Source organism: Phoenix dactylifera, chromosome 1 (genome assembly GCF_009389715.1).
Source record: "Phoenix dactylifera cultivar Barhee BC4 chromosome 1, palm_55x_up_171113_PBpolish2nd_filt_p, whole genome shotgun sequence".
Lineage (NCBI taxonomy): Eukaryota > Viridiplantae > Streptophyta > Magnoliopsida > Arecales > Arecaceae > Phoenix > Phoenix dactylifera.
In genome coordinates, this window is record NC_052392.1 from 8,213,503 (window position 1) to 8,335,643 (window position 122,141).

The 122,141-nt window shown below is 37.5% G+C and overlaps 5 protein-coding genes and 1 pseudogene across 12 annotated transcripts in view; 2 read left to right on the plus strand and 4 right to left on the minus strand.

Moving 5' to 3' along the window:
- Positions 1 to 20,258, minus strand: part of LOC103699326 (amino acid transporter AVT1A) — a 22,333-nt gene extending 2,075 nt beyond the window's left edge. The window contains exons 1-10 of one of the 7 annotated variants that reach the window (XR_602858.4): positions 19,902 to 20,258; positions 18,368 to 18,648; positions 17,891 to 18,105; positions 9,295 to 9,318; positions 8,992 to 9,172; positions 8,681 to 8,900; positions 8,432 to 8,567; positions 8,316 to 8,335; positions 8,015 to 8,160; positions 507 to 572 (exon numbers count right to left, since the gene is read on the minus strand). Coding sequence is in view for 4 of the 7 variants with exons in the window: in XM_008781359.4 (XP_008779581.2) it covers positions 507 to 550; positions 8,015 to 8,160; positions 8,316 to 8,335; positions 8,432 to 8,567; positions 8,681 to 8,900; positions 8,992 to 9,172; positions 9,295 to 9,318; positions 17,891 to 18,105; positions 18,368 to 18,648; positions 19,902 to 20,074 (1,440 nt within the window). In the remaining 3 variants the exon portion in view is untranslated. Of the gene's footprint in view, positions 1 to 506; positions 579 to 8,014; positions 8,161 to 8,315; positions 8,336 to 8,431; positions 8,568 to 8,680; positions 8,901 to 8,991; positions 9,173 to 9,294; positions 9,319 to 17,890; positions 18,106 to 18,367; positions 18,649 to 19,901 lie in introns of all 7 variants that reach the window. The other 6 variants (XR_602857.4, XR_005511463.1, XM_026801876.2 and 3 more) reach the window with 6 other exon arrangements.
- A 24,555-nt stretch (positions 20,259 to 44,813) lies between these two features.
- Positions 44,814 to 51,665, plus strand: LOC103699343 (UDP-galactose/UDP-glucose transporter 7). Its single transcript, XM_008781376.4, has 7 exons — positions 44,814 to 45,362; positions 46,862 to 46,967; positions 47,071 to 47,316; positions 48,603 to 48,713; positions 48,830 to 48,988; positions 50,869 to 51,012; positions 51,149 to 51,665. Exons 1-7 carry the CDS (start codon positions 45,322 to 45,324, stop codon positions 51,311 to 51,313), a joined length of 972 nt encoding a protein of 323 aa, XP_008779598.2. The 5' UTR covers positions 44,814 to 45,321; the 3' UTR covers positions 51,314 to 51,665.
- A 14,844-nt stretch (positions 51,666 to 66,509) lies between these two features.
- On the plus strand, positions 66,510 to 70,068 carry LOC103699350 (probable xyloglucan glycosyltransferase 5). Its single transcript, XM_008781381.4, has 5 exons — positions 66,510 to 67,687; positions 67,916 to 68,224; positions 68,324 to 68,614; positions 68,702 to 68,815; positions 68,900 to 70,068. The coding sequence occupies exons 1-5, from the start codon at positions 66,956 to 66,958 to the stop codon at positions 69,533 to 69,535; spliced, it is 2,082 nt and encodes a 693-aa protein (XP_008779603.2). The 5' UTR covers positions 66,510 to 66,955; the 3' UTR covers positions 69,536 to 70,068.
- Positions 70,069 to 73,619: 3,551 nt separating this feature from the next.
- On the minus strand, positions 73,620 to 102,097 carry LOC103700069 (cell division cycle 20.2, cofactor of APC complex-like). Of its 2 annotated transcripts, XM_039125528.1 has the most exons (10): positions 101,814 to 102,097; positions 101,607 to 101,717; positions 101,341 to 101,520; positions 100,474 to 100,743; positions 100,020 to 100,122; positions 99,572 to 99,888; positions 99,243 to 99,392; positions 98,948 to 99,134; positions 83,136 to 83,140; positions 73,620 to 73,690 (listed from the first exon to the last, which is right to left on the minus strand). In XM_039125528.1, exons 1-8 carry the CDS (start codon positions 101,910 to 101,912, stop codon positions 98,985 to 98,987), a joined length of 1,380 nt encoding a protein of 459 aa, XP_038981456.1. In that variant the 5' UTR covers positions 101,913 to 102,097; the 3' UTR covers positions 73,620 to 73,690; positions 83,136 to 83,140; positions 98,948 to 98,984. The 2 variants fall into 2 exon arrangements, with proteins under 2 accessions (XP_038981456.1, XP_038981455.1); XM_039125527.1 differs by lacking the exons at positions 73,620 to 73,690; positions 83,136 to 83,140 and having other exon boundaries at positions 98,722 to 99,134.
- LOC103700061 lies at positions 91,678 to 97,738 on the minus strand (annotated as a pseudogene).
- Positions 102,098 to 106,020: 3,923 nt separating the features above from the next.
- Positions 106,021 to 116,815, minus strand: LOC103699361 (probable cyclic nucleotide-gated ion channel 14). The gene is made up of 7 exons (XM_039125535.1): positions 116,354 to 116,815; positions 115,174 to 115,675; positions 112,521 to 112,733; positions 112,059 to 112,369; positions 111,306 to 111,417; positions 109,043 to 109,279; positions 106,021 to 107,257 (listed from the first exon to the last, which is right to left on the minus strand). Exons 1-7 carry the CDS (start codon positions 116,410 to 116,412, stop codon positions 106,526 to 106,528), a joined length of 2,166 nt encoding a protein of 721 aa, XP_038981463.1. The 5' UTR covers positions 116,413 to 116,815; the 3' UTR covers positions 106,021 to 106,525.
- Between the last annotated feature and the right edge of the window lie 5,326 nt (positions 116,816 to 122,141).

A 122,141-nucleotide genomic window follows, 5' to 3' on the forward strand; every position in this document is an offset into this window, starting at 1 on the left:
CCAGTCAATTCATAATAATGACCAACATGAATTATACTACTACTCACAGTCTGCCTTTTAAAACCTTCTTCCGAATCAAAATAAGCATTATGATATCCTCTATAACAACTTCTGCGATTTTTTTTCTCCAAAATATAACCATTTGCAGGTTGGCCCTGACATATCCTTGTTTTCCCGTTCATTTATATGAGATGTTACAGTTTTTATTAAAAATAATCTTTAAGAAATCAAGTATCACAATTTATGTCAAAGTACAAGTTGCCACTAGTGCAGCTAAGACCCAAACCTTATTCCACCAAAAAAAAACAAAAAAAGAGCCAAGTCTTAAAAAAATGCAGTACAGTTCTAGCACATATTATCATTTGTATTTAAGCAGAATGACATATTTGCAGTTTCTCAACATGCATTGTCATGCATATGATGTAGTCTCCAAAAATTGCTTCCAAAAAAAACTGCATACTCATCCTGCATGACTATTTACATAAAGATAAAGTTAAAAGAAATACCACAAGTATACTAAGGAGGGATCCAATCAAAGCCATCACAAGTCCTGCACAAAACGGCATGATCGACTGCAACTGAGATAGTGAGAAACAAAATTTATGGAACGCAAAAAAGAAATCAACTAAAAAAAGGCAGCCTATCAACTACAGTTAATAATAAACCGAAACAAAACTATGCCCTGGTACAACCATTAATCATAATAGAATGATCAGCAAATTGATAATCTGATTAACATATACTACAATAACCTTTGCATAGCATGAAAATGTAAGCAACAGGACAGGCATATAGAATGATAAAAATAACCAATTGACGGAGATAAGAATGCATCATTTTGAACTGTTCCACATCCAAATCAAGCGCCATACACCTATGGGTTAGGCATGGTTCCAGAGATAGACCCACATAATTTTTCGGATTTAGATCTACCAAAGGTTTGGCCAACTGAACCTTACCCAGTCTGGTCATTTAAAAGTAAGGGTGTAGGTTTGATTTTCATGGACCCTGATGGGGGAAATATGGGACATCTTGACCTCGGTTTAAACGGACTTCTTTGACCTCGGTATTAACGGAGGTGAATAATTTTGGTGAAAACCGAGATGCCACCCTGCTCGTGCTAATAAAGACCAGCAGTTATAGCGATACTGCAGTCAACGTATGATCAGTATAATTGCTGCCACGTGCTACTCACACAGAACGATTACCACGTTGGTAATGTGCAGCCAACCGTTACTCTGCAGTTAAGGCACAACACGCCAAATCAGATAACAGATCAGTATTCTACCATATATAAAAGGATGGCCTGGGATCCTCAGGTAAGCTTATTTTGGATATTACTTTCTATAAAATTTCTCCCTTCTATACTGTTGCTCTACTATTCTGACTTAAGCATCGGAGGGTCCATTGCTAGAAACTTTCCGACAAGTAGACTTCTTGCAGGTTAGCCTCGAAGGCGACCAAATCTTCTTCACCTCGGTCTCATCCAACCTCATTCAGATTGGTTCTTACCGACCTCAAAGTGGGCCGAGCAAAGTCCTGGCCTCGGCTCAGAAGTTAGCGGCAACAAACCCTACTCAACCTGAGCCCAACCCAATTCATGTGTGACAGTTTACACTATAGATAATATATATTTTACATTACCTTTCTTATAGAACTTATCAATTATACTTTTGACTTTATCTCATCATTGAATAATTTACAAGCATGAAGAGAATTGAGCTTTCCAAAAAAAAATTGTTACCTGCTCATGACACAAATCTGGTCCTGATCCATACCCAATCCAACCCAGACCTTGTCCAACTCAGACCCAATCTCTAGCCGATCCGATCCCTACCTAATTCCACCTTAACCCAACCCAATCCTATTAATGGATGGAGAGTGGATGGATCCAAATGTAGACCCAAACCCCTCAACAACTTGTTTCTAGATGAGACAATATCCGAACCTGACTTGACCCAATAGCACTCCTAATCCCATCTGCCTCTTGTTGAAGCCTCTCAAAAGCCCACCATGGTTGCAACTTAATCCCCAAGCCTCCTTTCTCTTTGAACCACCCACCTCCTAAGAATTCCAGTTACTTATGAAGAAGAAACCCCCTGCTTTCAATGATCATGTTCCATCATTTCTTTTTTTCCCTCAGAACCACCAACTGCATTCAACACTATATCAGACTTGTAGCCCTCTCTTCTTACCCCTCCAACAACCTTTCCTATCCCCACCCCTTCCCAACACCGCACTTTGAAGTTTGAACCCAATTTCTTATTAGGCACAGGACTAGGCTTAGGTCCTCTCTACCTCATGAAACTGAATTTCAGGTTCAGAACTTATAAGATATACACAACTAGGTTCATGATGATTTAGTACACAATTCAAACGCAATTACCCCTGTTCACAGGAAGCAGCAGGTCAGCTACTATGATATGTGATTGGATCCACCTAGCTAGTCAATAGGTCAGCGCATAAGCTTTATCAAATATTCTTTTGAACATTTAGTCAAACATCTGGCTGGCAAAAATGTTTGATAGCATTCATTGAAAAAAAAGTGTTTGCCAAGGAAAAAGGTCACATGAGAGGTCAAGCTACAACTAGCTGATCACAACAGCCTAAAGGAAGCAGGCCATGTTGAAAACAAGGCAGTAAATTATATTAATAACCATCCACTGAAAGCAGAAAGAACGTCTTAAGGTTCTTCTTTCTCAAAAGTGTAACTACTGGATTGTTCACTTTTGACCTCAAACATTACTTATAGAAATTAGTTGAACTCAACGAAGCTTAATTGAAAAATTAGGTGATATTTCTGGGAGCTACAAAGGATATGACAGAGGTCAAGTTCATATATTACATACTTTGAAACCATGAAAATCATACTTAGAGGCCCTTTATAATTCACCCTGCTGAAATGCCTTAGGACCTTTTTGCGTAATCCAGCAGGATTTGGCCGGATTTTCCAGCTAGATTTGTGGATTCGCCAGCCTACGAGGTTGAGTTGCTATCAACCCAAAATCCCCCATCCCAAAGAAAAAAAAGAGAGAGAGAGACCTATGTGGGTCTTTTTTCTTCCTGCAATTTTCGACATTTTCCCTCATCATTGCCAATCCACCACCCTCTTCCTCTCTTCCCTTCTTCCTTCCCCCCTGCATCCGTTCTCTCTCAAATTCCTGCATGTTTTTCCTACAGGAATACCCAAACAGGTCCTTTATGGTATGTACATGCCAAGGATTGAATATCATGGCTATACGCAAGGGCAGCAATGGAATTGCCCTGAGCTGGGTCGTTTCAAGTTCTGATTGTTTCAAATTCAAGTTTGGTCAAAAACCCATCAACTTGGATCTAGCTCATTTCTAATCAGGTTGAAAAATGTAAGCCCAAAGTCAATCCCTTTATTTCATATGGACCCATATTAGACCCAAAAACCCAATGAAGAAAATTGCTAAACTTAAACTGTAATGCAAGATAAATAAAAATACTGAAATAATAAAAACATAAAAGTATCATAGAAATAACCATATCTAAAGAGATCTAAACAGTCATTTCCTAACAAATAATCAATGGAATATTCATATCCTTTAAAAACAAAACCACAAGTATCACAGTATACAAGGGAATAGTCATATAATAAGAGGCTAAACTACCGGAACAAATCACGATATTGTAGAAAAAAAAAATTTAAAAAAAAGACCATCAATATAAGGGGAGGGAGTCATGGAGGTGGAGCCTATTCCCTTTGATATAGACATGTGGAAGAACTGCTTGATGCTAGGATTTATGTGTGGAGATATGGGCATGTGTCTTCTCCTTTGTGTTTTGTCTCAATCCTATGGCTTAAAATTGGGTCCGAGATGCTAGTTTTAATGGCAGCCAAGAGAAAGAGGGGTAAATTTAAGGCTGGCTGAATGAACTAGAATAACAGGGTAGAGAGAACCCAATGACACTACAAATCCCTAATCTGACTCCCCTTTCCTTATTCCATGGTCCAGCCTTTTGAGTTTTCCATCTTGTCTGTCCCCTTTATCTGAAGCAAATCGAGCCTTTCTGTCATTAGAGGTGCTCTGACACCCTGGACTAAAAGGGCTTGCCAATTGGGTCCTAAAGCTAATTCACCCCATGGTAACCCAAAAAGCTCTGCAGGCTAATCTCATATTCTACCAGATTATAAAAGAACTCCGCCCTAGCCCATCTTGGATTAGTGCTGGAGGGTTGGCAGGCCTTGGCTGAATTTCCATCCTTTCACCTATTTGTACACCCTTTCACCTAAGCCATTCATGATTAAGCCATCTATTTGTATACCCTTTCACCTAAGCCATTCAGGATTCCTGATGTGTAATGTTTTTCACCCCTCTTATTTGCAACTTCTCCCAAAATACCCACATGAAAGCATATGCATAAAATATCAATATGCAAGCATACAAGACAAATACTAGCATGCATCTAAATGGGGCACCAAAATGGGACCTTGCCTCGTCTTCAAACGTCTCGGACTTAAATTCCCCATAATGAAACATGTCCATTTTCTTAGTAGTAGCCCTAAAAGTGGCAATCCGAGTGGAGTCGGGTCAAATGCGAGTTGGGTCAAATGCAGGGCGGGTCACAAAATTTGTCAAACCAAACCTAACTTGTTTATTAAACATGTCATAAATTCAGATCTGAACCCGATCTGCATAACCTGTTTATTAAACAAGTCGAATTAGGTTAAATAGGTTAATCGGGTTATGTGAGTTTTTAATAGATTAAATGGATTTAAACGAGTTAAATAGGTTAAGAAGGTCAGGTTAAACAAGAAAGAAACAAGTTAAATAGATTTTAAATGGATTAAATAGGTCTTAAACATGTTAAATGGGTCATGTCATGACCTGACCTAATTATTAAATAGGTCAAAATGAGTTAAACAGGTCAAATGTTTAAACCTAAACTTGACCTATTTAATAAATAGGTCAAGGCAAATTGACCCATTTATGACCCAAACCCATTTATGTCAAACCAGAACATGCTTAAAATGGGTCATTTGCAAGCAGGTCAAAAATTGCCACCCCTAAGTGGCCCTTCTAAGGGTGTTCTTGCATGAGTTGCTCTCTAGTAACATTGATTAAAATTATGCAACTAACAAGATATGTCTCCCTTTCGGAGAGCTAGAGGCGGGCTCTTCTCTTGTCCAAAGTTGCCTTATTTAGGATTTCATTCTTAATCCACACAAAGCTGATTTTTAGGATGATAGCCAGTAATATAGGATCATCAAAACTTCGATTTGACACCTTTCCATCTGCAAATCTAGCCCAGTATGCTTGGGACCAAAGACTGTTGTGTCGGAACCGAGGTCCGACCGCTTGCCCAACAGCACGGATTGGTGCAGCCCCGTGCCGTTCCATGTCGAGCCCATACCGACATAGTAGAGGGGGCAAAGGAGAGGGAGAATGCGAGAGGCAAAGAGAGAAAAGGGGAAGAGGAGGGTGGCAGAGGCCGAGAAGGCCAACAGAGGGTTGGCGAGCCGTGCGGAGGAGGCGAAGAAGGGGCACCGCCTCAGGAAGGAGGTTTGCCGACTTCACTTTTTTTTTTAATCAGCAAGAGATTTGCCGACTTCACTTAAAAATTGCAAAAATAAAAATGGCCCCCTCTAAAAGCCGTGTTTCAAACGAAATAAGAAAACTGAAAGCGAAGCCCCTCCTTCGCCTCCTCTGCACGCTCCCTAGCCCTTCGTTGGCCGGCCTCCACCTCCCTCTCTCTTCCTTCCTCTCCCTCTCCTTCCCGCCCATGCTCTCTTTTTCTTTTCCACTCTTTTTTCTCCTTCTCCTCCATCGCCGGTTTCTCGTTTTGGTTGCCGAAACCGTCAGATTTGCCAGCGATACGCCCCAAACCAGGCGGTTCCGTCGACCATGCCTGGGACACATGTTGCAGGTCATGGTTGAAGTATAATGGTGCAAGTGCTGACATGTATTTTTGATAGCTTGCAAAATAAAAATGCAAAAGGAAGATAAAAGAATTTGTTTGCTTCAATATACTTTCTTGTAAAACACATCCTAGAAGCCAGTGTCATAGGGACTCAATTTTGCAACAACTCCCAAAAGGAGCATTTTAAGTGTATCAGATTCATGTGAACTAAAAATAATTAAATATTATTGACCATTTCATAAAACCACGTCTCATGCATTCACATGCATTTTAGACTCCTACACCCAGATGGATTAAAATTATTTTATGTAGTACACAACAGGAAAAACTAATTATCCTACCTTTGTTAATTTTATGAATTCATATTTTGAACTTTCTAACTGAAAAGCACATGGAAAGAAAAATAATCTGAGAACTTGATGCGTGAAGCAAGTTAGTTGCATGTTGAGAAGCAAAGATAAAAGATAACTGCAATATAAGAGTATCTACGTGATAACAAAGAAGGCTTAGACAAGAGAATACTCCTGTACTTTCATGTTAAGATCCCACTCCTGGCTATGTCTATATATAAAAATACAGTAGAATAACAATATCAATACTCATAATTATTTCATAATGCTTTAAATATTTCAGATAGATAATAAAAAATAAGAGCCTATTAAGCATGCTATTATTATTAACGAGCCCATATAGGCAAGGTTCGCCGTCTCGATACCAGACCCTGTACTGGTGTCACACTAGTATAGTGTCGGTACAGTACATGGTTTTTTGGTGTACCAAATGTCGCTACGCCACCGGTAACGTCCGATTCAATACGGTACGGCATACCATGCTTGCAGGTCTTAGATGGTCACTAAGGTCCTTGGAATTCCCATAAATTGAAAACATTTCAAGGCATTACAAACTATAGATATCAAAAATACAAAAGGAAGTGCAAAAGAAAGAAGAATCCAGTAACAAGGACTGCCAGTCATGGGGCATCAGTTTGAAATGAGAACATTCTTATTGCCTCAAAAGAATGAAATAAAGTATTTCATCTAATTAATATCGCCTTTGGTTTCAACTTTATTCTGTATGATGTTAACTATAAGATCAACAGCTTACACATAAAGCCTTTTTATAATCAAATATCGTAAGAATAACAAGCACAAAAGCAAAATGAATCCTCAAACCTTTCTATTTCAAATGTCTTAATAATAAGCATAAAACCAAAAAGAATCCCCAGCTGTGATAATAATTTATTAAGGGAAGCATAAGAAACTAATGTATTGCATGTATCTTGCAGCACAGACATGTTGAATGTACCAAGATCTAAAGCATGGCATAGTACCTGCATGCAAAATTTGGTTTCTACTCATAGGCTGTGTGAGGTTCATGTCCTAGGGAATATTGCAGTCAAATACTTGCTCCTGATGTCTGGTACTATCATAGCCCAATCAAAATTCAAGTCCTAGGGAGAATATGATTATTCTTCTACTGTGCACAATGTACCTAACCAACATCTACATCAGCAGCCTTTGTCCTTCCTACCTAGAGATCCACGCAAAACTCTTACACAGCTTGGGGCATAAGATTTGTCATTGTATAAAACCTGATCTTCTCAAGATCGTTACTGTACATATTGAATATCATCTCATTTCACTCTGCAAATTCAGCATGTCTGCTTCTTCTTGTCTATAGATATAACTTTGTTACTATACCCCTTTCCATTTGTTTTCACTTCCCAGTCAGCAGATAAAATATATATTTTGTGGTCAAAAAAGAAAAACTCCTAGAATAGGATACATGTTGATTGAGGGAACAGATCTTTAGAAAAAGGCTTATAATAATGTATTGCTTGTCTATCTTTGCTACTTGTTAAGTGTGCTGTCATATGTACTCTTATTTATATTAGTTGCAAATGGACTCCCGTACATGTGTTAACCTGTACACAGAGTGATTCCATTTTGACTATATGTATATGGCCCAATGCTTCATCTCAATTTTTATATTTCACTTATAAATAACAAGAATATTGTCCAAACTCGAACAAATAACTGCCCAAGCAATATAGCCTTTATATTCTTAGAGACCATACAGGTATGAGTAGAAATCAGATCTTTGTTCAAACACTAACTGAAATACATACCAAAGAAGGGCAGAAGGAAGGCAATGCATACTGTTGAAATGACAAGAGCAGTTCTAAGTAACATGGAGCACCAAACTTCATTTGCAGGTCCCACAGGAAGCAGCTCCTCTAAACTCCTGGCTAGTGGATTTAGCAATAGCGCATATCTGTTCATAGCTAAGGATAAAATAGCTGTAGAGATATAACGTAACAGAGACAGGCAACCAAACACAAAGCATGCATGTTTGCAAAACATGCACAGACCAAAAAATAACAAAGAGTAGATGCTTTATGTTCAAATTCTTGAAGCCAGAAAGGATACTTGGTCAAAGGATTGACCACCTGATAATGAGGATAGAATTAGATTGTTAGGATAAAAATTTGTATAAAGAAAAATTAGAAACAAGATAAATTTACACTAATCGACCAGACATTTACCGTTGTCCATAAGGCAACTTTTGCAAAAAAGGAATGTTTTGGCAAATTCAAAGTTATTTGAGAGAGTATGCTTTCACCAAAGATGAGATATCCGATGGTGGCAAAAGAGCCGTAGATTGCTGCGCACAGAGTGAAACTGTTTCCCAGTAGAACAGAAAAGAAGAAATTTTCAGGAAATGAACAGCGCACATATACCTACATAGTCTCAACCACTTAATGCCCTGATTCTAAAATTTTATGATGCCATACCTTATTAACAATGCCTTGTTGAATTTTGTGCGATCAGACATTGACCAGTAAATATTGGGAAACACTGCATGTCCGGAGAAACAAAAACCATATACACCAATAGCAAAAGGAAGACCACTCCACTTCACCGCATTACCAGTCAGATGGAACCCAGTTCCTTCCGTGGTACCAATAAGGAGTACTGAGAGGAAAATCAGCATAGTGACAAACACACCACCAGCTGCAGAGAAAATTATTTGTAAAAAATTTATAAGATATTACAATACAGAATAACTTAACAGTACATGTCCATGAAACATGATAAGTTGGACCTGAAAGGTAAGAGATGACTCTAAGATCTCGCAGCCAAACAGTTGGTAAAACAAGCAAAGCAGCCAACATTCCAAAAAAGTGCAAAGAGTCAACGTGTATCCCAGCCAAATCAAAACCAGCACCAGGAAAGATCCTTGTGAGATTATCACCTTCTAATATAATAAATTCCACGCAATATGACTGCATTCATGGAATAAGAAAAATATGGTAAATTTGCAGATTGGTTCATAAATCTGACCATCAACAGATAGCAGAAATCAAATGATTTGCTCTCCTAGGATCAGAATTTGATCTCCACTTACATATAATTCTGTGTATAATGCAACCTGCATCATGAACATAAGAGCATTAAGACACTACAAACAAAAATACGGGAAACAATTATAGTAGTTCCCTCAGTTACAGATGCTATTGCTGTAATCTTATAGCAAAAACACTTGATATGCAAAGGGCAGAAATCACCAAACTATAACCACAAGAAACACAAAGACTGATTATTAAGTCAGAAGAAACTGAATTTGATAGTCTGCAATTTATTATTAATTGTGCAGTTCAAATTTGCAAGATCCCCAAAAGACTAACAGATTGTTTCTTCGCAATGATTATAGCTCTCACTTTTGGTTATTACTTGCCAAAATCTTGATGCATTAACTTCTTCCAAGATAAAAATAAGGGTCGGTGTATTACAGGCAACAAATAAATACTGAAATGCATAGTGCCTCTTTTATCTTCAAAGCTGCAGTCCATAGACTAATCCATCATATTTTTGCTGCTTTCACTTTTCTTTTAGATAAAAATAAATACCAATCAAAGAACTAAGTTAAACCAACATGGAATTCCCTCAGGTAAGGTGGGTTAAGTAGAGAATATGCCAACTTCCAAAGAACGACATCAATAGATCTGAACATTTTGATGAACATTCTAGAGACAGAATAGTTATTTCTAAAACTTTACTAGGGTCAGGATAAACATGGAACAATCTCCATTGTGAAGTTAGTAAGAATGAGAACTAGAAATGACTATAATACTATTTGCACCAAAACCTTTCAGCACTATAGTAAACATGTGACTACCATGCCTGGTGATAGTTTTCAAGCTTTTGTAATCTCTAGATGCAAATTTTTCAACATTTTTTATCCAAATTTTATACTGACTTAATATCGAGAAGGCATAACTTTGGAACATTGAAGACCTTCCATGAATAAATCAACATTTTCGTATACTCTTCAAAAAGTTTCCATTGGCTGAATTCAACCAGTTCATGAAGAACTTTTACAATGCTGGATGTTCACAATTCATTTTTCTCTTCTAACTTATTTTACAATCTATTATTTTTCCAAATTAATTTTTCCTTTTCTGCATCACCAATTTTTGTGGGCAAGCAAATCTTTAAACATGATTGCCACTATACTATTCCAAAATTAGCAATATTTTTATATATGCATATTTTATAAGTTGCAAGGTCAATACTATCAGTTTGTACCATAATGCATCATTGGGTATATACCATGCTACAGACTCATCAGCTATGTTGACTAACCACTAGAACCCAACAGCTTAATCTATTAGGAAAGGGTTCAGCAATGTATACCAAGCCTTAACATCCCACCTTCATGTGTGGCTCCAACCACGCACATTAAGACATGAATGAGTCACAAATAATTCAAGATAACAAATCGAGAATGATTTAAGTAACAAGCAGGAATGAGTCGAGAAGAAATGACTCAAGATAATAAATGGGTGGTATTAACAAAATTATCCTATAAATAGGGATTTGAATTCATGACCTTTGGCTCTAATATCATTTTAACCACTAGAACCCAAAAGTTTAAGCTATTAGTGAAGGGATCAAAAAATGTATATCGGGCTTTAACAAGATGATGTACAGCCTCCTCATCATAGGGAATGTATATATCAAATGTTATTGCATATTTGATCAAGGCACTAGTATACACATTTACCTATTATAGGGAATGCATATGTGAAAACACAGTAGCCATCAAAGAAATTGTTCTCATCATTGTCGTCATCAAAGCCTTTTCCCATCAAATATAGGATTTCATATAGCAGAACAATAAGTTGAGAAGGCTACATGGGCGAGTCAAAAAAAAATCTAATCCAAGACAAATTTAGATGAGAGAAGAATCTATCAAGCCCAAAAAGTAGGCAAGGTAGGGGAACTACTCTATTGGCCATATTTAAACTCATGCAATTAAGAAACCACATTCAAAATTCCAATAGAATTTGGAAGAGCTTAAATAAAGGAGGAAAAATAGATGATGGTAACCTTTGATATACAAACATATATCTATATCTAAGACCATGGATAGCGGAGATGGACCGAACTGCCCAGTTCGGCCCGAACCGAGCTGACCCGATGGGAAACCGGGTCAGTTCGAACATCGGAATTGGTTCTAGCCATGAACCAGTTCCAAACCGACTGAAAAACGTCCAAACCAGACCGTACTGGCTGGAAGTCTGGAACTGTTCAGAACCGGCTAGTTCCGTTTGAACTCGGTGCGAACTGGAACCGAGTCGACCCAGTTCTGAATCGGGCTCTCTCCCTTCTCCTTTGTACTGATGATAAAATAATGTTGGAAAGGCCTCGCCGCCCTTCTCCTTTGTATTGGGGATAAAATGATGTTGGAAAGGCCTCGGGCTTTCCCAACATCATTTCTAAGTGCTAGGAGAGGCGGAAAAAATTTCTTCCTTCCCCTCACGGCAAACTTCACACTAATTCAGCACTTCAAAAGGAAGATCCAAGCCTAAATAAGGTGTGCTTCCTCTTTTCTATCTTATTTTCTCAAATTTTTTTGGGGAAGGATTAAAAAAATAGCTCGAAATTTGCAAAATAAGGAGAGATCATGCCAAAATTTTCGATTTGGATTTGATTTTATTATATGTTGTAGGTCTATGCACAATCTCCACGATGAAATTTAATTTTTAAATTATATATATTTTTTAAAATTAGAAATATATTTTTGGATTAAAAAATAAAAAATATATAAAAAGTAAAAAATAAAATAATATAAAATCAGAAATGTATTTTGAGGCATGCAAGATACTCTATAGCAAAATTTGGTGTCCATTTATTTAAATTTTGATGCGGTCATGCGCATAGTGGCCTAGGCCTAAATTTGAAAAAAATTGAGAAATTAGTAGCCTTTGATATATGCCCACAAGCCTAGAAATATATATGTAGCATCCATTATTAGGTTCTACATGGATCTGAGCTGAAATTATTTTTTTAAAATACGTATTTAAAATTTATTTTTAAATTTTAAAAATAATTAAAATATATAAATAATATTAAAAATTAAGAAAAATTAGTAGTACATATTACATAATTCAGAAGTAATTTCTGAAGTAGAAAACATATTTTTTTGAATTTATGATATTTAAACATATTTAAAAATTTAAAAATTATTAAAAATATATAAATAAATAATATAATATAAAAAATTTAGAATTATGTATTAGATATATAAGATGCATTTTCTGGCTAAAAAATATCTTCAGCGTAATAAAATTCTGCTATTTTTAAATAATTGATAAACTGACGTCATTGATAAAACTGCGAGAATGAAACCATCAAGAAAAAAGAAGTCAGAGCGTAACATTGGTTGGGATCATTGCTGCTCGCGGGTCACTATTGGAAGTGCAACTGGTATAACACAAAATTCGTGGGAGGGATAACCAGATTGTTACTCCGACATATCTATGTATCAAAAATGTCCACAGAAGATTCGGCAGCTGATGAAGAAGCACTTGGTTGATTTCATAGCAGCGAAAGAGAGAGTTTCCAAAAAGAAAGCAAAGGTGGACCTCCATGCGACAAAGCAATATTCCTATAACTCCATGGAGTTAGAGAAGATGTCCACTCCAGATGACGAGGCACAGATTTAGGTGTCATGCAGGCGAGCCTGAATGATCAGTGGCAGCAGGATGAGGTAGCCAGGCATAGGGCTCGATTTGGGCCCCCATATTATGAGTCGAGCTCCAGTTCTGCGATCAGCAGGGTCCAGAATTTAGGAGGACCTCAGTCAGGAAGGTCGTCAGCAGAGGCGGTGGCGGTATTGCATCTATGCTAGGAGCTTTTGGTAGCAAAGAGAAGCCATCTAGAGAGATTCCACCAGGAGCAGCAATTCATGATTTAGATCTACGTGGCTTCTCCAGTAGAAATTCAAAGCAGCAGAGGGTTGACACATTGCTGAAGAAAGATATGTGGCAAGCTTTTGGATTCTGGTTCCACTTCAACCACATTTCAGTGAATGTGGCAGACAATACATATATAGGTCTACCATTTTTGCCATACAAGCTGCCAGTCCCGGTGTAAATCCTCCAAATCCAAATAATATCTACGATAAGCTTCTTGATAGTAATAAGGAGCTAAAAAAATGAATTGCCTCATTACAAGGGCAAGTGGCCCATATGGACTGACGATGATATGTGATGGTTGGATCGATCCTATCAGACGGAGCATTATCAACTTTCTGACATATTGTGATACGAAGACTTTCTTCCATAAGTCGTTTGATACTTCTGATCAAGTGCACAATGCCATGTACATCCTCAAACTGATAGAAGAGGTGATTAATTAGGTAAGAGAGAAGAATATCGTGCAGATTATCACTGATAATGGGCCACAATATAAGGCCACCGAAGAGATCTTAATGGAGCGGCGACCACATATTTTCTGGACCCTATGTGCTGCACATTGTATTGATATTATGTTGATGGACATTGCGATTCTTTGGGTGTAGCAAACAATGGAGACAACCTAAATCATCATTAAATATATTTATAACCATATATAGGTCCTTTCACTGATGAAGGGATATGCAGGAGAAGAGATCTTGAGACCAAGAGCCACGATTTGCTACCAACTATGTTGCACTTGATAGTCTTCTTGAAAAGAAAGTAGCCCTATGTTAGATATTTATTAGTTTCGAGTGGAAAAAAAGTAGTTATACGAGGGTTGGCACTAAAGGGAGCATTGTTGAGGACTTGGTGATGAGACAGACATTCTGGCAACGGACCACTATGATAGTGAAGGCTATCAGACCATTCTAGCGGCAGACAGTGAGAGATACCCTCAAATGGGTTTCTTGTATCACATGATGGAGAGGGCAAAAATTCATATCATGGATGTAAATCTAACATATGCCCACGAGTACATCGACATCATTGAGTGGCGGTGGAACTACCAAATGGATAGGAACTTGCATTTAGCAGGTAAGAAAGAATATTAAAAATTAGACTGCTCCTATACTTGTACAATTTTACTAAGACAATAATAAATTGTATCGGCAGCATATTATCCGAACCCTCGATTTCAGTAGACCGTAGCTGAAATTGATATGGATGACGAGCTTCTAGCCGCTCTTTGTAATATGATTTACAAGATGGAGCTTGATCTAGAAATCCCGGCTTATGTCTAGGAGAGGTTAGTTAACTTAAGTGACATGTGTAAGTTAATCGGTATCTTCAATTATTAATATATAATAATACGGTTCTTTTTCACACACCAAAATATTTAGAAAGGGCACCGACAGTTGTTGTAAGAAAAGTATGAATCCAGATATGTTATACATCAGGAGGATATTAACCTAACGGTTACTAATATGGTATTATCTTATATATAATTTTCTTCAATATTTTTTGCAACCGAATGGTGGATTCATTTTGGTTTGTCTGTGTAAAATCTTAAGCGACTAGCTATCTGGATCCTCTTCCAGACGGTCTCCTCGAGTGGTTGTGAGCGTAACTAGTCTACCTTCGCCCTCATCCACGACAAGCAGAAGAACCGTTTGACACAGAAGCACCTCAACGATCTTGAAAATGTTCACCACAATCTGAGGTTGAGGCTGAAGTGCATTCAGGAGGAAGTAGAACTAAAGTACACACATCCTATCCATAGTGCTTTCGTTGATGATGAGAATGATCCTATAATCGGATGACTTGTAGGCTAGCAGCAGGAACCGGAGCTTGATGGGCGAGGATCACCTCCACGACCAGCCAGTTTCGTAGCCAGCGAGGCTAAGATTAATGGAGAGCAATGGGCAGAGATCAACATTCTACGCATCTTTTCAATTGATCAGCCACAACCACGGGGGAGCTGGTCACCACATGACTCTTTGTCTGAGATATCCTCTCAAAAATATGATCGAGAGATGCTTAGACAAGGCCACTACGCTATCTAGTCGACTCGATCAGGAGGAAGACATATATCCTCCTAACATAGTCAGATAGAGAGAAGCATGAAGAGTAAGCAGGCAGCGAGTGGCAAGAAGGGTAAGAAGACAGCTGTCCGGCATACCAAAAAAGAAAAAGAAAAAGCACCTACAGCCCCAAAGGAGAGTGTCGAGGATGAGTCAGTTTACTCAGATTTAGAGACAAGGAGCAGCAGGAAGAGAGTGGAGGACATAAAACCATTTATGAAACAGCCGCAGGGTGGTCTTTGATTCACCGGTGAGTCTTAATTTACGCATGCTACATAGGATAGGGACCACGATGCACGATTTGGTGAAGCCCGCAAGGATCCAATTGCATATAGGAGACGAGCTTCTCGAGGTCATTCGGACACGATGCAGCTGTAAATGACCTTGCACGTAGAGTAAGATCTATAGACGTATCAGATTCCAAGTCGTATACTGAATCCTATTATCCATAGCCACAAGCAGCCTATAATCCATACGGATATAGATATGGTGCATCTGAGGCATCTTCCGATGGCTACTATCCTACGCAGCCCAAAACATCTTACAGGTCAAATTTTGTTGCTGACTTATTCGGATAGGCCCCTTCACAGTCGTTTTATCAACTAGAAGACATCTCTTACAGCCAAAGCTTTAGCGAAAAATTCTAGAGTGCTTATAATTCGAAACGCATTTCTTATGGGATGAACATATAAGACTACAACGTCGCTTGGTTAGAGGAGTGGGCTGATGTGCCTTCTGACTATGTTGATGATCCGAATATCTACGAGAGGCGCCACTCGATGAGATTTTAAATATTAGTATGTATGTTGTACTTTAAATACATATAATTAATTGCATTATTTTATATTTTTTATCTCACTACTTGATTTGAAGATATTTCATGTTGCTTTTTTAGTATGCAACATCTCACTAATTATTTTATAATTTATATTATTTTAAAACAATAAGATGCATCATTTAGGTTAAACCAAAATCATAAAAATATCAAAAAATATCCAAAAAAAAATCAAATTAGACTTAAAATCATTGAAAAGTTAAAAAAACATTGAAACCAATTAAATCAACTTGAAAAAACTCTACCAAGAAAATTGAGCGTATTGGTACAGAACCGGCACGCACTATCGTACCGACCCATCCGTCGACCGGTGCAGATCTCGGTACCGATTCGGCGGACCTTATCTAAGACAAATATAAATCAAAGAGCCAAAGGAAACAACAAATGCCTAAATGCAACAAGAAAGTCATTTTGTGGATACTTTTTAATGCCTGTAACTTTAAATCCCAAATGTATAAAAGGTTAATAGATCGAGCTTTCACAGTTCATATTTATCTAGAAGTCATACAAAATTTTTCCAAAAGATGAATTGGTTTTCAAGCAGAGCATTCATATGTAGTATATGTTTTCACAAAGCTTGTTCATTTTAAAATACTAGCAGTCTACCCTGAAAAGGGGATCTTCCAAATGTATCTTTGTGTTTCTCTCCAAATTTCCAAAGTATAATTTTATACCAGATGCCAGAGGTTCCTATCTGATGTCAACATACTTGCCTGCAAATCAGTCAGTTCAATTAATTTTCGACCTGTAAGTTAATTATACATTAACTAACCAAAGAGTTCCACTTTGTTACAATACAACTAGATCTTTAACACTTTATTGCATGTCTAATGAAATTTGCCCCTCCCCCCCTCTGGTTTATCTACCACATTTGATGATTGATAACTTTGGCTGGGCAAATCATTCAAACTATTATCAGTCTATTATTGGTTGCTAGGTCATATGGGAATTCAATCTCATTCTCCGGATCTGTAATAGAAACTAACTGTAGTCCAAAAAACCTTCAAGAAGAGAACATGCAACAGCTAGGTTATCGTGTGAACTATCTCTTTCCCAATCTCTAGATTCTGCTTTCACTTTTTCATTTGTAATATGAAAGTGCAAAGGAGAAACCCATTTTATGGCCACTCTAATTCCCCATGTATATGCAAGCCCATGGAAAATGACTTTTTCTAATATGAAATCCAGAGATAGCACCATTACCATTACATTATGAAAAGCTTTAATGGATACCCTCAACCCCCATCGATCAAGATTGTCTGGAGATCTGACAAATATTCTTACCTTTTAATCTCATCTTTTTTTGTTTTCTTTTCCTTTGCATTTTAGAGCGAACATGGAGAGGTACATACAAGAAGGAACATAGACATGCATCCAAGGAACCCACTTGTGAGGTGTCTGAGAAGAGCAAATTAGGGGGTGGAGAGGTATGAACATAATTCCGACCCCAGGGGGCTTGCATTATAATATTGCTTGCATTATAGTATTATGCATAACATATCTTGTCATCAGATGTCCATTATGCTTAAGCCATTGTATCAAATTTTAGGCAAATGGTTTTCCAAGCTATTGTCAAAAGATCTAATGCATAGCCCATAAGCTTAAGACTTTGTTATAGGTTCATATTTTGCAGGGGATAATAAGTGTTGTACCCAAGTGCAATGCATATTTGAAGCTGGAAATATGTCTAAGGCTTTAATCATGCATGGGTATCATCACTTTGCAGAGGCATACTCAACATATAAGCTATTTTTTTAACCAGAAAGAGTCCAGCCAGGGTATGTTCTTCTTTCTCATTTCTGTAATTTTAAATTACTTAAGGCTTTAATAATGAGAACTTACAGATATAAAAAAGCGCCCAAATCTCCCGAATGCAGCTTCCCCGATATCTGGGTAGCTTGAAATGCCATCTTTGCTCTCTAAACTGTATTTCATAAGAACGCCCGTATAAAAGCAGACAGCGGCAAAGAGAACCAAGAGTATCATACTAGCCCACCCAGCCTCTTTAACTGTTAATGGAGTAGAAAGAAGACCAACACCTACCAGTACATTAACTCCTGTCTCATAGCAAGAATATGAGAAGAAAAAACGAATTAAGTTACAGGTCAAAATGAGTAATTGGGAATATAAATTAAGTGTGTCAGCAATTAAATCAAGTCAGCGATACAACTAGTAACAATATGACAGATTCAGCAAAAAAGAATGAAACAGGGTTCATACAAAGTCTAAGAAGAATCACAACACACACACACACACACACACACACACACACAGAGACAGAGAGTGAGATATGACAATTAGTCAAGTAGATGAGTGTACCATTAAAGACAGTTTGAGTGACGCTACAACGATGTTCAATATACCCTTCTGCAGTATGCTGCACATGGAAAGAGACATGCTCATCTGCTGCTAAAGTGTTCTTCAAGCTCTTACCTGATTCTTGCTTTTCGAATGTGCTACCAGATATAAAAGGCAATCTCATGTCTGAGTTCAGTCCACCTTCAGCACAAAGGTCAAAACTTGAGCATCTAGGACTCAAAGCAGACCCAAGGTATCCAAAGCTGGGGGTTGCAGTGATTGTGAAAGAATCAGTTGTTTCCCTGTCAGGGCCATCACATGGGAACCGGAACCAATGGATGCATTAACAGAAATTCCAGACATCTTAAGCATTAAAACATCTTGAACATAGAAATAAATCCATATAGCCTATGGACAGCACCGAGATCCTTTTTGTTCAGCTACCAGTACAGATATTACTGGTACAAGGTGGTGATTTCATTAAACTCTAAAAAGAATTCAAATCTTGATGTCACATCTACGTATTCTTATCTATGTTTGTTTGGACCTATATGCATATCCTGAGCTTAATTTGATAACCAATGAAACTTGACTTTGGAAATGCTATCTGAAAGCAAAATAATGAGGCAGCAAGAGATCAGAATGAAATTTCAAAATATGCCACTGAGTACACCCAAAAGCAAAAGGGAAACAAGCAAAAAACACACACAATTCCCAGAAACATTTATATTGACAAAAGATATAGTAAACGCATAAATAAATTCTTAATTTTCTTCATATTTTTCCATTACTTTGCCAGATAACTTTAGTAATTTTAGTTGGTAGACGTTGCTAAAATAAGAAAGGTGATGAGTTCTATAGGATTCAGCATATAGCGTTCTTGGATTCTTTCCTGCATGGTCAATATACTACATTTAGAAGAATGCATAAGAATCGTGTAAGAATCGTTACTTACACAAGTGTTTTTATGTGTCGAAAATCCCAGGTCATAGAGGGGAACACATACATTGAATTATTTTAGCTCGAATAGTTCTAAAATAAGAAGGAACATGCTTCCTGGTTGCAGGAATGTGTTAAAGAATCATCCTGGCATAATTTTTCCCGATCCCTTCCCACGAGTTTGACCGAGACTATTTCTCGAGTGACAAGTTCACATTTTTACCACTCCTTTCACTAATCCACACCCCCTTTACCTGTGGTGGCTGGTGCTAACGTGCCAAAAACTCACCACTCCGTGCTATCCGTAAATGGGCGTTGCGGTGGGCTCTATTCTTTACCAGTTATAACAGGTCAAAGGGTTGGATTAGCTAAAGAAACAACATGAACGAAATAGCAATGGAAATCCCACCATCGGTAGGGGCCTCCGTGCTCCAGATCCAGAATTTAAACAACAGGAAGAACAACAACGATACTACTAATAAAAAAATCAAAAACAAGAAAGAAGAACGGTAAAAGAAAAGAGCAGAGATTGGTAACAGTTGCAGTGGATAAATAACTCGAAAAGAAGTCTCGGAGAGAAGAAGATGGAAGAAAGAATGGAGAAAGGAGGCCAAACTTGTAGCTTTGGGGCCATTTCCCAGAGTAGAACGGAGACGAGGGCTCCTCCTCCTGTTCTTCACAATCGCTGCCATCCCCAAATTCGCTCTTCACCACCACGCTGCCATCGCTGCCGTCCTCCATGAAAAGCTCCATGTCCTTCTCCGCCATGGCCGCGGACGATTTCTCCATCCAAGAAGAAGAAGTCCTAAACCCTAGCGACGCTCCGCTCCAAAGACTGCAAGCAAGAAAGAAGAATCGGGAGAGAACGAAACACGGGAGGAAAGTCCGGCTCTCTCTTTCCTTATAAGACGGCGAGGGCGGGGAGAGGCGGTGACGCGCGGGTACAACATATGTGGTCACGGGTTAGCGAGAGGAGATAGCGATCACCGTTCGAGAGAGTTTGGGATGCAGCGAATGGAGGGAATAAATATTAATTAATTAATCAAGAGTATTTAAACGCGCGTCTGCGAGATCAAGGGAACGGGAACATGGTTCCCCCTTCGTCACGTGCTTGTTTTGTTTCTTGTTTTCTTATGGTAATATTTTTGCCACATGGTATTATTCTTTTTTTTAATATTATTCTGTTTTCCAAGCACTATTGGTGAGCGATAAACGCAAGTGCGTCCATCTGGGAAGGAAGAGCGTCGCCTAGGATCCTCCAAAAATTACTGATTTTTTTTGACTTTTTCTGAATGTGACTGTCTTAGAAAAAAATAAATAATAAAAATAAAAATGAAAGGCTTGCAGTTGGGTCCGACCTGGCCATCACATGCGTTGTGCAGGAATAATCCTCCAACGAATTAATAAAAATACAAATCTAAAATTATATAATAAAAAAATAAAAAAATATACAATAGACTGAAAAATAAATTATAAGTAGAATATATTTAATAATTAATGATCATTTCATGACATTGGCCGACACTTTAACCTGCCCGGTTGCTTCGACTGAAATGTAGTTTTTTATTTTTTATATATCAAATTTAAACAAGGCTCGATAAAAAATAATCAAGTAAAATTTTTTCTTGTATTTTCTAAAATAATTAAGAAGAATCTATTTTTAACGGCTTCTAATGTCTGGAAATTCTAAATTGATGGCTTCAAATATTTTCTAACTGCATCCCTGAAATTATCTGTATGTTTCTTAAGTGGGGACTGATAAAAGGTAAATAAGAAGATTTTCTATATTCTCTAAAATAATTAATAAAATTTTCTATATGTTCTAAAAAATTAAAAAAATAAAATAAAATATATATTTTTAAAGATGAAATTAAAATTAAAGATCAAACATACGATATTATGAAACTCATGATTTAATGCAAATTAATGGATCCATGATCGTTTTACCATTAAGCACTATTTCTGAATAATGAACTTCATATTTATGAAATTTGTATTTATATTATGAAAAGAATAAGAATTTTTTTGTATTTTCTAAAATAATTAATAAGATTTTCTGTATTTTCTAAAATAATCAAGAAATTTTGGAAATAAAAGATATTATGTTTCGGTGCATTATTGCTAGTACGCCTCTAACCCTTCACTAATTAAGTTCTTAGTTTCTATTTGAACGGTATTTGTTATACCAGTTATATTGCTGCATAGAACATGCAATTTTTAGACCATTATTTGATTTTTCTGGTCTATAGAATCAAGAAATTTTTGAAATAAAATAAATTATTTTCTGAGAAATTAAGGAAGCATGCTTTCAAAAATATTTTTTTCTCTGAGAAATTTCTAAACTGACAGATTTGAATAATTTTTTTCCTCATAATTCTTTCTTAAAATTATTAATAAGATTCTCCTAATATTTGTAACATTTTTTGATGCATGGGAACTATAAAGGAACAACTTCAAATATTTTCTAAAATTTCTTCACCACTTATTTAATTTATGTGTTTCTTAAATAGAGCTCAGAAAAACATAAATAGAAAGAGCTTTCATTTTTTTCTAAAATAACTAATAAGAGTTTCTACATTTCCTAAAATAATTCAAAAATATACTTCCTTAAAATATTTTTTTATTTTTTTCTATAAATGGGTGGCATGTCTTCTAGAGACTTGATATGGCCCACTTGAATCAAGAAATTTTGGAAATAAAAGATATTACGTTTCGGTGCATTATTGCTAGTATGCTTCTAATCCTTCAGTAATTAAGTTCTTAGTTTCTATTTGAACAGTATTTGTTATATCAGTTATATTGCTGCATAGAACATGCAATTTTTAGACCATTATTTGATTTTTCTGGTCTATAGAATCAAGAAATTTTTGAAATAAAACAAATTATTTTCTGAGAAATTAAGGAAGTAGGCTTTCAAAAATATTTTTTTCTCTGAAAAATTTCTAAACGAACAGATTTGAATAAATTTTTTCTTCATAATTCTTTCTTAAAATTATTAATAAGATTCTCCTAATATTTGTAACATTTTTTTGATGTATGGGAACTATAAAGGAACAACTTCAAATATTTTCTAAAATTTCTTCACTACTTATTTAATTTATGTGTTTCTTAAATAGAGCTCGGAAAAACATAAATAGAAAGGGCTTTCTTTTTTTTCTAAAATAACTAATAAGAGTTTCTACATTTCCTAAAAAAATTAAAAAATATACTTCCTTATAATATTTTTTATTTTTTTCTATAAATGGGTGGCACATCTTCTAGAGACTTGATGTGGCCCACTTGAATCAAAAAGTTGGGAAATAAAGATATTATGTTTCGATGCATTATTACTAGTACGCCTCCAACCCTTCACTAATTAAGTTCTTAGTTTCTATTTGAACAGTATTTGTTATACCAGTTATATTGCTGCATAGAACATACAATTTTTAGACCATTATTTGATTTTTCTGGTCTATAGAATCAAGAAATTTTTGAAATAAAACAAATTATTTTATGAGAAATTAAGGAAGTAGGCTTTCAAAAATATTTTTTTCTCTGAAAAATTTCTAAACGGACAGATTTGAATAAATTTTTTCTTCATAATTCTTTCTTAAAATTATTAATAAGATTCTCCTAATATTTGTAACATTTTTTGATGTATGGGAACTATAAAGGAACAACTTCAAATATTTTCTAAAATTTCTTCACTACTTATTTAATTTATGTGTTTCTTAAATAGAGCTCGGAAAAACATAAATAGAAAGGGCTTTCTTTTTTTTCTAAAATAACTAATAAGAGTTTCTACATTTCTTAAAAAAATAAAAAAATATACTTTCTTAAAATATTTTATATTTTTTTCTATAAATAGGTTGTACGTCTTCTAGAGACTTGATGTGGCCCACTTGATCAAGTTTACCATAAATACAATCTTATCAGTAGTTTTTGTGATGGACTAAAATTTTTCACCCATAAAAAAATACTATTTATATGATTCTCCTAATATTTGTAACATTTTTTGATGTATGGGAACTATAAAGGAACAACTTCAAATATTTTCTAAAATTTCTTCACCACTTATTTAATTTATGTGTTTCTTAAATAGAGCTCGGAACAGCATAAATAGGGAGAGCATTCATTTTTTTTCTAAAATAACTAATAAGAGTTTTTACATTTCCTAAAATAATTAAAAAATATACTTTCTTAAAATATTTTTTATTTTTTTTATAAATGGGTTGCATGTCTTCTAGAGACTTAATGTGGCCCACTTGATCAAGTTTACCACAAACACAATCAGTAGTTTCTGTGATGGGCTAAAATTTATCACCCATAAAAAATTACTATTTATATGCTTCACAAAAGCATTAAACAAAAACAGCCACCGCCTGTTCCAGATTCGTCACAGAGTATATTATATCCTGGGAAACCAACGTGGGACTAAAGTTTCTCCTTTACCCAAGCCCCTTTCCCCTTTGTTTGAGAACAGAAGGAAGGGAGAGGGGGCAGCCATGGCCGCCGCCACCCCGGCAGCCGCTGCTGGCTCGCCGGAAGGGAGAGGGGGAAGCCATGGCCGACGCCACCCCGGCAGCCATGGCCCGCCGCCCCGGCGAGCCAGCAGCGGCTGCGACCCGCCATGACCACCATTGCCGAGGCGGGCGGAGGGGAAAAGGAGGAAGGACGGCGGCGCTCAGGCTTCCGCCGCCGTACCCTTCTCCCCCGTGGTGGCCGGAGAGCAACCGGTGGCCGCAAGGGCCATGCCGCTCGCGGCCGCGCCACCATGCCAGGGGAGGTCTTCTTCTTCCCGTCGGCCCATAATATATAAAAAAAAAGAAAAAAAAAGAAAGAGGAATGAAGATGAAGGACGGCGGCGTTCAGGCTTCGCCGCCGTACCTTCCTCTCATGTGGTGGCTCGAGAAGCCACCGGAGGCCGCAAGGGCCACGCCGTCCGGCTAGCTGCCGCGCCGGCGCGAAAGAAGAAAGGGGCCGGGGGGGGTCTTCTCCTTCCCTTCGGGTCTCCTCCCGCCCGGAGGGAGCGGCGCGGCGCCTCCCATGTGGCTGGAGAGGCTGCCGGCGCGTTTTGCGGAGGAGGCGGCCGCCGCCGCCGCCGCCGCCGCCGTATGGGGAGAATGGGGTGCCGGTTTGGCCCGTTCTCTTCCCTTTCGATCGGGAAGATGAAGAACCGGGTTCGGGATTTCGGCTTTGGAATCCGACCCGCAATCCGAATCCGGTTACAATTTTTTAAAAAAGGGATTACGGTTTCGGGTATTGGGTTTCAACCCGAAACCCGAATCCATTTGGCCTGAACTGTGCTTTTACAGTTAAACCCCTGATAGTATGTTAATTCAGATAAAGGTGCTTCAGAAATATATATGTAATCCCCAAAAGAAAACTGGATTACATAAAGGTCCGTAAAATGTTTAATTGACCCCTGACATACGTCATTTCACAAAAAGGGTCTTCCGAAACTTACATGGTCCTCAGAAGTAAGTTTTATTACATACAGGTACTCCAAAATATTTATGTGGTCCCTATACTCAAGTTTTATTACATAATAGTATACTGATAATTACGTATTGCTTTCTTATGATGTATCATGATTATTTAAATTGTTCATATTTTCATGATCAAAGGTGATACATGCATAAGATAAAGATAATTAAAATTTTTGCATATTTATGGTGATAAGCCATAGCATCCCATAAATTTTTGAATGTTTTAATTCAGTCAATAAAAGATCTTTTATCACCATCTCATAAAATTGAACGCTTGCATCATACATAATGACCCGGCCCCAAAGGAAAGTTATTATATAAGGTTAATAATGGGATAAAATAATATTATTAGTATGATATTTATGATGAAATTTTGTTGGATATCTAGTGAAATTATCCATTGAATAACGGTGTCTAAGAAAAGCTTGTCAAAAAGGCATATATGCCTAAGAAAGGCTGGTACTTAAGTAAGCCTAGTGCTTCACCACCGATCTGGAGCTGATTTGCCTGTTATTCTTTGGATTTTTCAACTAGACATCTAAAGTTCATTAACTATCATACTTAATGCATTAGTTTTATCATAAAGAGGTAAATCATGTAAAATTATTATTTAGGATAATTAAGATGAATTATAATAATTTATATAAGGTATTTATCCCATTAATCTTTTATTTTGATACCGTTTTTTAAAGAAACATCATGATAATTTGAGAGTAGCCACAGTATCTTAAATTATTATGATGTGTAATTTTGGATCACATTCAGAGTCGTGAGACAAAATTAAGGAATTAAATGGTATCTAATATTGCAATTAAGTCTTGTTGTTTGGGATAATTAAAATAAATTGTAATATTTCATATAAAGTATTTTTTTCATTAAAGATTTATTTTGATACCATTTTTAAAGAAAAACATCATGATAATTTGGGAGTAGCCATAGCATCTTAAATTATTATGATGTGTAATTTTGGATCACATTCAGAGTCGTGAGACAAAATTAAGAGATTAAACGATATCTAACATTGCAATCAAGTTAATAGAATAATTATTATACCCATAGAAAAATAATTATTTTAGTGACTTAATTGGAATAAGATAGTGAATTCATCACTAAAATGATATTTTCTATGTCCATAGATAATGAAAATTTCTTATTTTTAGTGTGTGATATTTACTAGTCTTATTAATAAAGTTTAAGTGAATTCAATTCATGTTGCAATATTTGCCCACAGGGAATTTACTTTAATTTTGGAAATATTTTATAGCATAATATGTTCTTCGTTATTACAGTTATTTCTACTACATTTTTGAGTACTAAATCATCTAGGGTTCCATTATTAAGTGGTGATAATTATTCTGATTGGAAAGATAAAATTCTGTTGACTTTGGGGTGCATTGACCTTGATTTAGCGCTTCGTGTGGATGAACGATGGGGGCAATCTAATCGCTTAAGTTTAATGCTCATTAAGTCTCATATCAGTAAGGGCATCAGGGGTTCGATCCCTGATTATGAACATATTATGGAGATGTGTGACATTGCTGCTCGACTCAGAGGTTTAGAGAAAGAGATTTCAGAGTCATTTTTGATACATTTTATTTTGAACTTTCTTCCTAAGGAATATGGTCCTTTTCAAATTTCATATAACACACATAAGGAAAAATGGTCAATTAATGAACTCCTAACCATGTGTGTTTAAGAGGAAGAGAGATTAAAATATGAGACTCTTAAAGTTGCGAATTTGGCATCTCAAGGTAAAGAAAAAACTCATAAAGGAAAAGGTGTTTCTAAAGGAAGAATGCTAAAGTGTCTTCCAAGCGTGAAGGCAATAAGGTTGCATGCTTCTTTTGCAAGAAAAAGGGACGCATAAGAAGGATTGTACCAATTATAAGAAGTGGCTCGAAAGAAAAGATAATCTACTATCTCTTGTGTGTTATGAGTCTAATTTTGTTAATGTTCCTAATAATACATAGTGAATTGATTATGGTACTACAATTTATATTGCCAATATCATGTAGAGCTTTTCTCTCCCTAAAAATTAACATAAAGAGGAATATTATTAAGGAGAACTCCTCGTTATTATGGCACAGCGATTGGGACATATCTCAATGGCTAGAATAAAGAAGGTTAGTAAATGAAGGGGTACTAGATACTCTTGATTTTACGGACTTTGGTACTTGTGGGGATTGCATAAAGGAAAAAAACCAACAAGACCACTAAAGGAGCCAAAAGGAGTTCTAAGACTCTTCAGATAATACACACAGATCTTTATGGATCATTTATCCCATCTTGTCTGAATAGTCAGAGATATTTTATCTCATTTATTGATGACCATACTCGATATATGCATCTTTATCTTTTATATGATAAGGTTGAGGCGCTTGATGCTTTCAAAACATATAAAGCAGAGGTAGAGAAATAAACCGAAAAGAAAATTAAAATTGTAAGGTCAGACAGGGGTGCAGAGTATTATAAAAGGTACACAAAATCTGGATAGATGCCTGGGCCATTTGCTACATTCCTTAAAGAAGAGGGCATAATTGCTCAATATTTAATGCCAGAAACACCACAACAAAATGGTGTGGCAAAAAGAAGGAATCGTAAGCTGATGGACATGGTAAAGAGCATGCTTAGTCATTCGAATATTCCTATCAAGCTATGGAGTGAAGCTTTAAAAACCGCTATATATGTACTAAATAGGGTTCCATCTAATGCTGTTCCTAAGATTCCTTTTGAGTTGTAGAAAGGATGGAAACCAAGTTTAAGACATTCACAAATATGGGGTTGTCCAGTTGAGATGAGGATTTATAATCCACACGTGAAGAAATTAGACCCCAGGATGGTTAGCGGTTTCTTTATTGGGTATACTGAAAATTCCAAGGGATTCATATTCTATTGTCCTGCACACACATTTAGAATCGTTGAAGCTAGAAATGCTAAATTTCTTGAGGATCATGAGTTTAGTGGGAGTGGTTTTCCTCGAACCATATCATTTGAGAAAATAAAGGAACCAATTGGCGAACCAAGTGGGAAATCAATTAGTAATATGGTTGTTTTTCAAAATCTAGTTCCAAATATAATTGAAGAACAACAAATTCAAGAGCAACCACACCTTGAGGAACAAACTCATACGGAACCTCTTATTGAATTAAAACGATCCTCAAGAATAAGGAGACCAGCAATATCTAGCGACTACCTTGTATACCTTCAAGAATCCAACTTTGATATTGGACCTCAAGTTGATCCTAATTCATTTTCAGAAGCCATGACAGGGGATCATTCCTCTCTATAGCATGATGCCTTGAAAGAAGAGATAGAATCAATGGCTAAGAACCAAGTCTAGGATCTCGTTGAATTACCACCAAGAGCAAAAGCCATTAGCTGTAAATGGGTCTTTAAGAACAAAAGGGACTCTTCTGGTAATGTTGAACGATATAAGGTTAGACTTGTGGCCAAAGGTTTCAGTCAAAAGGAAGGAATTGATTTCTATGAGACATTCTCTCCAGTTTCTAAGAAGGACTCTTTTATAATAATCATGGCATTAGTAGCTCATTTTGACTTAAAGCTACATCAGATGGATGTGAAAACGGCTTTCTTGAATGGTGATCTTGAGGAAATGGTATACATGGATCAGCCTGAAGGATTTTCATCTAAGGATAGTCATCTGGTTTGCAAATTAAGAAAATTCATATATGGACTTAAACAGGCCTCCCGCCAATGGTATATTAAGTTTCACAACATTGTTACTTCATATGGTTTTACGGAGAACATTATTGATTAGTGTATATACCTTAAAGTCAGTGGGAGTAAATATATTTTTCTAGTCCTATATGTGGATAATATTTTAAGTGCAACCAGTGACTTAGGTTTGCTACGTAAAACTAAAGATTTTCTTTCGAAACACTTTGAGATGAAGGATTTGGGTGAAGCCTCATATGTCATTGGCATAGAGATTCATACAGATAGATCCTGAAGGATATTGGGATTGTCTCAAAGGGCCTACATCGAAAAAGTTTTAGAAAGTTTTAATATGAAGTTTTGTTCACCTTCAGTAGCACCCATTGTCAAAGAAAACAAATTCAGTTTAAGACAATCACCACAAAACAGTTTGGAACTGGAGCATATGGAAAGTATACCTTATGCTTCTGCAGTTGGTAGCTTGATGTATGCTCAAGTATGTACTCGTCCAAACATTGCATTTGTAGTAGGAATGTTGGAAAGATACTAAAGCAATCCAGGGCAAGAACATTGGAAAGCTGCCAATAAAGTGTTGTGGTATTTATAAGGAACCAAGAACTTCAAGCTTATTTATAGACATGCGGATTTTTTGGAGATTGTCGGATATCCAAATTCAGATTTTGCTGGATGTTCGGATACAAGAAAGTCTATAATTGCTTCATTAATTATAGAAGCAGAATTTATTGCATGCTATGAAGCATTCACAGGCTAGCAGGACTAAAAGTCGTTGATTCTATATCAAGGCCGATAAAGATCTATTGTGATAATTTGGCTGCAGTTTTCTTCTCTAAAAATAATAAAAGTGGCAGCCATAGTAAACACATAGACATAAGGTGTGAGAGATAAAGTAAGTAAGATTTAGAGATGCGTTCATTGAACATATCAGTATTGAGCTGTTGATTGTTGATCCCATGAATAAAGCATTGCCGGCTAAAGTTTACATTGATCATGTGGATCATATGGGACTTATTAGCTCATTTGATATATGATCTTTCCTCCCATTTTTGTATTCACATTTTGTGAATAATGCTTACAGCTTTGATGCATGACTATAGTTGTGCACATAAAGTTTATTTTTGTCATATATGGTATCTTTTGGTATAAAAAAAAGGATCCTAAGGGACTATTATTTAGTCATTCGGTAAGATATGGATATATCTTATAAAGTACACATCAATAAATACCTTACATTATAATACATGGAAGGAAATGTCTTCATAATAGGATATAATCGCTATGATTTATGTAATGGTATTTGTTGATTAAGTTACATGATTGGATAAATTTAATTTATGGCCATACTACAGTTTTATCACCATTATGTCACGTGGGCCAAGTGGGAGAATGTTAGCACGTCTCTTAATTCTAGGAGACTTGATGTGGCCCACTTGATCAAGTTTACCCACATCAGGATAAATACAACCTCATTTAAATGCTGACTTAATTCAATCTGATTAGAGGTTATTCAGAGTTTATCTTATCAGGTAGTTTTTGTGATGGATGGAAACTAATTAGAGATAAACGTTAAAGATAAAGATCTGGATTCCTAACCTAGGATCCATCACCTAAGGCACTCAAGTCCTGCATAGGTTGGAAGCTCCGGATCTCTCCTCTCCTCTCTCGCAGGTCTCTTCTCTCTCGTGAGGTCTTCGTGGTGTGACAACTACGTGTTTGAACAGCATGGGGGGAGGTCAGTAATAATTTATTTATTTATTATTCCGCTACAGTTAATCCAACATGCCATTCTATAATTTCAATTTTCTAAGGTAATTCTAAATATTTTTATATATTTATAACATATTTAGATAACTTTGGCATATATCTGTATATATATAGAGAGAGAAATATTTAATATACTTTAGCATTACAAAAAAATTGAATAATTGAAGGAATAACGAAATGTTTCTATTATAAGAAAAAAATAAACAATCGACGGAATAATGGTAAAAACCACAACAGTAAACCTCCTAATCATTTTGATTATCTATGCATGGATTGGCACTTCAATTGTAGGAAAAAATAATGATAATTTTTTTCAGTCTTCTATTACCTTCAATTGTCGTGATACTAAACGTTAAGGTTGAAATTATTTATATGTTGAGAAAAATAGTAAGTAGCAAATTTTTTTAAGTTTGCAAAAGAAATAAAAAATTGAATTCTTTTTGGACTTTCTTTGTGCATGATTCTTTTTGTGAGCTAATTTATTCGTGATAGATTTTCATTATGAAGAGTCCCACATTGAATGAATGGTTGTCCTTTTTTTGGTGCATGAAAAATAATTTACGTCTCATATTATTTCCCTTTTGAAGAGTCCAAAACAAAAAAAAGGCACATGGTTGTTCTTGTTTTTGTTATTGCATGGAAAAGAACGAATCCATTGTGAAGAGTACAATAAAAGTCTAACTCGTGCAACATTTTTCATTTCTTTAAAGTTTCTAAAAGAAATAAGGAACCCAAGCTTTTTCCAAAATAACTAATAAAAGTTTCGACATTTTCTAAAATAATTAAAAAATATACTCTTTTAAAATAATTTCTGCTTTTTTCTATAAATGGGTGCCATTCTATAATTTCATTTTTCCAAGGTAATTTTCAATATTTTTATATATTTCTATAACTTTAGCATATCTCTCTCTCAAAATTTTTTAATATACTTTAGCATTACAAGTTGAATAATTGAAGGAATAGTGAAACGTTTCTATTATAAGGAAAAAATAAACAATCAAAGGCATAATGGTAAAAACCATAACAGTAAACCCCCTAATCATTCTGATTATTTACGCACGGAAAGACACTTCAATTGTAATAAAAAATAAAAATATTTTTTCTGCCTTCTACTACCTTTGATTGTCATGATACTAAACATTAAGATTGAAATTATTCATATGGTGAAAAAAAATATTAAGCAGCAAATTTTTTTAAGTTTGCAAAAGAAATAAGAAATAGAATTTTTTTTGGACTTTCTTTATGCGTGATTCTTTTTGTGAGATAATTTATTCGTGATAGATTTCCATTATGAAGAGTCTCACTGTTGTGGAAATAAAGGAGTTCAGACTTAGTCTCACATCGACTGAATAGTGAAAAAGTTCTGTGCCTTAAATAGAGGACTCGATTACCCTTTCCTCAGGAGGCGCCTTTTAAAGGACAAAACCGTGAGGGGTGGCGCCCTCCAGCGAGCCTACTGGGCCCGAAGCCACCAATCTCCAAAACGGACAATACCTTCTGTGAGGACGCATTCTTCTTTTCCTATTTCAGTTCAGTGGGGGCTAAGGTCTGAAGTCGGAGGAACTCCGACCTCAACAATGCCGCGCCAGGAAGAGGCCGAACCTTCGACTTTCTGCTTAGGAAACAGAAAACGCCGCCGCTGCTGCCGCCGCTTCCCCCCCCCCCCCCCCCCCCCCAATTCGACGACGCACGTGATCTTAATAGACATGGTCTCGGCAGCCATGGGCTTGGCGAGCATGAGCTCGACAAACGCGCCCTGACCGAGCAAAGCCCGCTCGACCTCGAGGCTAGAAAGGACCCAGTTAAAACCCACAGCCGACTCCATTGAAAATCAAGCTGATTTTCGAATCGAAACGGCTACCACGTCCTCCATATCCGGGATCGACTACCGCAATCTACGCCACGACAGCTGTCGAATTCAAATCTTTCCGTTCTCCGCCAAGGGCCAGCTAATTCAAATTCTCAGGCCAGTTGAGGTAACATATTTCAGTCCGAAATCCCCACCATAATGCCTGATAGCGTGTAACTGTCACACCACCTTCTATAAAGAGAAAAAACTCCAAGAAGACGGAGACTCTCCCTCCTCCACGCCTGAGCTTCTCCACTAAAAACTGTCTCCAAATCCCTCTCTGACTTAAGCATCAGAGGACTTTTGCCGGAACCTCCGGTCCAGGCTTTTTGTAGGTTCCCCGGAGGTAGCCATCAGCCGCCACCATCTCCCGGAGACAGCCTTCTACAACCGCCCATGACGGAAGCTCCTCCTTTTGATCTGCGATCATCTCCGGATCCCATTTCCAGCAACAACACTCACTTTGAATGAATCCTTTATACTTGATTGTTTTATATGCATGGTTGTCCTTTTTTTCATGCATGAAAAATAATTTACGCCTGGTACTGTTTTCCTTTTGGCAGGGTTGTTATTGTTTTTTTTATTTTTTGGCAGGGTGCGTGGAGAAGAGCGAATCATTTGTGAAGAGTACAAATAAAAGTCTAACTCGTGCAACACTTTCCATTTCTTAGAGTTTCTAAAAGAAATAAGGAACCGAAACTTTTTCCAAAAATAACTAATAAGAGTTTCCACATTTTTTAAATAATTAAAAAAATCATACTTCCTTAAAATAATTTCTGCTTTTTTCTATAAATGGGTGCCATTCTATAATTTCATTTTTCCAAGATAATTTTAAATATTTTTATATATTTGTAACATGTTAGATAACTTTAGGATCTCTATATATATATATATATATATATATAAATGTTTAATATACTTTAGCATTACAAGAAAATTGAATAATTGAAGGAATAACGAAACGTTTCTATTATTAAAAAAAAAAACAATCGAAGGAATAATGGTAAAAACCATAATAGTAAACTTCCTAATCATTTTGATTATCTACGCATGGATTGGCACTTCAATTGCAGAAAAAAAATAAAGATAATTTTTTTTTCGGTCTTCTACTATTTTCGATTATCGTGATACTAAATGTTAAGGTTGAAACTATTCATATGTTGAGAAAAATAATAAGTATCAATTTTTTTTTCTAAGTTTGCAAAAGAAATAAGAAATTGAAATTTTTTTGAACTTCCTTTATGAGTGATTCTTTTTGTGAGCTAATTTATTCATGATAGATTTCCATTACGAAGAGTCCCACTTTGAATGAATCCTTTATGCTTGATTGTTTTATATGCATGGTTGTCCTTTTTTGGGTGCATGAAAAATAATTTACTTCTGGTATTATTTCCCCCAAAAAAGATGCATGGTTGTTATTGGTTTTTTTTGGTAGGGTCCATGAGAAGAACGAATCCTTTGCGAAGAGTACAAATAAAAGTCTTGTGCAGCATTTTCCATTTAGGCCCTATTTGGGGGAGCTTTTGGAGGGCCAAAAAGCACTTTCTGGCCCTCCAAAAATACTTTTAGGTAAAAAATTGTGTTTGGTAAAATTTCCAAAAAGCTGTTTCAGCTTTTGCGAGAAGCTGAAAACAGCTTTTTGGCAGAAGCTTCATTTTGGAGCTTTCCGAAAACGTTGTTTTCAGCTTTGTCCGAAAGCTGCATTTTTAACCAAAATACCTCCATTTAAAAGTTTTTTTTTCCCCCAAAAATCTCAATCCCACCGCCCTTTCTCTCTCACCATCCCCCCTCTCTCTCTCCCTCTCTATCTCCTTCTCCTCAATGCCGCCGGCCCTCCTTCTTTTTTTTTTTGGGAGGCAGCCCGTGGCTGCCCACGGTGGCAGCCACCACACCGACCACCCGTGGCGGCGCTCCCCAGCCGCCGCTGCGGCCTGTCGCCCCGGCCGCTGCGACCCACCACGGCAAAAAAAAAAGAAGGGGAGGAAGGGGCCACCATGGCCGCCGCCTCCTCGGCAGGCGCTGCGGCCCGCCGTCCCGGCCCCCTCCCGAGGCCCCCCCTCCCCCGCGGTCGCCACGGCCCGCCGTCCTGGCCCCTTCCCGAGCCCCCCCTCCCCCCGCGGTCGTCGGGGCCCGCCATCCCAGTCCCTCCCGGGCCTCCTCCCGCGGCCGCTGCGGCCCGCCATCCTGGCCCCTCTCCCGCGGCCGCCGCGGCCCGCCATCTCGGCCCCCCTCCCGCGGCCGCCGCGGCCCGGCCCCTTTCCGGCGCCGCCGGCCTCGCGGGAGAAGAAGAAAGGAGAAGAAGGAAAGAGAGGAAGGAAGGAGAAGAAGAGAAGAAAAAGAAAAGAAAAAAAAGAAAAAAGGAAAGAAAAAAGAAAAGGAAAAAAAATAAATATGTATATAAAAATGAACAAATAAATAAATAAATAAAATAATAAATAAATATATTTCAATGAAATAAAATAATAAATAAATAAAAATATTAATAATTATTTAACCATTTTTTTACCTAGCTAGAAAATTTGTTAGAGAAATAAATGGTCATCAAAAGAGTGAAAAATTAATTTATACTAATAATTATAATATTTTATACATTTATTATTGTATTATACTATAAATATAATATAATATTATATTATGTTATGTTAAATAATTTAATATTATATTAAATTATTATCCTATAGTATACAATGTTATAGTATTATATTATAATAATATTATGTTACATTATATTAATATTATACTATATCATATATTTATGTATTAATATATATTATATTTTATTATGCACTATTGTATAATACTAGTAATGTCCTTTATGGTCATTTTGTCATACAAAAGTACTTTCTCAGTTTGTTTACCAAACAAATGTTAAAGCGCCACAGCACTTTAGAAATATAGTTACCAAACAGCAAACAGCTTTTTATAAAATCTCTACTTCCAATAACTCTACTTCTAACAGCTCTACTTCCAACAGCTCTACTGCCAACAGCTCCCCCAAACAAGGTCCTAAGAGAAATAATGAACCAAAGCCTTTTAGGCTTTTTGTGCGCTAATTTACTTGCAGCATATTTCCATTATAAAGAGTCTTGTTTAATCCACCACGGGGCTCCAGCAGGGATGTCCTTTATCCCCATACTTGTTCATCATATGCTCTGATATCTTGTCTCGGGCACTACAGACTGCGTGCGTGATAAGTGCTAAATAATGAATAAATTTATCTATTTTACATAGCACTTATTATTATTTTTATGCACATATTTTAAATGTAAACATAAAAAAATGTGTTTCCCTTCATCATTGCATTTAATAAATTATTCGATAATTCGAGTTTGATTTAATTATTTTGGGTCGAATTCAACGTATGCAGGTCGGGTCAAACCCATCATCTGACTCATAACCATGAAGCCTGATCACGCTAGAGCACACATGGCAGCCATCCCGAATGACACATGCCAAAGTACATGGGATTTCAAAAGTAAGAAGAATTATGAACGCCTGGATGGCAGGATTACTTTGCAAACAAACATGCATCCAATCATGATCCAGCATTTCCACTTCTCCGTGATACAACCCATGCATCCCAGCTCATTTTCTTATCCAGCATCTACATCCAACTTCATGTTATCTTCCACATCCAACAAACATTCCTCTGTTTCGGGATTAATTCCAGCAGAGCATCACTCTCACCGTTCCAAAGATCTCGTATATCCCATGAACAAAACCGAACCTCCACGTCCAAGGAACAGAGCCGTTGGCCTGTTTCCAGCTGAATAAAAAGCTCAATCCCATCTTCTTCGTGATCCTCTTCCTCCTTAAATCCTTATCCCACGTCCACTATTTTCCCAACTGCATGCCCTCCTTCCAGATCATCTCCACTGTCCGTGCGTATACAGCTTCATCTTCCCGAGTTTCACGACATCCAAACACAGCCCCAAACCTCTCTCTGTTCGCAAGATCAACTCCCAGCAAATCTAAATCCCAGCCTTCACGGAAGAAAAGAACATAGCTCACGGATTTCCTTTTCCGTGAGTTCATCCCAACTCCCCTTCTTCATCCACATCCTCAACCGAATCCAGACTTCATCCGGATTTGCTCCCAGCTTCATCTCTTCCGAATTCCTCTGCGTCCGTCCCAGCTCCCCTATTCCAATCTCATCCTTCCGAGTCCCTAGCAGTGAGCTTCTCCCACGAAATGCTCCACGTCCCAGCTTCATCCCATCCGCTATCATCTCCCAGCTCACGCGTTTCTTTTCCTCTACGTCCTTCCCAACTCCCGTGTTCCAAAGTCCACAGCCGGAACAGAGCCGAGACCCACGGACCAGCATTTCGCATCTCCCCTTGCATCCCGACTCGGCCACACCCTCAACGTCTTCCGCTAGATCCCAGTCAAAATAAGCCTTCCAGATTTCCTATCATCCTTATCCAAAGCCAAGACCCATTCCCTGTTTCTAGATCATCTCCCAACCGGATCCCCAGCTCCTTATCCCACGGATCAACCAAACTCCCAGATTAATCCCAGCGTCCAAGCCAATCTCTTCCGCATCCAAAGCATCTCCCAAGTATTCTTCGACTTCATCCTCCCAGCATCCTTATATTCTCTCGCGTCCGTTTCTCCCAAACAACCTCTTCTGGATTTTTTTCAGCTGAATTCCCATTCACTGTCCAAGCAGATCCTCTTCTTCCTCCCGTTCGAAACCAAGTATCAAGATCCCATCTCCTGTTCGCGTTCATATATGCCGTGATCTCTCCCCTGTTTCACGTACATCCCGTTCGTGATTCCACTTATCCCAAAGCCAGTCCCACACTCCATCCCACGTTAATCTCTTCCATCTCCCTCCACGTTGAAACCATATCACCTTTTCCCAGATTTCTTCCTAGCATCAGCCGTTCACATATCATCTCTCAACAACCACGGTTTCCCCCTGTTTCGGGACAGAGCCCGGATTTTCCTAGCAAATCCAAGCGTCCACAGGCCATTTCGCACGCGATTCGATTCGTTTCCACCTCTCCATGATCTCCTTCCAGATTTCCCCCATCCACGGATTCGAAGTCATTTGGATCACTTCCTCCCAGCCGTTCCATCCTTCCACAAAATCCCAGCAACCTTCTGCGTGGTTCATCCTCATCTTCTCTCAGCCGTGAGCATTCACTCGAATCTTATGCATCTTTATCTTTGATTCGAAAGAGGGGAAGAAAGGGGTGTGGGCAGGCTATAAAAGGGAGTCGATGCATTCCTCCTTCCGCACCGGGGGGGCATTCCCTCTTCCCCACCGGGGACTGATCCCCATCAAGATCTTCTCATAGGCGGAATCCCACAAGCTCCCACGGGAAGAAGAAAAAAATAAAAGGAGAGAGAAGAGTTTGGGTATTTTGGGAATATTTCAAAGGAGCCGGTTACCATGAAGTCCCGTTGCTGTGCTGCTGCTGCCGTCCACCACTGCATGGAAGCCTAAGCTTTTCACTAGGGCTGGATGCAGTCCTAACAAAGGGCACGGGTTTTATATTTTTAATTTTATATTCTTGGAGTTGTATGAACTTATTGTTTTTAATGAATATCTTCTTTTATTTCATGTTTAATTTCCGTGATTTTAAATATGAAGTTTATACAACTGTTCTTCATGATCATTAAAGTAAAAATAAAATAGTCCATGCTTAAGGAAGATGCGATGTACTGCCACCTTAGATTAGGGTAGATATTTCATGCTAACTAAAGATGGATTATGCCTAAATTACTTTTGTGAGATTCTATTCAAATGCTTATTAGGCTTGTAGCCAATTTGCATGTTAATCCAAGAATGAATTAAAATACAAATAATCCTTGTTCCGATGTTAGTGGTGAATTCCTTGCCCTAGGTTCCCCCAAACTGATATCATTTTAATTGTATTTTCATTAAATTGCTTAGTTTAATAGTCTTCACAAATTTTTTTTTTAAATATTTTAAGAAAACAACTGTACTCCAATCCCTGTGGATCGATACCCGTAATCACTATTCTACCAGATACGTGCTATTGCGTGGTCTTTAAAGTTGACTATCAGGAGGTGGTTTGGGTGATTTGCATGTCTTACCAGATTTGGCTGGCTAGGAACGCTCGAACCTTTAGCGAACACAGTATGTCGCCGAGACTTGTGGTGGAGAGTGCCCGTGTGCAGGCGGCGGAGCTTAGTCACATCATACCTGTCAAAGGGACCTTGACAACTCGGAACATTTGAGATTCCCATTCTGTTTCCGCAGCATTCCGTATGGTATTTTTTATCTGAAAGCTCCCACCTCCGAGTTTCCTCAAGATCAACTTCGATGGGTCTGTCTTGGACGGAGGTATGAGGGGTAGTGCGGGTTTTGTTATTCGGAACCCGTCTGCTAGGGTCGTGGCTGCAGGGGGCAGTCAACTCTTCGATATCGGTCCCAAGTGCGGACTTAAGGGCCACTTGGGCGGGTCTTCGTCATGCTCGGTGTATTTTACGGGCTAGTTCCATTATCTTGGAGGAGGATTCGACCACTATCATCCATTGGGTCCGGGGGGGCTAGGGGTAATGGTAGTGCCCACCCTTGCCCTGAGATATCTGGGCAACGGTTGGGGCTAGATGGGCCTTCCAAGCCAAGCACGTATTCCGTGAAGCTAATGGGGCTGCGGACTGGGTGGTTGCTTATGTAGCTAGTCACTTCGGTAGTACTCTATGGGCTGCAGTGGGGAGTTGCCACTGGCACTCCGAGGTATTTTGTTTTTTGATTTTATTGGGTGTATCCATACTCGTCAGGTATGATCTGCCCGCCTTAGCAAAAAAAAAAAAGAAAAAAAAGAGTACTATTTTGAATGAATTCTTTGTGCGTGATTTTTCTATCTGCATGTTGGTCTTTTTTTTTATGCTTGGTTTCTTTTTCGAATTCCTTAAAAAGAGTCAATTTTCCTACAAATTTTTTTCCAAATTTTTAAGAATTCCAACATTTTTGTCTTTTTAAAAGTTTCCAAGAGAAATAAGAAGCTGAATTTTTTGGGGCTTTCTGTGTGCTAATTTACTCTTGGTAGATTTCCATTAGGAAGAGTCTTGTTTTAAACAAATCCTTTTTGTGTGAATGTGTGGTTTCCTTTCTATATTCCTTAAAGAAGACTTGATTTTTTTAAGAAGAGTCGTTCTTCTACAATTTTTTTTCTTCTAATTTTTCTAAATTTTAGAGCTGGGTCAAGTTTTCTCTCTCGTCTACATTTAATAGATATAGAGGTAGAGATAGGTTGCCATAAATGGACACGGAGAGTAAAGTTTCATAATGTTGTCCATAAGCATACCTATATATCAAAGGAGATGTTCCTAAGATATGCCTTAATATTACCAAAAAGATGCCTTGAGTCATGCATCTTTATTGTATGTTAGGTGGCATCCAAGGGTGGTGGCAAACCAAATTTTTGTTAGTTAATGAAGCAAACCCCTCCCCCAACGCACGGTGAACATTGCACAAAAAGTTATCACCATGAGAATCATGAAAATGCATGGATCCACCATTAAATCAGGCTCGATACTTCATGGGATCTTCATTATATACTCTTGTGCCATGCAATCTTCATTCTATATACTCATCTACAATCATATATAGTTGATTCTACAATTCAATGGGATTATAAAGGCATCAACTCTCTCTCAGCAATGTCTTCTCAACTTTTTTCTTTAATTCATGTTCACAATATATAGTTTAATAGGATTCACCATACACCTAGGCAGATCAATTTTTTTTTTGCCACATATTTATTTACTTGTGTGGCATGTGCATGTTGCATGAAAGCAAACATATATAGCTATGGATGGTAGTAGGTCAAGTGTTAGGTCGAGTGGCATCGGGTTTGAGTCAGCTCAAATAAGGATAAAAATATTTTTTTTTTAAAAAAAAGAGATTTATAGCCGACCGAAGACTGGATACATAAGCCCATCCACACATCATTTCTAGCCGCCAATAAACCTGACCTAACTCGCCAAATCTAACATTTACAATATTACCAGTTAATTTTTGAAAACTAAAATGGCACTTATTTGAAAAAACATGTTCACAAATTCTTATTCAAGATCATAACAACACAAACTAAATGATATCAACCAAAACCAAATCCTACTCTCGTTAAAGTGCCGACCCAAATTAAACCTATAAAATTCAGGTTAGAAAATTTGACCCATATCCTGTGCCAACATTTTTCAAAATAATTGACCTATATCCGATCCGAGTACGTCAATCTTGCCTACCTATAACACGGGTAATTTGCAGTATACAGTATTGTAATAAGTCCATCAAAAGCCAATCTCTAGTAAAACCTCATAGTTGATGAAACCAAAGAGTGAGATCCTTCACAAGTCAAGTGTTGTGGAGTCTAAAAAAAGTTTTGGTCCATCCATCACTTCTTTTCTCATCCAATAAAACAGTCTGAGAAGCAGCAGTTTTATCCTTTCTTGGATGCTTATTTTTTATTACATGTTTAATTCCATCAAGTACATCCTTTGCTCAAAATAGAATCCATCAAGTTCGTCCTCTATAGTTGGCCGTCACTGTTAACATATTCAACATCGTGTTCTTTCCTTTCGTACGGGAGAATGAAACACAAGCCTAACTTATCTTTGTTGGAAAGAAAATCTATGTCAGAGCAAACGTATGACTGCTCATGCAAACTACTAAAATAATTCTCAGGTGAAAACAATACCTGCCAATGCCTGTCTTCTTGAATGAGGAATTCACAAGTGTTTGTTTGTTTTTTTGCATTACAGGTCTTCTTTTCTGATGCTATCTTACTTCTAAGATCTCTGTTGTCCGTTACAATGCTATTAGTTGTTGCTTCTACAGCAGTTTGTGTGAATTTTTTCCCCCTAATGGTCATTCATTTGTCCATCACTTTAAGGGAACATTTGCTGACCCAAATAGAGTTACCACAGTGATCTAAGATCAGTGGTAATTTTTTATTGTGGGATAATTTGTTCTTCGGTGATGATCTAAAATAAAAGCACCATATTTGGTATGTCATGGTATAACAATTAAAGATTTTTGAGTATCCATGAGTAATCTATTTGGTATACCATGAAAATCTAAGATCATCCGGATTATATCCTACTGTATCCGTTTTCGTATTCAATTTGGATCGGATTCAGATACTATTTTTTTTAGTCCGATTGGATTCGGATATAGATCCGGATAGTCAGTTTAAAAATCTCTCGGATACGGATACGGATACGGATACGAATATATTTGATTTTTTCAAATTCGGTTCCGAATATCCGTATAGCAAGGGAACTAATTAAGTGATTGACCTAACCTAAATTAGAAGAAATCCGGATTTCGGATGAGTGTCACTTAAGATGGATATCCAAATAGGGAAGACCCGATTCAAATAATCCTACATGCTTGAAATGCTCAAACCTCTCATTCGTTTGTTTCATCTTTCTTTCATCTTCATTGTCTTCAAGCAATTAATATTTCAAAAATTTCGTCCACTTCTTAATTTCCACCCGATGATTGCAACCGACGATGTCCGCAAGACGCCTTAGAGGTGCCATAGATCCTGTCTACTTCGGTGACAAGCAATCTTGAGCGGTATATTTTTTATAAAATTATTAGTTTTTATTATTGATAAATTCTTGTTAAAATTATATTTTTTAATTGAATATTTTTTTTATAATCATGTTTTTTTTGCTATTTTTCGCTATTGAGTTTTACTCAAAATTTGATTAATATCCAAAAAGGTATCCACCTTATATCTGCATTTGGATAAAAAAATATGAATATTCTTAATATCCAATTTGTATTCGTATCCACTTATAACAAATATAAATATACTTAATATCTGATTAGTATTCGTATCCATTTAAAATAAATATGGATATTAATTTTATTATTTATTTAATATCTGTATCCATATTTGTATTTATTGAAAAATATGGATACAAATATAGATATACTAATATTTGATTTATTTTCAACCTTAATTACTGGCCATATAATACCAAAAATATCCCAAATATATGTCATGGGAATATTTTATGTATTCTCAATTTTTATAAATTAAGAATATAAGCAAATATACCGATTCTTATAATGATTGTATTCAAATAAATAAAGCATTTCAACAAATCACCACTTTGTGATGCAGAGTGATTATCAGCTTGTCAGAGATAGAAACTTTATTATTAATCCAAAAAAGATAAAGAAAAGGCTCTAAACTCTTTTCTATCCTTTAATTTATAGATTAATTTGTATCATTGATTCAACCATCCATTCTGCTACTAATATTTTCACAAAATGGAGAGCAAATATACCAATATAAATCACGGACGATATGCAGATGGAAGCCAGAAATTTTTGTAGGTAGTTTTTCCATGTAAATTCACAATATATTTTCTCTTTAGGTACACTCTTTGTTGTTATTCTAGGACATTGGGAAAGAAAATCCCACCAAAAAAAGGAACGGAAGAAAAACTATTTCATATTGGGCAGAGGGAAAATATTTGAGTGCTTTATATATCATAAAGAGACATAACATGCGCGTGGATTAAATTAGAGCACCATTACTCTTTCTTTTCCTTGAAGCTATTCTCTCTCTCTCTCTCTCTCTCTCTCTCTCTCTCTCTCTCTCTCTCTCTCTCTCTCTTTTTTTAGGGTGGGGATTATGGGAACTAGTAAGGTCACAATGGAAATTAACCATCGAAAACTTACTGTTTCAAAAGAAGACAAGGATGAATCCAACAGCGCATGGACACAGCTCCGAAAAAATTTGTGCTCGAAGAATTTGGATCAAATATCTGAGAAAATGGATAGATCTACAAGATAGAGCTTAAAAAAAAACTATGCATCTCAAATCCTATACAAAAATAATAATAATTATGTAGCTTAAATATGCAGACAAATCTATAATATGAAAAAAAAATGATTTTCTGCATGCATATCAATATTCAGAAAAACAAGGACTCAATCAAATATAAGAAATCAAAAGATCTTATATGAAAAATCAGCTATCCAAAGCTTATACTCTTTGGTATTATTAGCCTTCTTGCAAACTAGTCTGTGAGCCCATTACCCTCCATGAATATATGGCTAGTTTGAATACGTATAACCTGCCATTTTAAAAGAAAGATTGATGAATCCAACATCCATTGCGCAGATATAGCTCCAAAAAAAATTGTACTTAAAAAATTCTAAATGAAACATCCTAGGTGATAGATAGATTTACAGGGTAGAGCTATGGAAAAAATTTATGCATCTTAGATCCTATATATAAAATTTTTTTTTTGCATCTCAGACATACAAACAGATGTATAAGACGAAAAAACATAATTTTTTGTATGGATATCAAAATTCAGAAAAACAAGAGGGACTCAATCAAATATAAAAAATCAAAAGATCAAAATATCAGAAAATCAAGAGATAAAGAAACCAATACCTTACTAAAACAAGAAACCTCTATGGCCAAAAAATGAAGAGAGGAAGAAAACCAGATAAAAATCCAAATCCATCGCCAATGGTGCTTCCTCGCAGATACTTTTTCTTAGACGTCTCTTTCTTAAAGCCTCTCACATGCAGCACGCGGAAATTTGATCAATAGTCGACCACTGGATCGAGCGGCAAAATTATTCCAAAATTTTATTCCAAGATCATCATATTGGGATAATATTGGATATCCATCCTCAAGAACGAGTTTTTCATCACTGAGTTAGATGGTGATTTGAAAAGTTAGAGTGATCTAGGATCGTTCCTATGTAGGATCATTAGGGTATAGCCAAATACGATGATCTCATCATCTTCACCTAGATCGTCCTCGAGCATGAATGGATCACTCAATTTGAAGCACCCTTGTTGCTGTTAAATCCTGAATAGAGGTCGGAGTACGGTTCGGCTTACTCTGAGGTCGGTGAGAACTAGACTGAATAAGATGATGGAGAGGACGAAGAATTGGTTACCTTTGAGGATGATTTGCAAGAAATCCACTTGCCAAAAAAATTTCTGACGGGGACCCTTTGATGCATAAGTCGGAATGGTAGGGCAGTAGTGTGGAATGAAGAAATCTTGTAGAATAGAGTCTTCGAATGAGCTTACCTGAGGACTCCTAGGCTACCCTTTTATATAGAACAGTATACCGATATATTATCTGATTTGACGCGATGTGCATTAATTACAAGATAACATTCAGTTGCATATTTTACAACATGGAAACTAGAAACCATCCCGCATAAGCAACATGCAGCAGTAATTACGTCAATTGTGCATTATTTGCAGTATTGCCATATCGACTTCCTCACAGTTTTCGTCCCCATCTACTTCCACCTCGGCTCCCGGCAACCAACCATTGATAGTTGTTCTCCCAACACCGAGCAGAAGGAGAGCTTGGACTTTCTCTTGGAAGAACTGCGAAGCCTTTGAAAAAAGGAAGCATGCTAGTCTTTATTAGTATGTGCGGAATGACTCCTCAATTTTTACCGAAGTTATTCATCTCGATTAATACCGAAGCCAAAATGGCGAAATCGAGATATCCAATAATTTTTCCTCAACTTTTTAGGCTTCATATTCTTTTTGCCTTTCCGTGACATACTTACATTTCCATACCTTCTAATCTTCGCATAGGTTTCGATTTCAGATCTCTCGCCCTCCTATTTCCTATTAAAAAAAAAAGTGTCCGTATTTTTTTTTCTTGGAAAGCGTCCGTGCTTCTCCCTTCCAATCATAAATTTGCAGTGGCAAAGCAAGTGAGCTGCATCCAAGGCTTCCCCCCTTCTAGTATACAGCTGCCGAGCGCACTCTTTTCCGTGTATTTCTTCCACTGCAAATGATTGGGCAATAAATGTGAACCCATTCACAGATCCTGACCTCATTCCTCGAAACCCCTTTTCTTGTTTTCTTAATAATTTATTCGCCGCTCGATCCGATCGCGATGGCTCTATCCAAAGCCACGCCAACCGTTTCCTTACCCTCCGCTCCTCGTTCGCCCCGCGTTTGTTCACTTCTCCTCTCCTCTTCCTACTTCCCCTCCTCTTCTATTCTAACCCTAACCCTAAGCTTCCCCGGTGCTCGAGAGCGAATCCTGCGGATCTCTCCGTATCCCCCATCCTCGATGTAAGCGGAGCTGATCGGAGGGCCGGCCTTCTAGTTTTCTTCGATTAGATTCTTCTAGAGGATCCTTGGCGATGTAGTTGGATCGCTGCTGCTGCTGCTGCTGGTACTTGGCCTGCCCCTGCGGACGCCGCCGCCGTTTCAATTCTTTTGCGGGGAGATCGCGGCCGAAGGTTTTTAGACCCGGATTGCCATGGAAGGCGGCAGTAATGTGGAACCGAGTCCGTTCTTGAGGTAATTCCATCTCCTCCACCGCGTCTGGTTTCTCGATGCGAATCAATCGATTCCGTTGTTCTTTGATGAAAAATTAGGTCTGTTGATATCAATCGAATTCGTTATCATTTCCTGTAAAAGTTGTGCTTGGCTCCTTTATTTAAGCTAATTGGAGATCCTATTCTAAATAGGCATGTCATTAGCCAAGTTCCCTTACGGGAACTTCATAGGTGACGGGTTGAAACTATAATTTAGTATTAATCTTGATGTTTAATGCGAAGAGAGTTTGTGGAGAGTCTGATGTTTTAGTTGAGGATTCTAAGTGGTTGAATTGTGCCGCAATTTGGTATTACACATCAAACAATGATGTGTTTAGTAAAACTCAACTCACTACATAATAGGATTTTATCAAGTGAAGTTGTGTCCCTGTGAAGGATGGAAGTGATGTGGAGCATGCTAATAAGTAGGATAAGTTATAGGAATTGCATCACAAGGATGTGATGAATCTAAAAGTAAGGCTTCACATGATAGCAAGGGAGAATAACGGGATGAATTTGCTTTTAAAAAGAGCTCAATGCTTTAATGGAATGAAATATGCATCCTATCCACAGATAAGCTTGTGCATAGAAATCTAGTAAGTTGTGGATGCTCTGGACTTGTTTCGGTACTTGTGTTGAGCTGTACTATCTACACTGTCTCTAGATCAATGTATATAGATTGCAGTTTTGTTGGGTACTGACTAAAAATCTAAAATGAGATAAGTTTCTTTTTTAACTAAAATTGCATGGGCATGTTCTTGGATCCTTGAAAAATTTTCATGGATTAGCGTGAACTGTGATGCAGCACGCATCTTGAGTCAGCTCTGTTGAATTTTTTTTAGGCGAAAAAGAGCTCTGTTGAATTTTTTTTTGGCGAAAAAGAGCTCTGTTGAGATTAAAGCTTTGACATGCAAGTACTTGATGCCTTATCTTCACCTCTTTTAGCTTCCACTAAGTAGTCTGAATGTTCATTTTTTGTGATAGTATATATGGGTCCATTTTTCATTAGTAAACTAACAGTCAGGACTCATGAATTTAACAAGAGTGCATGGTAGGAAACCCCACATTCCCTACTGAATGACATTAATCCAACCACATGACCTGCTAGGCCCTGAAAATTGTGGAACTGCTGGGCCCTCAAAATTGTGGAACTGCATTCATATAATCCCACATTGCGTCACACATCTGTGAGCCATTTTCCTGCATGGTCTAGGCCCTTGGAGCGCTGATCGTATGGTCCACCATGCCTCAACCTATATGAATTCATGTGGCATCTGGCAATGAGAGTTGCCTGGGGATTGCTGCTAACGTGTCTTTGGAAAAATAACACAAATTATAGAAACTCTTAACTTCAAACTAAATATTTCTAGGATGATTATTCTTGAGCTGATACCAGCAGCCCATGGTAGTTTCTGCCTTGAAATTGTGAGAAGGATCTAGAATTTTGATACCCCCCTGCTTTTTTTGTTATCTTGTTTGCAGCTTGTTTGCTGCCTTTTCCTATGGACTTGCTTCCATGGCCATGGTTTTTGTCAACAAGGCAATTCTGATGCAGTATTCCTACTCCATGACCCTTCTCACTTTACAGGTATTGGTTGTGACATTTAAAGTACATATGTTTCATTGGTTCTACTTTTGTATTGGTGCTATTGATAGAATTCTTGATTTCTCGTATCCCCAATTTATGGCAGCAATTGGCTATGACCCTTCTCATACACTTTGGTCGAGTCATGGGGTATACAAAAGCCAAAGATTTTAACATGGCAACAGCAAAGAAACTTCTTCCAATATCGGTGTTCTACAATGCAAATGTGGCTTTTGCATTGGCAAGCCTGAAGGGGGTTAATATTCCAATGTACATTGCACTGAAGAGGCTCACACCGCTTGCTGTTCTGGTCGCTGGATCTTTTTCAGGAAAGGCTAGACCACCAACACAGGTAAGAGATTTTTCTACTCAGGATTACTCTGGAAAGTGAGGATGCATGTATCCATAGGCTTTTCTTATTTTCAGGACAGTAGTATTGCTGATCTATGACAATGCTGCTGTAATATATAAACAAGTTTGTGTTGGTCATTCCATAATCCAGGCATTTGGTTGAATGTCTGGTTTTCCCCTCTTCATGAGTGTATGTGATCTTTCTCATTTATCTGAATATTGACATAAGGGTCAAATTTTCACATGATTCCCCTGGAAGCATATATTATGCGTATTCCTGACTCCAAGTAAACCAATCGACTTGACAGGTCGAGTTAATGATTTTTCTGTAGCTTGGAAGAAATAGCTGACAGCTACTGTTTGTTATGGATATTACTTTGAGAGATGTTTGATACATGAGTTACTTGAGATTTGTTGATAGGTTGATGAAATCAATAACTGAGATGCAGTAGGTAACATGACTGATCCGTATGGTAAGGGAACTAATAAATATTGCTGAGGACTCTAACATGCATCATGGGCTTGCAATGCATGATTCCATTTTATTTTGAGATGTACTTAACATACCCTCTTTCTGCTTCTCCCAATGGCCAGTATCTTTCTTTATGGTTGACAGTGAGAAGTTTCAGTGGTAGAGATGACATGGTACAATATGTATCTAGTTGTATGCTGCCTTCCTGATCACAATATAGACCTGCTTTTCTGTATGACCTAAATTATATTAAAAATCAAAACTACATGAAGTGGCTATATGTAATGTTGTTTGATCCCCTTTATTCATAACAGGTATCCCTTAATATCTGGATGATAAACATTGTGTATGCATTTTTTAAGCCTCTATTTTTACAATTCTTTGATATATATCCTGCATCCCTATAACCAGAAATATGGGAAGGCTACAGAAATCTATTCACTATTTTTGGGATAAAGAGTTGAGCTTATTCCTAAGAGGTTTCATTGTGTTTAGGATAGCAAAGTACATGTGTATGTCAGGTATCATCTCAGTGTCATTAAATTACTCATATGAATGATACAGAAACCAATAGCCTCTTGTGTTTCTTATGAATTATGATGAGTCCAGTGTTATGATACAGGACTTCCGCAAGAAACTATCTTGCTTCAAACTGTTGCATTTATTCATTTTTGCTAATGTAAATCATGTGTATGAGTTTCACAATTGCTGTCAAATGCAGAGTATACATTTTTCTTGTACTTTTAAGCTCTTTCAAAATGCTTTTGTTTTGATTTTTCTAACATTTCTATGTCAATATTTTCATAATATTTCAGGTATCTCTTTCAGTTGTATGTACTGCTGTTGGAGTCATAATTGCAGCACTGGGAGACTTTTCTTTTGACCCTTTTGGCTACAGCATGGCCCTTACTTCTGTTTTCTTCCAGGTAAACATTTTTCTTTGATTTTTGCTCTATAATAAAGGTTGAAATTTAAAGCCATGCGTCTTACTTCAGCTTTTGTTGCAGCTTTTGGGTGAACTAACAGTTGACTATTATTGTAGACCATGTATCTTATCCTGGTGGAAAAGTCAGGTGCAGAGGATGGTCTTTCATCAGTTGAGCTAATGTTTTATAATGGTCTTATCTCTCTACCTTTTCTGCTTTTTCTCATCATAGCAACAGGAGAAATTCCACATTCTCTTTCTATAGTATATGACAAGGTTGGTGCTGAGACCCTTATGTAATATTGTTTTGAACATGTAAGAATGCATATTTGTCATGGTACTATTGTATAGTTTATGTTTTCTCGTGTTATTTCTAAAGCACTGGTCATTTTAGATTTGTGTCTCACATATTTATTATTGTTTTGCTATTAGATGATGCATCGCTCTCCTTTACTTCTTAGTCAGCCATGCCATACACTCCCGATTCTATTACATGAATTTCAGCTTTCTCATCTCTATTCCCCTCTCCTCTCCGTCTCTCTCTCATTTGAGATTCAGAGATTGTGCAAGACATTAAGTGAAACAGAGGTGTTCAATTATGAATAGCAAGAAAAAAAAATTATGATCATTTTTCTACTCGGTTGTTAACTGTAATTTTGGAATAGAATTTTCCAAAATATAGGCTAAAAAGCTAGATCAAAGTCTTGTCTGATATTGTATGAAGAAACTAAAGTCTTGTATGAAGAAATTATGTCTCACAATATTATGGACTGGACTGTGCCAAGGTTCAATACTTTCAGTTACAGTAGTTTCAGCAATTACAAATTAAGATTTGGAGTTTCAGCTCAAAAAGAAATTTAAAAATAAAAAATAAAAAAACATTAAACTATTATGAAAAATACAAAATAGTAAAGATCAATTAAGATTTCATTGTATTATTTGGATCTTTGGGTATATATAAAAGAGCTATATGTCTGAAATTCAAACTTCAGGTTATTTAGTGTATAATTCATTATTCAGTTGTTTGATGACAATTTAATGCATAATAATTTAAATGTAAATTGCAAGCCTGAGAAGTTTGAACTATAAATCAGGTTCATAAAGGTCCGGTGGTCCATGGTTTCCTATAATAGGAGGAAACCTAGGTGGAAAAGGGAGTTTAATCAAGAAATGAAATTAATGAAATTTACCTCAACATTGGAAAATTGCTAATTGTAGTTTTGATGACATCTTGTGCATTTTTTTGAGTCTAATTTGCTGAAGTGAAGCCTTTAGACAGCCAATAATGTAGAGAAAGAAGAGACTGCTGAAGGAAAAATAGGAAAGGAGGGGGGGAAAATGAAAGAAGCAGAGGGAGTTAGGCAGAAAGTACAACTTTTGCTTTTAAATGATTTATTGTGCTATTTTGATAGTTTGATCTCCGCTATTCCTGATATTGACATTGTTTGATTAAATTCATGTCAATTTCTGTACTTTGGAAAGCTTTGGTGTTCGCCTCTTTGACTTTCTACTTGGTGTCAAATTCTGTTCTCCTCCACTCATGACATTAACATCGGCCGTTGCTTGAAATGAATGCAGATCAATACTTTATAACAAAATCACTATACTTCACTAGATTTTTGATCAAGGACATCAAGTAATCATCATTTATTAGTACTTTTTAACTAACAGTATTCCTGCTGATAAATTTGTAGTGTTCTTTGATACTACCATGTCATTGCATTGACATTGAAGAGCAGAAAGGTACCATCATAGTGTTCACTGTTTTTAATTAAGTTTCAGATTGTAGTTTCAACTTAACTAGTCCAATTTTTATCTGTGTAATCAGAAGGATGCTACCTTCACTAATCACCATTGTAATATCTGGGACTTTGTTCCCTGTCTTTAGATGCCTTAAGACTTCAATGTACATATTACAAATCAAGAAGAGCTACCATGGTGCTTTACTTTTGCTAACTTGTCTCCACATTGGCATTGTAGTATGAGAGGGCATGATATTAATGAATTTTGAAAGAACTATATCTAGTTAATAATATCGAAGCAATTTGGCAATAGGAATATTCTGTAATCACGCTTCATATGATTTTCATTTTTGGTAACTAAACTGGCACAATTTAGTTCTCTTATATTGATGTCTTGATTCTCTTTATGTGCAGGCAAGTTCTTTAACATTCTTAATAATTCTTATTCTTTCATTGGTGATGGGAATTGCTTTGAACTACACCATGTTCTTGTGCACTGTTGTCAACTCGGCTCTAACAACTACAATTGTAGGAGTTCTCAAAGGGGTTGGATCCACAGTGAGTGCAGTGCTTTTCTCATTTCATGATCAGAACCATATTTAAAGAGATATATTTTATATGTGCCCCAGGAATGAATATTTTAATAGTCCTATCAATTCTTATAACAATTTCCTGCATTTGATTGTCTTTCCAGACTCTTGGTTTTGTCTTATTGGGTGGGGTGCAAGTGCATGCTCTCAATGTGACTGGATTGATCATCAACACGGCTGGTGGTGTGTGGTATTCATATGCCAAATATCAGCAGAAGAAGAAGATGCCAAGGAAGGTAATATCTGATGAAGAAGCACATCAAAAATAGAAAGTGTAATTGTAATTCCAATAAGCTGTATACAATCTGCCTACCCAGCAAGCAAATTCCAAATTAAGGAAAAAGATAAATTCTATTGTAAGCTGTTGTATGAGGAACCGATGATCGACTGCAGTTCCGACTTGATTGGAGATGTTCAATCACGTTAAACCACAGCATATGCTTAAAAAAAAATTCTAATCACAATTTCAATAAGAAGCGCTGAAATGATTTTCCAAGCTTATGAAAATTTCTGCCTACAACAAAGAAAAGGATGACATTTGAATCAATTTTACTGAACAAGAATTATTGATGAACTCATATTCAATCCATTTATAGTTATTATTTGGCTTTTGTGAGTGAATTACATGTTGTAATCAGTCTAATGTTCTATGATTGAGGTTACAATTATTACAGTGTGAGGTAGTGCTTATGCTTCTGCACATTTGTGGACTGCCTGGGTTACAAAAGGCAGCAGGTTGTAAATTATCTGACACTTTGAAAATGTTCGTTTACAATTTAATGGAAGAGCTGCCATGGAATATTAAAGCTAGTGTACATCCCTGGCCTTAATTTTCTGTAAATGAAATTAGCCTGGCTAAATACCTTTTTTTTTCGTTTTTGAGAAAAAATCTCGCTAAATACTCCTGGAAATACATCAAGGGCCAAAGGGGGAAAAAAAGAAAAGGTCAAGGTTCATTCCGACCTGGGATTGAGCAAAGTTGGCTTAGGATCTAAGAACTTTATTACTTGGATTATGGTTGGCTGGGTCTGACCTGTTTTAGCATAATTTATCAGGTTTACTTTCAATGGCTTAGTAATTATAAGCAAAATTTGCTGCCCGTACCCGGTTTCAAAAATTAGCTTCGTATTTATGAGCATGACCTCCTAGCAGATGTTTGGTCAGATTGAATCAAAGTTGATGGCTGATGACTTGAGTCTTATGGTTCTAGACAACCTTTTTTGTCTGAATAATGTTTTTATTTGGGGGGTAGAAACAGTATCAGTTTGAGCCTGGTCTATTTAAAACTTTGAGTTGATTGTGGAGCAAGTGGTACTTGGTGGAGGGACCGCAAAACCCGATTTGCATGAGATATGATATTTGTTAGTGGGGCAAGACAGTTCGAAAATAGAAACAAGGTCTAAAGGGTTTTAGATTGGGCTTGAACAGGGGAAAGAAGAATCCCAAGAATTTAATTTGTGTACAATTAAGAGCCTATTTAAGTATTCCTGCATGAACTGTCCCTTTGGGCTGCCCAGCCCGCAGTCTTCGAAAGGCCAGCTCATGTTTTGGCCTAAATCACAATCTTCAAGCTTGTTGATCTAGAAAAAAGATCTATGAAAGTCTTCTTTTTCTCTTATAGGATTTAGGCTGGGAGTGTTGGGTTGATACGAGCCTACCTAAATAGTTTGCCTGCTCCCATGAATCCAACAAAATATCTAATCTATTTCTGCTGGATTTTTCAAACAGGCTCTAATTTTTTTCCTCTCTTTCCCTGTGTAAGAGGCACTTATAGACAAGATTGCACTCGACTTGACCAACTGGAACTGGCTAAAAGGTCTACGATTGCATTTCTGTTTTTTTTTTTTTTTATTGGCAGGAAGCCCTTGCACTTCTTCATCCACTCACTAGGGGCGCAATCACTTACAAGGTAAATGTTTCAGCTGCAGTGGAATGCACAGTACACAACAAACCTCAAGGCTCACGGTCATTATATGATGCAACTAAAGTTGTTGATAATAAAAGAGAAAAGGCAAAAAAAAACAGAGAATACAGTGATAATAACAGTTATTTACATGACATATTTTCCAACAGTTGATAGCTTGCCGATTATTTCTTTTATTGTGAATAGAGGAAAAAAACTAACTTTGGTTCAAAGATCTTTCCTGCTGATATTTGTTTGAATAATTTAAGTGTAGCTCATGAGACTGTAGCCCTGCTAGCCAACTGCTTTTCAGATCCCAATTGATCATTTTCTAATTGACACCGTCCAAGTAGATTTTTTTTTTCCCCCTCCTATACTAGATAACTCATACCCACCTGATATGGATATATCTATAAAAAAAATCAAAATACAACAAATCACGAAGTGCTTCTTCGTCCATCCAAAAGAATCCACCTAGTTCGCAGCTCTGTTGACCTCTCTAAATAACTGCTTCGTACTAAAAATAGTGTGAACACTAGCTATGCCCCATATATTCCGAAGCAAGAGGTGGTGATCCTCGATATAAAGCTAAGGATCGATCTCACAAGGATCAACCTACCCATCATGGATAGCGAAGCTGTTCTCCAACCCTCCAGCCACTCCTAAATGTACTGCACCACACCTAAACACTCCGTCGTCCTAAATTTCTTTTCGGTAATAGATACGTCCAGATAACTCCATGGCCCTCTCGTGCTCTTTTATCCCGGAAAGCTTTTTAGCTTTTTGATTGTCCTGATATTTGGACTGATGGTAGATATAAGTAGATTCACCGTAGACTTAAAAGCAGATTCACCTTCTGATATGGGGCTGCGCAGTAGTCTTCCAAAAATGTATCTGAGAATTGTCTCTTCCTCAGATCTTGCCCTGGTCATATGGGGACCGAGTAGAGTTTTTTCTCTTTTTTTTTGGTTAAAAGTAGAGTTTTCAATTAACTCACTGAAGTCTGCGCCAGCACTGCCCTGTGAATAAGTAATTTTTCTCTTTTTGGAGGAACATCGAGACCGGCACCGTCTCCAGCCGCCATTCACGGAACACGTTAAAACTTGAAAATGGGCGAGAACATCCAAAACAATGGGCCCGTTAACTTTGTGGTATCCTTCCGAGAAAAACGTAGTCGTACAATTCTATCCTTGACGCTTGGCACGTGGGAAAATTAGTACCCGAAATCACGGAAAGCCCATCTGATGCTTGCTTTTACGTTACAAATTGCAACTGGGAAAATAACTTTTCCAGTTTTCCTGCAGTCCAACTGTTGTTGAAGAATAATTTTTCAGCATCTCTATTCTCTAGGTTTCATTTAAGGCAAAAAAAAAGAAAAGGGAAAAGATCAAGAGTCGCTGGAAGGGTAAAAATTTTCTGCAGTTTTGCTCATTTTCTTCTCCATATTTTTCTTCTATTCTATCGTCTTTATCCCAAAATCAAATAGAAATGAACCTAACAATGAAGGAAAAGCTACCCAATGATTAAGGATATTCTTTTAGGCATGATGCCTAATATCATTTTTGAGCTAGGAACTTAATCGTAGTGATGTTCCATGGTTTTGATATTGAGAAAAAATGTTCAATTCAATTGAGACAAGATAGTGAAAAAATCAAGCAAAATATGAGATTTAAAAATTGAAGTTACGCCAAACCTTTGCTGATTTTAAATAAAATTATATGAACTCTATTTTTTTTGGTTATTTAAAAAAAAGGCTCTTCATTTGCAAATGGTTTTGTGCTTGTTTCTTGGTGGAAATATGTTTTAGGAAAAAATTACAAAATTACTAGCTAAATTAATCTATAGCTGTAGAATAATCCCGATGACTCAAAAGAGATTTCATATGAACTCTACTAATAAGATAAACTATAGTGAATAAGCTTCTTTCTGCAGCAAAGAATAAAGGTTGTCCCTCTTATTTTGGCATATTCATCCTCCATTCCTTTCTAGTAAAAGAGGAAGATTTGAAGTTGGGTGATAAGTTGATGTAATGGAAGATTGAGTAGACTGAGTGCCATTGCTTGGTTCGATGCAGTTCATGCTTGCCAACAAGTTTATCTAAAAAGATCACTTTTCCCTTATGCCGATCATCTTTGTGGCTGCATGGACAAGTGACCTGTACGTAAAAGAGCATGTAGTGGATTACTTCATCCATATGTGCAATTTGTTTAGACATATAATTATTGCGGGGACGACATTCTGCCGGAGCCTCACACAACAGCCTAGCCCACATTAAGCTAGCAGAGAAAGAGGACCGCGTTCCTTCCGAGGTATTGTCCGTTTTGGGGGTCGAGCGTACCCGGAGCCCTCCTCACGGTTTTGTCCCACAAAAGGGCCCTCGAGAGAAAAGGATTTCCACCCCCCATTTAAGGCACGGAACCTTTCCGCTACTAGCCGATGTGGGACTAAATTCAAGGCCCCCTCCCCCCCCACAACATAGCCCCCCCAGCGGGAAGGTTCCGACCAGGTTTTACCCAAACGGGCCCCCACAGTCCTGGAGGGTAGTCAATAGAGAGAGGAGGCGCCCCTACCTGGCGCGCCATCTGTTGCGGGGACGGCATTCTGCCGGAGCCTCACACAACAGCCTAGCCCACATTAAGCTAGCAGAGAAAGAGGACCGCGTTCCTCCCGAGGTATTGTCCGCTTTCGGGGTCGAGCGTACCCGGAGCCCTCCTCACGGTTTTGTCCCACAAAAGGGCCCTCGAGAGGAAAGGATTTCCACCCCCCATTTAAGGCACGGAACCTTTCTGCTACTAGCCGATGTGGGACTAAATTCAAGGCCCCCTCCCCCCCACAACATAGCCCCCCCAGCGGGAAGGTTCCGACTAGGTTTTACCCCAACGGGCCCCCACAGTCCTGGAGGGTAGTCAATGGAGAGAGGAGGCGCCCCTACCTGGCGCGCCATCTGTTGCGGGGACGGCATTCTGCCGGAGCCTCACACAACAGCCTAGCCCACATTAAGCTAGTAGAGAAAGAGGACAGCGTTCCTCCCGAAGTATTGTCCGCTTTCGGGGTCGAGCGTACCCGGAACCCTCCTCACGGTTTTGTCCCATAAAAGGACCCTCGAGAGGAAAGGATTTCCACTCCCCATTTAAGGCAAGGAATTCCCCCCCCCCCCCCCCCCCCCCCCCCCCCCCAACAATAATGATTATTACTTCTATCATCTCTTTGGAGGCATCCTATAAAATTAACTCCTGCTATCATCAATGACGCCTAAAGTTACGTGGAGGAATAATAATATCACCAAACTCAATCTAACAGATATTGTGCTACGGTCACATTTATTTATGTATAATTTTTATTAGTGCAAGATGACATTTGCTGAGCATTCGGCAAGCTTGTTGGTTTGCATGTCATTGCTCAATATACAACAAAGTGAGTGGCCCCAAACTTCACGAAAGAATGGAAGGTCTCATAGTCATACAAAGACCAATAGCTCAAGAGCATGAAAATTTGAGGAGCCGTTTACATGCAGCCACGGCATATAAGGAAGGTGGAGTCATGCCACGATTAGCGGGTCCCGAGCACACCACCCTTTGTGGAGTTACCCTCCCCAAATCAGCGGCGGATCGGATTCAGACCTAAAATTTCCACATGCGGCATTCCCGACTCTCATGCTTGCTGCCGACACCAGGGACCTCCAGCGAATGTGTACATAGATGTACTTCTGGATTAATAGAGGGAGGGATTTGGGCTCAGAGTTATTTAGACTCAGGCTCGTTTGGCAGAGCTTTTAGCGACACAGGAAGCACTTTTGATCCTCCAAAAATATTTTTGAATAGAATAGAGATATTTTTGATTAAAAAAACGAAAAATTGTTTTAGTTTTGCCAGAAAGCTAAAGTAGCTTTTTGGAAGAAGCTCCAAAATGGAGGACAAGTATTTTAAGCATGCGTCGAAAAGCTATTTTAATTTATAATTTTTTTCTTTTTAAACCAAAATATCCATAATAAAATATTATAATTAAATAAAATATAATATTATATTGTATTATATCATAATATATTGATATATGATGTTATATAATATTAAATTATATGATATTATTATGCTATATTATACTATATTATATATTTATGTATTAATATATATTATATTTTATTATGATCTATTTTATAATATTATGAAATATTTTTTATGATTATTTTGTCATACTAAAAATATTTTTATAATTTATTTATAAAACACATATTAAAGTTTTATTATATTTTATAAATATAGTTACTAAATAATAAATAGATTTGCACAAAAGCACTAAAAGCCCTACGCTAAAAAATTTTATTTTTGAAAACAGTACTGACAGCAGCTCTCTCAAACGGGCTTGGGACGTTGGGCATGGTTCGATCACTTAAGTCCACGTCTGCGGTGGCTTCGCGACGTCGTCCAGGCCCAGTTGTTCTCAAATTGCGCGCCGTCGCCAAAAAGCCGGCCATCTTTTGCTTCGTTTTTTTGGGAAATGCGAGCAACTCTGAAAACAACGCCGCTGCAGCGGTTCGAGGGCCTCCGATCCCATCATCGCCTTCTCGGTCGCCCAAAAAGTCCTTCCCGCCACGGTGCGCGAGAGCGTTCGGTACGAGGATGCGACCGTGGGTTATAATATACCTCGCCAGCATCGCAAGAAGCGGCTTGGCAACCATTCGGCCAGATGCGATCTTTAGTCGTAATCGCCCCTCCGAGGGCAACTTTGCATGGGAAGTAAATAAATAAATAAATAAATAAATAAATAAATAAATAAATAAATAAATAAATAAATAAATAAATGAGGTAGGACGGCAGGAGAAAAAAAATAGAAGACAATATTATAAATAAAGACTGATTTTTTTATTTTGTTTTTTTAAAGTAGATTGGCCGAAGATGAAGACTGATTGAAGACGGAGTATATCATTCTCGAGGGCGAATCGATCACGGTGATCGATTGGCCATGTGAAGAGGGGCGGAAGGGGAAGGAAATCTTTTATTTAGCGATATCCAGCGGATGGTGAGAAACTGTAGTACCTTTCAAGCAGTGGATGTGCATAAAAAGACGAACATGACTGCCGACTGAATTGCATCCTATGCAGCACAGCACTTCGGAGAAATTTTATGGACTGACCAGAACATCCCTTCTTTACAGTTTTGTCAGATTATTGCTATTGATTTATTTTTGCTTTACCTATAGTAGAATAGGATGGGCAGTCGTTGTTTTAAAAAAAAAAACATAAAAAAAATAAAGAAGGAGGAGGAGGAGGAGGAGGAGGAGGAGGAGGAGGAGGAGGAAGAAGTAGATACTAAAATATTGCTTCAAAATCTCAAGTAATTTAATGGTGTGTCCATGCTTCCCAAAAGTGCCAAAATTGAGTTGTATTAATATATGCTTATTAGCTTAACATGCTGACCTTGATTGAACCCTCACACCTGTCTTCCGTGTGAAGATGGATCTAAATTAATTAGATTATGGAAGGAGTTATGGTTAATCTTTGTTTTATATATCTCCTCACCAATCGAAGGTTAGGTGTGTGATGGGGAGACATGTGGAACTGGAACATGATTGAAAGATATCTGACAAAAATTTGCTGTTGATTTGGCATTTCACGTGTCTTTTTTTATGTAGTAATTGTAGAATGATGGGCTGGTCGTGATGCAGAAAAATGAATGAGAAAATTATCCCGAGGTCCTCACTCAATAGATAAACCAATTTTAGATGCACCGACTTTGAGAGGCTAATTTGATGGTTTACTTTGACTAGAATTTCAGATATTGAATATAAATAAGAGGTACTAATGTACCATAGATGGTTATGCTCTTTTAATAACTCATATCTAATTTTAAGATGTGAATGCATATTTTTTTTGATTTAATAAGCAGCAGCAGCAACAACAAAAGCCGGTCGAAATAAAATATTTAGTATATTACTTGAGTTTAATATTAGATTAGTTACAAATAATTTATTTAATAACATAAATAAATGAATAGGTCACAGCCCCTCATCATATGCTAACATTGGTAACAAGGTAAGAAATAGTGACAAATTATTTAGCTATTATCCCATTATAATAGCCATTGCATAAAGTTATAATTTACAATATTCATTGTTCATCTATATAAAATAATAATTTTAAAGCAAGTTCTCCTCATAATAATTGTTACAATCGCAACTATTTTATTCTCAAATAAACTCATTTTAGAGAAAATAGCCGTTATTTCTGTTAAATGGAAAAGAGTTTTGACTGCGGTGAGTTACGGTATTTAGTGCAAGAACCCTATTTTTTATTTTTTTGGTATAATATAAGGACGGAACTATTCAAATTTCAAAACCCGAGGGTGGAGTTATCCTTTTTGTTTCCCTAAATTAATAAAAAACTGTAAATGTACTCTTCTTTCCAGCTGTCTGCAGGAACAAACAGCTTTGGTCCTCCTATTTCAACGCAGATGTCCTTATCGGACAGAGACTACCAACCTAAGCCGTCTGATCTGCTGTCTGTTTGTGCGAGGTATTCCAAATCGGTTAACGAGTTATATTATCATTAGATAAAAAATAAATTTTTAGATCTGACGATCAAGATTAAGCGAGTAAGATTTTAGGAACAAATCCCTCCCATGCATCGCAAAAGCCTTGGACGGATTAATTTCCAGGCTGTTCACCTATGGCCCAGTTAGTGATGGCTCTCCTATTCCAGCCTTCCAGGTTGCGCCTAGGAATATGCCGATCTCAGTATTTTTTTTCTGAACTTAAATTATTATATCATAAAATTTTCATTTGAACACTCCAGAGTCTAGAGAACCAAGTTAAGAACTTGGATTCTACTTGTTGCTGGAAATTGGACCCCGGGGCAGCTGTCGGCTGAGAAGGAGGAGCTCCGACGTGAGATGTCAGGTGGCGGTCCGTTGGCGGGCGGCGTCCTCCGAGGACCTGCAAAAAGCCGGTGGCCGGGGTTTTCGGCGCCGGCCCTCCGATGCCTAAGTCAGAGGGGGTAAATGTATGTTGGGAATTGTATCCTAAATGTCAATCGCCAGCATATTGATGATTGAATTTTGTAAATGAATTGACAAATTAATAAAGTGTTATTTGGCATTATTCATTATTTTATCTTCAAATGATCTCTTATATGATGAAGTCCTTAGGACTTATGTTATAATAAAGGAGGATTTATCTTTGAGTCCTTAAACTTGTTCGCGACCAAATGATATGTTGTTACTAGGACGACAACATTATCGAGAGTAGGTCGTTGTGTGACATATACGTTGGTTGTCCTCTTAACCAAGGAGTGTGGAGACACTGGTATGCCATACAGGTGAAGTATAGGAGTACATTTCACCGAACGTGACCAATTCCGGAATGCTCTACTGTCGAGAGATGTTCCGAGTAGATATGGGTATAAGTTTGGCCTTCTGACCTAAGACCGCAACCTGTGACTAGCAAGCAACTCACTGTACTTTGGTACCGGACTATCTGAATTTTTAATTCAGTGACGGAAGGTCACTGAGTGTAGTCAAGTACTTGCGTAGTCAGTTGTGAGTCAAGATGGAATTAACCCCTCCTGGAAACAGGAGATAATATCTTGTGATTAATTTAGCAAAACCTTGGCCAGGGTAATCCCAGTGAGGAGCCACGGGATATCTGAAGTTAATCACATAATGGATGTACTAATTATAGGGTTAACAGTGAGCTCTAAGTCATCTTGGCATTAGGAGTCAAAGGGATTGAATTATACAGTAACCATAGTCCAGGGTTACAGAATATTTGCTTCGCATATATTCGGCCTATCCGGACGTCGGGTACCATTGCTAGATGGTCACATCAATTAGTATAGGAAGATGTTCCTATACTACCGGCTTAGGTTCGGACCTATGAGGTCACACGCATAGAAGTTTATAGGTTGATCAAATGGCTGATTGATGACTAAGAATCATTCATGGGTAATTTGGTCAATTCGATTGACAAATTATCCTAAGCAAAAGTTGCATTAAAATAATTATTAATTATTGGAGGATTAATTAGCAATTAGATTGCTAATGAACTCAATTTGATTGAGTAATTGGGCTTAGGTTGAGCCAAATTGAATAGGATTCAATTTGGGTTGCATCAGGGTTTGACCTAATTGGATTGGGTTCAACCCAAGTAGATTGAGCTTGATCAAATTGATGGGACTTGACCCAATTAGATTGGGCTTGATCCAAATCAATTAGAAGACCTTATTTGACGAGGATTATGAGTTCAAATAATTAGAATTGGATAAGAAGAAGAATCCCTAAATTTTAGGAACCCATCCTTATTTTCTTGGAGAAGAATGACATCTTGATTTTCCCCAATATTTTCCATGCCTATCCTCCTTAGTTTTGGCCAAAAATTAGCATGACAAGAGAGGAGGTGTGGAGCTATATTTTCTATAAAAATGGCACCTTAAATCTTTCTAGAAAGATTTAGATGAATTTCCTAATTTGTAGGAATTGCATGGTGTATGAAATAGGGTGGCCTGCGGCTGAACTTTGGATGCATGAATTCCTATCTTTTAGTAATCCAAAATATACAAAATTTGGATATGTTTATCTTCTCTTAGCTACCAAACCACCAGAATTTTTTGGGAATTTTATCAGCTAAATTAGTTGGCTAAATTAGGTGTGAGGCATGGGGTGGTCTTTTAGCTATAAAGGACCCCCATGCCTTGGGTTCAATATATAAAATATTTAGAAGTTTCAAAAAATTCTGAAAAAATTTTTTGAGGGCCTCCATCCCTTCTTCTCCTTCTTCCTCACGTCCATCCTCTATATCCTAAAAGAACAATCAAAGGTTGAGTGTTTAGAATGAGACAGCTTCAGCCATTGCAACGTTCCTGCGCGAGCTAACGCTCCCATGGAAGACGATCTACCTAGGGCTTTGCGTGTACTTCTCATAGAGGCCATTCGTGTGCGTGGCTGCGAAGTCAAGGATCAGATCCATAAGTTTCTTCTATCATAAAAGGTATTAATCCCACATCAATATTTTATTTTGGAGTCAGGGTCTAGGTCTGATTCCCCGAGGTTTTACCTTCCTTTGGGACTCCTCACGGAGTTATCTCCAGAATCCATTCGACGGATATTCGGAGATTAATCGGAATAGAGTGTTTACCTTTCAGATCTGATAGTTAATCATGCATGAAAGTTTTAGCATAATTGTTTAAACGATTCCGGCATAATCCTATGTGTTCTTAAGGTGCTGATTTCTAGATTTGATCTTGTAAGCATGCACGAATTAAATTGTTTGATTCGATTTTTTCGCTGTATTTTTGAAACTTAAAAAGAACTACATATGGCTTGATCCCCCTTATGAAGGGGTACATAGGCAACCTGATCAAGTTCAGCCATGGTCTTAAAAAAAAAAAAATCAGCATGCTTAATACCGAAGAACCTAGGATTCACTTTCATGGGGGGAGAGAAAATATGTCTCAGGAGTTTCAGAGTCCAACCTCCTCTAAGATGGAGGGGTTCTCCTTTTATAAGGGGTACAGAATTACCTGTGATGTGATGGGGCAAACGGGTTACCGTCATGATTGAGCATGTTGTATGAATTAATGCATGATCGTGTGAATTAATGCATTGCTGTAGGAGATCAGGCCGGAGCCAATGAGTCGTCGTGGCTGATCGGACGTAGCCGAGCGGGTCAGCTGTTTGCCGTGGAGGGCTTGAGATCCGGAGATAACATGCGCATTGATTGTTGAGTAAGCCGGAGATCAGCAGAGGCCATGCACATTAATTGTTGAGTGAGCCGAAGATCAGCAGAGGCCATGCGCATTAATTGTTGACAGCGGTAGCAGGGCATGGTCCTTGGTCGAGCTGTAGAAGGATGTGACCGCAGCGGGTGGATAGTGAGGCTGGGCTTCCGAGGTCGAGGATGCTGAAGTCGGGTGCCCAGGTCGGGAGTCTCGGAGTCGAGCGCCTAGCCAGGCGCCAGGTCGAGAGCCCTGAGGTCAGGTTTCCAGTTGGGCATCTTGAAGTCGGACACCTCCAAGTTGGGCGCTAGGTCGGACACCCTCAGGTCAGACGCCCTCAAGTCGGGCGCCTCCAGGTCGGACGCCCTCAGGTCGGTCGCTTTCGTCATGTGCCGGCGATGCGTTCATGCGTTTTTGGGGCGATTTGCTTTTCCCCCAACACTACTTAAACTTAGATGCTTGAATTAGCCAATCATATTCATTTCCATTGATCCATATGCCTTAATGATCGATGGAGAATTATCGTACAATCCCTATGTTTATACATGTATTTCTTGGCTTTCTTTCTTTCTTTCTTTTTCTTTAACCTATGGTATTTCTGTTGAAGCAGAAGGAACTCTAGTATTTGAAACCGGTCTTGAAGCGTGAATTAACACTGTCCTTAAGCAAATTTTGCCCCCACTATGTTGCTGTTGATGATCCAGCAAATTCGCTCCAGGATACAACAAAACCGAAATAGAATCCTAGCCAGCAAAACTAGGATTCCCCATAACAACGGAATGAAAGATTTTTTTATATAGAAGAAGTTAATTTAATCTGTGAAGGAAATTGGCAATTTATAACCCTGAACTAAACTCTGAACCAACACAACTTTTAGAACAGTGTTTGTTCAAAACATAACTGCTAGTGTAGTTATTTTGTGCAAAATGAATAAAAACTGCTAATCAGAATTTTATTTTACACGGATAAAGTTCCAATTGCCAATCTTTGATTAATATAATATTGGCTTTCCCTCCACAACTTTCCACCAAAAAGTTACGTTATCATGTGTAGGATATGAATGCTTATAAAGCTATCTAAAAAACTCTACACAAGTAATGTGGGACTAAAATCCTTCTCAACATTACAAACTACTAAAAGGAAGGAGACTTCTAACAATTTCTTTTTCCCACCTTTATACATAAGAATGCTTGGAGATAGGTCGTCAAGATAGTTAGATGGCTTTTTGATACGTAGCTATCTTTGATATTTAAATGGAGTTCTTACCGACTTGTTTGGTTTGCAGAAAGAAGAGGAAGAAAAGTAGGGTTAATGAAAAAATATAGAAAGACCTCATGATTGGAGTTTTTTTTATAAAAAAGATGAAAAAGTAAAAGCTTATGTAGGATATGGAAAAGTCCAATTTCCACTAATTAGAATATTTTTTTCCAAATATGCCTTTAAGTTTTTAGATAGAATGGGATAAAATCTTTCCATTTATTAAAGGCATACCCAGAGCATCAGCTTTCTAAAAAAAATATTCTAGCAAATTTTTTTTTCCGCGTATCAAACAAATCCTTATTATCTTATGTCATGCCTTTGCCCAAGTCATTAACAAGATGAGTAATAAGTACGCGAGTTGCTTATTATGTTGATTCCTAATCATAACAAAACTGTAACTTAAAAAAGATTTCCGGAATGCAATGCAGTGATGGTGTGTAAATACATTATCCAGAATAATATTCACTGCATTATAAAGCTACTTGGCGGAAAGTTGGTTGCTTCCTGCTTTGATTATAAGAATGATTCTATTAGCTTCAATCTCTAAAAGCCAACCGCATGGATGACAAATATAAGACTGCAGATATCCGAGAGGGAGTGTAACCAATAATTCTTTATTCATTAACTAAAGTTGGATATTATTAAAACTACAATGGCCACAATAGTAGAAAATTGATACATTATTGTTAAATGATAGGATGATGATGCCTTACATTATTTGTCCAAAGATGCCCTTATTAAATTAATGTAGCGGCAGTTGCTTAAAAACAACAAGCATACTGGAGACGGCCATCCCTTTTTTTTTTCCTTTTAAACTTTTTTCTTTCATAAGCTAATACTCATGGACGTACTTTTTGTAAGAATTTATTTTTTTTTGAAATTTTTTTGAGGATATATGCGTGCGTATGTTTAGTCCTACATCGATTATTTACTGAATAGATCTTGCATATTTATATAGGATTAAGAAATCTAAATAATACCTTTCGGCTAGCCACTTTAGATGAGATCCTAAGTTATTATAAATGGTATCAGAACAGATCCAACTCATAACCTATATGAATTAAAGAGAATTACAGTACGGATATATTGGGACGGACCACATGCCGATGTCGAGAAACTTAAATCAAACATTGTGGCTAGTCTTTTTAGGTGAAATCATGACTTGTTACAAGTTTTGAGGCTTTGCAACTCTGCTTCAAATTTCAATGTATCAATTTTTCTTTTTTTAAAAAAAAGAAGGCTGAGTGCCACATATTTCTAGACCATTATCTTAAAACTAATCTATCTTATTTATCTTCATCTAAACCATGATTAATTTTATCAATTACTGTCCGTTGGCTTTTTGGAGTGTTGTTTGCTTCTAATCCATCATCATTTGGACCACCATGACCATTGGCTTGGATGGGATCATTGACCCTTATACAAGACAGTCTCATGATCAGAATATCCACATTGATTTACAGATAATAATGCTTTACTAATGTCAGGAAAACAAAAACTCATATTAAAAGGTTAGATAGCTAATGTGCCCGTTGAAAAGGGATTAATATGAAAGCTTCACTCTAGCTGTTTAACCTTTTTTTAGTGTAAGATTTCCATCATATTTTTTTTTTGTTTTAAATTAAATAACTAAGTGCCTTGTCATATATTTGTTTTAAAGGGAAGGTACACCACTTGACACTATTTAATTTGGACAAGTAGTTTTCATGTATTCAGTTATTGTTGAAGGTGGTGAACTTGTCCTTGAAGATGATGGAGTAGAATTCTCTTCCTTCTAGGCAAGATTAGGTGAGCCTCCTAGCACAAAATAAACAATTCAGTGATTTCTTTAAAACAAAAGAATTCAGTAAAATGCCTCAATCCCTAGGTCTAAAACAATGCCACTAATTAAACGTGGCCATCTAAGATTCATTGTTTCACTGTGTCATAAACTACACATTAGGGCATTTGCCATTTCCATCACCATCAAGCCACCTACGCAATTGGGCATACAAGGCATGTGGATACGTTCATTTGTTAATAAAGGGAGAACTTTCAACATCTCTACTTTGGTTAGTGTAAATAAGAAACAAAGCAACAGGGGAAAAAAAAGGGGAACCTCAGTAATTAAAAAACTTAAATGAAAAGGCAAAGGCAAAGGCAAAGGAAATCCATTTGATCCTTTGCTTCCCAAAAGCCAACTCTCACCAAACCCATTCCTGTACTGACTACAGCTAACCCTTCAATCTTTATTAATTACTTACCTCCAATTGGCTAATGTCCAATCCTGGTCTCTCTCTTCCTATGTATTTAGAGGAGACAGCTTGAACACGGCAGTTTCTTTAGCTATTGTTTAACCTTGGATCCAAAACACAAAGAACAGCTTGGAAGATTGGAATCTTCATTGCTTCTGTAAACTGTAAAGCTCCCTTCTTTCCTTAACCCTTACCCCACCCGCCTTTTGTCAGTTCCTTTTTCCATTGGCTGTGTTTAGCTGATCTTGCTCATGACCAAAGCCTCTCCAAGTCGTTTTTTTAGTATTGTTGGTATCATGTGTTGACTTCCATTCTCTATATATTTGAATGTTCTCCTTTGTGGGCATAAGGTTTTGGGGTGAATTTAGTGAAGAGTTTTGACACAAGATTGAGGGGGAAAAAATATCAAATTCAACCCATGGTAACATTTGGAAAAGTTGGAAGGAGGAGAAGGGTTTGTTTTTTTAACTTTTTTTTTTTAAGGACATTGAATAACACCCACATGGTTTGGGGCTTTGCAAGTTATAACTGGAGATACCTTCCCCACAATGCAGCTTTGTGGAGGGCTGGAGATCAGGGGAGGAACAGAACCGTAATCTTAGCTCCTCTTGGTCTCTTCCTACTCTTTTTACTTGCTGCATTGGGCCTGGAAACTTTCTGTGGGTTTTCTGAAGCAAGACCCGATTTTGATGTCGTAACTCGAGCAAAAATTTGATTTTGAGATCTAAACATCAAGGGTTTAAGAGCATTGTGAGGAATTAGGGGGTTTTCGTTGTTTAGGCTGCTTGTCTATATTTTCAGGGAAGGAGCAATGGCTCCAAGCTTGGTTCTTTCGGAGTGGTGGACGAAGGACACGAGGAAGGGGGGCACGCCGGTAGTTGTGACAATGGAGAACCCCAACTACTCGGTTCTCGAAATCAATGGCCCCGACCCCGAGGCATTTGGATCGATGGACAAGGACCGTGGGAAGAATGCCAAGCAGTTCACTTGGGTGTTGCTCCTCCGGGCTCACCGTGCGGTGGGCTGCGTCGCTTGGCTGGCCGCCGCCCTGTGGGCTCTGCTCGGCGCTGTCAAGAAGAGACTCTTTCTCCGGCGTGGAGTCTCCCAGGAGCGCGAGAAGCCCGGCAAAGGCCGGCTGCTGTTCAAGTTCATCAGGGGATTCTTGGTGCTGTCATTGGCAGCTCTGGCTTTCGAGCTTGTCGCTTATTGGAAAGGATGGCACTTCCAGAACCCCGATTTGCATATGCCGGAGAGCTTTCACATGCTGGAAACTATAGAGATCCAGGGGTGGATGCACAAGTCCTACCTTTCATGGCTTTCGTTCCGAGCTAAGTACATTGCCTACCCAATTCAGGTCTTGTCAAACATATGTATCATTCTGTTCATCATACAGTCGGTGGATCGCATGGCCCTGTGCCTTGGATGCTTCTGGATCAAGTTCAAGAAGATCAAACCAAGGATAGAGGGAGATCCTTTCAAAGCTGATGATGGTTCAGAGTACCCCATGGTTTTAGTTCAGATTCCCATGTGCAATGAGAGGGAGGTAATGAACTCTTACCTTTTAGTTCTATAATTCTTTTGTTTCCTTTTTTTTTTCTCCTTGATGAAACAAACATACATATAGCTTTCTTTGGTCAGCACATGAGTTAAAACAATCGGTTTCTTCGATTAGATCTTTACATTGCCATACATGTTCCTTCTATTAATCCTGAATTATATTACACTGTTTTCAAATGTCTTTGGCATGATCTTTACATCACCTTTTCCCCAGGTATACGAGCAATCGATTTCTGCTGTGTGCCAGCTCGATTGGCCCAAAGACCGTCTACTAATCCAAGTGCTTGATGACTCTGATGATGACACCATTAAGCTTTTAATCAGAGCAGAGGTTTCTAAATGGAGCCAGCGGGGTGTCACCATAGTCTATCGTCATCGGTTGGTGAGGAATGGTTACAAAGCTGGAAATCTTAAATCTGCCATGAGCTGCGACTATGTCAAGAATTACGAGTTTGTTGCTATTTTTGATGCTGACTTCCAACCAAACCCTGATTTTCTCAAGCAAACAATTCCACATTTTAAGGTATTATTGATGCCTTGCAGTCCAGCTTCATGAAGTTTGTTTCCAAATAATACTTGGGTCCTTTCGGTTCATTAAACATCCATTTGACTTGTGATTCAGGGAAACCCTGAGCTGGGACTAGTTCAGGCACGGTGGGGTTTTGTGAACAAGGATGAGAATTTGTTGACTCGCCTTCAAAACATCAACCTCTGCTTCCACTTCGAAGTGGAGCAGCAGGTGAATGGCATCTTCTTGAATTTCTTCGGCTTTAATGGGACTGCCGGTGTCTGGAGAATCAAAGCTTTGGAGGATTCTGGAGGTTGGCTCGAGCGAACAACAGTCGAAGACATGGACATTGCCGTTCGTGCCCACCTCAGTGGTTGGAAATTCATCTTCTTGAATGATGTCAAGGTGCTTACATGCTTTGAGCTATAATTCTCATGTTTTATGTCCACTTTAGTGTGCACTTGGATTAATGATAGTAACACCTTTCTGCAGGTCCTCTGTGAGGTTCCTGAGTCTTATGAAGCTTACCGGAAACAGCAACACCGTTGGCATTCTGGCCCAATGCACCTCTTCCGTTTGTGCCTTCCAGCAATTATAACTTCCAAGGTTTGCCCTCTCCTTGGAAAACAAATATTGTTATTTGTCTCTTAGTTCAAAATTCTGAAGGAATCCATTGATACTGGATTGCAGATATCCATGTGGAAGAAAGCAAACTTAATCCTCTTATTTTTTCTCTTGAGGAAGCTGATCCTTCCATTCTATTCTTTCACATTGTTTTGCATCATCCTGCCTCTAAGCATGTTCGTTCCGGAGGCCGAGCTACCTGTTTGGGTAATCTGCTATGTGCCTGTTTTTATGTCCTTACTCAACATTCTTCCAGCCCCAAGATCCTTACCTTTCATTGTGCCATACCTCCTCTTTGAGAACACCATGTCTGTGACCAAATTTAATGCTATGGTCTCTGGATTATTCCAATTGGGAAGCTCATATGAATGGGTTGTTACTAAGAAAGCTGGTAGGTCATCAGAATCAGACCTGTTGGCAGCAGCAGAGAGGGAATCAAAGACCTCACAGCTCCATAGAGGATCTTCTGAGAGTGAACTCATTGAGCTGAACAAATTGAAGGAGCGGCAAGAGAAGGCTCCCCTTCCAGTTAAGAAGGCCAACAAGATATACAAGAAGGAGTTGACTCTTGCTCTTCTCCTCCTCATTGCAGCGGCACGGAGTCTTTTGTCTGCCCAGGGAATTCACTTCTATTTTCTGCTCTTCCAGGGGGCGTCATTCCTTCTTGTGGGTCTTGATCTAATTGGGGAGCAGATGAGCTGATGCAAGGGAGGAGAAAAAGAAAAAAAAAGGAAAAAGTGGAAACAACCCATTTTGTCTGAGCCATCCAATTTGCACTTCAATGGAAAAGAACATACGGGGATCGTATCTACATATTGGTTAAGTTAAGATTGTCTGGTTAAAAGATCTCCTATCAATTCCCACTTCTTCTCCTCAGAAGCATTAAGGGAGGATGCTCCTCCCAAACAATATGATATCAAGTCCTGTATAAGATTCTTGTCAGTCTCTATGCTCTTAGAGTCTCTCTGCTCCAAAGGCATTCATTCCTTTCTCTAAATTAATACTCTTTTAATTGGTCTCTACCCAGACCTGGCCTGTTTGTACTTGAAGAAGCTGCAAGGACCCAAAGGAAGAGAGAAAGAGTTGGGTTCCGTTTGTACTTTTGAAATGGTGATAGAGTTTGTCGTTCTAGCTCCCCAGTCCAATTATACTGAGATTGTGTAACAGTATGTATATCAGATTTAATTCAGTTTATTATAAAGTTCAAAGAGATATTTGTTTCTGAATTGTCTTCATGGGCCTTGTTTGCTCCTCTCCCTGTGCTTGCCTTTTCCCTTTTATCCTCATCTCTCTCCCTTCTTGTTCCTTTTGGCTGACCATGACTGTGTTTGGTTATAGCTTGAGAAATTGTCGGCAAATACAAAGGTTTTGTTTAATAGCAACCACCACTCAATTATGTATTGAATAATGGAGGGCTGGAAGGGCTTCGAGCTCTCAAGCATATGGACCCACTCAGAGCATCTCTGTGAGAAGAGCATAACAGAATTCTGACATGCCATTGCTCCAACTTTCACATAGGAGGATGGGGTTCAAAACAAGTTAAAAAAGTTCAGTTGGTATTGAATGCCGACAGCAGTTCTCTAGCTGTTGATGCTGCCGGCAGCTTTGTTTGCTCCATGGGCATCACATGTCCCTGCTGCCAGCCAATGATGAATATGGAAGTGGATCCAGAATTAGATAGATCGGTTACCTTGTAATGAGTATATAAGTGCATAATAGATATGTCTTTTTGTAATCTCATAACCTACCCTGTCTCAGATTAGGAGCCATGAATATTGAAGCTAAAATAATGTGCAACTTATAGGCTTGGCATACTTGCGAATGTGAAAGTTCTCATCTGCTTTATATAATGTGGATGGTTTTTAATCTTGGATCCATGAGTGAGAGACTGATTGGGGTTAACAAAAACATATTACATGAAATGAGGTTCTTTTTAACTGTCCTGGAATCTAATTATAGAAAGGAAAACTAAATGAAGAAATACTAATGAAGATTTTCATGAGGCGTCGAAGCTAAAATTTGTGCCGGATAGAATTGTAACTCTCCATCCCACCTCTCATAAGAAATTACAGCTGACTGATGCTTCCAACTCACTTCTCGTAGTGAGGTTAGAATATGCCAGATTTCAGGGGCAACTACTTTCTTGTTTGTTCATCTAACCAGAACGTATTTCTTACAAAGGGAATAACAAGTATGAAGTATATCTAATCTTCTCTGAAATAGTCAATAATACTTTTTTTTTTCTTGTTTGTTCATATAACCAGAACTTATTTCTTACGAAGGGAATAACAAGTATGAAGTATATCTAATCTTCCCTGAAATAATCAATAATGCATCGCTGATAAAAATCTCTTTCTCTTCCTCCCACCACCCGGGCGCTGCGCATGCACAAACAATATCAATTGTCTGAATTCAGCCTGGTTAGTATGGCAGTATCCTCAAAAATATCTCAACCACAAACAGCAAGACTAGCACCAAAAGTGAGAATAATTTTGAGTCCTCGGATGTACATAGCCTTGCCCATGCATTTGGAGATGCTATTTGCATGTTTCGAATCCGTGATAGCTAATGAAGCAACCTTACTATTGCACCAAGGCCACCCTCTTCCACCCATGGACCTTTCATTATAGAAATCAAACAGATATTTAGATTATTATTTCCTATACAGCGCATCGAGACCCATAACATAAAAAGAACCATTTTAGCTACAGCACAAGGAGATTCGGATACTCAGGCATGTTTGCGATCTTTTGGCACAGAAATCGGACAGCCCATCGACCATAGGCCCAGTGCCGGGCAAGAAAGACTGAAGGCATGGCACCCATGTCCGAGGGGGATGTTGCCGACGACGACCTATGGTTTCAGCTCGATGATTGCGTGATTGGAGCAAGTGGAGAAGAACATGGCCTTGTAGCCTCTTCTGATACCACCTTGCCATGAGTCAATCCATGGAGGGATGAACGGTACGTGGAGGCAAGCACGTGTTCATGGGGTGAGATCGACAGGCGACCTAACGCCCACTTCGTCGAGACAAATATCGACAGCATGGCCTAATGTAGATACTGGTCTGCTTGCGTTCGGCCTGGCATTGTTGCCGCATTTAAGAAGATTTAACGGTTCATGAACTGAGGCCAATTGCCTTCTGGGTGGATTCTCCTTCTCTAGTCGGTGGTTGGTTGTGTTAGATTGTGGCCTGGAAAGCATTTGAAACTGTGATGCTGGTAACTGAGACTTCCCCTGCTTTAATATCTTTGTGGCCCAAGGGGACAAGGCTTGGGACAGATGATAAGGTGTGGGTTCCAGGCCTGGCGGGCGGATGTTCATTACTCGTGCCCTGCTTTGGCTTATTGAGAGTCTCCGTCTCCCTCCCTCCCTCTCTCTCTCTCTCTCTCTCTCTCTCTCTCTCTCTCTCACACACACACACACAAGTGGGTTCCAGGCCTGGCGGGGGGATGTTCATTACTCGTGCCCTGCTTTGGCTTATTGAGAGTCTCTCTCTCTCTCTCTCCCCGCCCCCCCCCCCCCCCCCCCCCCCCCCCCCTCCTCTCTCTCTCACACACACACAAGCACTAACTAGGTCAAAGAATCTAAAAGCAGACTAAATAGACAATTTGTCCTCTTGTTAATACAAGAATATTATTGCCTTTAATTTAAAAAATAATGAATCACTACCAGAAAACACGTGTATAGTGACGGAGATTTCCGTCACTATACCGTGTTTCCGGTTACTAATACGGAATTTGTGATTGGAGCTTCCGTCACTGAATTAGTTACAAAAACACACGTCAGTAAATTCTCAGCGACGGCAGCGATTTCCGTCACTAAACTCCATGACAAAACCGCCGTCACTAAGCCGTTACAAATCTAAAAATTAAATATTTAAGAAATTACGTATTTTCCGTCACTAACCAGTCTCTGAGTTAGTGACGAAGATAACTTGGTCACTGATTTGTTATGGAATTCGGTCACAAGTTTGGTCACTGATCTGTCACAACTTTCAGTGATAGATTTAGTCATTACAGACATGGTCACAAATTTTGTCACTAATTTTGTCATTAATCCCGTCACTGACCTAGTGATAAAGTTACCGTCACTAATTTGTCACAACTCACTGAGCAAAATCAATTTTTAGTAACCGAAATCATGTCACTAAGTTTATGGCTGCTCGTCACAATACTTGGTAAAACAATTCAGTAACCAAATTTGGTCACTAATCACATTCCAATAACCTAGTACATTTGGTACATTGATTGGCTCATAATAATAATAATAATAATAATATCAGTAATAGCAAAGGCATTTAACATTACGCAAAAGTCATTTAACATGTCATTCAAAATAGGCATCAACATACTCTAAATCTATCAAAATCAAAGTCCAAAAGTATGTCATAGAGATCAACAGAGATTTCATTCCTCCTACAAATGCAAAGACCTACCATCTAAGGCAAAAGCAATCATAATGAAGCATGATAAGCAGAACCAGAATCACCATTACTTTTCTGATCTGCATGCCTTGGTCTAAAGCCAATCTCTTCTCTCATCTTTTGAAGAACCTCGTTTTGCCATTTTTTCTTTTCGTGCTCAAGAATACCTAGAAGGTCTTCATGCGTGTACAGCTCTGGAGCTTGACTTATGGAAGTGGAAGAGGATGATGATTGCCCAATAATTCCATTAAGATCCTCCAGGGGAAGGATCATACAACGCTGGGAGAAAGAAAAAAAAATACCAACCTCCCTAGTCCCAATATACAAAGGACAATGTACATGCATGGAAAAGAATCTAATCCTCATTACATAAATAATCTAATTAAACCACCAATTTCCGACATGTAACTACAACTCAGATTGATTGGAAACTGTCCACCCTAAAGGATGAATTTTGATGATTACAAAATACTTGAGATGATGTTGTGTACTAATGACATTGCCTTAATTGTGAAGTTTTATAAGTCAAGAAAAATCAGAAGAATTGAAGCATTGCAAAATCTTAAGTTCCTCGCAAATATCTCATTGGACATATTCTAAAATAAAATGATCTTAATCTAGTCCATGGAGATCAGAGATGAAGTCCAAAGTATTCTGTTTGAAAGACTTGAGTCAACCCCTAAGCAAAAAAGGACAAGTTTAAGTTGATTCTGATATGTTTTATTCAAGGAACACAGTCAATGAGTCGACCCTCGCAAAACATGAGTCGATCCTTATATAGTTCAAAGTAAACAGAAAGCTTTCACCGCCTGAGACAAAGTCTGAAGAGTCGATCCTTGTTCAAAATGAGTCGATCTCCGAAATTGAAGAATCGACCCCTGCATTTGAAGAGTCGACCTCTACTCAGTCTTAGCGCCGGCCGAAAAACCAAAGCATGAGCCGACCCTTGTATTTAAAGAGGCGACTCCTGATGAAGATGAGCCGATCCTTAAGGATAAAGAGTCGACCCTTTGCAAATATCACAGCATAAGCCTTCTTGATATTTTGAAGTGCCAATCCAGAATGAACATGAGTCGACCCCTGAGTTACATGAGTTGACCCTTATACTGCTGGGACCACAACAGGAAGCTTTGAACGACTTTTGTCTTCTTCTGTAACAGAAAAAGATTCTCATCAGAACAAGAAGAAAGAATTTCAAATCCCGCCGAAGAATTTGTCTATAAATACGAGGGAACCTCAGAATGGAAACAATAAGAAAAGAAAAAAGATTCTATAGAAAACAAAAAGGTTTCCACTGAAAAAAAGAGAAGAAAAGCTTAACAGTTCATCATCTTCACTGGCATTGAATCAAAAACTTTCTCCTGGGAGGAAATCAGTCGAAGCTTCTCACTGCAACGTGAAGAGTTGCTGTTTGGACATTGGAACATCCTTCCACAGCCAACTTCTTCATCGGCTTCAACTTTTATTTTCATTGATTCACTCTTTATATTCTGAAGCTTTAAGTTTACTGGTTACAACATTCTTTTTTTTAGTTGGATTAATTGTTGCTGTAACAGTTTCATTGATTTGAAACTTGTAAAGGCTCTTCTAAGCCTTGATTGGAAGTTGCTGAATCGGGAACATTCAGCAAGGTTTAGAGTTTTTGGTTGGTTTATCTGAAAACTGACTGGGTTGTTTGTGAGCCCGAAAAAAACAAACGGTGTAAAGTTTTTGGTTGGTTTATCCGAAAACCAACTGGGTTGTTTGTGATCCTAGAAAGCAAAAGATTTTCGGTTGGTTGCCTAGGAAAACCGACTGGATTTTGATTGTAAGCTCGGAAAACAATTAGACTGTAATATGATGGGTTATAGTGAAATCTCAAGCTAGGCTTGAGGAGTGGACGTAAGTGCTGGAAGTGCACCGAACTACTGTAAACCTTGGTGTTTGTGATTGTGGTTCTTCTCTTCCTTTCCTTTGCATTTTTCTGACTGCTTTCCTAACTTTATTCACTATTGTATTTGTGCAGTCTTGTTTCCGCTGCTGAATCTATAAGATAACAGTAACCCATACTCTCTATACATTTTATCTTTAATTATTTTTTAAAGAGACCCAATTCACCCTCTCTCTCTTGGGCTGTACCTCTGGGCAACAAGTGGTATCAGAGCCTAGTACTCACAAAAAACGTTTTGATCTAAAAATCAAGAGTTAAAGGTCATGGCAGCCACTATGGGATCCTCTGTTATCGAAGGGTAATCTACCAACTGACCACCTCTTTTCAATGGCACAAATTTCACTTATTCAAAAGCTCGTATGAGAATTTTTATTCAAGCACTTGACTATGATTTATGGACTGTTATTGTTAATGGACCTCACACACCAACTAAAATTTTTGATGGCATCACCTTATTCAAATCTGAGACTGAATGGAATGACCATGATAAAAGAATGGATCAGCTGAATGCAAAAGCTATGAATGTTCTTTACTGTTCTTTAGATGCAAATGATTTTAATCACATATCTATTTGCATGACTGCTAAAGAAATCTGGGATAGGCTGAAAGTTACACATGAAGGCACTAACCAGGTCAAAGAATCTAAAATCAGTATGCTAGTGTATAAGTATGAATTATTTAAAATGGAAAATAATGAATCTATAACTGAAATATTTACTAAATTTACTGATATTATAAACGACATGAAAAGCCTTGGTAGATCTTACTCTAACAGTGATCTTGTTCGAAAAATTTTTAGATCTCTTCCTAGAGCTTGGGAAGCAAAGGTTACTGCCATTCAAGAAGCAAAAAATCTCAACTCTTTCCCACTAGAAGAACTGCTGGGTTCCTTAATGACTCATGAGCTCTCAATGAAATAGAACCTTGAGGAGGATGAACCCAAGAAGCGCAGAACCATTGCTCTTAAATCCACTCAACATGAAGATGAGAGCGAGGATTCTAAATCTGATAACAGTGAGGAAATGGCCCTGATTACAAGAAAGTTCAAAAAATTCTTTAGAATAAATAAAGAAAACTTCAAGAGAAGGCCTGTAATCAAGATGGAGCAAACCAAAGAAAATAAGCAACAATATGTTTTTTATGAGTGCAAAAAGCCTGGACACTTCAGAACAGACAATCCTCTGTTGAGAAAGGCTCCGAAGAGGTTAAGGAAGAAAGCTATGATGGCTACTTGGAGTGACAGTGATGAATCTAGCTCTGGAAAAGAAGAGCAGCAACAAAAAGCTGCAAATATGTGTTTAATGGAACACGAAAATGAGATATATCTGAATACTGAATATGATTTCACTTTTAATGAGCTTCAAGATGCTTTTTCTGGGCTTGTGATTAAATATAAAAAGCTTAGCTTAAAGAACAAGGAACTGAAGATTAAGAACCAATCATTAGAAAAAGAAAATACTCTGCTTCTAAATAATAAGAAGAAACTGCATGAAGAAAATCAGAAGTTAGTAAATGAAGTTGAAAAACTGAACCTATAGTTGATAAATTTATCCTAAGCTCTGAGAAATTAAATCTAATTCTAGAAAGTCAGAAAGCTGTTTCTGATAAAGCTGGTTAGGATATAATCCTTGGAAGAAACAGAAATCATTTAGGAATATATTTGTAAAGCCAACTTATGTAAAACCGAAATCTACACTGTTTAAGTTAGATAAACTGAAACAAGAATACACTGCATGTAATCCTAAAAGCAAAAAACTGGTAAGTAATGGTTCAGTTAGGAAGATCTGGGTTCTGAAGGAAACCATCATTGCTAACATTCAAGGATTCAAGAAAGCTTGGGTACCAAAGATAAAGAATTGAATTTCTGATTTGCAGGTGTGTTTAGCACCCTAAGCATCAAACAGAAAATGGTATTTGGATAGTGGATGCTCTAGACATATGACAGGGGATGAATCTCAATTCATGTCGCTCAAAAAGAAAGATGAAGTAATGGTTACCTTTGGTGATAATGGAAAAGGCAAAATCATTGATATTGGTAACATTTGGATTACTCCAACTACTGTTATTGAAAATGTTTTATTGGTAGATAGATTAAAACATAATTTGCTAAGCATTAGTCAATTCTGTGATAAAGGATATCTTGTGACTTTTGAATTATCAATGTGCTTAGTTTCTAGTACTAATAACAGTGGTATAATATTTACTGGACATAGACATGAAAATGTGTATTTGGTTGATTTAGATCAAATACTCATGAAAAACATGGACTGTTTGGTAGCAATGAAAACCAAAAACAGTGAAGCTAGCTGGTTATGGCATCAAAAATTAGCTCATGCAAGCATGGACTTAGTTTCAAAACTTATCCGAAAAGAACTTGTTTTCGGCTTGCCTAAATTGTCATTTGAAAAAGATAAAATCTGCTCTGCATACCAACTAGGAAAACAGACCAGAACCTCTTTCAAATCTAAAAATGTTGTCTCCACAAATAGACCTTTAAAGCTTCTGCATATAGACTTATTTGGACCAACTAGAACTGCAAGTCTAGGTGGAAAGTATTATGGTTTTGTTATTGTGGATGATTTTTCTAGGTATACATGGGTTTTGTTCTTGGCACACAAAAGTGAAGCATTTTCAGCTTTTACTAAACTGTATAAAAAGATTTCAAATGAACATGGACTGCAGACCATCAAGATTAGAAGTGATCATGGAACTGAATTTGAAAATCATGACTTTGAAAATTTTTGCACTGAAAATGGTATTGATCATAACTTTTCTGCACCAAGAACACCACAACAAAACGGTGTTGTAGAGAGAAAGAATAGAACTCTTACTGAAATGGCTAGAACAATGTTTTGTGAAAGTGACTTACCTAAGTATTTTTGGGCTGAAGCCATAAATACAACTTGTCATGTTCTTAATAGAGTTACTATTAGGTCAATTCTAAAGAAAACTTCTTATGAACTTTTGAAGAATAAGAAACCAAATCTTTCATACTTTTATGTTTTTGGTTGCATCTGTTTGGTTCTAAATAATGGTAAGGATAACTTGGAAAAATTTGATTCAAAATCAGATGAAGCTATTTTTCTTGGATATTCTTCATCAAGCAATGCATACAGAATATTTAACAAGAGAACTCTAGTCGTAGAAGAGTCAATACATGTTATCTTTGATGAATCTAATGACCCTTCTTCAAAGAAGAATGTAGATCTCAATGATGATGTAGAAGAACTAGATGAGCAAGTCAAAAAATTAACCCTAAAGATGTTTCTGCATCTGAAAATTCAGAGCATGATGAAAATCAAGAAGAAGAAGATCAAATGCTTAAAGGTAAAACTAGTCTACCAAAAGAATGGAGGTATGCACATAGTCATCCTAGAAATTTAATAATTGGTGATCCTTCATAAGGCATTAGGACTGGATTCTCCATTAGAGATGTTAGTAATCATCTTGCATTTGTTTCTCAAATAGAACCAAAATCTTTTGAACAAGCTGAAAAAGATAACAATTGGTTAATGGCAATGCAAGAAGAACTGAATCAATTTGAAAGAAACAATGTTTGGAATTTAGTTAGAATGACCGAAAATATTTCTGTAATTCGAACAAAATGGATTTTCAGAAATAAATTAAATGAGGATGGAATTGTAATTAGAAATAAGGCTAGATTAGTTGCTAAAGGGTATAATCAAGAAGAAGAAATTGATTTTGATGAAACATTTGCACCTGTAGCTAGACTTGAAGCTATTAGATTATTATTTGCATTTGCATGCTTCATGGATTTTAAATTATTTCAGATGGGTGTCAAAAGTGCATTTCTAAATGGTTTTATAACAGAAGAAGTTTATGTAGAACAGCCACTTGGATTTGAAAATCATAAACTTCAAAATCATTTTTTAAATTGAATAAAGCACTTTATGGCTTAAAGCAAGCTCCTAGAGCTTGGTATGATAGACTAAGCAACTTTTTAATAAAGAATAATTTTTTAAGAGAAAATATTGATAAGACTCTGTTTATTAAAAAGAAAAATGCTGACATTCTAATTGTTCAAATATATATTGATGATATTATATTTAGTGCTACTAATGAAAGTTTATGTGAAGAATTTGCTAAGCTCATGCAAAGTGAGTTCGAGATGAGTTTGATGGGTGAACTCAACTTTTTTCTCGGACTCCAAATTAAACAAATAAGAGATGGAATCTTTATTTGCCAAAGCAAGTATACAAAGAAAATCTTAAAGAAGTTTGGAATGGAAGATTCAAAATCAATAGGTACTCCTATGAGCCTCCCTTATAAATTAGAAAAAGATGAGCATGGTAAATCCCTTAATTCAAAGCTATATAGAGGAATGGTTAGATCTTTGCTTTATCTTACAGCAAGTAGACCTGATATAATGCATAGTATTTGTATGTGTGCAAGATGTCAAGTAAATCCTAAAGAATCATACTTAATTGCTGTTAAAAGGATATTAAGATACTTAAAAGGAACACAACACTTAGGCTTATGGTATTCTAAGACATCTACAATTGACTTAATCGGATATTCAGATGCTAATTTTGTTGGTTGTAGATTAGATAGAAAAAGTACAAGTGGAACTTATCAATTCCTTGGAACAAACTTAATGTCTTGGTTTAGCAAAAAACAAAATTCTGTAGCATTATCTACAGCTGAGGCTGAATATATTGCTGCAGGAAGTTGCTGTGCTTAAATTCTATGGATTAAGCAACAACTCGAGGACTATGGCATAAAACAAAATAAAATTCCTATAAGGTGTGACAACACTAGTGCCATAAATCTTACAAAAAATCCCATAACACTTAAGGTCTAAACATATAGAAATCAGATATCATTTCATAAGAGATTATGCTCAAAATAGAGATATAAAAATGGAATTTATAAATACTGATAAACAAATTGCAGATATATTCACTAAACCTCTTAATGAAGAAGTATTTTATAAATTTAGAAGTGAATTATGCATTTGTGATCCATTTTGATGACTGATTATGAATGATAAATTGTGTATTTTGATTGACTATTAATAGTTGAATTTTAGTTGATTTGATCCATGGTTTACAATTGAGTTTTAAATGTTATTCAAAAAGATTTTATCTCTTGAACAGTCTGAGGAGACGACTCATGTAGTAAGAGACGACTCTTAAGTTAAAAGAGTCGACCCCTAACTCACAAGAGACGACTCTTAAGTTAAAAGAGTCGACTCCTAGTTTATAGGAGATGACTCATGAGTTGAATGAGTCGACTAAAGAGAAAACTATTCGAAACGGATTCTAAAAGGCTTTTTCTGTCTCTCTCTGAAACGTTGAACCTGAAAGGTTTCATACCCCTTAGAGCGCCTTTCTTGACTTCAAACTCTTCTTCAAATAAAAACCTCCAAAAACCCTAGAAAATCTTTTCGAGGTCTTGATTGATCTTCCAATGGTGAGGGTAAAGCAAGTGACATCCGGACCTAAGAGGAAGAATGCCACTTCACACACAAAGAGAAGAACGAAGGCTAGGGCAGAAAAGGAGATGAATCCACAAAGGCAAGCAACGCCACCGCCTCAACCTGTCACAACCCCTCTGTCACCTCCGTCCTCGGTTTCAAAACAAGGACCTCTCTCCATAAGAAATGTATCCACAGGAAGGAGAGTGGATTTCAAGTTCTTGGAAAAGGAAAACTTCCCGCTATGGCAGAATCTAAAGGATATGGGTTGGGAATACTTATGCTCCCTGAATGTGCCAACCTACCCAGACCTGGTACGAGAGTTCTACAACAATGCCAGATATGAAGAAGAACAGATCTCGTCCAAGGTAAAAGATGTACCTATTCTAATTACTGAAGAGATTCTTAGAGATACCCTTCGAATTTCAAATGATGGTGAAAACAGAGATCACCTAGAGAATAGAAATGAAGGGATAAGTACCATTTTGAATAGAGAAGTCACAAGAGATTGGATTGAGATCAGTGCCAATCAACTGAATTCAAAGATGCTTCTACTGCATCACATGATCAACAAAATGTTCTTCCTGAAGACAGAAAAATTTGATCATGTTTCAGAACGGGATATGCTAGTAATGCATCATATTTTACAAAGATTTCCGCGGAACCTACCCTGCTTGATGCTTAGATACATGGAAGCTCAAGGACAGAGAAAAGGAGCTTCACTTCCTTATGGTATGGTCTTAACTCAAGTCCTCTGTAACTTCAATGGAAATCTAGAAGGAGAAACCAAGAAAGAATTATTGTCTTCTGATGTTTAAAATGACAAATCATTGAAGAGGATGGGATTTGTCAAATCTGAGGGAAAATGGACTCATAAATGGAAAGGATCTCAAGATGAAAGTGGTCAAGACACTCCTACACCACACAAAGGCAAAAGAATTCCTACACAAGCACCTCCAACAGAATCTCTAGTCAGTTAGCCTCCACCTATTCAAAGGCCATTAGATCCTCTACTCAGACTTGAGAAATGGCAGTTAAAGTTCATTAGAGATAACATCATAAATACAATGTTCAACTCTGGAGTATGCTGGATTTAGGTTATTGACCTCATTGATTTGGTAAAAGAAGTAAAATCTGAACGGCAAGGATTGAGGCAACTAGCAGCTAACCATCAGAGGAAAATTACCGAGATTGAAAATCAGTTGAAAGAACAAGAAAATACTATTCAAGGCTCTATTCAAGAATTGAAAGAAGAACACACTCAGCTCAATTGCTCCATCACTGCACTAAACAGTAAAATTGACAAGCTGATGGAAGAGCCAAAAAAAGATCAGTCTAGACCTTCATCTTCAAAACCTTCAACCTAGACTGACCTTAGACTGAACCTAACCTGAACTTAGACTGAAACCCATGTTTTCAAAATATAATTTTGTACTAAGCTGAGTTTCATGTTTATTTGGCATACTTGTATGCTGACTGATACCAATTGATACAAATTGTAATCTTCTGATTTATCAAATGTACTTCACAATGAATGATTATCTTTCTTGGAATATATGTCTTTATTAGTTTATACACTACTTTGATACCTATCAAAATCTGTAATGGTATCAAAATCCTTAATGTTAGCGTCAGATATTATTTTTTAGTTTTCTTCCTTTTATTGATGACAAAAAGGGGAAGAAATATATGAAAAAGAATTCTAAACTGAGAAATAAGAAATGTGAAAAGAATTCAGAATACAAATCGGGAGAAATATATAAAAAATAATTCTAATATGAGAAATAAGAAATGTGAAAAGAATTCAGAATACCAATCTCTACATTAAAGATAATATATAGGGGGAGATTTAAATTATGATGGTAAACAAAACTTAAGAAAAGATGAAAAACAAGAACTCTGCATAATTCAAATGTTTATAATTGATAGGGGAAGACTTTTCTCCTTAATTTGGTGAAATTATGCATATATCTCTGAATGTCATATGTGCTCTGAACTTCATCATAAAATTTTGATAATTGCTGTGAAATTTCTTGCAAAATTCTTTTTAACTCAATGATTTTGTCATCATCAAAAAGGAAGAGATTGTCAACCCTAAAGGATGAATTTTGATGATTACAAAATACTTGAGATGATGTTGTGTATTAATGACATTGGCTTAATTGTGAAGTTTTATAAGTCAAGAAAAATCAGAAGAATTGAAGCACTGCAAAATCTTAAGTTCTTCGCAAATATCTCATTGGACATGTTCTAAAAGAAAATGATCTTAATCTAGTCCATGGAGATCAGAGATGAAGTCTAAAATTTTTTATTTGAAAGACTTGAGTCAACCCCTAAGCAAAAAAGGACAAGTTTAAGTTGATTCTGATATATTTTATTCAAGGAACACAGTCAATGAGTCGATCCTTGCAAAACATGAGTCGACCCTTGTATAGTTCAAAGTAAACAGAAAGCTTTCACCGCCTGAGACAAAGTCTGAAGAGTCGACCCTTGCGTTTGAAGAGTCGACCCCTGCTCAGTCTCAGCGTCGGCCGAAAAACCAAAGCGTGAGCCGACCCTTATGTTTAAAGAGACGACTCCTGATGAAGATGAGTCGGCCCTTAAGGATAAAGAGTCGACCCTTTGCAAATATCACAACATAAGCTTTCTCGACATTTTGAAATGCAAATTCAAAATGAACATGAGTCGACCCCTGAGTTACATGAGTCGACCCTTGTACTGCCGGGACCACAACGGGAAGTTTTGAACGACTTTTGTCTTCTTCTGTAACAGAAAAAGATTCTCATCAGAACAGGAAGAAAGAATTTCAAATCCCACCGAAGAATTTGTCTATAAATACGAGGGAACCTCAGAATGGAAACAACAAGAAAAGGAAAAAGATTCTATAGAAAACAAAAAGATTTCCACTGAGAAAAAGAGAAGAAAAGCTTAACAGTTCATCATCCTCACCGGCATTGAATCAAAAACTTTCTCCTGTGAGGAAATCAATCGAAGCTTCTCACTGCAACGTGAAGAGTTGCTGTTTGGACATTGGAACATCCTTCCACAGCTAACTTCTTCATCGGCTTCAGCTTTTATTTTCATTGATTCACTCTTTATATTCTGAAGCTTTAAGTTTACTGGTTACAACATTCTTTTTTTTAGTTGGATTAATTGTTGCTGTAACAGTTTCATTGATTTGAAACTTGTAAAGGCTCTTCCAAGCCTCGATTGGAAGTTGCTGAATCGGGAACATTCAGCAAGGTTTAGAGTTTTTGGTTGGTTTATCTGAAAACCGACTGGGTTGTTTGTGAGCCCGGAAAAACAAACGGTGTAAAGTTTTTGGTTGGTTTATCTGAAAACCAACTGGATTGTTTGTGATCCCGGAAAACAAAAGGTTTTCGGTTGGTTGCCTAGAAAAATCGACTAGATTTTGATTGTGAGCCTGGAAAACAATTAGACTGTAATATGCTGGGTTATAGTGAAATCTCAAGCTAGGCTTGAGGAGTGGACGTAGATGCTGGGAGTGCACCGAACCACTGTAAACCTTGGTGTTTGTGATTGTGGTTCTTCTCTTCCTTTTCTTTGCATTTTTCTGACTGCTTTCCTAACTTTATTCACTATTGTATTTGTGCAGTCTTATTTCCACTGCTGAATCTATAAGATAACAGTAACCCATACTCTCTATACATTTTATCTTTAATTATTTTTTAAAGAGACCCAATTCACCCTCTCTCTCTTGGGCTGTACCTCTGGGCAACAAGTGGTATCAGAGCCTAGTACTCACAAAAAACTTTTTGATCTAAAAATCAAAAGTTAAAGGTCATGGCAGCCACTATGGGATCCTTTGTTGTCGAAGGATAATCTACCAACAGACCACCTCTTTTCAATGGCACAAATTTCACTTATTCGAAAGCTCGTATGAGAATTTTTATTCAAGCACTTGACTATGATTTATGGACTGTTATTGTTAATAGACCTCACACACCAACTAAAATTGTTGATGACATCACCTTATTCAAATTTGAGACTGAATGGAATGACCATGATAAAAGAATGGGTCAGCTGAATGCAAAAGCTATGAATGTTCTTTACTGTTCTTTAGATGCAAATGAGTTTAATCACATATCTATTTGCATGACTGCTAAAGAAATTTGGGATAGGCTGAAAGTTACACATGAAGGCACTAACCAGGTCAAAGAATCTAAAATCAGTATGCTAGTGTATAAGTATGAATTATTTAAAATAAAAAATAATGAATTTATAATTGAAATATTTACTAAATTCACTGATATTATAAACAGCATGAAAAGCCTTGGTAGATCTTACTCTAATAGTGATCTTGTTCGAAAAATTCTTAGATCTCTTCCTAGAGCATGGGAAGCAAAGGTCACTGCCATTCAAGAAGCAAAAAATCTCAACTCTTTCCCACTAGAAGAACTGCTGGGTTTCTTTAATGACTCATGAGCTCTCAATGAAATAGAACCTTGAGGAAGATGAACCCAAGAAGCGCAGAACCATTGCTCTTAAATCCACTCTACATGAAGATAAGAGCGAGGATTCTGAATCTGATAATAGTGAGGAAATGGCCCTGATTACAAGAAAGTTCAAAAAATTCTTTAGATGAAATAAAGAAAACTTCAAGAGAAGGCCTGTAATCAAGATGGAGCAAACCAAAGAAAATAAGGAATAATATGTTTGTTATGAGTGCAAAAAGCCTGGACACTTCAGAACAGACAGTCCTCTATTGAAAAAGGCTCCGAAGAGGTTAAGGAAGAAAGCTATGATGGCTACTTGGAGTGACAGTGATGAATCTAGCTCTGGAAAAGAAGGGCAGCAACAAAAAGCTGCAAATCTGTGTTTAATGGAACACGAAAATGAGGTATATCTGAATATTGAATATGATTTCACTTTTAATGAGCTTCAAGATGCTTTTTCTAAGCTTATGATTGAATATAAAAAGCTTAGCTTAAAGAACAAGGAACTGAAGATTAGGAACCAATCATTAGAAAAAGAAAATATTCTGCTTCTGGATAATAAGAAGAAACTGCATGAAGAAAATCAGAAGTTAGTAAATGAAGTTGAAAAACTGAACCTATAGTTGATAAATTTATCCTAAGCTCTAAGAAATTAAATCTAATTCTAGAAAGTCAGAAAGCTGTTTCTGATAAAGCTGGTTTAGGATATAATCCTTGGAAGAAACAGAAATCATTTAGGAATATATTTGTAAAGCCAACTTATGTAAAACCGAAATCTACACTGTTTAAGTTAGATAAACTGAAACAAGAATACACTGTATGTAATCCTAAAAGCAAAAAATTGGTAAGTAATGGTTCAGTTAGGAAGATATGGGTTCCGAAGGGAACCATCATTGCTAACATTCAAGGATCCAAGAAAGCTTGGGTACCAAAGATAAAAAATTGAATTTCTGATTTGCAGGTGTGTCTAGCATCTCAAGCATCAAACAGAAAATGGTATTTGGACAGTGGATACTCTAGACACATGACAGGAGATGAATCTCAATTCATGTCCCTCAAAAAGAAACGAATTGATTTATCTGCTATAGCTGATGCCACCGTCGATCCATCTGGACTCTGCTTCAACAAATGAAGGAGACGATCTAGAACATTAGCATGACCATGCAGTAAATTTAAAAAAAAATCAATTATAGACAATTCTCTGCTTTTGTGGCTTCTAGACCTGAGAAAGATGTAGGACTCTGGTTTCATGACCTCTTAAATCCACAATCTTTGACATAGAAGGGTATGACCACAAACTTAGATGATTTTGACTGTAACCATGGGCACTCAAAATCTCCTTCTGATGTCTGTTCCACTCCAATGCACAGACTTGTTTGATAATATCAAATACCTTGAGACATGAGACTGCTATTAAATGGTAACAAGTTCCTACTTATAAGTTATTCTTTCAAGATGGAGCTGAAAAACGGAACAGAAGGAAAATATCACAAATTAGGCTCATTCCATGATCTATGGAGAGAGAGAGAGATGGACTTTACCTGTGCATAAGTGTCGATGCTTTTTGTACACTTCCCTGTCCGGGCATTCCAAATCTTAATGCATCGATCAGCAGTGCCACCACCAGATGCTAGTATATTTGACTGAAATGGGCACCAAGCAAGGGCCCTTACAGCTGCACAGTGATCAGTAAACTTATGCAGGTATTTGGAGGATCCCATGCTTGAAGATTCCTAGACATGAACAAGATTGTCATTGCCACCAATGGCCAGCAAATCCCCAGCTCCTGACCATCTCAGACCACACAACTCGTCGGTGTGCCCTTGCAAATGGGTTGCTGATCTGCCAATTGATCTCATTGCAAAAGGAGTCGCATTTGGAAAAAAGAAAAGGTTATTCTAAAACTGTTATATCTTCTTTTTTTCATCTCTTTGTGCAGTTTTATGCAAACATAAGGTATAATGTAATGAAGGGTAAGAGAGAATGTACCATCATGGTTGATGATAGAGGCATCAAGGCTCCCTGATATCAAAATGTTCTGATTCCAAGAAAGGCTTCCAACTCTAGATGTGTGTCCTTCTAAGATTCTCACCTGAGGGAAACCTTAAGATCAGATCTATTTTCCTCTATTTTTGAAATTAAGGTAACAGGATTGTTGATATTTGCAACTAAAACCACCATTAAAGTTTAAAATGTTAAATAGATACTGCAAAGAGAAGTCCCCTCAATGGTGTTTTATTTTTCTAGTCAAATAATTCTCATGATAAACAAGATTAGGATTTGCTTCTGGTTTACCTGCAGCAATTCCTAATCCAAGAACCAACAATATCCGCTTGTTTGTTATTGTGATATTGAAAACTATCTGATCTATTGTTAGAACAAATTAAGTATTCCACGGCGACATACAAAACTGATACAAGTTTACATTAACTTTGTTCCATATCTAACGCGAGGATGTAACATCCCAGAGCGCAATTCTGAACCTTGCAAATCCAACAGCCAATCTTTTCCCTTCTCCAGACCATGCAACACTTGTGGGGTGATCCTCCTCATCATTCACTCTTAGGAGTAACTTCACCTTACCATTCTCAGCATTCCGCAGGTATATTGAGGGTCCTAATGCAATAGCTAGGATGTTGCTCTTCCCCCAATCCAAGAGGTTTAAATAATAGTCATCCATTAAGGCCCATCTAATATGCTATTTGCAGTCTGCTCCACCATTAGAAAGGAAAAGAATGCAGTAAGAATCACTAAAAATCATTCTTTCTTAAATGAACATAATCTACGGGTATAGTAGAAACTCCTATATCATTGATCCCCAAAAGCTTTTAAAGAAGAAATTGATGAATTAATGCCATCAACTAGTATAGTTTATTTTCATAAATTTGCTTAGACAAAGATTATCAAAATACCACCAGCTCATTAAGAAAGAAAAATAAATACAATCTGCTCATATATATAGAAGATACTCTGATACCATTGATCTAATCCTTCATGTTTTTCATAACGTTCAGATGCCCCAAAAGCTTTCAAAGAGAAGTAAGAGATGAATAAATCTTAAATTCCTTAGAGAAACTTAACGAAAACTACTAATTCTTTAAATACCGCCAACTCATTAAGAAGTTGATTTCATGCTTTCATTATTAGATTACCATAATGAGTTGGTTGCCTGGGCATGCCCCAAATCGATATATAGCCTTTATCTACACAGAAAGAACCAATATGCACCAATATCTTAAACATAAAGATGAAATCTTTCCCCTTTGTTTTACTGAGTTAAGGGATCACGACAAGAAAATTTAGGCATTACTGTGGGAATGCGACGGAAGGGCTTAAAGGGTCTGGGTCATTCCCACTCCTCTTGCATCATCTCTTCGACAAGAGGTGTGTTCTTGCATCTTCTTGGGATTCCCCTAAAAGTCAGCATCCTAAACGGCTTTCCTTCCGAATCCAGCGTTAGCTGCTCTCTCACCTTCCTCCTATACTCATTCTGCCAACAAAATTCGGGCAAAGTAATTCAAAAAAAATATGTCTAAAGAAAGAAAAAGATTAAGAAAGAAAAGGAGGAGATGAAGGATTATCCTAGTGGTCAAGATTGTCGAGCGATCATCTTTCTTCTACGGCCTTTCCCACAGCAAGCTTTGTGCGAGGTCAAGATTCATCAGGCTCCTCGTGGGTATGAATCGATCTCCCTTGAGAAGCGAAAAGAAGAAATTAGGGGAAAAGGGTTCAAGAATTCAAGAATGAGCAAAAGAAGGAAGGGGACAAGGTTTCCAATTGACACGAGTATGGGTTATTTATAGAGAGAGAGAGAGAGAGGGGGGGGTGTTCTTCCCGCCTCTTTGCGAGTCATGTTCTGTAACGGAGTTATTAACAGAGTTGAACAGATTATGTGAAACTTTCTATGGGTTTGCATGGATCAGTCCAAAAGGATTTCCTCCTCACTTGGGATATAGTATGTTAACCTATCCAGTTTAGTAGTCTTAGTATCCATTCACTATCTTCTAGACAGGATGCATTGATGATAAGACATAATGTCAAACTACTTTTAGAGCCTCAGAATGTTTGGAGTATGTTGATGAGAGTCAAGTATGGAGTGGGTGATTTGAACATCAAGGGTAACTAGTAGTGTAATTGCTCTTTCATTTGAAAGTTGATATGCTCTTTTATTCCCTTGCTTGCCTGTAGATTCAGATGGATGGTTGGGGACTGAAGGACTATCAATGTAGTGAACAAACCTTGGATTTCTATAGTTTAATTGGCTTGTTGTCTATACACTATCAAGTATGAGGCCTTTAATAACAAAATAATATGTGATTTGATGGCTACTACAATGAGAGCATGGGACAAAGGACTTACTGAACAATGCTTTGGAGTTGACTGTCAATGAGTACTGACCCCCCCCCCCCCCTTTGGGCTGAATAGCTGGATAACAAGTGGTATCAGAGCCTAGGACTAAAGCCTCTGATTAACCTAACTGTCAATGAGTTAAACATCTATGGCAACGCCAGTTGGAATCTCTCTTGTCGAGCAACAGTCTACAAACAGACCTTCACTTTTAAATGGAATAAATTGTTTTTATTAAAAGCATGCATGCATATTTTTGTTCAAGCACTAGACTATATCATGTGGGTGGTAAAATCAAATTTAGTAATCCTTTTGAAAAAGGGAGAGCTTTTGGTGCAATTTGGGTGGTAAAATCATGCTATGATGCTTCCACAAGCTACAACAAGTATGACACAAGCCGAAATAGTTCGATCATTGCCATGCAACTTTTTTATCCTGTTTTAGAATGGAGGGAGTATCAATCTGCCAGCTTTCCTGTTTTAGAATGGAGGGAGTATCAATCTGCCAGCTTGCATGAGTGCAACTCTCATGCAGCTAACCTACATTGCTGCAGTGATGTAAACTAGCTTCATGCAGCAGCTGAAGTTTCGAAGGGATGGCAGAATGAGCAGGGTAATCAGAATAAAAACCTCTTCCCACCAGCCAATCAGCAATAAAATTGGCGTCTCTATAAGCATGAACGGCCCTGAACTAATCCAGCGATGAAATAAGATACTGAATATCCTTTTGAAGGGGACTATAGGCTGCGTTATGAGATATGTCATCGATCCGGATGATAACAGTAGAAAAGTGTCCTTCTAAGATAACTACCCTGCATTGCAAAACCATGACAGCAGTAGTGAGCCCCTACCAAGCTGCCCTCAATTCAGTCAGAGGCAGTTGGGAAGTTCTTTGAACTAGCTAATAGAACTTGGCCATTGTGAACTCTAATAACATGGTACCCTGCACCACCAGATTCATCAAAATTAATTTTGAGCAACCCATAGGGAGGGAGCATCCAATGAACCTATAAAGGACGAAGTAAAGAGGAGCTACTCGGGCTGCAGGTGTCCCTAGATTGATTAGCAATAAGATAAGGATTAGAGACAGCGTTCTTCAAAATTCTATTATTTCTGGATATCCACAACAACTAGGCCGCATTATGGAGTAATAGACTGAAGAATAGAGTGGTCCATGGTGAAAGGGAGGTCAACAAATCGTGCAAGGAGACATAGGGACCAGAGAAACCATACTATTCTGAACCTATAACATAATTGAACCCATCGTTTCCATCTTTCTTCTTACCTTTCTTCCGCGCCTATATCTAAATCTAAACAAAATTTGAGCAAAATCAATATTGACCGCATTCGAACTATATTCTAATGAGGTTATCCTGAAAGTAGACATTAATTCTTTTACAGGCAAATGACTTCTTTGGCCAATCAAAAAAGAAGAAGAAAACCTGAATATGAACATGACTTCTTTGGCCAATCAAACTTGCAGCCTGCAGGCTAACAGCGCAGACATTGCAGTAATGCAAAGTTGCAAACAAATTCTATTAAGAAAGCTATTCAGCTACACCCAAGGTGTTAATTAGGTGGAGATAATTGTCACCATCATCCTCTGGTGAGGTTTCACCTTTCAATGTCCAATGCCGCCTCGGCACTGGCTTCTGTTAGTTGTCCACAATCAATGTGAACCGCGTAAACTGCTCTCTTAGATATCTTCTTCCTCATTTTACATTGGATAAGTCATATTATGATATTAAAGTGAATACCAACACAATCCTTATATTTTAGCGCACCGATTGGTATTTCATTTGACTATGGACAGAGTCATTCTAAGCCCTAAGCCGGCCAAGGCCAAATCGGTGGTCCACTTACTTGGTCTGACCATTTGATAGATAGATACCTGTTTGACTAACTGGGCCTGGAAAATAGAACTGTTTATTGGTAAAGAAACATGCAAAAACAGCTATTGGTGAATAGGATAAAAATATTGAGTTCACTAACTAGGAATACAAAAGAAGAAAGAGGGCGATGACATTAGATTAGGTAAAAAGAGGAAATGTCACTCAGCCTACCATTGGACAAGAACTTCAATAATTAGCATCCATTTACCTTCAATCTTATGCATGAGAGTATTATGTAAAATAAACAACTTAAGATGGAAGTTCAAGATGATTGTGAGCTGATGCATCACCATGGAATCTATAATTACTATAAAAAAATCAAAACATCCATTTCTCCTGCTTGTTTGCTTCACCGATTCAAATCAACACCCAACAAGAGAGGTGCCTGCTCTCAGATAACAGCTATAAGTTACAGTGTCAGCTGCAGACATTGAAGTAAGACGAGAATGCAAATTTTGAAGGGGTAAAAGTGATGTTCGTTGTGATAAATACACCTATATTGTACAATGTGAGGGAGCCGGAACTTATAACAACTACAGACCTACTGATAGAATACAACACCATTGCTATCGGAAACCATCTCCTTTTGCTTCAACAAGTAAGCCACATCCCAGGAGTTGTAGATGAATAACTATTTGGATGGAGATTTGGATCCCATAAACCCCATAGCATACAAGGTAGAATCCTTTCCGAGAACCCCTCCATGCTACGGGGGATTCAGTGAAACAAGCAGCACCAGCCACCGTAATGAGTATCAGTAGCTACTAATCATATGGGTCTGCAGAGAAGTCAGGCTCATCTGGTTTCTGTAACTTGGGCATATCAATGCCCTTGATTTTTTGAGCACCTTTTCTTGTGCTGGCAGCAAATTTTGAAGCCAGAATGGTCACCCCAAGATTCTGTTTAGGTTGAGAAGCATTAATGGAGCTTGAGTTGCCGTCCTCTTCCTCCTGTCCTGACTCATCAGCAGCTTGTTCATCTGACTGGGAGGAGAATGATTCCCTCTTGTTCAGATCCTTTGCCATCTTTCTCCTCTTGAACCGACGCCATGCTGCTTGAATGAAGCAAGCTGCCCATGTTCTCCAATGGTGGGAATAGAAGCAGAATGTGTGCTGTAGTTTCCTGCTATGAAGCTGCCTAAATTGGTTGGCAAAAAATTTTAGGTCTTCTGCTCGCAGTGCAAAGGCCTCCACTTCGGCAAGGGCTCTTACGGTCCAAGTGGAGGAAGGCAAATTGACAGTGGATTTTGGAAGCAGAGCAGAGCCCAGGCAAGCAGTTCCTCACCACAGAAGTCACCAGGTCTCAAAGTTATGGAATTAAAGAAATCTGTCCGGCCCCCATTGGTGGTAGAGCTTTCTAACCTGCCACGAATGATAAAGAGCATTTCTGTCACGGGGTCACCCTCACGGACAATGTAGGTACCTTCGGTGATCAAGCAGGATACCAGACGTTCGCATATGGCATCAAGAAGCTTATCATCCATTTGTGATAAAAAAGGAAACTGCAATTTGGAATTTGGAAAAAAAAACAAAAATTGAGAAAAAATATTAGAAAATCAGTCTACATAGGAAAACATATATCGTAAGATGAATATCATTTGAGGTCGGACAACCAAAATGAACTATTGATATCTCACATGGTGAAAAAGCTTTCTAAACCCTGTTTAGCCTATTTTCCAAACGTTATCTGCATCACTTGAAACCAATATATGAAATCATTACACCTATATAAAAGTCTTGATATTTCTGTCCGTTGAAACTTTGACATTTTCTAAACCAAATCACCCCTGTGCCCAAAATAACCTTAAAATATAATCAAAAAAATAACTTATAATATCCATGACAAATAATAAACAGAGCAAACTGTTCGGCATAACTTTTATTCCTAAGATACACCTTATAATTGTAAATACCATATTGTATACTATTTCCTCCCCTTTCCTCGATCACGAACAAGGATTCAGTTTCCATTTCATGTCTCATTATATGATGCAATCCTAGAACCTGGCCACCACAACTCAACCATCCACTCTTCCCTGATGGCATCTTCAAAACCCACCCTCAACTTTGGGATGCCCAAAATACACATCCCCTTACTTTCCAATAATAAAATCCCCACCAGTCATAGCTGCAGCACTACAATTCCCACCAACTTCAGGAGATGAGTCAGGTGGTGACAGGGATGATATTCTCTCCATTCTTCATATTTTCTTTCACTTCTAAAATATATCTCGACGATAATCATTATAAATTTAGCTTAGTACCACTTCTTAAACAACTTAAGCTTGCAGGTAATTTGTTGTGCTAATATAATAATTGCCAACTTTATGCTTTATTTGGTGTGAGACCCACTGAGATCTATGGAAAAAGCTGAAGTTTCAACATAAAGAAATCAAAAGGAACAAAAAAAAAAAAAAAATCTTCACATGTTCTGATATATAGGAGTTATTGTAGTATTATCAAGTCCATTTATTAGAAGGATCCGAAATAATCATCATGCATAATAAATGGATTTCAACCTAAAATCACTAATAGATGATTGCTTGCTCTTTAGATTTCCATTTGCACTAGTTTGGCATGCCAATCATACCTAAACATAAATTAATATAAACCCTCATACAAATTTCAGTGAGTAGGAACCTTTAAATTTTAAATTGGATTTCATCGAGCAAAATGAATGAATTGGCCAAAATTCATGTATAGTGAATGAGCAGTAGACTAATATATTTCCCCAATAACTAGTCTTCCTTGAAAGCTGTTATTTATGAAGCATGTTTGACACATTATAGCAACGTAAGCTCATCCATGATATCATACATATTACTCAATAACCAAACACGAAACTCTTCTAAAAATCTTCTATGTGACTGTTGGGTATAAATCAACACATTTTAATTGCATCACATTCCACTGGTTAAGCTAAGGCAAGGTTGTAATTGAGATGCTCAAAACATAAGAAGATCGAATTAACTAAATGATATTTTACATTAGGACATTAAAAAGGAAGTTTGAAAAAAAGAATCAAAGAAAGAACAAGTATCTGGAAATGAAGTGAAGAATGACACTACACATTGCATAATGCTTTTGTCTTCCATTTATAGAAGTAGATTAATTTGATAAGAAATAATCAATTTAATTAACTGCCTTTCCATGGATCATACAGAAAAGGAATCTGAAAGATAAGTTTGTCCTTTCCCTCCATGAATGAAGGGAAAAACTCCAACAGATACCAGTGTCTTATCTATTGAGATCTAGATAAAAGATGGGGTTAACATTGTACCCGTCAAACAAGGTCCAAGCAGAGGTGACGTTGAATATCTCATCGAAGGTCTGCAGGTAAGCCTCGCAATATAGATTCTTCATCAACGCCTCGGGTTGCAAGCCACTTATATTGAACAAAACGCTTGACTCCTTCCCGCAGATCATGAGGAAGTTGGCGATGTCTCATCCACTCTTCAGTGTCTCTTCACTTTAGCCTCCATTCTTCAAGCCTTACAGTTATAGATTGCAGGTATGTCTGAAATATAAATAGAATTTTATCAGATGAGAGAACAATAATAATGTTGCGCATTCTAGAAGCCTGAAACAAGCACACAGGACGTCAAATTTTCATTTTGCCAATTTCATGGTTTTAGTTTAAATCAAATAGGGAAAGGCATGCCCAAAACAGCATAAAAGAAAGCCAATACAGAATAGAAAAATATATCAATAAGAATACAAGAATATAATCAAATACGAGGCTCAGCATTAGTTCATAAAATAAAATCAAGAGAATGCACACCTAAAAACATGGAATGGCACTAGTTAATTAGAAGCATAGATTCAATACAGCATGGCATATATGGTGTTGAACATTATTGGTGTGTGGCACAGCTTGCATGCTATTGCGCCAGTGTATGCCACGCACCAGTATGACACGGCATGCCATGATACATACCATGCCAGTACCAGTCCAGCATGCAAGACCTCAATCCTCGATACATACAAGGTTATGCATTGGAAACATAAGGTGATGGAAGATATGTATGTACGCATGTAATATGCCAGACATTTTTCTATTTACATTGCTAAGAACGTTATAACACAAGTAAATGAGTATTGGTACTGTAACATTAAAAAAAAGTACACTAATGAACATAATAGAAATGAAACTAACTCAGAAAATAATAAACTCAGACAGAAATGCAGCATAAAGAACATTAGTGCACATACCTCCAAGAAAAAATGAGATAAAATAAATTAAAGCACAAACACAACAGTGGATAGTAGAAAGCAGTGATAATGTTCCAACAAACAAGTGGCCAATGCCTCACCTAACAAATAATAGCAACCACAACCAAATCAACAAACCTTATATATTTTGGAACTTCGGATCACCTTTTATGAATTTAGTGCTCACAATTTTCATCAAGGATTTCTTAAGCCACCCATCATTTTTACCACTCAAAACAAAATCCAAAATTCATCTCTATCAAGCCCTTCCTGTTTTCTAATTACAGTTGCAGCAAAGCTCATCCTCCTTTTATGAAAACTATATGTGACATAAAAAATGTGAGTGCAGATAAAACTAACAAGGGCAAACTTAGACCAGCCAAACGTCCATTTAGACAACATAAGTCTTGCCTAAGTCCAAACCCACACGATTCCACTCTGCACATCACCATCTGCATGCTAATCACAATGCAATTATGAAGAAATATAGAGGCAAATGCATTGAATGAAAAACCAAAAAGTGATAAATTTTGATCTAAGAATAAATTATCAATAGCAAAAAGTGAATTGCGGCAGTGGTCACATCAAGAGATTCTTGATTCGATTCTTCGATGGCATATCACCACAAAATTTGGACTTGAGTAAGGCCTCACTATATACGTACATACATACGCACACATATAAAGGTCTTTGGTAGTTGATATCACCCAATTATGTCCAAAACAAAATTAAACCTGTGGTTTGACCTAGTGTATGCATGAAGGAACAAGAAAAGCAAGACAAGCTGTGGGTCATCTTAATTACAGTAGCAAAGAAAATTTGCTAATTAAAAGAGTCCAAATACAATAATGCACTTTCGTAATCTAGGTTACTAAGGAAAAAGCAAATTAAAGTACTGAGCTCATGCTAAAACAATGGGCATGGGTTACATGCTACACAAGTAGCATGGTTTGATGATGCTACCCCCATGTAAATACTGCCAACTAGACATGACGTTGCTTCAATTAAAACTTAGAAAACCAATCAACAGCTGTCAGCCTATAATTTAAGGGGCACCATGTCACTCACCAAAGTCATCGTAGTTCAAAGTGAGTATCATACATGGAGGGTAGCATCATGATGGTGCTACTTTGTAGTACCTAAAATTCATCCTAAAACAATACGGCGATGATCTCATGCTCTTTTTATAACATCTATCCAGGACTATAAAAATTCAGGAATCACTTAATTTTTAGGCTTGACTAGTTAACAAATAACTTAACATTCCTGAAAGATGTAACATAATACAATTGGATAAAGGAAAGCTTGGAAATTTGCATTATTTTTGTACCTGCATGTTTCCAATTAAATGTGCAAATAAGACAAGACCAAGGATAGCAAAGAGTATAGCAAACAACATCTCCCCGATGAAGGTGCTTGTAGTCAAAGTCTGACCATATGAGCTGACAATAAAAAGAGAGAGATATTAAAAATCTGAAATAAATGTATATCAAGAAAAATTCCTAAACAGCTGTTATAGACACTGTCAAATTAAATCAACCTTTTCTTTGTTAAGTGATGCCATAAAAAACATTTTCACAAAAGATGTTCCACCTAGGCAACTAAAAGGGAAACTAGTGAGTGGCGCAAAGGGCACATTTTTCTACTCGAAATGGACTGGACTACCAATGGCCAACGAAAAATGCTATACTTCAATTATACCCTTGTGAGATATATCTCCTGCTAGCTCAAAGGGTTAGGATCCTAAGGCACTCATTTGGTAACTGCAATCAGCCTAATTTGACTAAATTGGATAACAAACAAGAAGATATAGGGCCTCCAAATCAACAGTAACATTGCTAATATACTCCTTTTTTTGGAGAGGGGGGGGGAGCATGAGAACCAAACAAAATCATACCTCAAATTTTGCAAACCCCACCAGAGACAATAGAAATATTTCCTGATGAACCCCGCGGAGACAGCATCATTGGTTAGTGCAGGTGAAAAAATGCCAAAGTTGAAAGAAATATCAGAGTTACTAGCATCACAGTTTGTAAAGACGGTCGTGTTAGTTGCCCAGACTTGTCGATTGCTTTTTCTTGAAGAATCACAATCTAGAAACTTGGGATCACATAATGGTGTATCCATAGTGCCTTTCTCCTTTTTGCATTCTGACTTCCAACATGTTGTCAGTCTTTCAACTGATAGCAATTACCATGATGCTCCTAAAACCTGATCAGATAGAACTTAATTCAGAAAGGGATTAATTTAGAGTGTAAAATAAACATATTGAATATAATCTTTGAGTAGTACATCCTATTGTAAATTCCAACAAAATCATATAGAGTAATTTATGCAAGTTAAGTAAGGGAAAGTTACAGACGTGGCTAGCTATCATGTAAAGCAGTAGATTATAAGCAGCTCCCACCCAAGCAGTCTTTGTAACAACTCCAGTTGCCTTAATAATTTGGTAGCTTAGAGGAAATATGAGATATAATCTTGGAACATATTGAATCAGAACAATCAGAGCAAGAGCATTATTATTATGATCAGCCCTTGAATTCCTAATTGCTGGGATCACTAGCCAAATACCAATCTGCAAAAAGTAAAATAAAAAGTAGTGTTAAGGCAACTGTTAGATATCAAAACAGAAAAGACAACCTGATGATGACACCTACCTGTGTTTACAACTTTTGGAGCTCAAGAATATTCATAAAAGTAGAAATTCTCTTCCAGATAAATCTTTATGTTCCACCAAGGGTAAGTTTGAGGTTGACCAACAAATAAGGTTTTAGTACTCATGCAGTTATCCTGTTATACTACACCCTCACAGAAACTGTTATAACTTGTAGTGGATACAAAGGCCCTTATTTACCCAAATCTATCTAGATCAAGAGTATTTGGGATTAAAATAATGATAGTTACAGGATCCGTTCTTTGCCATTATAATGAGAATAACTTACAGTTAAAACTATGTTTTCTTCTGTGTCTTTTTTCAATTCCTTTGTTCATAAAAGTAGTTGTTCAAATGCACAAGATCGCCATGCAGAAATAGAAAATCGACCTATCAGAAATTCATCCTGTAGCTATGGCCCATAGCTCCTGCAAATTGTAAATGACTAGCCAATACATCCACTAGAACAGCAGTTTTTGTTAGCTATCAACACATGAAAATGTGTGCTATCAGCATTTAGTGGCCCTTCCTCTTGCTAATACTAGAATATTATTGCCTTTAATTTAAAAAATAATGAATGTATATTTCACAAAATCATACAACGCTGGGGGAAGGAAAAAAAAGATACCAACCTTCCTAGTCCCAATATACAAAGGACAATGTACATGTATGGAGAAGAATCAAATCCTCATTACATAAATAATCTAATTAAACCACCGATTTCCAACATGTAACTACAACTCAAATTGATTGGAAACCCACACAAGGCATGACCACCTTGCTTACAGACAGATTTTGCTCATCTTATGTGCAATCTTTTCAGGGACAAGAGGCTGGTATCATCCTCATCGCGCTTCCTTGAGAAGGCCGATGGAGGTGGTTCAAACACCTTCCAGAAACGAATTGATTCATCTGCTGCAGCTGATGCCACCGTCGATCCATCCGGACTCTGCTTCAACAAATGAAGGAGAAAATTGAGAACATTAGGCTGACCATGCAGTAAATTTAAAAAAAGAAATCAATTATAGACAATTCTCTGCTTTTGTGGCTTCTAAACCTGAGAAAGATGTAGGACTCTGGCTTCATGACCTCTTAAATCCACAATCTTCGACATAGAAGGGTATGACCACAAACTTAGCTGATTTTGACTGTAACCATGGGCACTCAAAATCTCCTTCTGATGCTTGTTCCATTCCAATGCACAGACCTGTTTGATAATATCAAATACCTTGAGACATGAGACTGCTATTAAATGGTAACAAATTCCTACTCACAAGTTATTCTTTCAAGATGGAACTGAAAAACGGAACAGAAGGAAAATATCACAAATTAGGCTCATTCCATGATTTATGGAGAGAGAGAGAGAGAGAGAGAGATGGACTTTACCTGTGCACAAGTGTCGATGCTTTTCGTACACTTCCCTGTCCGGGCATTCCAAATCTTAATGCATCGATCAGCAGTGCCGCCACCAGATGCTAGTATATTTGACTGAAATGGGCACCAAGCAAGAGCCCTTACAGCTGCACAGTGATCAGTAAACTTATGCAGGTATTTGGAGGATCCCATGCTTGAAGATTCCCAGACATGAACAAGATTGTCATTGCCACCACTGGCCAGCAAATCCCCAGCTCCTGACCATCTCAGACCACACACCTCGTCGGTGTGCCCTTGCAAACGGGTTACTGATCTGCCAATTGATCTCACTGCAAAAGGAGTTACATTTGGAAAAAAGAAAAGGTTATCCTAAAATTGTTATATCTTCTTTTTTTCATCTCTTTGTGCAGTTTTATGCAAACATAAGGTACAATGTAATGAAGGGCAAGAGTGAATGTACCATCATGGTTGATGATAGAGGCCTCAAGGCTCCCTGATGTCAAAATGTTCTGATTCCAAGAAAGGCTTCCAACTCTGGATGTGTGTCCTTCTAAGATTCTCACCTGAGGAAAACCTTAAGATCAGATCTATTTTCATCTATTTTCGAAATTAAGGTAACAGGATTGTAGATATTTGCAGCTAAAACCACCATTAGAGTTTAAAATATTAAATAGATACTGCAAAGAGAATTCCCCTCAATGGTGTTTTATTTTTCTAGTCAAATAATTCTCATGATAAACAAGACTAGGATTTGCTTCTGGTTTACCTGCAGCAATTCCTGATCCAAGAACCAACAATATCCACTTGTTTGTTATTGTGATATTGAAAACTATCTGATCTATTGTTAAAACAAATCAAGTATTCCGCGCCGACATACAAAACTGACACAAGTTTACATTAACTTTGTTCCATACCTGACGCGAGGATGCAACATCCCAGAGCTCAATTCTAGAGCTTGCAAATCCAACAGCCAATCTTTTTCCATCTCCAGACCATGCAACGCTTGTGGGATGATCCTCCTCATCATTCGCTCTCAGGAGCAACTTCACCTTACCATTCTCAGCATTCCGCAGGTATATTGAGGGTCCCAATGCAACAGCTAGAATGTTGCTCTTCCCCCAGTCCAAGAGGTTTAAATAATAGTCATCCATTAAATTTGGCCCATCCAATATGCTATCTGCAGTCTACTCTACCATCAAAAAGGAAAAGAATGCAGTAAGAATCACCAAAAATCATTCTTTCTTAAATGAACATAATCTACAGGTATAGCAGATACTCCTATACCATTGATCCCCAAAAGCTTTCAAAGAAGAAATTGATGAATTAAAGCCATCAACTAGTATAGTTTATTTCCATAAATTTGCTTAGACAAAGATTATCAAAATACCACCAGCTCATTAAGAAAGAAAAATAAATACAATCTGCTCATATAGATGATACTCTGATACCATTGATCTAATCCTTCATGTTTTTCATAATGTTCAGATGCCCCAAAAGCTTTCAAAGAGAAGTAAGAGATGAATAAATCTTAAATTCCTTAGAGAAACTTAACGAAAACTACTGATTCTTAAAATACTGTCAACTCATTAAGAAGTTGATTTCATGCTTTCGTTATTAGATTACCATAACAAGTTGGTTGCCTGGGCATACCCCAAATCGATATATAGCCTTTATCTACACAGAAAGAACCAATATGCACCAATAACTCAAACATAAAGATGAAATCTTTCCCCTTTGTTTTACTGACTTAAGGGATCGCTGCAAGAAAATTCAGGCATTACCGTGGAAATGCGACGGAAGGGCTTAAAGGGTCTGGATCGTTCCCACTCCTCCTGCATCATCTCTTCGACAAGAGGCACGTTCTTGCATCTTCTTGGGATTCCCCTAAAAACCAGCATCCTGAACGGCTTCCCTTCTGAATCCAGCGTCAGCTGTTCTCTCACCTTCCTCCTATACTCATCCTGCCAACAAATTCGGGCAAAGTAATTCAAAAAAAAAATAAAGAAAGAAAAAGATCAAGAAAGAAAAGGAGGAGATGAAGGATTACCCTAGCGGTCAAGATTGCCGGGCGATCATCTTTCTTCTGCAGCCTTTCCCACAGCAAGCTTTGTGCGAGGTCAAGATTCATCAGGCTCCTCGTGGGTATGAATCTATCTCCCTTGAGAAGCGAAAAGAAGAAATTAGGGGAAAAGGGTTCAAGAATTCAAGAACGAGCAAAAGAAAGAAGGGGAAAAAAAGAGCGAATCCTTGGTACCGGTTCAGCGAATCTGCTCGAGGACGGGGTGGACCACTGGTGCTCTCGAAGCCTCATCAGGGGTGATCCCATGCTGTATCTTGGAATCCTCTGATCCATATCGGCGGTCACCGATTGTTGAACGATGGAGAAGAAGCTAAAGATTAGAGGAGGAAGGAGAGATTAGAGCTTCTTTTTCTTTTCTTTCTTCGAATTGATGCAGAGATTAGGGTTCTTGGCAGAACGAAAGAAAGCGGGAGAGAAGGAGGGAGAGACAGGAGCAAACGGCAAGGTTTCCAATCGACACGACTGTGGGGTATTTATAGAGAGGGAGAGAGAGAGGGGGGTGCTCTTCCCGCCTCTTTGCGAGTCATGTTATGTAACGGATAACCCGATCCGAATAGGTCTTGTCCGGGATCAGAAGGAGGTGTGTGTGTGTGTGTATATATATATATATATATATATATATGCTCACACACTATAATAATATATAATATGATAGATATTTTATATTTTAAATATTTCACTTCTCTGACCTGATTCATCACAGTTGCCATGCCGACTTGCGACCACTCAAAAACCATCACCATGTGGATGATTTGTTTTAGTTTCTACCTCGTCCAACAACTCTTTCGGATCTCTTAAGGAGGACCAATAAGACTGTCTAAACTACATGTGATGCTCTGCAACTTGATTGTTGTAGTTACTTTAATTGAATTTTACATACACGCATACATATATGTATACGTGATATATATGTATGTATCAATATGCTTTTTTTGAAAAAAAAATTGTGGAGCCTTTTGAGCTATTCCTTTTTCTTGTTACCAAATTTTTTATATATAAAATGTTGTATCCAGTTGGTCGGTTGAGAATACTTGTTTGGAAACATCCGATTTATTCATGCAATGAGAACATTTCTTGATAGAAGAGAACTGGTGAGAAACCAAAGAGAAGAGAGAGAGAGAGAGAGAGAGAGAGAGAGAGAGAGAGAGAGAGGGGAGAAAGATATAGAATTAGACAGAGATAAAAACAAATATCCGTTTGCATCAGGGCTGCCTATTGAGTGTTGAATCTAAAGATCCATTAGAAGCTTTTGAGTGTCACCATACCTATTAGGATAAACCGGTTGGCTCATCCACCATCGCATTTATTGCTAATTGATGATCACTTATCAATTGCTAGAGCTACTCTAATTGATGCTGTAGTGATAAGAGATTTAGTTTAGGACTATTGCTTGATGTCGAGTCAACATGTAAACATTCATAAATCTGCTATTAAATTTAGCGTTAATGATCTCCGCATCAAGCATCAGATTAAAGTATGCTTTGGTGTTGAAGAAAATGAGAGGGTGTGGCAGTATTTGAGGTTACCTATAATGGGTAGACGACCTCGTTATTCTAAATGCAGCCCAAGGATTCAGAGAGTCCAAGATTGCTTGGAGGGATGGCAATGGAACTCATTATCGATGATGGGCAAAATTGTTCTGATCAAATTAGTGTTGAGTACTATGCCAGCATATATTATGGCTAACACTTTCTTACCTAGAGAAGTTATTAACAGAGTTGAACAGATTATGTGAAACTTCCTATGGGTCTGCATGGATCAGTCAAAAAGGATTCGCCTCCTCACTTGGGATATAATATGTCAACCTATTCAGTTTAGTAGTCTTAGTATCCATTCACTATCTTCTAAACAGGATGCATTGATGATAAGACATACCGTCAAACTACTATTAGAGCCTCAGAATTTTTGGAGTATGTTGAGAGTCAAGTGTGGACTGGGTGATTTGAACATCATGGGTAACTAGTAGTGCAATTGCTCTTTCATTTGGAACTTAGATATGCTCTTTTACTCCCTTGCTTGCCTTTAGATTTAGATGGATGGTTGCGGACTAAAGAACTACCAATGTAGTGAACACACCCTAGATCTCCATAGTTTAATTGGCTTGTTGTCTATACACTATCAAGTATGAGGCCTTTAATAACAAAATGGTATGTGATTTGATGGCTACTACAATTAGAGCATGGGGCAAAGGACTTGCTAAACAATGCCCCCCCTCCCCGAATAACAAGTGGTATCAGAGCCTAGTACTCAAGCCTCTCATTGACCTAACTGACAACAAGTTAAAGATCTATGTCAATGCCAGTTGGAATCTCTCTTGTCAAGGAACACTTTACAAATAAACCTTCACTTTTAAATTGAATAAATTGTTCTTATTGGAAAGCACGCATATTTTTGTTCAAACATGACATGTGGGTGGTAAAATCAAATTTAGTAATTCTTTTGAAAAAGGGGGAGCTTTTGGTGCAATTTGGGTGGTAAAATCATGCTATGATGTTTCCACAAGCCACAAGTATGACACAAGCCGAAATAGTTCGATCATTGCCATGTAATTTTTTTATCCTATTTTAGAATGGAGGGAGTATCAAGCTGCCAGGTTGCATGAGTGCAACTGTCATGCAGCTAACCTACACTGGTGCAGTGATGTAAATTAGCTTCATGCTGCTACACCATTTTTTTTTTTTGGGGGGTACAAGTGATGAAGGTGCCAAGAAACAGCAGAAAACAGAATCAAACTCAAACAAACTAATTATCAAGAGAACCGAAAATAAGAAAAACCCATAGCTTCTATTTGAGGCAGCAGCTGAAGTTCCGAAGGGATGGCAGAATGAGCAGGGTAATCAGAATAAAAACCTCTTCCCACCAGCCAATCAGCAATAAAATTGGCCTCTCTATAAGCATGAACGGCCTTGAAATAATCCAGCGATGAAATAAGATATTGAATATCCTTTAGAAGGGGACTATAGGCTGACTTATGAGATATGTCATTGATCCGGATGATAACAGTAGAAAAGTGTCCTTCTAAGATAACTACCCTGCATTGCAAAACCATGACAGCAGTAGTGAGCCCCTACCAAGCTGCCCTCAATTCAGTCAGAGGCTGTTGGGAAGTTCTTTGAATTAGCTAATAGAACTTGGCCATTGTGAACTCTAATAACATGGTACCCTGCACCACCAGATTCATCAAAATTAATTTTGAGCAACCCATAGGGAGGGAGCATCCAATTAACCTATAAAGGACGAAGTAAAGAGGAGCTACTCGGGCTGTAGGTGTCCCTAGATTGATTAGCAATAAGATAAGGATTAGAGACAGCGTTCTTTAAAATTCTATTATTTCTGGATATCCACAACAACTAGGCCGCATTATGGAGTAATAGACTGAAGAATAGAGTGGTCCATGGTGAAAGGGAGGTCAACAAATCGTGCAAGGAGACATAGGGACCAGAGAAACCATACTATTCTGAACCCATAACATAATTGAACCCATCGTCCCCATCTTTCTTCTTACCTTTCTTCCATGCCTATATCTAAATCTAAACAAAATTTGAGCAAAATCAATATTGACCGCATTCGATCTATATTCTAATGAGGTTATCCTGAAAATAGACATTAATTCTTTTTACAGGCAAATGACTTCTTTGGCCAATCAAAAAAGAAGAAAAAAACCTGAATATGAACATGACTTCTTTGGCCAATCAAACTTGCAGCCTGGAGGCTAACAGCGCAGACATTGCAGTAATGCAAAGTTGCAACCAAATTCTATTAAGAAAGCTATTCAGCTACACCCAAGGAGTGTTAATTAGGTGGAGATAATTGTCACCATCATCCTCTGGTGAGGTTTCACCTTTCAATGTCCAATGCCGCCTCGGCACTGGCTTCTGTTAGTTGTCCGCAATCAATGTGAGCCGCGTAAACTGCTCTCTTAGATATCTTCTTCCTCATTTTACATTGGATAGGTCATATTATGATATTAAAGTGAATACCAACACAATCCTTATTTTTAGCGCACCGATTGGTGTTTCATTTGACTATGGACAGAGTCATTCTAAGCCCGAAGCCGGCCAAGGCCAAATCGGTGGTCCACCTAATTGGTCTGACCATTTGATAGATAGAGACCTGTTTGACTAACTTGGCCAGGAAAATAGAACTGTTTATTAGCAAAGAAACATGCAAAAACAGCTATTGGCGCATAGGATAAAAATATTGAGTTCACTAACTAGGAATACAAAAGAAGAAAGAGGGCGATGACATTAGATTAGGTAAAAAGAGGAAATGTCACTCAGCCTACCATTGGACAAGAACTTCAATAATTAGCATTCATTTACCTTCAATCTTATGCATGAGAGTATTATGTAAAATAAACAACTTAAGATGGAAGTTCAAGATGATTTTGAGCTGATGCATCACCATGGAATCTATAATTACTAAAAAAAAATCAAAACATCCATTTCTCCTGCTTGTTTGCTTCACTGATTCAAATCAACACCCAACAAGAGAAGTGCCTGCTCTCAGATAACAGCTATAAGTTACAGTGTCAGCTGCAGATCTTGAAGAAAGACAAGACAACGCAAATTTTGAAGGGGAAAATGTGATGTTCGTTGTGATAAATACACCTAGATTGTACAATGTGAGGGAGCCGGAACTTATAACAACTGCAGACCTACTGATAGAATACAACGCCACCATTGCTATCGGAAACCATCTCCTTTTGCTTCAACTAGTAAAGCACATCGCAGGAGTTGTAGATGAATAACTATTTGGATGGAGATTTGGATCCCCCATAAACCCCATAGCATACAAGGTAGAATCCTTTACCGAGCACTCCTTCATGCTGCAGGGGATTCAGTGGAACAAGCAGCACCAGCCACCATAATGAATATACGTAGCTACTAATCATATGGGTCTGCAGAGAAGTCAGGCTCATCTGGTTTCTGTAACTTGGGCATATCAATGCCCTTGATTTTTTGAGCTCCTTTTCTTGTGCTGGCAGCAAATTTTGAAGCCAGAATGGTCACCCCAAGATTCTGTTTAGGTTGAGAAGCATTAATGGAGCTTGAGTTGCCGTCCTCTTCCTCCTGTCCTGACTCATTAGCAGCTTGTTCATCTGACTGGGAGGAGAATGACTCCCTCATGTTCAGATCCTTTGCCATCTTTCTCCTCTTGAACCGACGCCAGGCTGCTTGAATGAAGCAAGCTGCCCATGTTCTCCAATGGTGGGAATAGAAGCGCAATGTGTGCTGTAGTTTCCTGCTATGAAGCCGCCTAAATTGGTTGGCAACAAATTTTAGGTCTTCTGCTCGCAGTGCAAAGGCCTCCACTTCGACAAGGGCTCTTACTGTCCGAGTGGAGGAAGGCAAATTGACAGTGGATTTCGGAAGCAGAGCCCAGGCAAGCAGTTCCTCACCACAGAAGTCACCAGGTCTCAAAGTTATGGAATTAAAGAAACCCGTCCGGCCCCCATTGGTGGTAGAGCTTTCTAATCTGCCACGAATGATAAAGAGCATTTCTGTCACAGGGTCACCCTCACGGACAATGTAGGTACCTTCGGTGCTCAAGCAGGATACCAGACGTTCGCATATGGCATCAAGAAGCTGATCATCCATTTGTGAGAAAAAAGGAACCTGCAATTTGGAATTTGGAAAAAAAAAAAAAGCTAGTTTTTAACAAAAATTGAGAAAAAAATATTAGAAAATCAGTCTATATAGGAGAACATATATCGCAAGTTGAATAGCATTTGGGGTTGGCAAAATGAACTATTGATATCTCACATGGTGACAAAGCTTTCTAAACCCTGTTTAGCCTATTTTTCCAAAGGTCATCTGCATCACTTGAAACCAATATATGAAATCATTACAGCCATATAAAAGTCTTGATATTTCTGTCAGTTGAAACTTTGACATTTTCTAAACCAAATCACCCCTGTGCCCAAAATAACCTTAAAATATAATCAAAAAAATAACTTATAATATCCATGACTAATAATAAACAGAGCAAACTGTTCGGCATAACTTTTATTCCTAAGATACACCTTATAATTGTAATTACCATATTGTATACTATTTCCTCCCCTTTCCTCGATCACGAGGATTCAGTTTCCATTTCATGTCTCGTTATATGATGCAATCCTAGAACCTGGCCACCACAACTCAACCACCCACTCTTCCCTGATGGCATCCTCAAAACCCACCCTCAACTTTGGGATGCCCAAAATAGACATCCCCTTACTTTCCAATAATAAAATCCCCACCAGTCATAGCTGCAGCACTACAATTCCCACCAACTTCAGGAGATGAATCAGGTGGTGACAGGGATGATATTCTCTCCATTCTTCATATTTTCTTTCACTTCTAAAATATATCTCGACGATAATCATTATAAATTTAGCTTAGTACCACTTATTAAACAACTTAAGCTTGTAGGTAATTTGTTGTGCTAATATAATAATTGCCAACTTTATGCTTTATTTGGTGTGAGACCCACTGAGATCTGTGGAAAAAGCTGAAGTTTCAACATAAAAAAATCAAAAGGAACAAAAAAAAAAAAAAATCTTCACATGTTCTGATATATAGGAGTTATTGTAGTATTATCAAGTCCATTTATTAGAAGGATCCGAAATAATTATCATGCATATAAATGGATTTCAACCTAAAATCACTAATAGATGCTTGCTTGCTCTTTAGATTTCCATTTGCACTAGTTTGGCATGCCAATCATACCTAAACATAAATTAATATAAACCCTCAAACAAATTTCAGTGAGTATGAACCTTTAAATTTTAAATTGGATTTCATCGAGCAAAATGAATGAAGTGGCCAAAATTCATGTAAAATGAATGAGCAGTAGACTAATATATTTCCCCGATAACTAGTCTTCCTTGAAAGCCGTTATTTATGAAGCATGTTTGACACATTATAGCAACATAAGCTCATCCATGATATCATACATATTACTCAATAACTAGACACGAAACTCTTCTAAAAATCTTCTATGTGACTGTTGGGTATAAATCAACACATTTTAATTGCATCACATTCCACTGGTTAAGCTAAGGCAAGGTTGTAATTGAGATGCTCAAAACATAAGAAGATCGAATTAACTAAATGATATTCTACATTAGGACATTAAAAAGGAAGTTTGAAAAAAAGAATCAAAGAAAGAACAATTATCTGGAAATGAAGTGAAGAATGACACTCCACATTGCATAATGCTTTTGTCTTCCATTTCTAGAATTAGATTAATTTGATAAGAAATAATCAATTTAATTAACTGCCTTTCCATGGATCATACAGAAAAGGAATCTGAAAGATAAGTTTGTCCTTTCCCTCCATGAATGAAGGGAAAAACTCCAACAGATACCAGTGTCTTATCTATTGAGATCTAGATAAAAGATGGGGTTAACATTGTACCCGTCGAACAAGGTCCAAGCAGAGGTGACGTTGAATATCTCGTCGAAGGTCTGCAGGTAAGGCTCGCAATATAGATTCTTCATCAACGCCTCGGGTTGCAAGCCACTTATATTGAACAAAACGCCTGACTCGTTCCCGCAGATCATGAGGAAGTTGGCGATGTCTCATCCACTCTTCAGTGTCTCTTCGCTTTAGCCTCCATTCTTCAAGCCTTACAGTTATAGATTGCAGGTATGTCTGAAATATAAATAGAATTTTATCAGATGGGAGAACAATAATAATGTTGTGCATTCTAGAATTTTATCAGGAAGTCAAATTTTCATTTTGCCAAGTTCATGGTTTTAGTTTAAATCAAATAGGGAAAGGCATGCCCAAAACAGCATAAAAGAAAGCCAATACAGAATAGAAAAATATATCAATAAGAATACAAGAATATAATCAAATACGAGGCTCAGAATTAGTTCATAAAATAAAATCAAGAGAATGCACACCTAAAAAAACATGGAATGGCACTAGTTAATTAGAAGCATAGATTCAATACAGCATGGCATATATTGTGTTGAACATTATTGGTGTGTGGCACAGCTTGCATGCTATTGCGCCGGTGTATGCGACGCACCAGTATGACACGGCATGCCATGATACATACCATGCCAGTACCAGTCCAGCATGCAAGACCTCAATCCTTGATACATACAAGGTTATGCATTGGAAACATAAGGTGATGGAAGATATGTATGTACGCATGTAATATGCCAGACATTTTTCTATTTACATTGCTAAGAACGTTATAACACAAGTAAATGAGTATTGGTACCGTAACATTAAAAAAAGTACACTAATGAACATAATAGAAATGAAACTAACTCAGAAAATAATAAACTCAGACAGAAATGCAGCATAAAGAACATTAGTGCACATACCTCCAAGAAAAAATGAGATAAAATAAATTAAAGCACAAACACAACAGTGGATAGTAGAAAGCAGTGATAATGTTCCAACAGACAAATGGCCAATGCCTCACCTAACAGATAATAGCAACCACAACCAAATCAACAAACCTTATATATTTTGGAACTTTGGATCACCTTTTATGAATTTAGTGCTCACAATTTTCATCAAGGATTTCTTAAGCCACCCATCATTTTTACCACTCAAAACAAAATCCAAAATTCATCTCTCTCATCTCTCTATCAAGCCCTTCCTGTTTTCTAATTACAGTTGCACCAAAGCTCATCCTCCTTTCATGAAAACTATGTGTGACATAAAAAATGTGAGCGCAGATAAAACTAACTAGGGCAAACTTAGACCAGCCAAGCGTCCATTTAGACAACATAAGTCTTGCCTAAGTCCAAACCCACACGATTCCACTCTGCACATCACCGTCTACATGCTAATCGCAATGCAATTATGAAGAAATAGAGAGGCAAATGCATTGAATGAAAAACCAAAAAGTGATAAATTTCGATCTAAGAATAAATTATCGATGGCAAAAGGTGCATTGCAGCAGTGGTCACATCAAGAGATTCTGGATTCGATTCTTCGATGGCATATCACCACAAAATTTGGACTTGAGTAAGGCCTCACTACATACATACATACATATGCACACATATAAAGGTCTTTGGTAGTTGATATCACCCAACTATGTCCAAAACAAAATTAAACCTGTGGTTTGACCTAGTGTATGCATGAAGGAACAAGAAAAGCAAGACAAGCTGTGGGTCGTCTTAATTACAGTACCAAAGAAAATTTGCCAATTAAAAGAGTCCAAATACAATAATGCACTTTCGTAATCTAGGTTACTAAGGAAAAAGCAAATTAAAGTACTGAGCTCATGCTAAAACAATGGGCATGGGTTACATGCTACACAAGTAGCATGGTTTGATGATGCTACCCCCATGCAAATACTGCCAACTAGACATGACGTTGCTTCAATTAAAACTTAGAAAACCAATCAACAGTTGTCAGCCTATAATTTAAGGGGCACCATGTCACTCACCAAAGTCATCTTAGTTCAAAGTGAGCATCATACATGGAGGGTAGCATCATGATGGTGCCACTTTGTAGTACCTAAACTTCATCCTAAAACAATACGGCAATGATCTCATGCTCTTTTTATAACATCTATCCAGGACTATAAAAATTCAGGAATCACTTAATTTGTAGGCTTAACTAGTTAACAAATAACTTAACATTTCTGAAAGATGTAACATAATACAATTGGATAAAGGAAAGCTTGGCAATTTGCATTATTTTGTACCTGCATGTTTCCAATTAAATGTGCAAATAAGACAAGACCAAGGATAGCAATGAGTATAGCAAACAACGTCTCCCCAATGAAGGTGCTTGTAGTCAAAGTCTGACCATATGAGCTGACAATAAAAAGAGAGATACATTAAAAATCTGAAATCAATGTATATCAAGAAGAATTCCTAAACAGCTGTTATAGACACTGTCAAATTAAATCAACCTTTTCTTTGTTAAGTCATGCCACAAAAGCCATTTTCACAAAAGATGTTCCACCTAGGCAACTAAAAGGGAAACTAGTGAGTGGCGCAAAGGGCACATTTTTCTACTCGAAATGGACTGGACTACCAATGGCCAACGAAAAATGCTATACTTCAATTATACCCTCGTGAGATATATCTCCTGCTAGCTCAAAGGGTTAGGATCCTAAGGCACTCATTCGGTAACTGCAATCAGCTTGCTTCCCCTTAGTTTTTCTGAGCTAAATGAATAAAGAGAGAAAATGATTTCCAGAAACCGGTCCTGATAATATTTTATATTATTTCAAGAAAATATGTAGTAAACAAATGCAAGATTTGACTAAATTGGATAACAAACAAGAAGATATAGGGCTCCAAATCAACAGTAACATTGCTAATATACTCCTTTTTTTGGAAGGGGGGGGACATGCCTACTTTAGACTGTTTCTGGAAAAAACAAAAAATACACCATAATAGTTCCATGTTGGCTTTCATATGAGAAATATGGGAACCAAACAAATTCATACCTCAAATTTTGCAAACCCCACCAGAGACAATAGAAATATTTCCTGATGAACCCCGAGGAGACAGCATCATTGGTTAATGCAGGTGAAAAAATGCCAAAGTTGAAAGAAATATCAGAGTTAGCATCACAGTTTGTAAAAACAGTTGTGTTAGTTGCCCAGACTTGTCGATTGCTTTTTCTTGAAGAATCACAATCTAGAAACTTAGGATCACATAATGGTGTATCCATAGTGCCATTCTCCTTTTTGCATTCTGATTTCCAACATGTTGTCAGTCGTTCAACTGATAGCAAGTACCATGATGCTCCTAAAACCTGATCAGATAGAACTTAATTCAGAAAAGGATTAATTTAGAGTGTAAAATAAACATATTCAATATAATCTGTGAGTAGTACATCCTATTGTAAATTCCAACAAAATCATATAGAGTAATTTATGCAAGTTAAGTAAGGGAAAGTTACAGACGTGGCTAGCTATCATGTAAAGCAGTAGATTGTAAGCAGCTCCCGCCCAAGCAGTCTTTGTAACAACTCCAGTTGCCTTAATAATTTGGTAGCTTAGAGGAAATATGAGATATAATCTTGGAACATATTGAATCAGAACAATCAGAGCAAGAGCATTATTATTATGATCAGCCCTTGAATTCCTAATTGCTGGTATCACTAGCCAAATAACAATCTGCAAAAAGGAAAATGAAAAGTAGTGTCAAGGCAACTGTTAGATATCAAAACAGAAAAGACAACCTGATGACAACACCTACTTGTGTTTACAACTTTTGGAGCTCAAGAATATTCATAAAAGTAGAAATTCTCTTCCAGATAATTTTTTATGTTCCACCAAGGGTAAGTTTGAGGTTGACCAACAAATAATGTGTTGATACTCATGCAGTTATCCCGTTATATTACACCCCTACAGAAACTGTTATAACTTGTAGTGGATACAAAGGCCCTTATTTACCCAAATCTCTCTAGATCATGAGTATTTGGGATTAAAATAATGATAGTTACAGGGTCTGTTCTTTGCCATTATAATGAGAAATAACTTACAGTTAAAACTATGTTTTCTTCCCTATGTCTATTTTCAATTCCTTTGTTCATAAAAGTAGTTGTTCAGATGCGCAAGATCGCCATGCAGAAATAGAAAATTGACCTATCAGAAATTCATCCTGTAGCTATGGCCCATATCTCCTGCAAATTGTAAATGACTAGCCAATACATCCACTAGAACAGCAGTTTTTGTTAGCTATCAATACATGAAAATGTGTGCTATCAGCATTTAGTGGCCCTTCCAACTTTTCAACATAGTTCAGCAAAAGCAAGCCTAGAATTATGTGCAATAGCACACACAAAAAGTTCATATATCTCGCAGAGGTTTGGAGCAGTGGTAGTCAAAGGTTACACATTTCTGTGATATTAGATATCAATACATGAAAATGTGTGCTGTCAGCATTTAGTGGCTCTTCCACATTTTTGAGTTCGGAGGGCTAAATCAAAAATGTTGAATTGTCACTCTGGGGGATGGCGGAAGCGCTACAGACAGCTCCTTTTTTTTTATAGGTCGGATTGCTGCATACTTAGAACTCTCTTCCCATACTGCTTGTACGGAGTCTTTCTCGACCATATTTTTCAACATAGTTCAGCAAAAGGAGAACTAGAGTTATGTGCAATTGCACACACAAGAAGTTCATATATCTTGCAGAGGTTTGGAGCAGTGGCAGTCAAAGACTACACATTTCTGTGATATCTTTAAGCAGCTGCCCAACAGTACCAACTTCATAATACACTTGTTTACTCTTTTCATCTTTTTGATAGATGTCTAAGAATCAGCTTCAGTTTAGAAGGAAAAGTATTTGAAGAATCCAGATGAGGAACTGCCAAAAAAAGCAAAATAAAGAAACAGAATGCAAAAGCTTGTAAATTTAGTTTTTAATCAGTGACATGACACATTATATATGACTTGAAGGCTTGCGAAGAACTCATAATATAAGCTTTAGAGATGCATGTAGTTTCCTCTTCATCCTTATTCTTCTTATTCACTCGATAAGAATAGCTGCAAGGTTTTAAATACTGGTACCAAGCCCAATCCCATGTTTCAATTGGAATGGTATGGTATAGGTATTAACATTACATACTGAAATTGTCATATTCCAAAAACTTAAAAAACTATGGATATAGATGCTGACAGATACCGCCACCACGCATCATTACTAACCGGTTCAGACTAGTACAGCTGGTATGCACCGATACAACTATTTTGGCATCCCAACACCCGTATTAGTGCCCATTTCATGTCAGAATGGTACAGTACCAGTCGTATCATTCTGCTTCAGCAATTTTTTTATATGTAAGTTATGGTACCATCATAGTCTACAAGTAATAGGAAACAACTAATCAGTCAATGATTACTAAAATGCTACAATTGGAAAAAGCATGAACCCCAACAGGAAAACTTTGATTTTGCTTCATCAGAAAAATGTGTTATAACTAAATGGATTCATCATAAAAATGTTTCAATAAGGAAGATTGCTTTCTTAATTCTGGTTTTAATAGAGGTTAAAGTTTTGGTCTTTTAGAGTCAACAGGGTCCTTTGGTGCTTTTGGAATTTTTTATACGAAAAGGGTTCAATGAAGCTCCAAAACAGAGAAGACCTCATCTCAAGAAGTTCACTCCAATATCTTAAACACTCCCTTTTTCCCCTTACAATGATTTGCTCAATCTTGACTCAAATCAGAAGGTAATTCTTTTCTTAAAAAGCTGTGGGAATGTCCGTTTATGGTTATTATGTAGTGGCAGGATGAATTGCTAAGGAGAAATTGAGCAAACAAGCAAGCATTTCTACGTATATGTGGGATATTTAAGACTATGAATACTGAACTTAACAGTGAAGATTTAGATCTTTTTTAAGAATCTTATAAACTTCATTAAACTTGATTAAATTATAGCTACTTCTCTACTTTTATTTTATTAAAAGGAAGGCATATCCATATCAATGTACTTCCTGCATTTCACATATAGCTTATCTGAGCGATAACATTTATGACAATGAAATTTTAGAGATAAACCACATCAACAATTCAATAGTCTTTCTAAAGATCAACTTTGAAAGAGAAGAAAATACCTGTGGTAGAGGCAATGCAGCTGCCAGATCAACAAAAAAATCGGATCTCAAATATCTCCTGGCAATCTTTTTAGGATCCTTGACAAGCTCTCCCCGCCCAAACACCCTGGAGCTCGGTGCTACGTAAGCGGTCCGAAACTTTATAGCCATGTGCAGTACATAGAATAAATCAGCAAGTGTCCGGAAAAAGGTAACAATGATGCTCAGATGATGGTCCATCCTAATACATGAAGTTTTATTGCCCTTACTGATGGAAGGCAAATAGAAATATAGAGGATCTATAAAAAGAGCGACCAAGCATGAGACGAGGAAAACCCAGTTCCATTTTAACACAAGGTCACTTCCTGGATCAAGGATCCGCTTCCTCCATGGCTCATGATCCTCGGCAAAAACCTTGGACTTTCCAGAACTCCCACTACTAATTTTGCTCGTTACAAGTCCTCCAGGTTTTGCTATCCGATAGGTGGGTTTGGCTGGGTTTTGCATCTCATCACGATTGAACCTGCATAACAACGAGGCACATCAACACCATGAGAAAACTTTTAAACAGGTAATGCTTCTGGCTCTTGCTTGATCCTGGAACCTCATCGGACAATTCAACAATCATGTTAAATGGACTTGTTAAGAGGGAGGGAGGGGGGGAGTTCTTAAATTCTGGCAATGAGTTAGATACAACAACGGTGTATTTTGCTTCATTCTGTATTTGCATCAGGAAAAACATCAGATGTCTGATATGATCCCATAAAATTATTAGCAGTTCAACAAAGGTTCTTCTTCAAATTTTCAGTTCATCCTGTAAAACAAAGTCAAGAAATTCTAGCAAAACCTATAGCACTAAGAGAATCAAGACAGGTTTTGTTGGGGTTGGGTTTAAATCCCAATGTCACAGCCACATCAAATATCTGCTTTCTAACCGTGCCTTCTCCAAAAAAGGAAAGCAACAAGGGTCTGCCTACTGCTATCGTGCGAATCTTCCTCAGTTCGTAGAAGTATAAATCCAAGAGAAGTAAACTGCGGGTTTTGTTCATTTCTAGATGCGAAAAGAATGAAATCACTGATGGATTCTATCGGGCTTCAATTCCTAAGCTAAGAACCACATCAAGATTGGATTTTTCTTTTTTTTAAAAAAAAATAAGTCTTGCTCAAAAAGAACAATAATAAAGATGGTTCGCGCACTCACCTTACGGTTCTCTCCTTCTTGAGCTCCGTCTCATCGTCAACTCTCTTCGATCCAAACATCGCTTCGAATCCGATCGAACTCGCAGAGGATCTACAGACGACCTCGTCATCGAGCGAACTCTTGAAGAACCCCTGCAACCCTAGCCATTTACTCCAACAAGGGGCACTAGAATGCCGACTGGAAAAGGGAGCAAAGATGACTCCTTTTGCTACAGTGGACCTCCCGACTCCCGCACCGCCAAGTACGGATCCTTTTCTCAGCTGGGAGTGGGTCCAAAGAGGAAAGAAAATCTCTGGAGGCCAGTATCGTCGCAGAAGCCGAGCGAACGAGACCGGGATAACCTTTTTAATTTTTTGTTTTCTTATATCTATGCAGGCGGTTGATAAACTTTTGTGTTTTCATCAGACCTCAACCTCAGAAGAGGGAGGGTCACGGAGGAACAGAGAAGCAACAAGAAACTTTTGATTTTTCTGTACGAACACACGAAAAAGAACTCGAACATAGACCCAAGTGAAGGAACCGGGAGCCAGGCTTGCACGACCTTCAATCTAGACCTTGTTTACCGGGGTCTTTTTTTTTTTTTTTGATGAGTCTGCCGGTGGCGCAGAATTGAAAGTAGCTTGAAAAGATATTACCTATGCCAAAATTGCGCTGAAGCAGATTATAATCATCTTTGAAAAAAATTCTGAGTGATCGACTAGATTCAGCAGAATGTTGATAGACAGATGGAATGACTGGCACCCACTACTGCATGATATATGTGAGCTCATAATGGAGCTTGTGGCATTTCGGGCCACTTATATGTTTTGGAAAAAGAACAATGCAACGAACTGAATCACCACCTTCGCAGTACATCATTCAGAAAAATTTTTATCAAAGAGTTTTAAGTCCATCTATTTCCTTCTCCGCCCTCTATTTTACTATGGCTCTTATGGGCGCACTTATGTGCGTATAGCATGAGCTACCCTGTATTGAAAAAAAAAACAACAACAGACAAACTGTATATATTTAGTATGCATATATCTAATAAATTTAGAAGATAAAATATTCTAAAATAGCAGCGGGACGGAGAACTCTATCCGCAAAATTTCATCGGAACGCTGAATCCAATCCGTATGTATGCCTGGCATTCTAGAAGTCTCTGGGCTTCCCACTTTAGTAGAAATATTTTAGTATTGAAACTGAGCATAAAAGTAGTGTCCCCCCAAGCTGCTTAATCTTTTCCTATTAGAACTTATCCTAACATAAAAGTTGTTTTCTATTTCCAGACAGAGGCACGTTTATTAATCCATTTATTGTTTACACAATGTCTCACTTTCAAATCCCTGCTTGTGCTAGGATAAATGCTTAGATTGTTTATGTTGATAGAGGAAGTCTAGAGTCAATGGATAGATTAATTTATTCATAAAGAGAAACGAGTTGTTTCATTTAATTTTGCAATACCTGTTTTACTTTGAAGATCAATAAAATTTGATATTATTTTATCGGCTGAAAATAAAAGGAATAAAGTTGGAGAATATTATTTCATCTAATTCCATCTTATTCTGCAGCCAAACTCGATCCGTATCATACTTCAAAATTATGGAATGTACTGTGGTCCAAATCTAATCAGCCAATCATAAGTGATGTATAATATTAAGAGATAAATAAATAAATATATATATATATATTAATTGAATATTTTTTTAAAAAAATAACCAAAAGGTTGTTTTCGACCTCACTTAAGGCTTAGAAATTTAATACGGGTTGGTTGGACAATAATTCGGTATCTGTCAAAAAAAAAAAAAGGCCTGGCATATCAGATAGTGAACTCTCCTTTCTGATTCGTTATTTAGAGTTTAGTTTTCTTATCATTCTCCATAACGTTTTTAGTCTTTCTCACGGACATAACTCCGGTGATTTTTATTCTATTCTTCGTCGTTCCTTGGGGGTGCAAATCGATATCTTTCAAATTTTAGTATCGGACAATGGCAATAACAAAATCTATATTGGTTTAGTTTGTAGGAAAAAAAATTATTAAAATATTTTTTAAAAAAAATTGATTTATAAAAATATATCATTTAAAAAAATAATTTTAGTATATTTGGTTGACAATAAAAAATTTTTTTTTTTAGAATGAATTATTTTTGGTTGAGCATCTTTTTTTTGAAAAAATACTTTTAATAAAGAAAAAAAATTTAATCCATCGATTTTAATGGCTTAAAAATAGTTCACAAGAAAAAAATTAATTTTTAATTGATGGAGAAATAGCTTTCTATATTTTATATAATTTTTTATAAAATATAAAAACTTATTTTTTTTATAAAAATACTATTGTTTATTTTTTGAAAATATTTAAAAGAAAAAAAATTTCTGCAAATGTGTTTTTGTTTTGTATAATTGCGGCTCACATTTTGCGAGTGTGGATACGGCCAATAAAATTAAAAATAATAAAAATAAAAATTTGGCACTCCTTGGGAAAAGAAAAAAAAAAGAAAATTCCCAAACGAAATTGTTGGTCGTCGTCCATTCAGTCTACCTTTTGATGCCGTGGGCCCGTTAGATTCTTTCATTTTATAATGCGAAGGGACCGCCGAGGCGCGTCGTGCTCTCCACGGTAGTCATCGCCGGTTCTTTTGGACGTCGATGTCCACCCCACCTTTGGGGGTCGCCTTGACTCTGGAGACCGGACCCACCAAAGAGGACTTACAGCTCCGCTTAATGGTCCGGCATAAGAGTGGCAGCGACCGCGCCACGTGTATTATAAGGGTTCACACTGCCGTCCCTGCACTGAGGGATAGCTGGGTCTCTGTATTACACAAAAGTCTTATAGATCGGATCAGGATAGATTGGATATAAATTGAATAAATACAAATCGGATCTAAAATTCATCAATCAAAATCAAAGTTTTAAATATGGATCCAAATTTTTTATTTTGACCCGCATAACCTATTTTTTAAACAGAATAAATAAATTTTTAATAAATTAAATAAATTTAAATATATTGAACATATTAAATAGGTTGAATTCAACATGCTAGAAAGAGATTAAGTATGTTAAATAGGTTTATTGAATCATAACCTGATCTAATTATTAAATGGATTAAAACGGATTAAGCAGGTCAAAGGTTTAAATCCGAACCCAACCTATTTAATAAATAGGTTAGATGGGTTGTCCATTTATGATCCAAATTCATTTATATCAAACCAAAATTTACTTAAAACAGAGCGTTCGCAAATTAGAATGACGGGCCGGATCATAAATTGCCACTCTTACCTATAGATGGATGCATGATGCATCCGAAGAACCGAACCATCAAGTTCAAAGGGGTGAGAAACAAGTCCAAGATCGAATAGCTTAGCACAAATCCAAGAGCACGATGAATGCTGATGTTTTTTAAGGTTTGAACGGCTGACCGGGCATGGTTGTCCCTTGCCATCTTCTTATTAAATAAACAGATGATTTACCAGATGCTTCACTCGCCAAAGTTCGAAGAGAGAAGGAAAACAGTACGAAGATGAAGAAGGAATTGGAACAACATAACCAGGATGCTAGAAGCACAGTAATATTGTCGGCGATGCTAAATCGGCCAGGATGGCCGATGAGGTACATTTATTTATATATTTTCTTACACTTTTCCTTACATGTGGGCCGGACTTTTCTTTAATGGGTGAATCCAACATGTGAAATTTTTAATAATGGGGTTAAAAGGTACAGAAACAGATTTGAACTCAGAACCTCTGTTTTGATACCATGTTGAAATCACCACTTGGCTCAAAAATTTAAATTGATAGAATGACATGGATTTATTTATATATTTTATATTTTCTTATGGGAAGAGCATCCATTCAGGTGAAACCAAGACTTCGTATACCAGATAATGTTAGAGAGGGATGCACTTCGAGTACAAAATGGGTGCATGGAGCGTGCAATGCGTTTTCTAAATGACTTGAAACACATGAAGATACTAGCATCAAAAAGCTCTGCCTTCTATCAGCGATACCACGAGAGCAACTCCTGCAGTAGAAAAGACTTCAACAAGTAGCAAATCAACTTTGATGAACAGTTCCGTAAACCAGATTTCTGGAGAGGGGAGAAGAAAAGAAGCTCTAAAAGAAAATCACCTTTTTAGGCTCAAAATCTAAGATTAAATTACTTTGGAAATTAGCTGTGGTGAACAGACATGGAAAGCAGCTTCCATGCTCTGCCTCAACAAATCATCTGCAATAGTCAGCAGGTTTCATTGAAAATACGAAGCTTTCAGACCCACAAGCAAATCTGTTTTTTTTTTTCAGATGCTGAGGTTGATGTTGCCTGTACTCGTTAGCGGGCAGGCCGGAGGTAAGTTTCTTGGCCGAGGGTTTTCATTGGACTTTATTCAAAGGGAGTTGAAGAGGAGGTGGAACTTGGAAGGTAACTTCCATGTGTGGGTGCTATCAGAGGGGGGGTTTTGGTATTTTAGTTTTCCAACGGAGGAAGCTAAAAATCGGATGCTTGAAAGGGGTCCGTGGTCGTTGGCGGGCCAACTGTTGGGATTAGAAAGCTGGAGACCAAATTTCCAACCTCGTCTGGATACCTTTTGGTACGCTAAAGTATGGGTACGGCAGCCGGATCTTCTGTTGGAGTTGTGGAAAAGGATAGTATCTTGAACTTGAAGATAGCTTCAATGGCTAGCCAACCCCTATTCCTCGATGAATGGACGGTATCTTCATTCAAGATACAATAATATGGCTTAGCCCGATCCTCTTATAATAAGCACGACCCAATCGACCCATTTAGATATTCAGAAAATAAAAAAATAGAACAAGAAGTTGAAGCATAGAAAAACTCTCGGTCCGCAGAAGAAACTTTCAAAAGACAGAGTAGGTGAGAAAAAAGTGAGATTGGATTGTTTTTGAATTAATTCTAGAAAAGTTCATTTATAGACTTCATCTGGAACACCGAAAAGACGCAATGTTTTTAAAATACGTTTCAGAAATACCATATTTTTTTTGGAAACCAACGACCTCTCGAAAAGTTATAGCTGTTCCAAAAAGAGATATCTCAATATATATATATATATATATATATATATATATATATATATATATTAAAAATATTTAACACAACTAAAATTCAAGGGATAAAAAAATTAAATTTTTTTTTAATTAAAACTCCAACAAACGAGAGATCAAATCAAAAGGACTCCATACACTTGGGCAGGATTTTCGTTATTAAATTTTTTTTAATTAAAACTCCAACAAACCAGAGATCAAATCAAAAGGACTCCTTGCACTTGGGCAGGATTCTCGTTCTGCTCCTTTACTTAGCAAAGAAGTCAGAGCATCTTAGTAGTCACAAGCGATAGATTTTACTTTTACTTTTACATCCAAAGGAGGGACTTTGGGGGGAACTACTTTTAAGGAGAAAATAAAGCGATCGCCTCCGAAGGATCAGGTGGCTAGGTCGCTTGAATCTGAATCTCCTCAGACGAGGGTGCTAGTTGTTCTATTTCTGATCAGAAACAAGGTGACCAACTTGAGCAGCTACAGGGTGATAAGCAGGAGGGAGTTTCTATGATGCAGGGTTACAAGGAAGGCCGGAGGAAGGAGATTTCAATGAGCAGCTTCAGAAGACTCAGGTCGACTCTTTGCATCAAGTAAGGTGTCTACTAATCACTCTTTGCAATTTTCTAAACTTCAGCACTCCTTTCACATTACTAAGTCACAAGAGGGTCATAGTAGGGCAGACTCATCCGTGGGACCTGAGGTGGGGGTATTTGATTCTGGTCAGTCTGTTGGGTTACTAACGGAATGGGATAGTCTTCTTC

Bases quoted from the DNA above. Each gene is read 5' to 3' on its own strand.
- LOC103699350 (XM_008781381.4), top strand. From the start codon at position 66,956: ATGGCTCCAAGCTTGGTTCTTTCGGAGTGGTGGACGAAGGACACGAGG. The intron at 67,688-67,915 runs GTAATGAACTCT...CCTTTTCCCCAG, and splicing joins CCATGTGCAATGAGAGGGAG to GTATACGAGCAATCGATTTC. The intron at 68,816-68,899 runs GTTTGCCCTCTC...ACTGGATTGCAG, and splicing joins CAGCAATTATAACTTCCAAG to ATATCCATGTGGAAGAAAGC.
- LOC103700069 (XM_039125528.1), bottom strand. From the start codon at position 101,912: ATGGATCAGAGGATTCCAAGATACAGCATGGGATCACCCCTGATGAGG. The intron at 101,718-101,813 runs GTACCAAGGATT...TCGCTTCTCAAG, and splicing joins CGAGCAGATTCGCTGAACCG to GGAGATAGATTCATACCCAC. The intron at 99,889-100,019 runs GTACATTCACTC...CTCCTTTTGCAG, and splicing joins CTCTATCATCAACCATGATG to TGAGATCAATTGGCAGATCA.
- LOC103699343 (XM_008781376.4), top strand. From the start codon at position 45,322: ATGGAAGGCGGCAGTAATGTGGAACCGAGTCCGTTCTTGAG. The intron at 46,968-47,070 runs GTATTGGTTGTG...AATTTATGGCAG, and splicing joins TGACCCTTCTCACTTTACAG to CAATTGGCTATGACCCTTCT. The intron at 48,714-48,829 runs GTAAACATTTTT...CTATTATTGTAG, and splicing joins TTACTTCTGTTTTCTTCCAG to ACCATGTATCTTATCCTGGT.
- LOC103699361 (XM_039125535.1), bottom strand. From the start codon at position 116,412: ATGTTTGGATCGAAGAGAGTTGACGATGAGACGGAGCTCAAGAAGGAG. The intron at 112,370-112,520 runs GTCTGTAACTTT...CTATCTGATCAG, and splicing joins TTTACATGATAGCTAGCCAC to GTTTTAGGAGCATCATGGTA. The intron at 111,418-112,058 runs GTATGAATTTGT...TTTTATTGTCAG, and splicing joins TGGGGTTTGCAAAATTTGAG to CTCATATGGTCAGACTTTGA.